The sequence below is a fragment of the Oncorhynchus mykiss genome, chromosome 11, assembly GCF_057628025.1.
Source record: "Oncorhynchus mykiss isolate SJ-2025 chromosome 11, ASM5762802v1, whole genome shotgun sequence".
Taxonomy (NCBI): Eukaryota; Metazoa; Chordata; class Actinopteri; order Salmoniformes; family Salmonidae; genus Oncorhynchus; species Oncorhynchus mykiss.
The window spans coordinates 52,511,123-52,655,301 of NC_143032.1; the positions used below are offsets into that span (position 1 = coordinate 52,511,123).

The window sequence follows — 144,179 nt, forward strand, 5'->3', positions numbered from 1 at the left end:
CTAGACCACCTTTACTCCAGACACAGATGCATGCAAAGCTCTCCCCCACCCTCCATTTGGCAAATCTGACCATAATTCTATCCATAATTCTATCCAGGAAGTACCAGTGACTCGCTCAATACGGAAGTGGTCAGATGACGCGGATGCTACACTACAGGACTGTTTTGCTAGCACAGACTGGAAAATGCTCCGGGATTCATCCAATGGCATTGAGGAATACACCACCTCAGTCATCGGCTTCATCAATAAGTGCATCGATGACGTCGTCCCCACAGTGACCACAGTACATATCCCAACCAAAAGCCATGAATTGAAGGCAACATCCACATCGAGCTAAAGGCTAGAGTTGCCGCTTTCAAGGAGTGGGAGACTAATCCGGACTCTTATAAGAAATTCCGCTAAGCCCTCAGACGAACCATCAAACAAGCAAAGCGTCAATACAGGATTAAGATTGAATCCTACTACACTGGCTCTGACGCTCGTCGGATGTGGCAGGGCTTGAAAACTATTACGGACTACAACGGGAAACCCAGACACGAGTTGCCAAGTGATGCGAGTCTACCAGACAAACTAAATGTCTTTTATGCTCGCTTCGAGGCAAGCAACACAGAATCATGCACGAGGGCACCAGCTTGCGTGATGACTGTGTAATAACGCTCTCGGTAGCCGATGTGAACAACATTCACAAAGCCGCTGGGCCAGACGGATTACCGGGACATGTATTCAAAGCATGCGCTGACCAACTGTCAAGTGTCTTCACTGACATTTTCAACCTCTCCCTGACCGAGTCTGTAATACCTGTCTGTTTCAAGCAGACCACCATAGTCACTGTGCCCAAGGAAGCGAAAGTAATCTGCCTAAATGATTACCGCCCTGTGGCACTCAGGTCGGTAGAAATGAAGTGCTTTGAAAGGCTGGCCATGGCTCACATCAACAGCATCTTCCTGGACACCCTAGACCCACTTCAATTCACATACTGCCCCAACAGATCCACAAATGAAGCTATCTCTATTGCACTCCACACTGCCCTTTCTCACTTGGACAAAAGGATTACCTATGTGAGAATGCTGTTCATTGACTACAGCTCAGCGTTCAACACCATAGTGCCCACGAAGCTCATCACTAAGCTAAGGACTCTGTGACTAAACACCTCCCTCTGTAACTGGATCCTGGACTTCCTGACGGGCCGCCCCCAGGCGGTAAGAGTAGGCAACAACACGTCTGCCACGCTGATCCTTAACACTGGGGCCCCTCAGGGGTGTGTACTCAGTCCCTTCCTGTATTTCCTGTTCACCCACGACTGCGTTGCCATTCACGACTCCAACATCATCATTAAGTTTGCTGACGACACAACAGTGGTAGGCCTGATCACCGACAACGATGAGACAGCTTATAGGGAGGAGGTCAGAGGACTGGCAGTGTGGTGCCAGGACAACAACTTCTCCCTCAACGTGATCAAGACTAAGGACCTGATCGTGGACTACAGTAAAAGGCAGGCAGAACAGGCTCCCATAAACATCGATGGGACTGTAGTGGAGCGGGTCGGGAGTTTCAAGTTCCTTGGTGTCCACATCCCCAACAAACTATCATGGTCCAAACATACCAAGACAGTCGTGAAGAGGGCACGACAAAACGTTTTGCCCCTCAGGAGACAGAAGATTTAGCATGGGTCCCTAGATCCTCAAAAGGTTCTACAGCTGCACCATCGAGCGGATCCTGACCGGTTGCATCACCGCCTGGTATGGCAACTGCTCGGTATCAGAGGCACTACAGAGGGTAGTGCGAATGGCCCAATACATCACTGGGGCCAAGCTTCCTGCCATCCAGGACCTATATAATAGGCAGTGTCAGAGGAAAGCCCATAAAATTGTCAGAGACTCCAGTTTCTCTGCTACCGCACCGCAAGCGGTACCGGAGCGCCAAGTCTAGGACCAAAAGGCCCCTCAACAGCTTCTACCCCCAAGGCATAAGACTGCTGAACAATTCATAAAATCGTCACCGGACCATTTACATTGACGACCCCCCGGCTCCCTTTTTTTTGTACATTCACTGTTTGTTTGTTACTTATGCATAGTCACTTTGCCCCCACCTACATGCACAGATTACCTCAACTAGCCTGTACCCCCGCACACTGACTCGCAACCGGTGCCCCCAGTATATAGCCTGCGGTTGTGGGCGGTGCAGTTGCCGTACCAGGTGGTGATGCAGCCCGACAGGATGCTCTCAATTGTGCATCTGTAACAGTTTGTGAGGGTTTTAGGTGACAAGCCAAATTTCTTCAGCCTCCTGAGGTTGAAGAGACGCTGTTGGGCCTTCTTCACCACACTGTCTGTATGTGTGGACCATTTCAGTTTGTCCGTGATATGTACGCCAAGGAGCTTTAAACTTTCCACCTTCTCCACTGCTGTCCTGTCGATGCTGTTTCCTGAAGTCTACAATCATCTCTTTTGTTTTGTTGACGTTGAGTGAGAGGTGTTTTTTTGACACCACACTCCGAGTGCTATCTCCTCCTCCATATAAGCTGTCTCGTTGTTGTTGATGATCAAGCCAACTACAGTTGTGTCGTCTGCAAACGTGATGATCGAGTTGGAGGAGTGCATGGCCATGCAGTCATGGGTGAACAGGGAGTTTTGCAATACAATACATGCATAAGTACAATACTGTAAAATACAATAAACAATTACATTACAGGTGGAAGATGTATGATTTCCATCCCCATGAGCGTACCACCCTCCTTCAGGCCGTGGATGAGGTTTGCAATGATTTCAATCCAAATCTGCCAGGCTTGGATTCGACCATGCCAAAAGTTTTTTCCCCAGGTGCATGAACAATGAGGGCATTTACTGCAATGTTGATGATAAGCTATGGCCAAATGCTCAAGACAGCCTTGATTCAAACTAGTGCCTGTTAAACATTCTGTCTTTCATTTATTTCATCTAATTTCAGTACACCTATGTTGTAATGATATCTGAACAATATATTTTTTTGCATCAATGCTTGTGAAAGATTAATTCAATGATCAAACCTTCGACCACAAATGGGATAAAAAATAATGTATATGTGATGTTCAGTAGATAGATTTTTATGGGTAGTGCAAGTGTATTGTCTAATGTGAAAACAGTGTAATGTACTGTAATTTACAGTACTGTAGCATACTACATTCAAAAGCAAAAAAAAACCAAACATGTATCTTACATTTTTTGCTATTGGTTGTTAAAATAACAAAATGTAGAAGATATTATGTTGTGTTTTGGTTTGTACACCAATGTCCTCTTATACACTGAACAAAAATATAAACGCAACATGTAAAGTGTTGGTGCCATGTTTCATGAGCTGAAATAAAAAATCCCAAAATTTTACATACGCACAAAAATGCTTACTTCTTACATCCCTATTAGTGAGCATTTCCCCTTTGCCACTTGACAGGTGTGGCATATCAAGAAGCTGATTAAACAACATGATCATTACACAGGTGCAGCTTGAGCTGTGGACAATAAAATGCCACTTTAAAACGTGCAGTTTTGTCACACAACATAATACCACAGATGTATCAAGTTTTAAGGGATCGTGCAATTGGCATGCTGACTGCAGGAATGTCGCCCAGAGCTGTTGCCAGAGAATTGAATGTTAATTTCTCTACCATAAAATGTTGTTTTCGAGAAGTTGGCAGTACATCCAACCAGCCTCACAAAGATGTCTACATACAAAATGAATGCACAATGAAAGGTTTTGAGAGTAAGACTGGCTGCGTACTTGTAAAAGTAGTAACAAAGCGATATATTTTTTTTTTATGTGCCAGAGGGTGGAAGAATACTTGAATAGTTATCACATGAGGTGTTGCTGGGCAGGATGAACACGTCACAGACAGGGATAATATTGCCTGACAGGCAGGTACTGAACTTTGCTCTGTAGACGTTGACATATAACAGTTTCAGGGATCAACAAAGATACAATAGACTCACAGTATTAACCAGCCAGCGAGTTTACAACAGAATCGTAATTCTATTCAGGAGAGATAAGCTTTTCACTCTGCATATCAGGTGTCCGCATTAGGATATACAAAACTGAAAATGCCAAATCCAGCTGAATGTTTTCTTCTTCTTTGGATTGTCAAATTCAACCTATGGCTACATATTGACTGTACAGACATTCTAATGTGTGTCATGCGACCCATTTGTCAGCCAAATGAACAATAAACTTCATTATGATACATGTATGCTTATGCTTGTGTGTGCCAACATCAAAATAGACACATAAGGAACTAAATTTCACTGTTTGCCAATTTTGTGTTAAGATCACATAGGATAGAAGTCTTTAGATAACTAGCAGGGTATTTAGTTTTACAGTGCATGTTGTCAGACTAAATCATAGCTTGCATGACTAAAATACCAAACATTTAAAACAAACATGCCATGAGCTTAGCTCGCTAAGATTTCAGAGGCATGGCTAAACAAATCTTTGAGCACATGACTGTGCTCAGGAACACTGTAGCCACTCATCTTACGGTGTACAGAAAACCTACAGGAATGTCAATTATGGGGTTTCATAAATGCACCAGCTGCTCTACAATTATATATATAAAACTGTTTAAGCAATAATGCCCCGGGGGGGGGGGAATATGGCCAATATACCATGGTTAAGGGCTGTTCTTGTGCACGATGCAACGCGGAGTGCCTGGATACAGCCCTTAGCCATTCTATATACCACAAACCCCCGAGGTGCCTTATTGCTATTATAAACTGGTTAACGTGATTAGAGCTGTAAAAATGAACGTTTTATCATACCAGTGGTTTAAGGTCTGATATTCCAAGGCTGTCAGCCAATCAGCACTCAGGGCTCAAACCACCCAATTTATGATGCATATTGTTACCATGTAGAGGTAAAGATTGTTGCCACTAAAAAAAAAAACAGTATGCTTAGTTGAATAACTGGAGAATGGCAGAAGTGTATTATTGGGTATTTTAATTATTGAAAAATAGTAATCATTGAATCAAGGGAAACAGCACTTTAAACATAAGAAATTTTATTGACATGTTTCTGTACAGACAAGAAATGACAGTAATAGCAGAGATGACAAAACAAAAACAGACAGATAATGGAACACTGGAAAGGTTGAGACTGACATGTCAGTGAACACAGCTTGGAAGAGCACAATTACACAAACATTTAGGCCAGCTCCTCTTCTCCCTCCTCCTCAAACTCTCCCTCCTCCTCAGCGGTGGCGTCCTGGTACTGCTGGTACTCAGACACCAGGTCGTTCATGTTGCTCTCTGCCTCAGTGAACTCCATCTCGTCCATACCCTCACCTGTGTACCAATGGAGGAAAGCCTTACGCCTGAACATGGCTGTGAACTGCTCGGAGATACGCTTGAACAGCTCCTGGATTGCTGTGCTGTTGCCAATGAAGGTGGCGGCCATCTTGAGGCCACGCGGGGGAATGTCGCAGACGGCGGTCTTGACATTGTTGGGGATCCATTCAACGAAGTAGCTGCTGTTCTTGTTCTGCACGTTCAGCATCTGCTCGTCTACCTCCTTCATGGACATTCGCCCGCGGAAGATGGCAGCCACTGTAAGGTAGCGTCCGTGGCGGGGGTCGCAGGCGGCCATCATGTTCTTGGCGTCGAACATCTGCTGGGTGAGCTCGGGAACAGTGAGGGAGCGGTACTGCTGGCTCCCCCTGCTGGTGAGGGGGGCAAATCCGGGCATGAAGAAGTGGAGGCGGGGGAAGGGCACCATGTTGACGGCCAGCTTGCGGAGGTCAGCATTCAGCTGTCCTGGGAACCGCAGGCAGGTTGTGACGCCGCTCATTGTGGCCGACACCAGGTGGTTGAGGTCACCGTAGGAGGGAGTAGTGAGTTTCAGGGTACGGAAGCAGATGTCGTAGAGAGCCTCGTTGTCAATACAGAAGGTCTCGTCAGTGTTTTCCACTAGCTGGTGGACTGACAGGGTGGCATTGTAGGGCTCCACCACAGTGTCTGATACTTTGGGTGAGGGCACCACGCTGAAGGTGTTCATGATGCGGTCGGGGTACTCTTCACGGATCTTGCTGATGAGCAGGGTGCCCATGCCAGAGCCAGTTCCACCTCCCAGGGAGTGGGTGAGCTGGAAGCCCTGCAGACAGTCACAGCTCTCTGCCTCCTTCCTCACAACATCCAGGACTGAGTCCACCAGCTCAGCTCCCTCTGTGTAGTGGCCCTTGGCCCAGTTGTTTCCAGCACCACTCTGGCCTGCAAAATAAGAGATGTGTAAATCATCTCTCCTTTCTTTGGTGACATCATCTACAGTATCTTGCTTCATATTCAAAAAGTAAAATAAGAAGCAAAGGGACCTACCAAACACAAAGTTGTCGGGTCTGAAGATCTGGCCGAAGGGTCCGGATCTCACAGAGTCCATGGTCCCTGGCTCCAAGTCGACAAGCACAGCACGGGGCACGTATTTACCACCTAGACAACCATGAGGAAAAGAAAGGTAAATGTCAGAACCACACATATATTAAATTGAGAAGTATAACAGAATGTAATGAATGTGGTAATAAATTAGACAAACAAGGCTTTACCTGAGGCTTCATTGTAGTACACGTTAATCCTATCTAGCTGGAGGTCACTGTCCCCATGGTATGTACCAGTTGGGTCAATGCCATGCTCGTCACTGATCACCTCCCAGAACTGCAAGAGGAGCATTAGGTTTAAGTCTAGAACGCACAATATTAGCTAAGCTAATATGCCATTCAAAGTGGGATCCATCCATCCATCCATCAAATGCATGTAAACAATAAATACCATTACACTGGTAGGCCTATGCCATTATTACATAGGTTCAATATTCTCATTTGATCACCTCGTTGGATCAAATCTACTTTATTGCATTTAACGTTAGATAGGCCTACATACGTTTTTGAGTTAGGCATCTGGAATGAAAACCTCCCTCCTATACAATTCCGCGCGCGCGGCATGACCTCCGATTGGTTGAAACGCATCAGTTGTGGTTTTGAAATTCTCAAATACGTCACTTGCTGAAACGCAGCCCACATCCGCCAGAAAAACGGGCGGGGCACGCGCTCAATGAATCGAAAAAAGTGTAGGCCATAATGTATCGTTGAACAAATGTCAAATTCTTTCCTTTTTTTGGAGGGTAAGAATTCTTATGTATATTAAGACAACCGAATTGTATTCACTACTGAAGCGATTAGTTGTAATATGGCCATGTTATTTGGCATCTGAACTACTTCCCATTTTGCGCATTGCAGTAGGTTGGTAAATTATGGTAATCCATAGGCCCACGTATATTCATATTTAATCGATCATTTTGATATCGTTAATACAAATGTTTTAAAAAAATGGAAATGTCTTAATACCCATTCTCATGTGTATTGATCTACTCGCTAATACAGTGTCAAGATTATTTCGAGACCAAATAAAACCGGTCGAATAAAAATATACAGAAGTGCATAAATAACACCAAAGCTCTTTTAATTTGTACACAACAAACAAACCAATCAATAGGTTAGGAATATAATTAACAGTAATTTTCATTAACAATACAGTTCTTTGGGTGGGGTTAACTGGACACATACAAAGAACCGGCGATTTTACGCACGCCTATTTATCGCACGAGTTGCACCAAATTCATTTAAAAAAAATTTTTTTATAATAATAATTGTACAAACCTTAGCTCCGATCTGGTTTCCACACTGTCCAGCCTGAAGATGCACAATTTCCCTCATTTTTACTTTAACTGTAGAACAACTCTTATTCGAATAAAAAACCAGTTCTATCCTTTCTTAGACTGCGCTGAAAGAATGTGCTCCCACACTATATAAGAAGAACGTTGTGCCCTCCCCTTAAATTCCATGTCACCAAATCTGAAACATTTATTGGCTAATGCTTATCAGACCCAGTTATTGACATACTTCTACACCAATCATATTCATAAAGAATGAGTTTCGTTGGCCTGTTCTTTCTGTCATTCAAACTGAACGCAAACGTGTGATTCTCACATAATCTTGAAGATAGGTCCTACTTCCTTTATGCCGGCGAAAATCTTATCTCCTTTTAAACTATAAATTCTAACTATTTTTTGTCCAATAAACCGCACAGATTACATGATTAAGAGAGACATCCGTTAACTAAAAAAAAATACGTGAAACGTTTTCACATTAAATGGTAAAACTACGAAATACCTCACCAATTTATTCCAAGTCCACGTGGCTCATTGTTACTTTGTAACCATTCCTGGCATTTCTTCGTGGTGGTAAAAGGCAGCTATTTCGTCTTAAGATGTACATTTTGTTATAGAACATGTATCCAACTAAATATTTTATGGTTCTGTCAAGAAAGGGATCTAAAATGTTATCGAACAGATGTCAGTTATTTTGTTATCTAATATAATAATCGAAATGCAAGAGGCTACAGCCTGTGGCACCAGACCGGAAACATTCTATGAGATTATAGTAACCCATAGTCATTTATATCCCCAATTCTCAGTGTTATTGTTGTTACATATTTCTGATTATGGGCGACTCCCTTTTTGCGCACTGTTAAACATGGCTGCCTGGGCTGTGTCAGGTGCGACACACAGACATCTTGGCTGCTGCTCCTTTCCCCTTAAAGACCACAGTGAGAACTTCATCACAGGATTATCATACACAAAGCTAGAAGAAATCCTGCATTTACATAGCCTATTATTTGGAATTAATCCATGTCTGATAATATAATTTGTCTCTATGCAAATGCCAATGGCAGACTCTGACCTGTGAACCAAAGTATCCGGCTCCTTAGTATGTATTACTGTTCACAAGATAGTCTAGTGATACAGTGACAGACAGTCCAGTAAAATGTTTAAGATGCCATGTTAAATTGTATAAATCATTGTATTGGCAAAGTCTCAATTATATAATATAAAACAACAGGTACATGGTGCAATGAAATAGCTCAAATCCAGTTTAGCATACACTATCGATCTCAACACCCCAGGGAGACAGCCACAGTCTGGAAGGATGAACAGAACTGGGAGGGGTTCAGCAACAGGAGAGAGATAGTGGGCTTGGGAAGGGAGCAGTGCATGGCTGAGTCAGTGCTGGAATTAGGGCAGGGGGGCTTATTAATAGTTAAACTGTGTGCCAGGTGGAGAATGCTTCTGTGACGCCAGCACTCATCAACTGCATGGGCACAGAGCTGTGCGTTGGAGGACAGAGGAGCAACACCCTGTTTCTTTGTTAGTTATGAACGATATCCATTGAGCAAACCTTGATAGAGGACCTAGTTTGATTATTAAAGGCCCACTTACAGCTCTTACCACTGTATGCATCACATGCGTTTTCATGTAGATTAAGCCTTGAGATGGTTTGGGATGAGTTGGATCGCGGAGTGAAGGAAAAGCAGCCAACAAATGCTCAGCATATGTGGGAAATCCTTTAAGAATGTTGGAAAAGAATTCTTCATGAAGCTGGTTGAGATAAAAAAAAAAATATTTTATCTTTATTTAACTGTGCAAGTCAGTTAGGAACAAATTCAGGCCAGAATGACAGATTTTTATTTTGTCAGCTCGGGGATTCGCTCTAGCAACCTTTCGGTTACTGGCCCAATGCTCTAACCACTAGGCTACCTGTGCCAAGAGTGTGCAAAGCTGTCATCAAGGCAAAGGGTGGCTAATTTGAAGAATCTGAAATATAATTTGTTTTAACAAGTTTTGGTTACTGCATTATTCCATATTTGTTATTTCATAGTTTTGATGTCTTCACTATCATTCTACAATGTAGAAAATAGTACATACATGCAGAATACTAGCCTAGACATATGCCTATGACTGCAGGTGGTGTTCAGTTGGGCTGGTGACAAATATGACCAACATGTAATCCGAATCTCAACCACAGTGTACTTTCAACTATAGTTTCATGGCCCCCTCCATTCTTCATACCCTGTTGTGGCCACTGTCACAGAGGACAGGGCACAGTCAGCTGGGTGTGTTAATAGTAACAAGGGGAAAACGGTGGGGCTTTCTTTGTTGGGGCTGACAGAAGAAGAGGAGAGACAAAAGTAATCAGTCACAAAGGCATTTCCATGAATAACATTCTACACAGTGGTAGCAGCTCATTATGGTTTCACACAATACTTCTCCCATACCATCCTCTGTCTGTCACACATATTATCCCCATTCTAGTTCTGTCTCAACCTAGCCTGTATCTTAGCCTTAGCTTCAATCTCAGTTAAAAGTAGCAGACAGAAAAGGGATGGGCCTATCCAACAATAGAAAGCCTCAAGACAGGACTGCGGGAGTGACATTTCCTTTTCATCCAACCCATTTTTATCCCGCTGCAGTTGCTACTGCTCTGCAGTAAATTCATTATTCATCTGTTTGGAGGGGAATAGAATCTGACTGTACCCTGTGTGGTGTGCTGTCATTTGATGTGAGGCTGACAACAAGCAGAGTGTGTCTACTGTACATCTGCATAAAAGCCCCTCCGAGTCGAAGGGAGGGTATTTGCTGGCCTCTTTGTGGACTTGGGTAGCAATTTTCTCAAATTTGGCCATAATGATACCTCATTATCTGCTCACAGACAGCCTGGCTGTCCCACTAGACTAGAGCTCCCCAGAAGGTTGATGGTTAAATTGCCTTGTCCTGACTCTGCATCTTTCCTGCATCTCCCCACCCTCTGCAGTATTGCACCCTATCCTCTCTGTGTACTGCCAGATAGTGTTGCAGTGGTGCATTATGCTACACCCATAGCAAAAGGATTAGGACGTAGATATAACAGAATCCGTGTTATATCTTTATTACTACATTATTCTCAGGGTAGTGTGAGAGAACGGTAGACAGAGCTGCACATCCACATTGTTTGCTCTTGTAATTGATCACCATAACAAAGAGACCATGACCATGCAAAAAAAAGACTCCCAGGCAGAATGCAAATGCTAGCTAGTCCACACTATTCGCAGTTTTCTACCAGTGTAGAACACGTACACCCAAGGCAATTTATAAATGGATGCTGATTTGCTACAGCTTGACAGTGGACATATATCTAAAAGATTGTAAAGCACTTGCCACTCCCAGTCCTGCCCAGCTTCAAGAGCTAGCCAGCATATTGGTACAGACAGATGGTTACTTGTTACAAGAGGGTTCTCCCAACAGTTATTTGGGTGACATTTAGTAGTCTAAAACCAAAAATCAGAGGTGGTCTGCCCTGGCCTGCACTACACACTACAATTGTGGGTGGAATGGGGGGTGGGACTAATATTACAGGGCAGGTGTTGGACAGGAACAGCTGTGTCTCACAATTATCATGTACTGCACCTTTGTCTCACGTCTGCACTGATCGGTTGAGGGACGATCGTCGCGTAGGAGTGACGCCATCTGACGTGAGGCAGTGGTACTGTACAGTATGTCTACTCAGGGACCCCAGTGATTCAGCCACAACTCTCCTCAGTATTTACATTCACTCTGAGACACTGTTACAAGAAATAGATGTCTGATAGATGCCCTATCTCTAAATGTAGTAAACTGTATCACCATATCTGTCCTTAATAGTTTCATTATTGTAAGAGAGAGGGAGGGCACTCCTTCAATGGTGGGGGAGTAGGCTAGGCTGCAGTATGAATAATGGAACAGTGCCCAGACGCAGAGAGGGTACGTATCCTTCGTCCATTGATTTTCCAGAGATTGGCCATGCATGCTTGCCTTTAACTGTGCTTCTTTATCTGTCTCCATAGCTGATCCCCTGGGAGAACAGTCAGTCAGGAAGCACAGCTGATGCTAATGCTGACGGACATTCAGCCCCAGACTATGCAGCACATCCACTGAGCTCACTGACGATGATGATGCATACTCAGAGAACATAGTCAGCTGTGGCCCGGGGAAGTCCAGCCCTCCACTATGACACTTACCAAAACAGGCTTACAAAAACATTGCATTACGGACAATATACTATGCTGGTTATGTAGCGGGCTATCACTGCCACTGGCGGACTGACTGAGTGGGGTGGTGGCTGAGATGGAAGGTAATGGGTGTGATTGAGGATGAGCTGGTACACTGGATCAATCTGGATTTATAACCTTCTGGAGGGTGCTAATGTAATGCTGCTGCATCTGGGATTTTGAGATTAGAGTGAAAATACATCTTTTCATGACCTCTTGTAATAAATACTGGCCCACTAGAGGGCACTCAGAATAAGCCTCATATCTGATGTATGGTACAATAGGTTGTGCCAGAGCAGATGTTGAGATGGTTCAAATCATTTTGATCAATACTGTCCATTCATTAATAAATCAATTGCATGTACACTCTTTCAAGTCACTCTTTAATCAAATTAACATAGTCTCCCAATCAAATGTATTTTTCTCTGTGGCGTTTTTCTTCTCTTTTCTAAGGGCAGAGATGATCTCCAAATGGTTTAAATGAGCTCTGTGGTAGTGACATAGATTTGAATCAATCAATCAATGATTTCAATAAATAAATATTGCTTACCATTTATAGTGTTTATTGAAGCATATTGGACACAACTACATTCTCCCATAAGAAAAAAAAATCTCTGGGATAGTTTACAAACCTGTACTCATTTGGTTTGATGATCTCTTTCAGAGAGGCCTGCCACTTTAGGCAGCTGCTAAGCAGTCCATTGTGTGTCCGACTCCAAACCCCTCCCTTATTCCACACCCACTCCCAACACTCCCTGAGAGCAATCACATACCAACCATCTACTGCCATCTACTGGCTGTATTGGAAACCATGGCTTTTTATGGATGATTGGAAGAAGACATCCCAGCATACTGGCATTCTAGTATGGGTGTATGGATTCATCAAAACAAATCCTAGGTTTGTTAAAAATCATGATGAGAAAGTTGAAGAGCATGTAGGAATGTCATTGTGTTGGACTTTCTTTGTTTGATATTGAGTCATTTTCTCTGTGTACCTGAATCAGTAGAAGATGTCTGTTAACAATCCTCCTCTTTCATTAGCTTGACTATGCAAGTGTCCCAGATATGGCTCATTGAAAGCAGAACAGACCATGAGTATGAGCATGCTGGATCATTTGAATATGTTAGATGTAGGGTTTTACACCCCGTTTATCTGAGGAGCAGATCGTCCCGGTTGCCTAGTGACTGTCATCTAGGTTTGGAATGAACAAAACTCCAACTGTCTCAACGGTGAATATTGCATGTTTAGTTTATGACAACATTACAATTCAACATGGATGTCTTGTGAAGTAAAAGCAAAACTTTATTTGTCATTTAAAGTACACAAAACCGTACGTCTTTCTTACAGTGAAGGTGATTGGGGATGGTTTGTGTCGATTGGTACGCCTGTTACGGAGTGAAGCAGCTACAGACCAATATGGCCAACGATGAGGGTCCGTCGACATGCAGACAGGAGAAGGCTGATCACTATGGCTCCTATAGCACAGTGCATGTTGCCTCGGAGCGAGGTGGTTGGCTCGAGGTGTCTGAACCAGAGGTGTTCTTCTCGCCGCCACCGCCGCCACACAGCCTTTTATTACACTGGAAAGAGACAACGGAGCATAGTGAAGCATGAGCCTGCTGACATGAGGGGTTAGTAAACTGGGGTAACATGCAAGAGCAGCATGTACTGTATACCAACACTGTACCCCATGACACTACAGTTACTGTAACAGAACATGACTGGCTTAGTTATCAATTCAGGTGTAGATCATTGATTTTTGAATAGACAATCAGTTACCTTCAGGGAGGACGTTATCTATAAAGTATCCCTCCATGTTCATGTTTCCTGCTGGGTTGTACTGGCCTACCACAAAGACAGTCTCGCCATTAATCCCCAGGCCCACCCCCACCTCAGTACTCTCCTTCCACACCACCTGGGTGAAATGGCCTATTGGAGAAATGCCACAATACATAAGGTTACGATTAAAGCGGCATCTCTGGGTCTTGGCTTTGTTATATCCAATATGGTTGAAAGCTTTCTGTTTAAGTTCGACATAATTTGCGTTCTGAACACCTGATCTCAAACCACACATTTTCCAGAAAGATGTGTAATAACAGTGTACTAGTGTTTGAGGTGAATCCAGGTTCGCTGAAGTTGTAGTCTTTGATCTCGCTGTACCAATTGTCGACAGCCTCCTTCCCTAAAACATGCAGTCAGGTACAAATGTAAGGACCCCTCCTACTTGACATTGCAAATACACACTGTAATCTGCATGAGTATTAGCACATCTACGGCGAGAGTACTAGTATCAAAGACACATGAGCCGTCAAATTCTAAAACCCAACTTGACAGTGTCAAAGTGAAATATTGTAACCCACCCGTTAGAGTATTGGGGGCAGAGCTCCATGTGTAGTAGAGGTTCTCTCCATTGTTTGTATTGCTGTGCTGCATGGTATTGATTGCTACCAAGTGGTCAGCCCATTCCTGAGCAGAGTTGCACAGGTCTCTGCTCAGGGTCAGTTCGGCGGTGCCATGCTTTCTCCTGTATGCATTGTGGGTATCCAGAAACTCCTGCTCAAAGCTCGCACCTAATAAAATATGCCAATTTAGATTTAACTTTTTCTCTTTTTTTAAGGATAGTTAGCTAAATACAGGGGCATATTTTGAATTCATATATTCACATTTATTTATTCAGCAATATTTTGGAGTTATTTTGTTAGAATTTTGGAATTACACAGTCACCATAGACATCTTTCTTGAATATAGACCAGAGTAGAACGAGGCAAATACTGACCTGCCATATTGCTTTTTATGTGTTAAGAGCTGCAAGACAAAAGTAGATATGGTAAGACTCATTCAGCTGAAGAACACCAACAAATAAAGAGTAATAATGTTTTAATTCTGAGTATAATTCCATTACCAACCTAATTTAATTAATTCAATTATTGGATGTTGACCGTAAGAGGGATGCTCATAGTAATAATACATGCATTATTCTCTAACTGTATTATCCAAACACTCACCTGTATATTATGTAGCGGTTGTGGTCTGTCTTCTTTACCTCCGTGTCTCTATATGTTGAGACCGAGAAAGCACTTATATAGTTCAGCTGGATCATCTAAAACTGTATGTAGGAGACACCCTCTCTCCTCCCTGTAATTATCTGAAGCATTTTGCATTTTGGTGACATCCAGGGAGGGACCTGCTCTTCCACTATGTTGCTGCTCTTCCACTATGTCCATGGCTGTTGATTTCACCGCTGAAACACATTAGTGAGACAATAATAAGATGTTCTGAGAAGGTTAATGACGCTTAGTGAATGTCCTTGATTCTGCCCCTCCTAATTATTTATAGTATTATTATTATTATTCTAATCCATATTATTATTATTATATTATTTATATTATACTTGATGAAAGACAAGACAAAGACATTGAACATAGTCTTTGATCAAACCAATAACCAGTTCCTGATGGAATCATGCCTTGTGCTCTTTATTTCTTCTAATCCCTACATAACAAACAGATTAAGAGGCTCTTTTACCATTGTTCAATCTAGGTACCACCCTGGTTTATTAAACATTATACAACGGGGTGGGTCTAATCCTGAATGCTGATTGGTTAAAATCACATTCCAGACAGTGTCTATTCCACAAGTTACCACCGGCTAAATCTATGATGTTAAAATGCCTATTTACTCTGTGCCATCTGACTGCGCAATCAACTGTCTCAGCCCAGCCAGGCAATTTATAAACTTGATCTCCACTATAAAAAGCATCTCGACATTTTCTCACATTTTTTTTAGAATAACATTTAGTTTTCAACGGTGGAGATTTGTATAAACCTTGCTCTCTGTCTTTCCGACATTTGCAACATTGTTTCATTATTCAAATCCCATCTCCAGCAATCTCATAATAATGAACGTGTTGGGAGTCGGAACGAGACAGCGTTTCTCAGACAGTCAAAATCATGAATCAGCTATACAGTTGAAGTCGGAAGTTTACATACAAATAGGTTGGAGTCATTAAAACTTGTTTTTCAACCACTCCACAAATGTCTTGTTAACAAACTATAGTTTTGGCAAGTCAATTAGGATATCTACTTTGCGCATGACACAAGTCATTTTTCCAACAATTGTTTACAGACAGATTATTTCACTTATAATTCACTGTATCACAATTCCAGTGGGTCAGAAGTTTAGATGCACTAAGTTGACTGTGCCTTTAAACAGCTTGGAAAATTCCAGAAAATGATGTCATGGCTTTAGAAGCTTCTGATAGGCCAATTGACATCATTTGAGTCATTTGGAGGTGTACCTGTGGATGTATTTCAAGGGCTACATTCAAACTCAGTGCCTCTTTGCTTGACATCATGGGAATATCAAAAGAAATCAGCCAAGACCTCAGAAAAAAAATTGTAGACCTCCACAAGTCTGGTTCATCCTTGGGAAATTTCCAAACGCCTGAAGGTACCACGTTCATCTGTACAAACAATAGTACGCAAGTATAAACACAATGGGATCCCGCAGCCGTCATAGCGCTCAGGAAGGAGAAGCGTTCTGTCTCCTAGAGTGCAAATCAATCCCTGAACAACAGCAAAGGACCTTGTGAAGATGCGGGAGGAAACAGGTACAAAAGTATCTATATCCACAGTAAAACAAGTCCTATATCGACATATCCTGAAAGGCCGCCCAGCAAAGAAGAAGCCACTGCTCCAAAACCCCCACAAAAAAATAATATGGTTTGCAACTGCACATGAAGACAAATATCGTACTTTTTGGAGATGTTCTCTGCTCTGGTGAAACAAAAATAGAACTGTTTGGCCATAATGACCATCGTTATGTTTGGGAGGAAAATGGGGGAGGTTTGCAAGCCGAAGAACACCAACCCAACCGTGAAGCACGGGAGTGGCAGCATCATGTTGTGGCGGTGCTTTGCTGCAGGAGGGACTGGTGCACGTCACAAAATAGATGGCATCATGAGGTTGGACAATTATGTGGATATTTTGAAGCAACATCTCAAGACATCAATTAAAGCTTGGTCGCAAATGGGTCTTCCAAATGGACAGTGACACCAAGCATACTTCCAAAGCTGTTGCAAAATGGCTTAAGGACAACAAAGTCAAGGTATTGGAGTGGCCATCACAAAGACCTGACCTCAATCCTATAGAAAATTTGTGGGCAGAACTGAAAAAGCGTGTGCGAGCAAGGACTGACAAACCTGACTCAGTTACACCAGCTCTGTCTAGAGGAATGGACCAAAATTCACCCAATTTATTGTGGGATGCCTGTGGAAGGCTACCTGAAATGTTTGACCCAAGTTAAACAATTTGAAAAAATTGAAAAAAGGTCAAACGAAATGATGTGCAGCTAGTTTGTAGTTTTGTGTTGGTGGCTAGCTCCTCTGAACAACCGTGTCCTGACGAGAGAGCACATATTCTATGGATGTTTTCAAATAAATGTCACTAGAAAACAGCTTAAACATATGCAAATGCAGCTACTTTGTTGTTATTCTGGCTGCACTGGCTGCACTGGCTGCACTTGACCGTAAGTTAGCTGTAGTTTGCTAGCAAGCAAGGGATAAGAACTTTGCCAGTCAATATGGCAATGGAACATTTAGAACGAACAACTGGGTCACGTCCATAGCTACAGAACAAAAAGAATGACCAACTGGGTCACGTCTCTGGCAACCGAACCAATATAATAAAAAACTAGCCGTCTTGGGTAGCAATCCAAGATTTGTTGTGGGACAATATCTTATGGATGAATGAAATGGTATGAATCAATTCATAAAAACAATGCCTAATATATCCTAATAATCTCAGCAAAAAAAGAAACGTCCCTTGTTCAGGACCCTGTCTTTCAAAGATAATTCATAAAAGTAAAAAATAACTTCACAGATCTTCATTGTAAAAGGTTTAAACACTGTTTCCTATGCTTGCTCAATGAACCATAAACAATTAATGAACATGCACCTGTGGAACGGTCATTGGCATCTTTCTTTTGGTGTTTTTCAGAGTCAGTAGAAAGGCCTCTTTAGTGTCCTACGTTTTCATAACTGTGACCTTAATTGCCTACCTTCTGTAAGCTGCTGTTACTAACAGCTTACAGAAGGTAGGCAATTAAGGTCACAGTTATGAAAACGTAGGACACTAAAGAGGCCTTTCTACTGACTCTGAAAAACACCAAAAGAAAGATGCCCAGGGTCCCTGCTTATCTGCATGAATGTTCCTTAGGCATGCTGCTAGGAGGCATGAGGACTGCAGACGTGGCCAGGGCAATAAATTGCAATGTCCGTACTGCGAGAAGCCTAAGACAGCGCTACAGGGAGACAGGACAGACAGCTGATCATCCTCGCAGTGGCAGACCACGTGTAACAACACCTGCACAGGATCGGTACATCCAAACATCACACCTGCAGGACAAGTACAGAATGGCAACAACTGCTCGAGTACACCAGGAACGCACAATCCCTCCATCAGTGCTCAGACTGTCCGCAATACGCTGAGAGAGGCTGGACTGAGGGCTTGTAGGCCTGTTGTAAGGCAGGTCCTCACCAGACATCACCGGCAACAACGTCGCCTATGGGCACAAACGCACCGTCGCTGGACCAGAAAGGACTGGCAAAAAGTGCTCTTCACTGATGAGTCGCGGTTTTGTCTCATCAGGGGTGATGGTTGGATTCGCGTTTATCGTCGAAGGAATGAGCGTTACACCGAGGCCTGTACTCTGGAGCGGGATCGACTTGAAGGTGGAGGGTCCGCCATGGTCTGGGGCGGTGTGTCACAGCATCATCGGACTGAGCTTGTTGTCATTGCAGGCAATCTCAACGTTGTGCGTTACAGGGAAAACATCCTCCTCCCTCATGTGGTACCCTTCCTTCAGGCTCATCCTGACATGACCCTCCAGCATGACAATGCCAACAGCCATACTGCTTGTTCTGTGCGTTATTTCCTATGCAGGTGCCTTGGTGGATGAGTGGGGTAACATCTCACAGCAAGAACTGACACATCTGGTGCAGTCCATGAGGATGAGATGCACTGCAGTACTTAATGCAGCTGGTGGCCACACCCGATACTGACTGTTACTTTTGATTTTGAACCCCCCTTTGTTCAGGGACACATTATACCATTTCTGTTAGTCACATGTCTGTGGAACTTGTTCAGTTTATGTCTCAATTGTTGAATCTTGTCATGTTCGTACAGTTATTTACACATGTTAAGTTTGCTGAAAATAAACGCAGTTGACAGTGAGAGGATGTTTCTTTTTTTGCTGAGTTTATATCTGATAAACACTGGCTTCTCTGGCATTATCACTTAATTTTACATACCAACACATTTGCCAATTGGAAGGATGGTAAACGTTTCTAACCCTGTTCATTCCATTCCATCATCCTACCATGTTTGTGTTCAGTTGAATGAGTATTACTGAATGATGAGAGTTGCAAACCACACACCAGTCAGAGTTATACTTAAACTTCATATTTTAATAATATGAGCTTCACCATAGCCCTGTGACTCTCAGATCAATTCAGTGTCTATAAATGAATTCTTTGAGAGTCCTTACAAAAGAATACTTAGTATCTTTTATAGCCAAGATACACCTCTCTCAACTCACATGATGAACCACAGATCTTAGGAACTTCACAAAGGGCCTTTTACTTGAGAGAGGAGTATCCCTTAGCCAGATAGCATTAGCTATAAATTATCGTTCAGTTTTGTCTCTTAGACGAGGTTCTACTTCTCGTTCTTGGTACTTCAAAGTACCAAGAACATTACCTCATCCAATGGCATATATCAATGGTCAATTCTAGATACTTCCATCTCAAATACACCTCCTCCTGGGCAAGCTCACGGAGGGGAGTGAGCCTCTAGGTCAGATACTAGGTCAAGATTCATGCAACATCAGAGGAGTAATAAAATGGTTCCAGACACTGCCATACTCCTCCCCCAATGGGAAAAGGAGGGAGTGACTGGCGTACAGACATGGTGGAGCCCTTCACATAGTTTAGGAATAGTTACAGACACATTCAAATATGAAGACAATCCTGACCTCTCTGGGCTCCAAGTGACTATCTCACATAAGCATATTATGAAAGTAAATAAAACATCTTATTTTGTCACGTTCTGACCTTAGTTCTTTTGTTATGTCTTTGTTTTAGTATGGTCAGGGCGTGAGTTGGGTGGGTTGTCTATGTTAGTTTTTCTATGATTTGCTATTTCTGTGTTTGGCCTGGTATGGTTCTCAATCAGAGGCAGCTGTCAATCGTTGTCCCTGATTGAGAACCATATTTAGGGAGCCTGTTTTCACTCTTGAGTTGTGGGTGATTATTTTCTGTTTAGTGTGTTTTGCACCTGACGGAGCTGTTTCGATTGTGCTTTTTGTTTCTTTGTTTGATAGTGTTCAGTTTAATAAATAACATGAATATGTACCACGCTGCGCTTTGGTCCTCACCTTCTTCCACGACCGTTACCGTCTTCCACGACCGATTTTTGCTGTACATATATTATGTCGGAAAAAGTCTGTTGTAAATTCTTCTGTCCTGGTTAAAAACAAGTTGTCATCCAATAGTCTTTATGCCCTCAAGCCCTCACGCCCTGGTCACATACACATGTTTAGCAGATGTTTAGCAGATGTTATTGTGGGTGTAGTGAAATCCCCTTATTGTATGGGACACTTTTAAATGTGCCTTTAGAGGCCATGCAATTCAATACTCATCTTTAAAACAAAATCAATTAAGGTCAAATAATTCATATTAACAAAAGAAATAGAGGGACAAACAGTACAGATAGATAGCAATAAAAACTGTACCATAGAGGCACAGAATACGTTAGAGGGAAAACAAAAATAAATGGAGGAACTTATTCAAGAAAGATCAAGTGTAATATGTTATAAAAGTAAAGCGAACTGGATAGAATATGGGACAAATGCAATATTTTCTTTGTTATATCTTCATCATAGAGATTCTACCAAAAATAATTTACTGAAACTTGTCAAAATGATGCAGTCACCCATGATTCACCAAACAATATAGAAAGTACTTTAAGCATATGTTTTCGTTTCAGTCTCTTCCATCTCCATTATCCGAAGTTAATTGTAGGGATTTGTTTTCTATTAATAATGTAAAATCAACAGCTGTACAGAAAGACTCATGTGAAGGCCAAATTACAGAGGAGGGAATTCTTAATGCAATTAAAGCCTGTAAATCCGGGAAAACTCCAGGGCTGGATGGCATACCAGTTGAGATATACCAAACTTTATTTGATGTGCACAAAGGTCTGTTATTAACATGTTTTAACCACTCCTTTAAAAATGGTATATTATCAGATTCTCAACAAGAAGCTCTGATTTCATTATTACTGAAACAGGACCCAAGTGGTAAATATAAAGATCCAGTCCGTTTAAAAAATTGGAGGCCCCTTACATGCAAAAATTCTAGCAAAATGCATAGTACATAGAGTTAAAAAGGTATTGTCGAATATCGTTCATCCTAATCAGACATTTCTTTTTACATGGAAGACACATTGGAGATAAAATAAGACAAGAAATCTCGGAAACCAGGCCTGGTATTCATAGCTGACTTTGAAAAGGCTTTTGATAAAGTACGACTGGAATTTCTTTATAAATGCATGGAATATTTCAATTTTGGATAATCTCTTATACAATGGATTAAAGTTATGTATAATAAACCTAGGTGAAAATAGTAAATAATGACTACTTCTCAAAAAGTATTCAACTGTCCAGAGGAGTTAACAAGGTTGTCCATTATCGGCATATCTATTTATTATGGCCATCTAAATGTTAGCTATTAAAACCAGATCCAACGGTAATATCAAGGGGCTAGAAATGCAGGGCATAAAAACAAAGGTGTCATTGTACGCTGATAATTCATGTTTTCTTTAAAATCCACAATTTAGATCCTTCCACATCAATGGAGGCTGTTGAGGGGAGGATGGCTCATAATAATGGCTGGAATGGAGTAATTGGAATTGGAAACCATGTGTTTGATGTATTTGATACCATTCCACTGATTCTGCTTCAACCATTACCACAAGCCTGTTCTCTCCAATCTCACCAACCTCCTATGCTCCACATCCTCATTGATGATCCAGATCATTTTTCTAACCTCTGTGGATTACAACCAAATTATGTGTACTATATTACGTATTGGATAACCAAAAAAATACAACTTTTACATTACCGTGTAGTTTACCAATGAAATGGTCTGATGGTGAAGTGGACATACTTGTTATTCATATCGCGAAAGAAAGAAATTATCTCACTACAATACATTTTAATAGAAATTTTGCAAAAATAGATAAGATCTTGCTACCATGGAAAGGAAAATACCTGTCAATTTGTGGAAAAACCACTCTGATTAACTCTTTAGTCATATCCCAGTTTGCTTATGGTTTTGCCTACACCTAGCGACTTGTTTAAAAAAAATATATATCAGCAAAAAATATTATATTTTATTTGGAACAGTAAGCCAGACAAAATTAAACAGCATATTTCTGTAATGAATATGAATTCGGAGTGCAGAAATGATTAAATATAAAAGCATTAGACCGCTCACTAAAGTCTTCAGTGATACTATCACATTTCAGGTAAGACCCAAATGCAGACTGTGTTGAAGTAACAATGTTTATTACAGCAACACGGGCAGGCAAATAACAGGTCAAGGCAGGCAGGATTCGGTAATCCAGAGTAGGGGCAAAGGTACAGGACAGCAGGCAGGCTCAGGGTTAGGCAGAGTGGTCAGGCAGGCGGGCTCAGAGTCATGACAGGCAAGGGTCAAGACCAGGAGGGGGAGAAAAAGAGAGACTGGGGAAAAGCAGGAGCTTAGACAAAACACTTGACTTGACAAACCTGACAAACTGGCAGTACACAAACAGAGAATACAGGTATAAGTACCCAGAGGATAATGGGGAAGATGGGTGACACCTGGAGGGGGGTGGAGACAAGCACAAGGACAGGTGAAACAGATCAGGGCGTGTTATAAAAAAAAGTTATACTTAAATCTGAACTGGTTCTCTAGCAGATTAGTAAGAACGTCCTGTTTTTGCTTTATTCAGATTACAACCTCTCACTTTTGGTTATTTGAAAATTAAATTTTCTCCAAAATATTGCTATTTTTAAAACAAGCCCTAGAAAGTTGGTTGCAAATAGGACTGGTGGAGTTATGTCACACATGCAGCTAACAAAAACATATGAAATGTCTGATCTACTCAAAATTACAAGCAACTAATTGTAGCATTATCACAAAAATGGAAGAGGCAAGTAGAAGGGGGAGAAAGTAAGGAACTTGTCTGTTGGCCCTGCATTAAAGACTAAATTGGTTAAAGAAAATTGTAATAAAAAAGTATACCAGTTTCATCTACGGACCAAAAAAAGTACAGCTGGGCCATATGATTGCAAAATAGTTGGAAAGAAATGTTCGATGTACCGATGCCATGGCACATGAATTATGAACTGATACACAAAACGATGCTCAATTCAAATGTAAAGTATTATACAAAATTATTGCAACCAATAGATTGTTATATATATATATTTATGTGACCGACCACCTCAAATTCGGTTTTATGTAGAAATATTTGAAATTGTGTTTTTTACATTGGATAAAGGTAGAGATAAAGGTAGAGACTCAGAGCTATACAATTATATATATATATATATATATCATATACTGCAGTTGAGGAACAATGGGAAATGAATTCTGCTTTGAAAGTTAATAAACTTGTAATCTCACTTTTGAGAAAATACACCTACTGGTACACCTACTGGAGAGCTCTTCTTTGTCTGCACCTTTTCAGCATCATTCACACCCTCTTAAGCTTTAGCCCCACCCATCTCTTTAATGATTCACATGTGCAGCCATGTACTAAACAGAGTAAGTAGTTTAGTAAACAACCAAATATTTTATGACTAAAAGTGGTAAAAAAATAGAAGCCTACAATAAATAAATATTCCAAGTAAAAATACGCGTTAGGTCAGATTACATCCTAATCTGACCTATATCCTAATCTGACTTTCCTAACTAATACTTCTACCAATACAAACATTTTCATAGCTGTAGTATGAATCTGCAGGTAGTTAAAGAGCTAACCAACTAGGTTCAAGGTTAGCGAGCTAACATTAGGCTATAACCAGCAGTGCAATGCATTTCTGATTTTAATAATATTAGTACACAGATCTGTCAAGAGAATTTAGTTATCGTGTCCATTAATCAATTCAATTAAACTACACAGTCTGCTATATCAGGATTTGTAGGATACTGATAGAAATGAAGACAGAGGCCCAGTCTACAATAGTACAATAGTTAAATGTTTATTCACTGGAACGTTCTCCCTATCATTTCCGGTACATTGGTCTATATACCTCACATTTCGTCATAAATGTCCCTCCTCCTCTCAGATACTATGGCAATATAGTTCACAAGCCTTCTCACATTGTCTGCCACCTGTTAAACAATCTACTACAAGCACAAGGTCTCTCCCCTCCCTGGGTGGGGACAGAATGTCCTGTAAGGAACACAGTATTCCAGCCGGTCTGACGATAGCTCCATTAGTTTCTAACAAGGAACAGAAAGTCCTTGTTCTAATTCCGAACTAAAACTACACACATTATATTCAGTGTTATGATTATAATAAGATTCATACATTCATACAGTAACAGAGTAGTATTTTGTTTAGTTATAATTCTAAGCTAAATGTATACATAATTTAGTCATTATTCATAAAAATCCCATAACAAGATCATGCACATAACGTTAGCTAGCAAGCCATCAAGCTGACGTTCCCAAGCTACTGTAGCTAACAGTATGCTTTAACGTCAAATCAAATCAAATTTTATTAGTCACATGCTCCGAATACACCTTACAGTGAAATGCTTACTTACAAGCCCCTAAGCAACAGTGCAGTTTCAAAAAATATGGATAAGAATAAGAGATAAATGTAACAAGTAATTCAAATTACAATATATACAGGGGGTGCTGATATAGAGTCAATGTGTGGGGGCACAGGTTAGTTGAGGTAGGATGTACATTTAGGTAGAGTAAATTAAAGTGACTATGCATAGATGACAACATAGTGGCAATAGTGTGAAGAGGCGAGGGGGGCAATGCAAATAGTCTGGGTAGCAATTTGACTAGATGTTCAGAAGTCTTATGGCTTGGGGGTAGAAGCTGTTTAGAAGCCTCTTGGACCGAGACTTGGCACTCCGGTACCACTCGCCGTGCGGTAGCAGAGAGAAACTTGCAATGAAAACAACTTTCTGACAAATCTTTGAAACGTATAATATCTGAAAATGTAGCTAGACTCTTACATGGATGAACGCTTCATGGCAGACTGTTTGTAGCAACATCTTGTTTGGACAGTGTTGTCAAGTCACTCTGGTTCACACTGATCATGGCGTGTGCAGAAAGTAGCCCATCACTTTTTCCAACTGATCTGTCGATAGCGCCTGCTAAATTCAGGGAATCAATGTTGTTGGGGAAAGTAGCGACACCTTTGTGGTCCTCGATGGCGTTAAGTCTTTCAAAAACGGCTCGGTAGAAAGAACTATCAACACATACTGACCAGCTCACGTTATAGACAGAAGCATGCTACATAGCAGACCAATCCAAACACATCTGCCATTATGTCCACCCCATCCATTACTGAATCTCAGCCAATCATGGCTAGCGGGAATGTTCCTATCTTGGCTAAACCAACTAGGCTCATAATTAAACAAGTGTATTCACATGTACAGATGGAATACAAGTTTGTTATTAAAGCACATTAAAGTTCACATGTTCCAGAAGGCATTTCTGCCCAAAAAAATACATATTTTGACAAAATAAATCAAAGTTTACGTTCAATTGCCTTTCCGGTGAAGTAGTGACGTGCGACATGCGCCCAGTTTCCTGAAACGAGTCACATATGGGGGATACAACCATCCCTGCTCTGCAGATTTTGCTACGAAGAGACAGAATCACAATGGCTGAAGCATTGCAACATTTACCTGGAGCTAACTCTGCAAATAGCACTGCTGAGTGATTTAAAAAGTCATAGTCATTCGATCAATAATATAATAATACTCCAAGCAAAAAGGTTTATCTTTCATTTTCAATCTGTAGAAACTATGAGAATATAAAGCTTCGGAAGTTATGTGAAACATCACAGCACAGTTGAAAAATATATGGCAAATAGAAATCAAAACTGGATGCTGTTCAGAGATAGATGGAAGTGGTTGAGTGGAGCTGAAGGGTGAGACTAAAAATAAACAAAATATAACTATTGTAAAATTGAGTGTATCCGTAAAAATGTATATACAGTTGAAGTCAGAAGGTTATTGTATATTTAGCCAAATACATTTAAAATCAGTTTTTCACAATTCCTGACATCTAATCCCAGTAGAAATTCCCTGTCTTAGGTCAGTTAGGTTCACCACTTTATTTTAAGAATGTGAAATGTCACATTAATAGTAGAGAGAATGATTTCAGCTTTTACTTCTTTCATCACATTCCCAGTAGGTCAGAAGGTAACATACACTCAATTAGTATTTGGTAGCATTGCCTTTAAAATGGTTTAACTTGGGTCTAACGTTTTGGGTAGCCTTCCCACAATAAGTTGGGTCAATTTTCTCCAGACAGAGCTGGTGTAACTGAGTCAGGTTTGTTGGCCTCCTTGCTCAAACACACTTTTTCAGTTCTGCTCACACATTTTCTATAGGATTGAGGTCAGGGCTTTGTGGTGGCCACTCCAATACCTTGACTTTGTTGTCCTTAAGCCATTTTGCCACAACTTTGGAAGTATGCTTGGGGTCATTGTCCATTTGGAAGACCAATTTGTGACCAAGCTTGAACTTCCTGACTGATGTCTTGAGATGTTGCTTCAATATATCCACACGATTTTCCCTTCTCATTTCCCATCTATTTTGTGAAGTGCACCAGTCCCTCCTGCAGCAAAGCACACCCACAACATGATGCTGCCACCCCCGTGCTTCACGGTTGGGATGGTGTTTTTTGGCTTGCATGCATCCCCCTTTTTCCTCCAAACATAACGATGGTCATTATTGCCAAACAGTTATATTTTTGTTTCATCAGACCAGAGGACATTTCTCCAAAAAGTACAATCTTTGTCCCCAAAGACTACAGTTGCAAACCATAGTCTGAACTTTTTGGTGGTTTTGGAGCAGTGACTTCTTCCTTGCTGAGCGGCCTTTCAGGTTAAGTCGATATAGGACTCGTTTTACTGTGGATATAAATACTTATGTACCTGTTTCCTCCAGCATCTTCACAAGGTCCTTTGCTGTTGTTCTGGGATTGATTTGCACTTTTCACACCAAAGTATGTTCATCTCTAGGAGAAAAAACGTGTCTCCTCCCTGAGCTGTGTGACATCTGTGTGGTCCCATGGTGTTTAAACTTTTGTTTGTACAGATGAACGTGGTACCTTCAGGTGTTTGGAAATTGCTCCCAAGGATGAACCAGACTTGTGGAGGTCCACAATTTTTTTCTGAGGTCTTGGCTGATTTCTTTTGATATTCCCATGATGTCAAGCAAAGAGGCACTGAGTTTGAAGGTAGCCCTTGAAATACATCCACAGGTACACCTCCAATTGACAAATTATGTCAATTGGCCTATCAGAAGCTTCTAAAGCCATATCATCATTTTCTGGAATTTTCCAAGCTGTTTAAAGGCACAGTCAACTTAGTGCATCTAAACTTCTGACCCACTGGAATTGTGATACAGTGAATTATAAGTCAAATAATCTGTCTGTAAACAATTGTTGAAAAAATGACTTGTGTCATGCGCAAAGTAGATATCCTAATCGACTTGCCAAAACTATAGTTTGTTAACAAGACATTTGTGGAGTGATTGAAAAACAAGTTTTAGTGACCTAAAAGTATGTAAACTTCCAAATTCAACTGTATAAACTGTATAAACTGGAAAGAGAAGCCTAGGTGTTGTTGTCCATTTGTTTACTCCTATTATAGAAGGGGTGGTAGGGTTAGGGGAAAATATAATATATATATATTATAAATACTGTATATTTACAAAATAATATAGTTTGGAGGTTTGGAAATTATGCAGACAATTACATTGATGGAAGCCACAATCTGCAATATTAAAGCTGATTTACTGCAATCATTTTTTTTTACCTGTTGGTAAGACTATTTCAGTAATTATATTTCTATATGATTGTATTGCACTCCCAACTTTTCCAACGTTCAGTAATGTTTCACTTGAAAAAAAGTGAACTAAAAAGGTGTGATAGTATTGGTCTTGGTTTGTATGATAGTGTTGTTGTACTTGGAGAGCCATACATGTCTGACTCCTATTACTATGGTATGGAGAAACAGCCACTAATGAGGAAACCTGTTTCCTGATGTTGGTTTGCTGCATTCCAAAAATCTCATTAAAGCATTGGAATCCAGACTATTATCTAACTTAACTGAGGGTTCTGGGTATATGCGCTATGAGGGATAATTGCTATGCCACTGTACGTCTTAAAAAACACACAGGAGATATTTAACACTTCCTGTCACACACAACCCAACAACATAAGGTTTCGCATTCATCTAAATAACACACATAAACACATGAAGTTAGATTCACCAACCCATTCAAATAAGACAAAATATTATTTTTTGATGAATTCTTATTAGTTTGATCATTCATCGCCCGACATACAGTACCAGTCAAAAGTTTGGACACACCTACTCATTCAAGGGTTTTTCTTTATTTTTACTATTTTCTACATTGTAGAATAATGGTAAATACATCAAAACTATGAAATAGCACATCATGTAGTAACCAAAAAATAGTTAAACAAATCAAAATATATTTTATATTTGGGATTCTTCATAGTAACCATCCTTTGCCCTGCTGACAGCTGTGTACATTCTCTCAACCAGCTTCATGTTGTAGTCACCTGGAATGCATTTCAATTAACAGACATGCCTTGTTAAAGTTAATTTGTGGAATTTATTTCCTTCTTTATGCTTTTGAGCCAATCCGTTGTGTTGTGACAAGGTAGGGATGGTACACAGAAGATAGCTTATTTGGTAAAAGACCAAGTCCATATTATGACAAGAACAGCTTAAATAAGCAAAGAGAAACGGCAGTCCATCATTACTTTAAGACATGAAGGTCAGTCAATGGAGAACATTTCAAGAACTTTCAATGTTTCTTCAAGTGCTGTTGCAAAAACCATCAAGCATTATGATGAAACTGGCTCTTATGAGGACCTCCACAGGAAAGGAAGACCCATAGCTTCTATCTCAAGGCCATCAGACTGTTAAATGGCCATCACTAACTAGCACAGAGAGGCTGCTGCCTACATACATACTTGAAATCATTGGCCACTTTAATAATTTCACTAATAATGTTTACATATCTTGCATTACTCATCTCATATTTATATACTGTTTTCTCTACTCTGCATCTTAGCCTATGCCGCTCTGACATTGCTCGTCCACATATTTATATTTTCTTATTCCTTTACTTGGATTTTTGTGCATTAGGTATTTGTTGTGAAATGGTTAGATATTACTTGTTAGCTATTGCTACACTGTCGGATCTAGAAGCACAAGTACTTTGCTACACTCGCAATAAAATCTGCTAAACACGTATATGTGACCAATAAAATTGTATTTTATTTTATTTTATTTGCAGAGGGTAAGTTCATTAGAGTTACTAGCCTCATAAATTGCAGCCCAAATAAATGCTTCACAGAGTTCAAGTAACAGACATCTCAAAATCAACTGTTCAGAGGAGACTGCATGAATCAGTTTCCACTGTGAAACATGGAGCAGGAGGTGTGATGGTGTGGGGGTGCTTTGCTGGTTAGACTGTCAGTGATTTATTTAGAATTTAAGGCACACTTAACCTGCATGGCTACCACAGCATTCTGCACCGATACACCATCCCATCTGGTTTGCGCTTAGTGGCACAATCATTTGTTTTTCAACAGGACAATGACCCAACATGCCTCCAGGCTGTGTAAGTCTATTTGACCAAGAAGGAGAGTGATGGAGTGCTGCATCAGATGACCTGATCTCCACAATCACCTAACCTCAACCCAATTGAGAAGGTTTGGGATGAGTTGGACCGCAGAGTACAGGAAAAGCAGCCAGCAAGTGCTCAGCATATGTAGAAACTCCTTCAAGACTGTTGGAAAAGCATTCCAGGTGAAGCTGGTTGAGAGAATGCCAAGAGTGTGCAAAGCTGTCATCGAGGTAAAGGATGACTACTTTGAAGAATCAAAAATATATTTGGATATGTTTAACACATTTTTGGTTACTACATGATTCCATATGTGTTATTTCATAGTTTCGATGTTTTCACTATTATTCTACAATGTAGGAAATAGTAAAAATGAAGAAAAACCCTTGAATGAGTATGTGTGTCCAAACTTTTGACTGGTACTGTACTATACATTGAAAGTCGTAACACTTGAAATCTATTTTTACATTGGTCCCATTACAAGCTCTCTTCTATGTGTCCTTATGTTGCACATACTATATACTTAAACTGTAGTATTTGCGGTGTATGTTACCGATGGTAAACATTTGCGACCCAGATGGTGGTATGAAATATGTGTCGGTGCCATGTTTACAATCAACCTGATTCCTGTTAATCATTCAGGGGTCCAATAAATTACGTAACTTTAGATAATATTTTTTTTCTGGGGAACATAAGGCCTTATAAAATGGAAGCAATATGGCTTCAATTGATGTTGCATTTTTTCAGATGCAATCACCAGATATTTTTTGCTAATTACAGTTAAACACATGGCTTCCTTAAAAATGTCTTCTTCTACATAAATATCAATTATCTCTGTAATGACTGATTTAGCCATATGCTGTGGGCATTAGCTAGTCTTTTCCACGATACAGTACTGTAACAGGAGTAGCCTGTATTATCTCTGTAGTTGAGCAAAACATAAAACATCGCCTTTCATAAATACCCATTATTTTCCATTTGCCTATACGTAGCGCATCATAAAAAGGAGTTTCTAGTAATACAAACTGTGTCACTTGTAATTGGAGGAGTTGCCCACCTTTCACACAGACCCAAATTGCAGGTTCTATTACCATAAAACTATTGAGGTGTTATTGTCTAACCCCACCAATGAGTACCAATGTAAAAAGCATTCTTAGCTGCAAATAAAACAAACCTATAATTTACAACATATATTTAACTGATGATGTTGCAACTGTAGCATGTTGCTTGTGTAACATATCACCAGGATTTAGGGCAGGGTGTTAACCATGCAGGCACACATGAAGCAGGCAGGCGGAGTGTCACAACAACAGACTGTTGCTGTTGTTGTTTTATTAATCGGGGTTTCAAAAAGGTATTCAAATGCGTGATATCTTAGAGAGATATGTTTACCCAATGAGTTCCACCTTACCACTGGCGTGTTTTGGACTTTAAACCCCTTTAAAACCTTCAAATCAAATCAAATGTATTTATATAGCCCTTCGTACATGAGCTGATATCTCAAAGTGCTGTACAGAAACCCAGCCTAAAACCCCAAACAGCAAGCAATGCAGGTGTAGAAGCACGGTGGCTAGGAAAAACTCACTAGAAAGGCCAAAACCTAGGAAGAAACCTAGAGAGGAACCAGGCTATGGGGGGTGGCCAGTCCTCTTCTGGCTGTGCCAAGTGGAAATTATAACAGAACATGGCCAAGATGTTCAAATGTTCATAAATGACCAGCATGGTCAAATAATAATAATCACAGGCAGAACAGTTGAAACTGGAGCAGCAGCACGGCCAGGTGAACTGGGGACAGCAAGGAGTCATCATGCCAGGTAGTCCTGAGGCATGGTCCTAGGGCTCAGGTCCTCCGAGAGAGAGAAAGAAAGAGAGAATTAGAGAGAGCATACTTAAATTCACACAGGACACCGGATAAGACAGGAGAAGTACTCCAGATATAACAAACTGACCCTAGCCCCCCGACACATAAACTACTGCAGCATAAATACTGGAGGCTGAGACAGGAGGGGTCAGGAGACACTGTGGCCCCATCCGATGTTACCCCCGGACAGGGCCAAACAGGAAGGATATAACCCCACCCACTTTGCCAAAGCACAGCCCCCACACCACTAGAGGGATATCTTCAACCACCAACTTACCATCCTGAGACAAGGCCGAGTAGAGCCCACAAAGATCTCCGCCACAGCACAACCCAAGGGGGGGCACCAACCCAGACAAGAAGATCACATCAGTGACTCAACCCACTCAAGTGACGCACCCCTCCTAGGGACAGCATGAAAGAGCACCAGTAAGTCAGTGACTCAGCCCCTGTAATAGGGTTAGAGGCAGAGAATCCCAGTGGAAAGAGTGGAACCGGCCAGGCAGAGACAGCAAGGGCAGTTCGTTGCTCCAGAGCCTTTCCGTTCACCTTCACACTCCTGGGCCAGACTACACTCAATCATATGACCCACTGAAGAGATTAGTCTTCAGTAAAGACTTAAAGGTTGAGACCGAGTTTGCGTATCTCACATGGGTAGGCAGACCATTCCATAAAAATGGAGCTCTATAGGAGAAAGCCCTGCCTCCAGCTGTTTGCTTAGAAATTCTAGGGACAATTAGGAGGCCTGCGTACGTGTAGGTATGTACGGTAGGACCAAATCAGAGAGATAGTTAGGAGCAAGCCCATGTAATGCTTTGTAGGTTAGCAGTAAAACCTTGAAATCAGCCCTTGCCTTGACAGGAAGCCAGTGTAGGGAGGCTAGCACTGGAGTAATATGATAACATTTTTGGGTTCTAGTCAGGATTCTAGCAGCCGTATTTAGCACTAACTGAAGTTTATTTAGTGCTTTATCCGGGTAGTAACAAAAGCGTGGATTAATTTCTCTGCATCATTTTTGGACAGAAAGTTTCTGATTTTTGCAATGTTACATAGATGGAAAAAAGCTGTCCTTGAAACAGTCTTGATATGTTCGTCAAAAGAGAGATCAGGGTCCAGAGTAACGCCGAGGTCCTTCACAGTTTTATTTGAGACGACTGTGGTTGAGCTACAGACATCTGGATGTACCATTGGATTTGTCTATTTCTTCTGCATCCGTTGGTAACAACCATTAGTCTGATTAATGGGGTGAGACAAGGGCGGATCCCGAAGGGGCCCGGGCCGGGTCTTTTTTTTTACAAAAATGTCTGTAGAGTCCTAATGGTTTACGCTACAAAGTTCAAATCTATCTATGAAAAGCTAAGACTCACGAACACGAACAATGAGTGACTACTTCAAGCATTTGTTGGATGCATTTTCTGTTTGTTTTGGTTGTGTTTGAGATTATTTTGTGAATTAATCATGAATAATGATGAGTGGGAAAGTTACAAATGCACAAATATCCTACCCCCGAGATATTTTTGGGGGGGTATGATATTTGTGCGTCTGTAACTTTCTCACTCATCATTTCACGTTTCATTCAGGATTATCCGCAAACATAGAAACATATACTCTTCTTTACAATAAAAGTGACTCCAAAATGACACAATAAATGATTTACCATTACTTTCTATTGGGCACAAAATAATCTGAATCACGACCAAAACAAACAGCAAATGCATCCAACAAATGTGTAGAGTCACAAGCTTGATGTAATCATTGCATGATATGGATATGAGACTAAATATTTAACTTTGTACAACTTTAATACACATACAAGGGAATTTGTCTCAATACTTTTGGTTCCCTAAAATGGGGGGACCACGTAGAAAGAGTGCTGTAATTTTTAAACAGTTCACCCGATATGGATAAAAATACCCTTCAATTAAATATCACAGTCTGTACTTTAACCTCATAGTCGATGTATAATTTCAAAGTCCTGGAGTACAGAGCCAAAACAACCAAACATGTGTCACTGTCCCAATTCTTTTGGAGCTCACTGTAAATAAAAACAAATCCGGTTTTTGCTTTGGCTGACTTCATTTTATTATTGGCATTTGCCAATACAACTCATGAAGACAAATATTTATGTCAAATTGTTTCGTATTCTACTTGTAGCGCTGGTTGTCATGAAAAGAAAATAGTAATTCAAACCTCAAAAATGATGGTCAACCTGGTGTGTTTGAATACTTAGTTCTATCAAGCTTTGTGGGTTAATCATCACCTTACTAAAAAAAACTATCAATAAATTCACCAATAATTGACTTGGCAGAGACTACCACACCATTGCATAATGCCTCGTGCTGCTGCTGACTGCAAGTTTCCTAATCAAGTCTGTCATGGTTCGCTACTCTCTGGTCACACTGTCATTCTTAGGGCACACTAAGGACCAGGCAGGACTACACTTCTCAACCTCATCTACTGGGCTTTTCATAATGGATTATGAGGTACGTGGATTGTATTTTACTTACTTTTCTACAATATAGCCTGGGTGACTGAAGGCGCGCTTTCTGTAAGCCCCTTTGACATCACACTTTACGAGGCTGCAAATCGTATGCCAACAATTGGCACGCTGCATGCTGAAAAAGTTGAGAACCTGGCCACTCCACTCCACTCCAGTATTGATGTCTCGGGCCAAAGTGGCATGCCAGTTACACTCACAATGTTGCAGGGACTATAGCAGTCGTCTACTTCTTGGCTTCAAGTTCAGCTTCTACTGGGATTTGATGTAGCAGATAGCCTTATTATACAGCTGCTGACATAACACCATGGAAATATCTGTCGTCTTGAGGAGAACTAAAGGTTTTTATGTGCGTATTCTATATTTTGTGAAAAAAATATCCGACAGATTTATTGTCAGATAATGTGTGAAAGGTAACAGATTTTAGTAGTAGACAATTGATTATTGATTCAAATCGGTCACTTTTTAGTTGCCAGTTCAGTCAATTATTGTACACTGTGAATAGATTGTTGACGTTCACTGCATGCCAGTTGTATCTGGTTCTGATTGGTTGCTACAGTTCCATAGCTGCTGCATTCGAACACGTTGTGAGACATTCTGTCATTAACTGATAGATCACTCCTTTCTTTGTAATTTCTTTCAAATCTTATGAATATGTTATCACATAACCATATGTACTTATTGGTGTGTGTGTTTGTGGATGCATGTGTGTGTGGTTTGGTTTATTATCCTTGTGTGGACCAGGAGTCCTCACAAGGATAGTAAAGCAAGGAACTTTCAGACAAGTGGGGGCATTTCACCAGTCCCCACAAGGAAAAAGGCTATTTTAGGCTTATGGGTTAGGTTTAGGGTTGGGGTTTCGGATTAAGGTTGGGTTTAGGATTAAGGTTAGGCTTAGGTTAGGTTAAGGGTTAAGGTTTAGATTTAAGAATTTGGGAAAATAGGATTTTGAATTGGAATACATTTTTGTGTCCCCACAAGGATAATAAAACAAACGTGTGTGCGTGTGTGCGTGCAGGAAGCAGTGTGTGCTCTGAACACCTTGCAGACCAATGTGAGTGTGTTGGATCAGGTGCGGAGGGAGCAGAGTGAGCTACCTGAGCTACAGCTCCAGGCCATGCGGGGCTTCCTCCATCGTACAGGCCTCACAGTGAGTGACCAACAGACACACTGAAACCAGTATCTAGACTGCCATCACACAATCTGCACACTCTCAAATATATATACAGTGCCTTGCGAAAGTATTCGGCCCCCTTGAACTTTGCGACCTTTTGCCACATTTCAGGCTTCAAACATAAAGATATAAAACTGTATTTTTTTGTGAAGAATCAACAACAAGTGGGACACAATCATGAAGTGGAACGACATTTATTCGATATTTCAAACTTTTTTAACAAATCAAAAACTGAAAAATTGGGCGTGCAAAATTATTCAGCCCCCTTAAGTTAATACTTTGTAGCGCCACCTTTTGCTGCGATTACAGCTGTAAGTCGCTTGGGGTATGTCTCTATCAGTTTTGCACATCGAGAGACTGACATTTTTTCCCATTCCTCCTTGCAAAACAGCTCGAGCTCAGTGAGGTTGGATGGAGAGCATTTGTGAACAGCAGTTTTCAGTTCTTTCCACAGATTGTCGATTGGATTCAGGTCTGGACTTTGACTTGGCCATTCTAACACCTGGATATGTTTATTTTTGAACCATTCCATTGTAGATTTTGCTTTATGTTTTGGATCATTGTCTTGTAGGAAGACAAATCTCCGTCCCAGTCTCAGGTCTTTTGCAGACTCCATCAGGTTTTCTTCCAGAATGGTCCTGTATTTGGCTCCATCCATCTTCCCATCAATTTTAACCATCTTCCCTGTCCCTGCTGAAGAAAAGCAGGCCCAAACCATGATGCTGCCACCACCATGTTTGACAGTGGGGATGGTGTGTTCAGCTGTGTTGCTTTTACGCCAAACATAACGTTTTGCATTGTTGCCAAAAAGTTCAATTTTGGTTTCATCTGACCAGAGCACCTTCTTCCACATGTTTGGTGTGTCTCCCAGGTTGCTTGTGGCAAACTTTAAACTACACTTTTTATGGATATCTTTAAGAAATGGCTTTCTTCTTGCCACTCTTCCATAAAGGCCAGATTTGTGCAATATACGTCTGATTGTTGTCCTATGGACAGAGTCTCCCACCTCAGCTGTAGATCTCTGCAGTTCATCCAGAGTGATCATGGGCCTCTTGGCTGCATCTCTGATCAGTCTTCTCCTTGTATGAGCTGAAAGTTTAGAGGGACGGCCAGGTCTTGGTAGATTTGCAGTGGTCTGATACTCCTTCCATTTCAATATTATCGCTTGCACAGTGCTCCTTGGGATGTTTAAAGCTTGGGAAATCTTTTTGTATCCAAATGCGGCTTTAAACTTCTTCACAACAGTGTCTCGGACCTGCCTGGTGTGTTCCTTGTTCTTCATGATGCTCTCTGTGCTTTTAACGGACCTCTGAGACTATCGCAGTGCAGGTGCATTTATACGGAGACTTGATTACACACAGGTGGATTGTATTTATCATCATTAGTCATTTAGGTCAACATTGGATCATTCAGAGATCCTCACTGAACTTCTGGAGAGAGTTTGCTGCACTGAAAGTAAAGGGGCTGAATAATTTTGCACGCCCAATTTTTCAGTTTTTGATTTGTTAAAAAAGTTTGAAATATCCAATAAATGTCGTTCCACTTCATGATTGTGTCCCACTTGTTGTTGATTCTTCACAAAAAAATACAGTTTTATATCTTTAGGTTTGAAGCCTGAAATGTGGCAAAAGGTCGCAACGTTCAAGGGGGCCGAGTACTTTCGCAAGGCACTGTATCTACTGTAAGGTATTCGTTGCGAAAAAGGTCCACGTTAAAATTGGTTAACCCAGAACTAAAATCTTGCGAAACTAGTCAGATGCTAAGTTCTGTGTCCATACGTGACACAAAAGATGGAACGAGGATCATAACCAGAACGAAGAGCTCCGCCCTCTCTCTTTGCAAGTTACAGGCAAGTCTATGGGCCAAATGTCCCCTCCCCTTCCAAAATTTGAAAGATGCTAACACCTGCAAAATCGTGATTTGTCTAAATAACCAGTGACAAAAACCCCAGCACCGAAACTTGCGTTGCTGATCTCACGCATCCCTTTATATCATGACATATACAGTTGAAGTCGGAAGTTTACATAAACTTAGTTTGGAGTCATAAAAACTCATTTTTCAAACACTCCACACATTTCTTGTTAACAAACTATAGTTTTGACAAGTCGGTTAGGACATGTACTTTGTGCATGACACAAGTAATTTTTCAGCTTGGAAAATTTCAAAAAATTATGCCATGGCTTTAGAAGCTTCTGATAGGCTAATTGACATCATTTGAGTCAATTGGAGGTGGACCTGTGGATGTATTTCAAGGCCTACCTTCAAACTCAGTGCCTCTTTGCTTGACATCATGGGAAAATCAAAAGAAATCAGCCAAGACCTAAGAAAATAAATTGTAGTCCTCCACAAGCCTGAAATGTGGCAAAGTTCAAGGGGGCCGAATACTTTCGCAAGGCACTGTATATATATTTATATATTCTGAGCATCATTACATGCTAATCTCTATTCCCTCACTGGCGACTCCTGTTACTTGATCTGTTGACTGCCTCTCTTGGCCCGTTGACTTATGAGACATAGGGGCCGCTCTCACTACTCCACGGCTGGATGTTGTTTTAGGTAGACAAGCTGGACCACCTCAATATAATCCATGTGACAGGCACCAAGGGCAAGGTAAACATGGTATTTTTTGTGTGACAAAATGACAAGGCTTTTCTAAAATATTATTTTGACATGTGTATGAAGTACAATAATACATGAAATACAATAGAAGTAATGTAAGACTTGCTTACTCTCTCTTTCTGCTCTTTCAGGGATCAACATGTGCCTTTACTGAGAGAATCCTCAGGGACTATGGCTTTCGGACTGGGTTTTACAGGTATAGTATATAACTGAAGAAGACAGGTGTTGGTGTGTTCTCCCTCAGTATGTGCGTTCAAGCTTATGTTTCGTTTGTCGTTTTTTTTACCTGTTGCATCGGGAAGTTCAGTCTCAGGGTTTTTGCGCATGGAGAAGCACTGGTATCCCTATACTGAACTTTGACTTGTTAGGTCTTTGCCCAATTAATTATTAACCTGTGTTGTTACAAGTGTGCCTGCTTTGAAGTGCTCAAATTATAAAGAAAGCTTAACTGTACCATTTGGGAAAATATGGCTAAAATATGACCTGTTGGCTTGCTTGTACAATGCTATGTGAACATTCTTATCACACACACACAATATTATGTCACCTAACATACAGTCAGAGATGTGGTGGCACTCCTACTGTGAACATTATGAATGTCATCTGTTCCTTACAGCTCACCACACCTGGTACAGGTCAGAGAGAGAATACGCATCAATGGACAACCAATCAGCAAAGAGCTCTTCACCAAATACTTCTGGGAGGTCTTTACCCAGTTAGATGCTACAAAGGTACAGTATGTCTTCATATAGACTCTCAGATAAAAGGTAACAAATTGTACTTAAATGGGTACAAACACTTGTCACTGTAGTTGTATCCTGTAAGGTGCATCCATTGTAACATTAGTTATACAGTAGGTAGAGATGAAGTCTGAAGTTTACATACACCTTAGCTAAGTACATTTAAACTCATTTTTCACAATTCCTGACATTTAATCCTAGTAAAAAAAATCCCTGTATTAGGTCAGTTAGGATCACCACTTTATTTGAAGAATGTGAAATGTCACAATAATAGTAGAGAGAATTATTTATTTCAGCTTTTATTTCTTTCATCACATTCCCAGTGGGTCAGAAGTTTACATACACTCAATTAGTATTTGGTAGCATTGCCTTTACATTGTATAACTTAGGTCAAATGTTTCGATTAGCCTTCCACAAGCTTCCCACAATAAGTTGGGTGAATTTTGGCCCATTCCTCCTGACAGTGCTGGTGTAACTGAGTCAGGTTTGTAGGCCTCCTTGCTCGCACAGACTTTTTCAGTTATGCCCACAAATGTTCTATTTTACCCCCACAACATGATGCTGCCACCCCCTGCTTCACGGTTGGGATGGTGTTCTTCGGCTTGCACGCCTCCTCCTTTTTCCTCCAAACACAACGATGGTCATTATGGCCAAACAGTTCTATTTTTGTTTCATCAGACCAGAGGACATTTCTCCAAAAATTACGACCTTTGTCCCCATGTGCAGTTGCAAACCGTAGTCTGGCTTTTTTTATGGCGGTTTTGGAGCAGTGGCTTCTTCCTTGTTGAGCGGCCTTTCAGGTTATATCGATATAGGACTCATTTTACTGTGGATATAGATAATTTTGTACCTGTTTCCTCCAGCATCTTCACAAGGACCTTTGCTGTTGTTCTGGGATTGATTTGCACTTTTCGCACCAAAGTACGTTCATCTCTAGGAGACAGAATGCATCTCCTTCCTGAGCGGTATGACGTCTGCGTGGTCCCATGGTGTTTATACTTGCGTACAATTTATTGTACAGATGAACATGGTACCTTCAGGTGTTTGGAAATTGCTCCCAAGGATGAATCAGACTTGTGGAGGTCTACACTTTTTTTCTGAGGTCTTGGCTGATTTCTTTTGATTTTCCCATGATGTCAAGCAAAGAGGCACTGAGTTTGAAGGTAGGCCTTGAAATACATCCACAGGTATACCTCCAATTGACACAAATTATGTAAATTATGCCATGCACAAAGTAGCCGACTTGCCAAAACTATAGTTTGTTAACAAGAAATTTGTGGAGTGGTTGAAAAACAAGTTTTAATTCTCCAACCTAAGTGTATGTAAACTTCCAACTTCAGCTGCACATAAGTGTACCCTTACAGTTTGTACCTTAAAATAGACAAATTTGCCGTTTTAGGGTACCACCGCAGTGACAAAGCCGTTTGTTCCTTTTAAAGCTGCAATGTTTAACTTTTTGGGCGACTCAACCAAATTCACATATAAATGTGTGTTATAGATCTGTCATTCTCATTGAAAGCAGGTCTAGATTTTTTCTATGTGCGCTATTTCTATGCTTTGGTTCTTACGTTTTTTTGTTGCGTCTTTTACTTTCTGTTTTGCATACCAGATTCAAACAGCTGAAAATACAATATTTGAATCCTAATTTCTCATGTAAGTCGCTCTGGATAAGTGTGTCTACAAAATGACTAAAATAATAAATAATAATTATAAATATATTGACTGCAAGAAGCCCAAACAAATACTGTATAATGTTTGACTAAAACCTAATAATTCCAAACCTTTCATACATTTGTATACGATCATGTGTCTCTCTCCTTTGCTTGGGATTACTTGGGAACAGATTTATTAAATTAAAATCACTTGGAGCTGATTTCCTGGTGTTTTTACAGTCTATTATATCTAACAATAATAACAATAATAAAATATAAAAAAATTATCTGAAAACTTTGGGGGCCAAATAAAACCAACCGCGGGCCAAATTCGGCATTCAACAAAAAACCTCATAAACCAACAAGACATTGCGGCTTTGACGTCAAGAAAGGAACAGCCTGTTGGTGGCTTTGGTGATGGAGGCGAATCGTGTAAGTAGTAGGTACTAAAGTGCCCAAAGAGATGCGTAATTTTATGTTGCTAGTAGATTATCAAATAAGATAGCCAGCTATCTAAGTGTACCGGGCCATGCAAAACGAACTGGCCCACTCGGATCTAGCATGGTGTTTGGGGATTGAATAAGATAACTAGTTGGCTAACATTAGCAAGCGACAACAACTCCATCAACACTGCACGTTTTGCAGAAATTAATGGTCAAATATCAATTAATCAATTATTAATGTAATTGTTTATTTCTATGTATGTACTGTATATATGTTTCCTGCAATTAGTATGATCTGTTACAAACGTCAATTTGTACAATTTGTTATGAATTTGTAAGCGCTTAAGATCCCGATCAATCTCTTTGGACGGCTTAAGCTGGTTCAACACCTCTGGTACAACACTTCTGGTACTACACTTCTGGTACAACACTTCTGGTACAACACTTCTGGTTCAACACCTCTGGTACAACACTTCTGGTACAACACTTCTGGTACAACACTTCTGGTACAACACTTCTGGTACAACACTTCTGGTACAACACTTCTGGTTCAACACTTCTGGTACAACACCTCTGGTACAACACCTCTGGTACAACACTTCTGGTACATCACCTCTGGTACAACAGCTCTGGTACAACAGCTCTGGTACAACACTTCTGGTACAACACTTCTGTTACAACTCTTCTGGTACAACACTTCTGGTACAACACCTCTGGTACAACACTTCCATATTCAAAATATTGGGTACAAAAATGTACCATTATACTAGATTATTCGCACGTACACGTACATACTGTATGTGCACCTCTGAAGGTACTTTATGTGTATTTTGATATTTTTGTACCCCAGGGAACAATAATGTACCCTAACCATACCCTTTCTTTCTGAGAGTGTAGTGTTGAAGAATGAACCCTGATGTAGCCCACCAGCCTCAAAGAAACTCTGACCTTTCCCTGTTATGACTGTGTCACTGCACTGATCCTCAGGACTCCCATGGAGTTAATATGCCGGCCTATTTCCGCTTCCTCACCATCCTGGCGTTCCATGTCTTCCTACAGGAGAGGGTAACATTCACATACCCTGTCACATGTACAGTTTGTTTACACATGTACTAATAACCAAATCAAGGATGAACATTGTAAACCATTCTGAGCAGTATCTCTTCATACAACAGGTTGATTTAGCTGTTATTGAGGTTGGGATTGGAGGGGCCTATGACTGTACGAACATCATCAGGTAATTTTGCTGCATATCATAGAGGATGTACTATCAAAGTCAAACATACGATTGATTAGTTACAGAATCTGTTATCACTTCTTTCCCTTTCTGACATTTGACGTACAGGAAGCCGTGGGTTTGTGGGATATCCTCCTTAGGAATTGATCATACAAGTATACTAGGAAACACCATAGAGGAGATCGCCTGGCAGAAAGCAGGCATATTTAAGGTGAGAGTAATGCATGTTGTGTTGGTGAGGTCAACCTACTATATGCACTGTGTACAGTATGTACTATCTATAGCCTGTCTGAAGGGGGTGAATGTAGTTGAATAAAGTATTATTCCTCCCCAGCCAGGGGTGCCCGTGTTCACTGTCAAGCAGCTAGATAGGCCCATGACTGTTCTACAGGACAGAGCCAAAGAGATAGGGGTGAGTGACTGGGGCCTTTTCTCCTCCTGAATGTGGATGGATTTGCTATGTGTTTGTTTGAACGTGCTCATATTACAGATGCTTTTTCTGACCCCCTATGTTGTGTAGTGTCCTCTGTGGGTTTGTCCAGATCTGGAGCAGTATGAGTCTGCGGCTGGCCCTCTGAGTCTGGGCCTGGCTGGACAACAGCAGCGCTGCAACGCATCACTCGCCCTGCAGCTCAGCAAGACCTGGCTACAGCGCTACAGACAGTCTGGTGTGTATGTGTGTGTCACACAGAAGGACAATGTTATTCTAGCTAGTATAGGAAGATATTGCTCAAGATAACAGTACACGTTCCAATCGTGATGAGGTTCAGTAAGTTACTGTGGGACTCTACTGACTTTCAGATGATCAGCTTGCTGCCCCGATAGTGGAGAACAGGCTGGTCTCCCAGGCAAAGGCCTTTAAGCCCAGCCCCATCATGGTCAAAGGTTGGTAGCATACTCTCACCCATGAAACATCCAGATAATTAAACACCTGTGCCTGAAAGCACAACATGAAAAAGGATCTGTCTCACCCTTCCCTTACTTCTCCACTCATCTCCCTCCCTCTGTCTCCAGGCTTGGAGGCGACAGAGTGGCCTGGAAGAACTCAGACTCTGAGGCATGGTCCTGTCACCTACTACCTGGACGGAGCCCACACCACGGGCAGCATGCAGGCCTGTGTACACTGGTTCAGCCAGGAGATCCAGCAGGAAGAGAGTAGCAACAGGTTAGTCTTTGCCTGGCCTCTAGGGGGCCCACAGACAGGGGCCTTAGTTGGTCATATGATTGTAGAAAACTGTAGGCCTATATGACTGTGAGAAATAGTAGCATGCACGCAAACATCAGCACACACCATCTCAGAATTTATGTGAGATTTGACACTCATATAGATTCGATACTACATTTTGTGTCAAATTTACCGTCCATTCATTTCACGGTCAGATTTGACTATGTCATTCTTTGATAGACAGCATCTCTGAGTAGGCCTACTCACTGTGTGTGTGTGACAGGGGCCCTGTGATCCGAGTACTGCTGTTCAACACCACAGGAGAGAGGGACTCTGCTGCCATGCTCAAACTCCTAGAGGTGAGTACTACAGGTCTGGGATCAGATACACAGATACTGCTGTCTGCTGCTCTATTCTGTAGCTCTGGCCGGAATGTAACTTTTGTACAGCACCTAAAGAAGCACAAACAGATCAAACCCTGAAATAGAATAAATGTCTAACATCGTCTCCCTTTGTTGTCCCTGCAGCCATGCCAGTTTGATTTTGCTGTGTTTTGTCCCAACATCACTGAAACTATTACAGAAAACAATGCAGGTGAGTTTACTTCTATGTTTGGGGTTTTAACAGACAGCTGCAAAGAAATTGCAATTTTCTGGTACATAATTGCCACAAAGAATATGAAACATATATAACATACATAAGTTAGGAAAAATATTCAACCTTTTTTTGGCTGTGTAAAAAAAATGCTACCACATTCATTGTCCAGCTGTGAGAAATGTATGAGAGGTGTGTGTGCAGTCCTTCACTTTCTTTGCTTGCTCTGCTCTTTTTCAGATCAGCAGAATTTCAATGTGTCTGTGGAGAACATGCTGACCCGTTGCCTTGACAACCAGATCAGCTGGCAGAGCCTGAGCGGGACAGAGACTAAGCAGGGGTCTGAGTCTGAGCTGCTGATAAAGGACAGGCTCCCCTTGCTGGCCAAGACCAGGACCCACACCATGGTCTTCCCTTGCATCCTCAGCGCCCTCCAGTGGATCAGCCAGGGAAGGGACGCTGTGCTGGCTACTGCAGGGAGCCCCTATCTTCCAGCACAGCCCAGTGTCACAGCAAAAGCAGAACCATTGAGAGAGGCAGCCCAGGTCTCTGTCCTGGTTACAGGTAGTCTACACCTAGTAGGAGGGGTGCTGAAATACCTGGACCCCTCGCTAGACTCCTAATTAACTATTGGCCCAACAATTGGCCCATCAGTCTGGCTTGGAATTTTGTAGGACATTGAGATACGCTCAATGTTTGACAGGTATTATATTTTAGGTGTTTACAGCTTAGGGTCTTCTTGAATAGATGTGTGCTTCTTGTCCAGTGTGGTGCACTCAATTTGCTCTGTCCTCAGTGCAGGATCCCTGGGCTTTCATACTACGAAGCTGTGCTGTACTGTGTCAGCAGGTCAAGTTGAATGATTTTCTCAGGGTGATTGAATTACAATGGTTTTGAATTGTATTTACTCTTTGAATTATCGCTTTGACCAATGTACATAATGAAAATCAAAGCATGTATGAATTTGTACATAGTTGTGAATGAATACTTTAACAGTACCAGTCAAACGTTTGGACACCTTCTCATTCAAGGGTTTTTCTTTATTTTTACTATTTTCTACATAATAGTGAAGCCATCAAAACAATGAAAGAACAGATATAGAGTTATGTAGTAACCAAAAAAGCATTAAGCAAATCAAAATATATTTTGGATTCTTCAAAGTAGCCACCCTTTGCCTTGTTGACAGCTTTGCACACTCTTGGCATTCTCTGAACCAGCTTCATGAGGAATGCTTTTCCAACAGTCTTGAAGGAGTTCCCACATATACTGAGCACTTGTTGGCTGCTTTTTCTTCACTCTGCAGTCCAACTCATCCCAAAACATCTCATTTGGGTTAAGGTCGGCCGATTGTGGTGGTCAGGTCATCTGATGCAGCACCATCACTCTCCTTGGTCAAATAGCCCTTACACAGCCTGGAGGTGTGTTGCATCATTGTTCTGTTGAAAAACAAATGGTAGTCCCACTAAGCGCAAACCAGATGGGATTGCGTAGCACTGCAGAATGCCGTGGTAGCCATGCTGGTTAAGTGTGCCTTGAATTCTAAATAAATCACTGACAGTGTCACCAGCAAGGCACCCCCACATCATCACACCTCTTCCTCCATGCTTCAAGGTGGGAACCACACATGCGGAGATCATCCGTTCTACTACGCGTCTCACAAAGACACAGCGGTTAGAACATAAAAATGCAAATTTGGACTCATCAGACCAATGGACAGATTTCCACCAGTCTAATGTCCATTGCTCGTGTTTCTTGGCCCAAGCAAGTCTCTTCATACTGGTATCCTTTAATAGTGTTTTCTTTGCAGCAATACGACCATGAAGGCCTGAATCACGCAGTCTCCTCTGAACAGTTGTTGTTGAGATCTGTCTGTTACTTGAACTCTGAGAAGCATTTATTTGGGCTGCAATTTCTGAGGCTGGTAACTCTAGGGCTGCCAGCATCTCAAATCTAAAATGTATTAGTTTAACTCTTTTTTGGTTACTACATGATTCCATATGTGTTATTTCATAGTTTTGATGTATTTTTCTATTTTCTATTGTTCTACAATGTTGAAAATAGTAAAATAAATAAAAACCCTTGAATGAGTAGATGTGTCCAATCTTTTGACAGGTACTGTATATTAATTGGTTGTTTAATGTTAATTTGTAAACTAGCCTAGCATTGACTGTTCATAGATACAGACCTCCACATATTCACTGACCTTTTCCAGAGTTGCACTGAAACAGAACAACATGCCTGTGTGTCTCTGTCTGCATGCCACCTCCGTGAATTAATTCCCGGTAATGTCTTAGGTAAGCTTACAGACAAACACAATCTTAAAAGCTAAATGGACTGCAATATTTTGCCATTAGCATTACCTTCAAAATATAATGAGAGGAAGTTTGCTCAAATCCCCTTATCCTGGATGAATCCTTTCATTACTTCAGCATCTGAGGGGGTTAGCATGATGGCCAAGTCTGGGAGAGAAGGGGTTGAAAGTGGGACGTTTGTGTGGGTTCAGGGCCTCGCTCCTGCTTATTAGCCTCTCATCAAGATGACCAGAGACAGGTCATACAATCTGCTTCAACGTTAAAGGGACCACATGACTGGTGGCATTTAATGAAACTGTTCTACGAATCACTAAACATTTTTATGCTAAGCTCAGAGATGTAGCCATACTCTCAGGTGCATTGGATATTGCTGCTGGACTGAAAGTTTCAGCAGATTGAAAGCCTTTGTGACAACCACATCGAAGAAACAAAACATAATTTACACCAAACAAACAATGAAGCTAAAAAGATGGCCCAATAGGCTGTTACATTGAACATAAATTACAATACATTTAGTCAATAGGAATATAGAGGCAACAGACGAATTCTGAAGTTTTGATGAGGATACTATCTGGTGCTAGCAAATTGACAGAGGGCTCCTTTTCCCCTTCAATGGAATACTGCAGCACCGCTGCTGTTTAAGAAGATTGTACTACTTAGAATCCGATTACAGCAGGTACTCCCAGGACAGGTCCTTGGCTAAAGCCCTGGTAGTGGCAGTGAGTGAACTGCAACGCTGCACTTATACTGTATCAGAGGCTCATTACTCTGTGAGGTGGCAGCACTGCAACTACTGCAGTGACTTAGGAGACAATGGAAAGTTGGTTTTAATGCAGATTTTTTTTTTTTATTCAGTGCTGTGGACGCATTAAGACGAATATGAGGCAACAAAGGTAACTGGTGGATTATCTGTCCAATGGAGTCTGAATGCCCTCCAGTCCTCTGCTCTACCCACATTTAAAATGCTAGTCAAAACTGTGAGCCCAGTAGAGCTGTGGGTCACAAGGCATTGTCAAATAGTTTAGGGTCAGGCTTGAATTGAAGTTCAGCAGCTTCACTAAGGTTTTGCTCAGAGTGCGTCTCCAACAAATCAAATTGCAATTGGTTACATGCGCCAATACAACTCATGTAGACTTTACTGTGAAATGCTTGCTTACAAGCTCTTTCGAATAATGCAGAGTTTCCAAATGAAAACAACAATTGTAGAGGGGAATAAAATAAATAAACAAGAATGGACCTACAGTGTGCTCGGAAAGTATTCAGACCCCTTGACTTTTTCCACATTTTGTTACATTACAGCCTTATTCTAAAATGGATGAAGTCGTTTTCCCCCCTCATCATTCTACATGCAATACCCCATAATGACAAAGCAAAAAACGTTTATTTTTTATTTTTTAAATGTTTGCAAATGTAGTAACAATAAACAACTGAAATATCACATTTACATAAGTATTCAGAACCTTTACTCAGTACTTTGTTGAAGCACCTTTGGCAGCTATTACAGCCTTGAGTCTTCTTAGGTATGACGCTACAAGCTTGGCACACCTGTATTTGGGGAGTTTCTTCCATTCTTCTCCGCAGATCCCCTCAAGCTCTGTCTGGCTGCACAACTATTTTTAGGTCTCTCCAGAGATGTTCGATTCAGGTTCAAGTGCAGGCTTTGGCTGGGTCACTCAAGAACATTCAGAGACTTTTCCCGAAGCCACTCCTGCTTTGTCTTGGCTGTGTGCTTAGGGTCGTTGTCCTGTTGGAAGGTGAACCTTTGCCCCAGTTTGAGGTCCTGAGTGCTCTGGAGCAGGTTTTCATCAAGGATCACTCTGTACTTTGCTCCGTTCATCTTTCCCTCAATCCTGACTAGTCTCTCAGTCCCTACCCCTGAAAAACCACCATGCTTCACCGTAGGGATGGTGCCAGGTTTCCTCCATACGTGATGCTTGGCATTCAGATCAAAGAGTTCAATCTTGGTTTCATCAGACCAGAGAATCTTGTTTCTCATGGTCTGAGAATCCTTTAGGTACCTTTTGGCAAACTCCAAGTGGGCTGTCATGTGATTTTACTGAGGAGTGGTTTCCATCTGGCAACTTTACCATAAAGGCCTGATTGATGTAGTGCTGCAGAGATGGTTGTCCTTCTGGAAGGTTCTCCCATCTCCACAGAAGAACTCTGCAGCTCTGTCAGAGTGACCATTGGGTTTTTGGTCACCTCCCTGACCAAGGCCCTTCTCCCTAATTTGCTCAGTTTGGTCGGGTGGCCAGCTCTTTGAAGAGTCTTGGTGGTTCCAAACTTCTTCCATTTACGAATGATAGAGGCCACTGTTTTCTTGGATTCATTCAATGCTGCAGAATTGTTTTGGTACCCTTCCCCAGACACAATCCTGTCTCGGAGCTCTACGGACAATTCTTTCGACCTCATAGCTTTGTTTTTGCACTGTAGCTTTGTTTTTGCACTGTAGGGATGCAGCCAGCCAATATGCTCTCGATGATGCAACTAAACCTTTTTTTAGGATCCGGGGGCCCATGCTAAATCTTTTTAGCCTCCTGAGGGGGAAGAGGTGCTTCTGTGCCCTCTTCATGACTGTGCGGATGTGTGTGGATCATGTTAAGTCCTTAGTGATGTGGCGCCAAGGAACTTGAAGTTCTCGACCCGCTCCACTACAGCCCTGTCGATGTGGATGGGGGCGTGCTCTCCCCTCTTTCTCCTGTAGTTGACGATCAGCTCCTTGGTCTTACTGAAGCTGAGGGAGAGGTTATTGTCCTAGCACCACAATTATATCCATCATTCTCATCCAAGATCGCATAGCAGTTCAGACGTCTTTTGTCCTCGTCTTGTCGTGTCCTGTATATATATATATTTACAACTTTTTTCACATACATTTTATTTTTATTTTCCATCAACTCATCTTCTAAACACTCTCCTGCAACCAGCCTCACCAATTTATATTTATAAAAAAGTATTATTTACCTCAGATCTGCAATCCTTCAGGAAGCTAGCCAGAAACTCCAGGAGGCTGGCCAGAAACTAGCCAGAAGCTAGCCAGGAGCTAGCCCAGAAGCTAATCAGAAGCTAACCACGGTTTGTGGTCATCGGCTGTCCTTTAGTTCGAAAATCTATCGAAAATCTATCGCCAGTTTTGTACGGCGCGGCGCAGCGCGGCTCGGAACGGAACATACCGGACCAATTTTTCTCTCCATGTCCCTGGATTTCAACTGCTCTCTGGACATTCATACCCGGATCTCACAGCTAGCTAGCTGCTATCCGTGTGACAGTCGGCTTTCGTCGATTCCGGAGCAAACATCGATTGTTCCGGTGCTAGCCAGCTCCCTCAATCACGCCTGAGTTCCATCATTCACTCCTGGGCTGCAGTCACCTATCCGGACCCGTTTCACTGCCTACGCGGAGCCCCACCGGGCCTTCACAACCGGACTGCCGACGTTATCTACCTGAAGGAGATCCGGCTGGCTCCTCTGTCGCGACGTTACCGGAACGCCCATCTGCGGCCCGCTAACCGTTAGCTGTCTTTCCGGCTGCTATCTGAATAGACAATCGGACAATTTATTTATTTGAATTATTATGTTTTCTTCTCGGGCCTCTATAACTATATCTATTGTTCTTATTTTTGTTGTTGTGTGATTTGGATTAATCCCCTCTACCACACGGAACCCCACTAATCTACTGACCGAACGCAAGAGGTGGCTAACAACAGACTCCATCCTATGCTAGCTTGCTACCGGTTGGCTTGGCTAGCTGTCTAAATCGCTGTGACCCTAAACCAACCTCTCCACTCACTGGACCCTTTTGATCACTCGACTAAGCATGCCTCTCCTTAATGTCAATATGTCTTGTCCATTGCTGTTCCGGTTAGTGTTTATTGGCTTATTTCACTGTAGAGCCTCTAGTCCTGCTCACTATACCTTATCCAACCTATTAGTTCCACCACCCACACATGCAATGACATCTCCTGGTTTCAATGATGTTTCTAGAGACAATATCTCTCTCTTCATCACTCAATACCTAGGTTTACCTCCACTGTATTCACATCCTACCTTACCTTTGTCTGTACATTATACCTTGATGCTATTTTATCGCCCCCAGAAACCTCCTTTTACTCTCTGTTCCAGACGTTCTAGACGACCAATTCTTATTGCTTTTAGTCGCACCCTTATTCTACTCCTCCTATGTTCCTCTGGCGATGTAGAGGTGAATCCAGGCCCTGCAGTGCCTAGCTCCACTCCTATTCCCCAGGCGCTCTCTTTTGACGACTTCTGTAACCGTAATAGCCTTGGTTTCATGCATGTTAACATTAGAAGCCTCCTCCCTAAGTTTGTTCTATTCACTGCTTTAGCACACTCTGCCAACCCGGATGTTCTAGCTGTGTCTGAATCCTGGCTTAGGAAGACCACCAAAAATTCAGACATTTTAATTCCAAACTACAACATTTTCAGACAAGATAGAACTGCCAAAGGGGGCGGTGTTGCAATTTACTGCAAAGATAGCCTGCAGAGTTCTGTCCTACTATCCAGGTCTATACCCAAACAATTTGAACTTCTACTTTTAAAAATCCACCTTTCTAAAAACAAGTCTCTCACCGTTGCCGCTTGCTATAGACCACCCTCTGCCCCCAGCTGTGCTCTGGACACCATATGTGAACTGATTGCCCCCCATCTATCTTCAGAGCTCGTGCTGCTAGGCGACCTAAACTGGAACATGCTTAACACCCCAGCCATCCTACAATCTAAACTTGATGCCCTCAATCTCACACAAATTATCAATGAACCTACCAGGTACCTCCCCAAAGCCTTAAACACGGGCACCCTCATAGATATCATCCTAACCAACTTCCCCTCTAAATACACCTCTGCTGTCTTCAACCAAGATCTCAGCGATCACTGCCTCATTGCCTGCATCCGTAATGGGTCAGCGGTCAAACGACCTCCTCTCATCACTGTAAAACGCTCCCTGAAACACTTCAGCGAGCAGGCCTTTCTAATCGACCTGGCCGGGGTATCCTGGAAGGATATTGACCTCATCCCGTCAGTAGAGGATGCCTGGATATTTTTTAAAAATGCCTTCCTAACCATCTTAAATAAACATGCCCCATTCAAGAAATTTAGAACCAGGAACAGATATAGCCCTTGGTTCTCCCCAGACCTGACTGCCCTTAATCAACACAAAAACGTCCTATGGCGTTCTGCATTAGCATCGAACAGCCCCCGTGATATGCAGCTGTTCAGGGAAGCTAGAAACCATTATACACAGGCAGTTAGAAAAGCCAAGGCTAGCTTTTTCAAGCAGAAATTTGCTTCTTGCAACACTAACTCAAAAAAGTTCTGGGACACTGTAAAGTCCATGGAGAATAAGAACACCTCCTCCCAGCTGCCCACTGCACTGAAGATAGGAAACACTGTCACCACTGATAAATCCACCATAATTGAAAATTTCAATAAGCATTTTTCTACTGCTGGCCATGCTTTCCACCTGGCTACTCCTACCCCTGTCAACAGCACTGCACCCCCAACAGCAACTCGCCCAAGCCTTCCCCATTTCTCCTTCTCCCAAATCCATTCAGCTGATGTTCTGAAAGAGCTGCAAAATCTGGACCCCTACAAATCAGCCGGGCTAGACAATCTGGACCCTTTCTTTCTAAAATTATCTGCCGAAATTGTTGCCACCCCTATTACTAGCCTGTTCAACCTCTCTTTCGTGTCGTCTGAGATTCCCAAAGATTGGAAAGCAGCTGCGGTCATCCCCCTCTTCAAAGGGGGGGACACTCTTGACCCAAACTGCTACAGACCTATATCTATCCTACCATGCCTTTCTAAGGTCTTCGAAAGCCAAGTCAACAAACAGATTACCGACCATTTTGAATCTCACCATACCTTCTCTGCTATGCAATCTGGTTTCAGAGCTGGTCATGGGTGCACCTCAGCCACGCTCAAGGTCCTAAACGATATCTTAACCGCCATCGATAAGAAACATTACTGTGCAGCCGTATTCATTGATCTGGCCAAGGCTTTCGACTCTGTCAATCACCACATCCTCATCGGCAGACTCAACAGCCTTGGTTTCTCAAATGATTGCCTCGCCTGGTTCACCAACTACTTCTCTGATAGAGTTCAGTGTGTCAAATCTGAGGGTCTGTTGTCCGGACCTCTGGCAGTCTCTATGGGGGTGCCACAGGGTTCAATTCTTGGACCGACTCTCTTCTCTGTATACATCAATGAGGTCGCTCTTGCTGCTGGTGAGTCTCTGATCCACCTCTACGCAGACGACACCATTCTGTATACTTCCGGCCCTTCTTTGGACACTGTGTTAACAACCCTCCAGGCAAGCTTCAATGCCATACAACTCTCCTTCCGTGGCCTCCAACTGCTCTTAAATACAAGTAAAACTAAATGCATGCTCTTCAACCGATCACTACCTGCACCTACCCGCCTGTCCAACATCACTACTCTGGACGGCTCTGACTTAGAATACGTGGACAACTACAAATACTTAGGTGTCTGGTTAGACTGTAAACTCTCCTTCCAGACCCATATCAAACATCTCCAATCCAAAGTTAAATCTAGAATTGGCTTCCTATTTCGCAACAAAGCATCCTTCACTCATGCTGCCAAACATACCCTTGTAAAACTGACCATCCTACCAATCCTCGACTTTGGCGATGTAATTTACAAAATAGCCTCCAATACCCTACTCAACAAACTGGATGCAGTCTATCACAGTGCAATCCGTTTTGTCACCAAAGCCCCATACACTACCCACCATTGCGACCTGTACGCTCTCGTTGGCTGGCCCTCGCTTCATACTCGTCGCCAAACCCACTGGCTCCATGTCATCTACAAGACCCTGCTAGGTAAAGTCCCCCCTTATCTCAGCTCGCTGGTCACCATAGCATCTCCCACCTGTAGCACACGCTCCAGCAGGTATATCTCTCTAGTCACCCCCAAAACCAATTCTTTCTTTGGCCGCCTCTCTTTCCAGTTCTCTGCTGCCAATGACTGGAGCGAACTACAAAAATCTCTGAAACTGGAAACACTTATCTCCCTCACTAGCTTTAAGCACCAACTATCAGAGCAGCTCACAGATTACTGCACCTGTACATAGCCCACCTATAATTTAGCCCAAACAACTACCTCTTTCCCAACTGTATTTAATTTATTTATTTTGCTCCTTTGCACCCCATTATTTTTATTTCTACTTTGCACATTCTTCCATTGCAAAACTACCATTCCAGTGTTTTACTTGCTATATTGTATTTACCTTGCCACCAAGGCCTTTTTTTGCCTTTACCTCCCTTCTCACCTCATTTGCTCACATTGTATATAGACTTGTTTATACTTTATTATTGACTGTATGTTTGTTTTACTCCATGTGTAACTCTGTGTTGTTGTATCTGTCGAACTGCTTTGCTTTATCTTGGCCAGGTCGCAATTGTAAATGAGAACTTGTTCTCAACTTGCCTACCTGGTTAAATAAAGGTAAAATAAAATAAATAAATAAATATTCTTCGAAGCGAGCATTAAAGGCATTTAGCTCGTTTGGGAGATCTGCATCGCTGTTCAACTCATGGCTGGGTTTCCCTTTGTAAACCGTCATTGTCTGCTAGCCCTGCATATACACATGACGAACGTTGGAGTCGGTGTAATAGGATTCCACCTTCCTCCTAACTTGTCCTTTTGCATGTGTGATGTCTCGTCGTCGGTCGTAGCGGAGGGCTTTCTTGTATGCGTCCATGTCCGTGTCCCATTCCTTGTAAAGCTTTAGCTCTAGCTTTTAGCCCAGTGTGCATTTTGCCTGTAATCCATGGTTTTTGATTTGGATACGTTCGTATAGACACTTTGAGGATGATGTCATCTATGCACTTATTGATGAAGCCCATGACTGTCCTGGATAAATCCCGGAACATATCCCAGTCTGCGTTTGAAGGCATTCAGTTGTACAACTGACTAGGTATCCCCCTTTCCCTTACTAGCAACACCGTCTTATAGCTTCGCGTGTGCTTCATCTGACCACTTCCATATTGAGCGCATCACTGGTACTTCTGTGTGTGTGTGTGTGTGTGTGTGTGTGCATGCATGCACGTGTGTGTTTTAGGGAAAACAGTGCAGAGTGTGTGTGTTGGAGCAGGCAGATAAAGCTCCAGTCTGGGCCTTTATAAGAAGTCTCATAAATCCTGCGGGTCCCCCCCATCTGTGGGCCGTGTCGGATGACATTTGGCCTATGAAAGCCCAGCTCCAGAGAGGCCATCGCTCTGTCACTAAGGCTCACCCATGCATGCTTTGATTCCGTCTCAGTGGTAGCGGTAGTAAAGGTGTTAATAGATGCACATTCAGTATGCTGAGAAAGACTGCCTTAAACCCCTATTATCTGCCAATGACAGAATTAGCATTAGCGGCACCTCATCGCCCCACACCCCTGTAAACGACCCACCGTTAAAACCTGCTTGTTATAGCTGCAAGCCAGCACCCAGACACAGGCCTACCTACCTGTTGATTCCTTTTATCATAGTGCCAGTGCCACCCATGTGAAGGGCCAGCCTCTAGATAGAGAGGAAGCCGTCATTGGTTCACCACATTTCCATACAATGCTGCTGTAAAGTGTGTGGTTCAATGGGCTTCCTGTCACAATGGTAATCGAAAAGGCACAGAGGGGATGTCATGTCACATGGCATGTGTGTGTTTTATTCATGGTCTTATGGTCATGTTTGTTTGCCCACAGACTACTTAGCTTAAAGGCTCTTAAAGCCTCTCCTAGATCACTGGCCCAGCATGGCCCGTATGGTATATCACTGGTAAGCTGGAAACTCCATAGTGGGCAGACAGATTTGCTGTGCTGTTAGCACTAATCTGGGTAGTATTTTTGTTTTATGGTGTAGGATAACTACCCTTATCATCGCAATCCTCCATTCCCGGAGTGCCCCGGATAGCTTTTCCATAGTACATTACTTCTCTGTAGTAGATCTTGTTTCACTACTTTATTATGTCTGATTTTTGCAAGCTAAACGCTAATAAGCTCCTGCCTTATCAGTCGGATAATTCGCTTTTTATGTTAATCCATAACATCGTGTTGACCCTATGTATGACCAATTTTCATAGACTTTGAATAATAACCTAATCAACTTCATATACTTATTCTGAACATGTTTCCACGGATATCACCAGTTTCATAAAAATGTGTCTTTTTACTCACACTGGTGAAGAAGATAACCTCATCAATCATGTCTGCCCACAGACCGTGGACCACTTATAACAAACAACAGTTTGTCTGGGGTTGTGCCTATGTCTCAGGACAACCCACCCAGACACAGCTTTAAATCTGATCAGGGTCCTACAATAACATACATCCTCTTAGATAGACAAAGCATTTCCTTTATCCCTCTGAAGATTAAAAAGAAGTAACAGAGGCAAGGTGAAAGAAAATATTCAAAACGCTCCAATTGCCATAAACACATCGTTTTTCAAAGATCAAAATGGATGATCAGTGAAGGGATCTTGTAATTGTTTCCACTATAGAACATCCATTCTAACAGATCAAATATATATTCTTTAGTACTTTAATTGTCTTCTCTTGTTTTCTTCATCTGCCTGTGCTGGCTATTGAGTTGGCCCGAACATCTGACTAACTGCGACAGCCTTTAGGTCCTTCTCTCTCTTTTGTCTTGGTGCTTAATGAAAGTTGCAACTGCGATCCTGCCAGGCAGGAATGTTGAGAGGTGCTCTGCTCAGCACTGACCCCGTCTGTCACTCTGCCACTCTCAGGCTCACAGACTGCAGGTAGGGTTTGTGTGTGGCTGTGTGGGTGGATGGAGATAGACTTATCTCTGGCCTGAACAGATGCCAAGTGTTTAATTAAACTCTGTGTCGTTCCAATCCCAGCATGCTGTGACTAAGCCAGGCCCGGGCTCAGGACTCTGTTCTGAGGGGTGGAGGGCGGAGAGGTGACCCAGCTGCCACGGGGGGGCTCCGCTGTCCCGCTAGGTGTTAGAGTGCTCCAGGATAAGCCCCCCACTCACAAAGGACCCGGCTAGCCGTTGATGGACCCTGCGTACACTCATTAAACCTGGACTGGACCTCTCACCACCACTCCTGGGACTGTTGTAAGGCAGGAGGGTAGAGTGATATCAAGGTCTGGCTTAAAATGTTTGTAAAAGAGAAAACTCAAATACATTTGAGAGAAAACTCTTGTAAAGTGAGTTCAGTTTCATGGTCTATTTTTGACACATATCAGCAGTTGCGTTTGTTGTTGGTACCCACTGATATATAACTATTTCGATATTGTTTCAGTAAGTTAAAGACAATCAAGCAGGAGAGATGAATGAAGAGAAAGATGAAAATCAACATTATTAAGTGAGAGGGATAGAGGAAGCAGGGATGTAGTAGAAAGAGAGGGCACTAGAGAGACAGACAGTCCGTGTCAGTGAATCCAAGCCATGTTTTCCTGGCCGCTCTCTGCAGGGGAGATTACTCGGCCTTACTCCAGCCAGGCAAACTCTGTCCCCAGAGAGCTCAGTACTGACTACTGACCAAGCATGGAGGTCCTGCAGCACACTTCCAGCTAACTTCAGAGCAGAGAGCTGATCGGCTGGACCAGTATGCTGGGAGGGGATCCTGTGGAGGAGTGACAGGCAGCAGTTCTCAGGCTGGACGCTGTGTGATACAGTGGGTCCCTTCACCGCCATGGAGTTTGGGAGGTTTCATTCAAAGTACCAAAAACCTTTGCTGCTCATCATGATGACGTTCAAACTGGGTAGGACTCACTGTCTAGGTGTATCAATGTAGGTTATAAAAGGAACAGAAAACCTGTGCGTGCACTTACATGTGTGAGTATTGATGTGGAAAGTAGTAATGTGAAAATGTGTGTACACCATGTGTGTGTGTGTGTGTGCGCATGTGTGTGTGCCTGTGTGTGTGTGTGTGCGCGCGTGTGTGTGTATGTGTGTGTGTGTGCGTGTGTGTGTGTGTGTGTGTGTGAGTGTAGGGGCGATGTGGACAGAGCTGTAATAGGGAATTAGCAAGGCAGGAGGATGTTACAGGACAAGTGGTGGTAGCCTGCTGGCAGACAGGTTGTTGTAGTTGGTGATAATCTGAACATCTCTGAGTGCAGTATCCCTTCAATAAGTGATTTATTATTTAATGATACGGCTGGTCCTATTTAGAAATTCATTTTAAAGAACCAAGAGACCTGCCCGAAGTAGGCACCAGTCAAACAATTGTTACATATCATACATAACAAAAACAATGGAAACGTATGATATGTCACTGTAATTGACCATCTATTACTATGTAAGACAATAATATAATTGGCTTGAGCACTTATCATGAAGTCATTCATAGATCATAATGAACTATCATAGTGAGATACATGGCTTGTGATATTATTCCCTGATAACCTATGATAGGAGCAGTTAAGACTTGTAAAGAGAAGAAAACAGTGGGGGATGTGGGGTGTGGTGTCATGGGGTACAGTATGTTTTGGGGATATATGTGGGGGATATTTTGAACCCCACCTAATGATGCGTTGACCCATTTTTCCCGCGGCCCTTTGGGAAGTGTCTGAACCTCGTTAAATTGGAAAGACTGACAGGACGGGGTGGCTAGGGCGGATCACATGCAGAGGCCATTGTTTCCCATCACCATGGTGACGGGCTAAGAGTCTGGCCGTAACAGCTTTTTGTCTTAACTTTGAACGGAGGGCCAAGTGTTCTGAGAACTGTGAAAACGAAACACAGTACTTTTAGATTGTATGGCTGATGGAAAAAACAACTGCAATATTGGATCAACCATTGTTGATAGAAAATACTGGATATACTATACTATCAATAATAATACGTTAAACCCACATGAAACACAGACATTTACATCTCTGACTAACATCACAGGATAACTATGACTAAACGTGTCAGAGTGTGTGCTTTTTAAAGCCAAGTATGAATACAATTTTGGACAAAGCACAACACTGGCATGGTATGACTGACAGTCCCCTGTGGAGATAAAATAGAATTCCTCTGACTAATACATTCTTTCACCTTTATTTAACTAGGCAAGTCAATTAAGAACAAATTCTTATTTTCAATGACAGCCTAGGAACAGGGCATTAACTGACTTGTTCAGGGGCAGAACAAAAAGGTTGTACCTTGTCAGCTCGGGAATTCTAACTTGCAACCTTTTGGTTCTTAATCCAACGCTCTAACCACTAGGCTACCCTGCCGCCCCACATGAGTTACGACATGCCGCCACGGGTCCATAATACCCCAAAGTGTGGGTCTCAACTGACATTTGACTTGGAGTATATGTAAAGATTATATTTGGGTAACTTTAGTTTTGGTAACTGTTATCATAGGGCAGAGGAAACAAATGATCCTTATTAAGGACAAACATTAAGCATAACAACTATTAATCATCTCTTATCTACCTCGCTGCTTTCTTCCACACTGTTAGAGGGATGCTCGGACATACTGTTTCATGGCCCAGGAAGCAGGAGTGACATCAGCACAGTGGAATGTTTCAGGGATGAGTGGTCTGGCTGCAGCAGGATAGACCAGTCAGAGACCCCCACTGTCTCAGCCAATCACCACGCTGCTACCTAATCTGATATGGGGTTTAGGTAGTACCAGCTGTTAGCGTACACAGTGCATTATAGTGGGTATACAGCACAGTGCATATTAACAGTTTAGGTAGGTACCATGTCTGGACTGAAGTGTCTCTGGGTCTTGGAAATCACAATACTGTATAAATCCTATCTATTATGATGGTTTGGAGGATGAGAGTGTTTACATGTATCCATATTTAACGCGAATATTAAGGAAACAGAAAACCTGGTCTTTTACACCATGAGTTAAGGGAAGCTTGTGGGTTGATGGGTTGACAGTAGGAGGAAACTGATGAAACGGCGGGTTGCAACGGATGTTCCAGTGTATCTGGGGGTGTCAGGGGATTAGTGAAGAACATACAGTATATCACAAAAGTGAGTACACCCCTCACATTTTTGTAAATATTTGAGTGTGTCTTTTCATGTGACAACACTGAAGAAATGACACTTTGCTACAATGTAAAGTAGTGAGTGTACAGCTGGTATAACAGTGTAAATGTGCTGTCCCCTCAAAATAACTCAACACACAGCCATTAATGTCTAAACCGCTGGCAACAAAAGTGAGTACACCCCTAAGTGAAAATGTCCAAATTGGGCCTAATTAGCCATTTTCCCTCCCTGGTGTCATGTGACTCGTTAGTGTTACAAGGTCTCAGGTGTGAATGGGGAGCAGGTGTGTTAAAGTTGGTGTCATCCCTCTCACACTCCCTCATACTGACTGGTCACTAGAAGTTCAACATGGCACCTCATGGCAAAGAACTCTCTGAGGATCTGAAAAACATAATTGTTGCTCTACTTAAAGATGGCCTGGGCTATAAGAAGATTGCCAAGACCCTGAAACTGAGCTGCAGCACGGTGGCCAAGACCATACAGCGGTTTAATTGGACAGGTTCCACTCAGAACAGGCCTCGCCATAGTCGACCAAAGAAGTTGAGTGCACGTGCTCAGCGTCATATCCTCATATCCAGAGGTTGTCTTTGGGAAATAGACGTATGAGTGCTGCCAGCATTGCTGCAGAGGTTGAAGGGGTGGGGGGTCAGCCTGTCAGTGCTCAGACCATACGCCGTACACTGCATCAAATTGGTCTGCATGGCTGTCGTCCCAGAAGGAAGCCTCTTCTAAAGATGATGCACAAGAAAGCCTGCAAACAGTTTGCTGAAGACAAGCAGACTAAGGACATGGATTACTGGAACCACGTCCTGTGGTCTGATGAGACCAAGATAAACTTATTTGGTTCAGATGGTGTCAAGCGTGTGTGGCGACAACCAGGTGAGGAGTACAAAGACAAGTGTATCTTGCCTACAGTCAAGCATGGTGGTGGGAGTGTCATGGTGTGGGGCTGCATGAGTGCTGCCGGCATTGGGGAGCTATAGTTAATTGAGGGAACCACGAATGCCAACATGTACTGTGACATACTGATGCAGAGCATGATCCCCCCTCCCTTCGGAGACTGGGCCGCAGGGCAGTATTCCAACATGATAACGACCACAAACACACCTCCAAGACGACCACTGCCTTGCTAAAGAAGCTGAGGGTAAAGGTGATGGACTGGCCAAGCATGTCTCCAGACCTAAACCCTATTGAGCATCTGTGGGGCTTCCTCAAACGGAAGGTGGAGGAGTGCAAGGTCTCTAACATCCACCAGCTCCATGATGTCGTCATGGAGGAGTGTAATTTCTTCAGTGTTGTCACATGAAAAGATACAGTGCCTTGCGAAAGTATTCGGCCCCCTTGAACTTTGCGACCTTTTGCCACATTTCAGGCTTCAAACATAAAGATATAAAACTGTATTTTTTTGTGAAGAATCAACAACAAGTGGGACACAATCATGACGTGGAACGACATTTATTGGATATTTCAAACTTTTTTAACAAATCAAAAACTGAAAAATTGGGCGTGCAAAATTATTCAGCCCCTTTACTTTCAGTGCAGCAAACTCTCTCCAGAAGTTCAGTGAGGATCTCTGAATGATCCAATGTTGACCTAAATGACTAATGATGATAAATACAATCCACCTGTGTGTAATCAAGTCTCCGTATAAATGCACCTGCACTGTGGTAGTCTCAGAGGTCCGTTAAAAGCGCAGAGAGCATCATGAAGAACAAGGAACACACCAGGCAGGTCCGAGATACTGTTGTGAAGAAGTTTAAAGCCGGATTTGGATACAAAAATATTTTCCAAGCTTTAAACATCCCAAGGAGCACTGTGCAAGCGATAATATTGAAATGGAAGGAGTATCAGACCACTGCAAATCTACCAAGACCTGGCCGTCCCTCTAAACTTTCAGCTCATACAAGGAGAAGACTGATCAGAGATGCAGCCAAGAGGCCCATGATCATTCTGGATGAACTGCAGAGATCTACAGCTGAGGTGGGAGACTCTGTCCATAGGACAACAATCAGTCGTATATTGCACAAATCTGGCCTTTATGGAAGAGTGGCAAGAAGAAAGCCATTTCTTAAAGATATCCATAAAAAGTGTAGTTTAAAGTTTGCCACAAGCCACCTGGGAGACACACCAAACATGTGGAAGAAGGTGCTCTGGTCAGAGGAAACCAAAATTTAACTTTTTGGCAACAATGCAAAACGTTATGTTTGGCGTAAAAGCAACACAGCTGAACACACCATCCCCACTGTCAAACATGGTGGTGGCAGCATCATGGTTTGGGCCTGCTTTTCTTCAGCAGGGACAGGGAAGATGGTTAAAATTGATGGGAAGATGGATGGAGCCAAATACAGGACCATTCTGGAAGAAAACCTGATGGAGTCTGCAAAAGACCTGAGACTGGGACGGAGATTTGTCTTCCTACAAGACAATGATCCAAAACATAAAGCAAAATCTACAATGGAATGGTTCAAAAATAAACATATCCAGGTGTTAGAATGGCCAAGTCAAAGTCCAGACCTGAATCCAATCGAGAATCTGTGGAAAGAACTGAAAACTGCTGTTCACAAATGCTCTCCATCCAACCTCACTGAGCTCGAGCTGTTTTGCAAGGAGGAATGGGAAAAAATGTCAGTCTCTCGATGTGCAACACTGATAGAGACATACCCCAAGCGACTTACAGCTGTAATCGCAGCAAAAGGTGGCGCTACAAAGTATTAACTTAAGGGGGCTGAATAATTTTGCACGCCCAATTTTTCAGTTTTTGATTTGTTAAAAAAGTTTGAAATATCCAAGAAATGTTGTTCCACTTCATGATTGTGTCCCACTTGTTGTTGATTCTTCACAAAAAAAATACAGTTTTATATCTTTATGATTGAAGCCTGAAATGTGGCAAAAGGTCGCAAAGTTCAAGGGGGCCGAATACTTTCGCAAGGCACTGTATACTCAAATATTTATAAAAATGTGAGGGGTGTACTCACTTTTGTGATATACTGTATATGGTGTTTGGAACATGCACTAGATATTATAGCAGGGGAAGAAGACTGTGGCTAACAACAAGTGGATTGTGACACACAGCAACCAGTACTGTAGATCTATTGAGTGGAAATGAATGATCAGTGGTCACTAACACTTGTCATGGAGAGCAACAGCCAGAGTGTGCTGGCTTTTGCCAACAATCAGACACCTGATTCAGCGAATCTAGGTAATGATCAGTTGATTCATTGAATCAAGTGCTGGACTGGATCAAAAGCCTGCCCATCCTACAGCTCCCGAGCACTATGGGTGGTCACATTATATTAGGGAAACAGGTGTGAGTTGGAGGTATTAGGGGTGTGACAGGAGGGTTATAGAGGTGTTAAAGGGCTGGGGGCATGGCAGTAATAGGTACAGTGGGTGCTACAGTGGATAGAGGGACAATGTGATGTAATACTAAGCTGTGAGTGAGTCAAGTAAGGAAACAACACACACGTAGACATATAGTAAAAATCCCTGCTAACACTCATTGTTAAATACCGTATAAACTATACTAGTATATTGAATAACTCAGAAGCTATATATCTGTGTTCATTAAGTAGAGCTTTAGCAATCTAATCAAATCAGGATTTAAGACAACGTTCCATAAACGTAATAGGAACATGTATTCAAGTATGAAAGCATTCCACAGTTTTATCCCCCTCATATTCAAATATTTTAGCACTGTACGCTTATTATTTCTACTTATGACAGAAGGAATATTCTTCAACAACTACAGCAGCAAATCTAACCAGCGTCAAACAGCCTGTGATTATTAAACTACCTGTTGCGGTGTGTATTAAGATGACCCATGGGGTCAAGTTTAGGTTAGATTAGTAGTGTTCAGGGTGAAGGGAACTGTCAATGATGAAGCCTCAGGTGACAACTGCTCACACACTGAGTGTGCAATACGTTTACTCCTAACACCATCTGCTGTGTTCACTTTAAGTCCAGACTAGAGAGAGAGGGAAGTGTTTTTAAAAAAACGTTTCATTAAGAAAGTGCTCTGTAAGTGCCTCAAAAGCAGAGACAAAGGGAGAGGTCAAAGGTATCTGGTGTATTGGCCTACTAATGGGCTCATAAGAAATAATTGGTAATCTCACTGGTAATACTTCACCAGGGTAATGGACTGGTAATACTTCACCAGGGTAATGGACTGGTAATACTTCACCAGGGTAATGGACTGGTAATACTTCACCAGGGTAATAGACTGGTAATACTTCACCAGGGTAATAGACTGGTAATACTTCACCAGGGTAATGGACTGGTAATACTTCACCAGGGTAATGGACTGGTAATACTTCACCAGGATAATGGACTGGTAATTCTTCACCAGGATAATGGACTGGTAATACTTCACCAGGATAATGGACTGGTAATACTTCACCAGGGTAATAGACTGTTAATACTTCACCAGGGTAATGGACTGGTAATACTTCACCAGGGTAATGGACTGGTAATACTTCACCAGGGTAATGGACTGGTAATACTTCACCAGGGTAATAGACTGGTAATACATCAACAGGGTAATGGACTGGTAATACTTCACCAGGGTAATGGACTGGTAATACTTCACCAGGGTAATAGACTGGTAATACATCACCAAGGTAATAGACCTATAATACATCACCAGGGTAATGGACTGGTAATACTTCACCAGGGTAATGGACTGGTAATACTTCACCAGGGTAATGGACTGGTAATACTTCACCAGGGTAATGGACTGGTAATACTTCACCAGGATAATGGACTGGTAATACTTCACCAGGGTAATGGACTGGTAATACTTCACCAGGATAATGGACTGGTAATACTTCACCAGGGTAATGGACTGGTAATACTTCACCAGGGTAATGGACTGGTAATACTTCACCAGGGTAATGGACTGGTAATACTTCACCAGGGTAATGGACTGGTAATACTTCACCAGGGTAATAGACTGGTAATACTTCACCAGGGTAATGGACTGGTAATACTTCACCAGGGTAATGGACTGGTAATACTTCACCAGGGTAATGGACTGGTAATACTTCACCAGGGTAATGGACTGGTAATACTTCACCAGGGTAATGGACTGGTAATACTTCACCAGGGTAATGGACTGGTAATACTTCACCAGGGTAATGGACTGGTAATACTTCACCAGGGAAATGGACTGGTAATACTTCACCAGGGTAATGGACTGGTAATACTTCACCAGGGTAATGGACTGGTAATACTTCACCAGGGTAATGGACTGGTAATACTTCACCAGGGTAATGGACTGGTAATACTTCACCAGGATAATGGACTGGTAATACTTCACCAGGATAATGGACTGGTAATACTTCAACAGGGTAATAGACTGGTAATACTTCACCAGGGTAATGGACTGGTAATACTTCACCAGGGTAATGGACTGGTAATACTTCACCAGGGTAATAGACTGGTATTACTTCACCAGGGTAATGGACTGGTAATACTTCACCAAGGTAATAGACTGGTAATACATCACCAGGGTAATGGACTGGTAATACTTCACCAGGGTAATGGACTGGTAATACTTCACCAGGGTAATGGACTGGTAATACTTCACCAGGGTAATGGACTGGTAATACTTCACCAGGATAATGGACTGGTAATACTTCACCAGGGTAATGGACTGGTAATACTGGACTGGTAATACTTCACCAGGATAATGGACTGGTAATACTTCACCAGGATAATGGACTGGTAATACTTCACCAGGATAATGGACTGGTAATACTTCACCAGGATAATGGACTGGTAATACTTCAACAGGGTAATAGACTGGTAATACATCACCAGGGTAATGGACTGGTAATACTTCACCAGGGTAATGGACTGGTAATACTTCACCAGGGTAATGGACTGGTAATACTTCACCAGGGTAATAGACTGGTAATACTTCACCAGGGTAATAGACTGGTAATACTTCACCAGGGTAATAGACTGGTAATACTTCACCAGGGTAATAGACTGGTAATACTTCACCAGGGTAATAGACTGGTAATACTTCACCAGGGTAATGGACTGGTAATACTTCACCAGGGTAATGGACTGGTAATACTTCACCAGGGTAATGGACTGGTAATACTTCACCAGGATAATGGACTGGTAATACTTCACCAGCGATTTTCTCACCACAGTTTCATGAAGTTAAAGTTTGAGATTGCTTACATATTTTGAGCTTTCTCATTCATGATAAATACTGAGTTTATTTTCTTTCTTGCCTACAGGTATACTGTGCACAGCAGCAGCAGACAAGTGTCTGTCGGCCCCGTGTCAGAATGGCGGTACGTGTCTCGACCAAATGGGCAACTACACGTGTCTCTGTCCCAGATGGCCAGTCCGCTATATGGGCAAGGACTGTAGGGAGCTGTATGACCCCTGTGTCCACGATGCGCCATGCGCCAACTGTACCAGCACACTGGGCACAGAGGTCTACACCTGCCACTGCCCCGACAACTTCGCAGGGACCAACTGCACACTCAACATCAACATCAAGTGTGAGAGCAACCCATGTAAGGGTGTCAGGTCCCATTGTGTGGACAGGGTGGATAGCTACACCTGCCACTGTCCCCCTGGCTATGGAGGAGATCACTGCCAGGCGAGGGACTGCACTGAGGAGCCGTGCCTCAACGGTGCCACCTGTGTTGACACATCGGATGGGTACCAGTGCCAGTGCGTCCCAGGCTTCCAGGGGAGGGACTGTGAGGAGAACATGGATGACTGTAAGTCACTCCCTTGTCAGAACGGAGCCATCTGTAAAGATGACGTCAACGGATACCAGTGCTTTTGTGTGCCTGGTTTCCAAGGCTACCACTGCGACCTGGACATTAACGAGTGTGTGTCGCGGCCGTGCAAGAACAATGGGACCTGTGTCAATGAGGTGGACCGCTATGAGTGCAAATGTCTGCTAGGGTTCAAAGGTAAGACAGTCTCTCTGTTTGGGTCAATGCAACGTATCCTGCAGTCTTTAGAGTGTGAGGGAATTATCCTCCCTCTTTAACTCAGTGTCTTTAGTTCAGAGTTCACTACTTTGCCAACCTCATATAGAAACTACAAAGTTTTAATCCACCATGTTCAATGTTTCTCTCTAAGCTCTGTAGTTGTTCTCATAGTGAAACCCATCATACAGTATATGAACCTGTGTCTGCGTTGTGTGGCAGGGGTGAACTGTGAAGTGGAGATCGATGAGTGTGAGGAGCAGCCCTGCCAGCATGGAGCCACCTGCCACGACCGTGTGGGCCTGTACACCTGTGAGTGTGTTTCCGGGTACGAGGGCCGTGACTGTGAGCTGGACATTGATGAGTGTGCCAGCGGGCCGTGTCTCAACGAGGGCAACTGTACAGACCTGGTGAACAGGTAAGGTGTCTCCAACTCTCTCTCCTCTCATTGGCTGAATCAGCTGCTTAACCCCAATGTGTCAGTGAGCAGCATGTCAGCCGAGGGATTCCTTCCCGACAGTAAAGTTTAACAGGGCAAGGATAAGGATTACACCGCTTATTCGGATGGTAATTAATCATGCGGTTGGGAAGTGGGGAAAACCTGATAGAGAGCTTCATCAGACCTGGGTGGTGTATCTTGTTAATACAGAGATACGTTAGATTGAAAAAAATACCACATAGGTGGCCTAAAGTGGTCTAGTGGTCTAAGCTTCTTTGAATCCGACCCACTGCTAGTTCACCACCCTCTCTCCTCTATCTTTCCTCTCTACCTCTGTCCTATCCAATAAAACTAAAACATCAAGAGTGGGACTGCCCCACAACAACAACAAAAAATGTGTGAAGGTGGAATTCCACTTTCCATAAGAAAAAATGCCTGTAGATCACAAATTATTCAATGTTAGAAACCTCACAGTTAAGACTGTTTAATGTTTCTACTGGCTGCACTGAGGTCCCAGTGCGTTTTCATGCTTCAAAGATGTCCCAGTCTCACTGAAATGAGCAGGATATAAGGAGCCTCTCTAAGTCTCCTCCTCCTCACTCAGCTATGAGTGTGACTGCAACGGGACAGGCTTCACAGGAGAGGATTGTGAGGTGGACATCTCAGAGTGTGCTTCGGACCCCTGCCAGAATGGAGCCACCTGCCTAGAGGGGGTCAACCAATACGACTGTGTCTGCTGGACAGGTACACACACACACACACACACACACACACACACACACACACACACACACACACACACACACACACACACACACACACACACACACACACACACACACACACACTTCTCACCAAATGAGGGAGTAACAGTCAGCTGTCTGTCATACAGTATCTGCCAAGCCTTCTCTGCACCACAGGAAGTATTACACATGCAGCAGAGGAGGCTGGTGGGAGGAGCTATAGGAGGACAGGCTTACTGTAAAGACTGGAATGGAATTAATGAAGTGGTGTCAAACACAACAAACAAAATATAGAAACCCCATGTTTGACCCTGTTCCATTCATTCCATTTCAGCCATTACAATGAGCCCGTCCTCCTATAGTTCCTCCCACCAGCCTCCTCTGACACGCAGTGATTGTTGTACAATAATATTTGATACGCTGTCTGGCATAAAAACAGAGAGAGAGTGAGAACATCCTAGGTGTCAGGAGTATTTTGAAAAGAAAAGCTGCAGGCGCTTCCATGTAGCCTTTTACAGGAAGGCAAAACCCTTATCTTGGTAAGATTTGGTTCGTGGAGTTTCCCAGACGTAAATCACAGAGATAAAGGGTCAAAGGTATGATACAAGCCTGTGGTTTAGAGGCAAAGAAGGGGGAGTGGTATGAGACATAGCGAGAGACCTATTGAGAGACCTGTAAAGTGTAGTACTGACCGTGGTGTTACACCACACTGCCATCTAGTGTAGAACTGGTGCAGCTGCAGGGCCATGAGCAATAGGAAAACAAAGATGATCCTCAGTACAGAGGATGGAGAGCACATTATAAACACCATCGTTCAAAAATGTTGGGGTCACTTAGAAATGTCCTTGTTTTTGAAAGAAAAGCACATTTTTTGTCCATTAAAATAACATCAAATTGATCAGAAATACAGTGTAGACATTGTTAATTTTGTAATGGCTATTGTAGCTGGAAACGTCAGATTTTTTAATGGAATATCTACATAGGCGTACAGAGGCCCATTATCAGCAACCATCACTTTGTGTTAGCTAATCCGAGATTATCATTTTAAAAGGCAGATTTATCATTAGAAAACACATTTTCAATTATGTTAGCACAGCTGAAAACTGCTGTCCTGATTAAAGAAGCAATTAAACTGGCCTTCTTTAGACTAGTTGAGTATCTGGAGCATCAGCATTTGTGGGTTCGATTACAGGCTCAAAATGACTAGAAACAAATAACTTTTCCCCCCCCTGTTATAATAATGGTGTGTGTGTTGCAGCTTATGAAGGGAAGAACTGTTTAAAATAATGGTGTGTGTGTTGCAGCTTATGAAGGGAAGAACTGTTTAAAATAATGGTGTGTGTGTTGCAGGTTATGAAGGGAAGAACTGTTTAAAATAATGGTGTGTGTGTTGCAGGTTATGAAGGGAAGAACTGTTTAAAATAATGGTGTGTGTGTTGCAGGTTATGAAGGGAAGAACTGTTTAAAATAATGGTGTGTGTGTTGCAGGTTATGAAGGGAAGAACTGTCAGGTGGATATTGATGAGTGTGAGCTGCAGCCCTGTGAGAACGGAGGAGAGTGTTTTCAGCGCTCAGAGCTGCTGCACTACGGGGTGCTGTCTGGACTGGATGACAGGGAGTTCAACTATGAGGAAGCAGCTGGGTTCCTCTGCCACTGTCAGCCTGGGTTTGCTGGTAAGGCAAAGCACTGAAATTCATAGTTAGTGACCTCCCACCCCACTTTAAGTATAGGATCTGATTGAATAGGAATCCTCTGAAATTGCAGTCGATTGCAGTTCATTTGACTTGAGGGTAAGTAATTGAGTAAGTACGTAATGTGTCCTGTCTCTTGCAGGTGAGAGCTGTGAAGAGAATATAGACGAGTGTGAGTCTGCTCCATGTCAGAACGGAGGGAGCTGTGAGGACCTGGTCAACTCATACCAGTGTGACTGTTCACCTGGGTTCACAGGTAAGACTGTCTGTCTATTTCACTGCTCTTAATATACTGTATATCAGAAGATACAATAGAGAGAAGAAATAAATCCCATGCAGTGATATACAGTATATCTCTTTGGATTCACTTGCCTAGCAGTGAGCAAAACAATAATAGGTTAATCCTGCCCCTGCTGATTATTCCTGCTTGTACTGGTCTGCTTGGACATTAGACATCAGTCAAAACAGAGATAAGGAAAAGCAAAGGAAAAGTAAAGGTGGGCTGGAAAACCACCCATGAATAACTCTGAATAACAGATATATTAACTCTGAATAACAGAGTTATTAACTATGAATAACAGAGTTATTAACTATGAATAACAACTATGAATAACAACGCTGCTGCTACTCTCTGTTTATCATATATGCATAGTCACTTTATCTATACATTCATGTACATACTACCTCAATTGCTCCTACCAACCAGTGCTCCCGCACAGTGGCTAACCAGGCTATCTGCATTGTGGCGCACCCACCACCCACCAACCCCTCTTTTAAACTACTGCTACTCTCTGTTCATCATATATGCATAGTCACTTTAACCATATCTACATGTACATACTACCTCAGTCAGCCTGACTAACCGGTGTCTGTTTGTAGCCTCGCTACTTTTATAGCCTCGCTACTGTATATAGCCTGTCTTTTTACTGTTGTTTTATTTCTTTATCTACCTATTGTTCAGGGGCATGACAGTAGAAGAACAACAAAGACCATAAAACCTGGTGCCATATGTCGGTCGTCCTGGCTGGGTATTTAACAGGGGTCTTTCCTCTAGTTCACCAGGGGGAGAGAGAGATTACCACAAAGCCGCTTAAGTCCTATCAACCACTAATTAATAAAAGCAAGCTTGAAAGACCCTCTCATCACAAAAACCAAACCTGTTATCAATTCAAACATAAGGTATTGCGATACTCTTCGTCCTAGGCTATTTGCACAGTAAGCATACTTCCGTATACTGTAACCAGGCACACGTCAAAATAGAGGGGAATAACACATAGGCGCACGTACAGATAGAGTACCCAGAAACTGGTTAAGCTAATTAAATTGAGCCCCCCCTCAACCCAGCCACCTTTGACCCCCCATTTCATCCTATGTCATACTGAGGTTAGTCCAGCATAGTCAAGCTCAGTACAGCCCCTCTGCTCAGAAGCCCATCTCCTGTGATTAGAATGCCGTCTGCCACTAGCCGGCATCCATAACATCGATCAGGAGTGACTGCAGCCCAACATTCCTGTTGTCAGCAGTGACAGGAGCCAGCTGGGTCGTAGGCTTAGAGCCCTGGCTGGGCCTGGCTGCCGAGGGGAGGCTGTATGCAGGCATGAGGGAGGGAGGGAGAGAAGTAGGGTGGGCTGGGCTCGAGTAATCACTTCTGCCTGCCTGGTACAAGTGTATGGACTGTGTGTACGTGTGTGTGTGCATGTGTGAGAGAGAGGGTGCACAAGTTTGATCTCATCTGTGGGACCTGTTTGGCTATATGTGTGTATTTACGGCTCTGGGAGAATGAGGGGGCTACTGCTACTACTGTTGCTAGCTGAATGGTGTGAGCCATGGGGACTGACAGGTAACATTCAAAACTTACTGTGGAGAGAAGGGCTGCTAGGACAGGCTGTGTGTTTATGTGGGGGAGGTAGAGGGCTGGAGGAGGGCAGAAGGAGATTTCTTGTTTTTAACTTGTGGAGAGAGGAGTTTTAGAGGATTTTGCTGATGTGTAAACTTTCATTGCTTACTAAGCATATTGTAGTGCCATTGATTTACTGAATGAATAATCTAGCAACATACCTCAAAGCATTTGTTTTTTTAATACAATTTGACTGTGAACAGAGAGAAGTAGAAACTGGGCTCTCATCCATACCGATATTTAAACTTTCATCAGTCATTTCCTCATTAGTAAAAGGTATAGTCTAGTCAAGTGCTTCCTGGAGAGCCGCGTGCTTGCCAGTGTACTTCCATATCTGATTAACTCATTTGGTTTGGTTAGGGAGACTCTGATAACTCATTTGGTTTGGTTAGGGAGACTCTGATAACTCATTTGGTTTGGTTAGGGAGACTGATAACTCATTTGGTTTAGTTAGGGAGACTCTGATAACTCATTTGGTTTGGTTAGGGAGACTGATAACTCATTTGGTTTGGTTAGGGAGACTGATAACTCATTTGGTTTAGTTAGGGAGACTCTGACAACTCATTTGGTTTGGTTAGGGAGACTCTGATAACTCATTTGGTTTGGTTAGGGAGACTCTGATAACTCATTTGGTTTGGTTAGGGAGACTGATAACTAATTTGGTTTGGTTAGGGAGACTGATAACTAATTTGGTTTGGTTAGGCAGACTGATAACTCATTTGGTTTGGTTAGGCAGACTGATAACTCATTTGGTTTGGTTAGGGAGACTCTGATAACTCATTTGGTTTGGTTAGGGAGACTGATAACTCATTTGGTTTGGTTAGGGAGACTCTGATAACTCATTTGGTTTGGTTAGGGAGACTCTGATAACACATTTGGTTTGGTTAGGGAGACTCTGATAACTCATTTGGTTTGGTTAGGGAGACTGATAACTAATTTGGTTTGGTTAGGGAGACTGATAACTCATTTGGTTTGGTTAGGGAGACTGATAACTAATTTGGTTTGGTTAGGGAGACTCTGATAACTCATTTGGTTTGGTTAGGGAGACTCTGATAACTCATTTGGTTTGGTTAGGCAGACTGATTAACTCATTTGGTTTGGTTAGGGAGACTGATTCACTTATTTGGTTTGGTTTAGGGAGACTGATTAACTCATTTGGTTTGGTTAGGCAGACTGATTAACTCATTTGGTTTGGTTTAGGGAGACTGATTCACTCATTTGGTTTGGTTAGGGAGACTGATAACTAATTTGGTTTGGTTAGGGAGACTCTGATAACTCATTTGGTTTGGTTAGGGAGACTCTGATAACTCATTTGGTTTGGTTAGGCAGACTGATTAACTCATTTGGTTTGGTTTAGGGAGACTGATTAACTCATTTGGTTTGGTTAGGCAGACTGATTAACTCATTTGGTTTGGTTTAGGGAGACTGATTCACTCATTTGGTTTGGTTAGGCAGACTGATTAACTCATTTGGTTTGGTTTAGGGAGACTGATTCACTCATTTGGTTTGGTTAGGCAGACTGATTAACTCATTTGGTTTGGTTTAGGGAGACTGATTCACTCATTTGGTTTGGTTAGGCAGACTGATTAACTCATTTGGTTTGATTAGGGAGACTCTGATTCACTTATTTGGTTTGGTTAGGCAGACTCTGATGAACTAATTTGGTTTGGTTTGTGAGACTCTGATTAACTCATTTGGTTTGGTTTAGGGAGACTGATTAACTCATTGGTTTGGTTTAGGGAGACTGATTAACTCATTTGGTTTGATTAGGGAGACTGATTCACTTATTTGGTTTGGTTAGGCAGACTGATTAACTCATTGGTTTGGTTAGGGAGACGGATTAACTCATTGGTTTGGTTAGGGAGACTTTGATTAACTCATTGGTTTGGTTAGGGAGACTCTGATTCACTTATTTGGTTTGGTTAGGCAGACTCTAATGAACTAATTTGGTTTGGTTTGTGAGACTCTGATTAACTCATTTGATTTGGTTTAGGGAGACTGATTAACTCATTGGTTTGGTTAGGCAGACACTGATTAACTCATTGGTTTGGTTAGGGAGACTGATTAACTCATTGGTTTGGTTAGGGAGACGGATTAACTCATTGGTTTTGTTAGGGAGACTTTGATTAACTCATTGGTTTGGTTAGGGATACTCTGATTAACTCATTGGTTTGCTTAGGGAGACTGATTAACTAATTGCTTTGGTTAGGGAGACTGATTAACTCATTGGTTTGGTTAGGCAGACTGATTAACTAATTGGTTTGGTTAGGGAGACTGATTAACTCATTGGTTTGGTTAGGGAGACTCTGATTAACTCATTGGTTTGGTTAGGGAGACTCTGATTAACTCATTGGTTTGGTTAGGGAGACTCTGATTAACTTATTGGTTTGGTTAGGGAGACTGATTAACTAATTGGTTTGGTTAGGGAGACTCTGATTAACTCATTGGTTTGGTTAGGGAGACTCTGATTAACTCATTGGTTTGGTTAGGGAGACTATGATTAACTCATTGGTTTGGTTAGGGAGACTCTGATTAACTCATTGGTTTGGTTAGGGAGACTCTGATTAACTCATTGGTTTGGTTAGGGAGACTCTGATTAACTCATTGGTTTGGTTAGGGAGACTATGATTAACTCATTGGTTTGGTTAGGGAGACTCTGATTAACTCATTGGTTTGGTTAGGGAGACTCTGATTAACTTATTGGTTTGGTTAGGGAGACTGATTAACTAATTGGTTTGGTTAGGGAGACTCTGATTAACTCATTGGTTTGGTTAGGGAGACTGATTAACTCATTGGTTTGGTTAGGGAGACTGATTAACTAATTGGTTTGGTTAGGGAGACTCTGATTAACTCATTGGTTTGGTTAGGGAGACTCTGATTAACTCATTGGTTTGGTTAGGGAGACTCTGATTAACTCATTGGTTTGGTTAGGGAGACTATGATTAACTTATTGGTTTGGTTAGGGAGACTGATTAACTAATTGGTTTGGTTAGGGAGACTATGATTAACTCATTGGTTTGGTTAGGGAGACTCTGATTAACTCATTGGTTTGGTTAGGGAGACTCTGATTAACTCATTGGTTTGGTTAGGAAGACTCTGATTAACTAATTTGGTTTGGTTAGGCAGACTCTGATTAACTCATTGGTTTGGTTAGGGAGACTGATTAACTCATTGGTTTGGTTAGGGAGACTATGATTAACTCATTGGTTTGGTTAGGGAGACTCTGATTAACTCATTGGTTTGGTTAGGGAGACTGATTAACTCATTGGTTTGGTTAGGGAGACTATGATTAACTCATTGGTTTGGTTAGGGAGACTCTGATTAACTCATTGGTTTGGTTAGGGAGACTCTGATTAACTAATTGGTTTGGTTAGGGAGACTGATTAACTCATTGGTTTGGTTAGGGAGACTGATTAACTCATTGGTTTGGTTAGGGAGACTATGATTAACTCATTGGTTTGGTTAGGGAGACTATGATTAACTCATTGGTTTGGTTAGGGAGACTCTGATTAACTAATTGGTTTGGTTAGGGAGACTGATTAACTCATTGGTTTGGTTAGGGAGACTATGATTAACTCATTGGTTTGGTTAGGGAGACTATGATTAACTCATTGGTTTGGTTAGGGAGACTGATTAACTCATTGGTTTGGTTAGGGAGACCCGTAGGCTCCTGTTGAATCTCACAGTGTGGCTGTGGGACAGTCCTGTGTGGCAGAGAAATACATAACCATACCCCTATCCAACATGAAAAAACGAATGGTGTGTTATGTTGTCATTCCAGGTATGAACTGCGAGGTAGACATTGACGAGTGTGAGAGCGAGCCCTGTCAGAACGGCGGGTCCTGCAAGGACGCCGCCAACTCCTACACCTGCAACTGTGTGACGGCGGGTCCAGGGGAGGAGCCATGGGGTGGCCATAACTGTGACGTCCGTCTGATTGGCTGCAGGGAACACCTGTGTGAGAACGGAGCCACGTGTGTGCCCATCCTAAGCCAAGAAGTGCACAGTGGGGAAGATGGGGATGAACAAGAGCATGACCACACCTGCCTCTGTCACCCTGGCTTCACTGGGAAGCACTGCAGCATTCCCACCACCTTCTCCTTCAACAGAGAGGGGTATGTCCTTATCCAGCTCCCTCCTACAGCTAACAGGACCAGTAGAGGGATTGACCCCCAGCACCACCACCACCACTATGGGATCCACATCCAGCTGCGCTTCAGAACCACCCTGGATGAAATGCTGCTGTTCTACAGAGGGGCTGAGGACTACAGTGTGTCCCTGGAGATTGTGGGGGGCCATATCCATGCTAGAGCTGGATCAGGGAAGGAGCTACAGGCCACCTACCATCTCCCTGTCAATGACGGAGACTGGCATGAGGCCAAAGTGACCATGGATGAGAAGCTGGTGCTGATGGTGAAAGGACCAGGTTGTGACAATGACGGGGGATGCACAGTGGAGGACGAAGGACACAACCAACTCATCTTCTTCCAACCTGGATCATTCCCCCAGGTCTATGTGGGTGGGGCCCCCCAGAAGTATTTGGACAACACAGAGAGTAGGAAGGGTTTCATTGGCTGCATGGAGGATCTACAGGTTGACCACCAGCTGCTACTGCCTCAGGATATCTCTCCAGAGCACGTCCAAGACATGGAGCTGGGCTGCAACAAGACCGACTGGTGTCATCCTGATCCTTGCCATCATCGTGGGCATTGTATTGACCTGTGGACTAGCTTCAGCTGTGAGTGTGATCGACCCTATCACGGCTCCCTGTGTGAAGAAGGTAAGAACTGTTATACCTTTTAGAACATTACTTTACTTTACATTTGACACATTTTCAAATATTGCTTTTCAAATTATGACAACTGCAGACACCAGGCGCTGACAATGTATTGTCATTTAAAGGGGGTTACGTGTGTCTCCTCAACTTACAGCCAGTTCCCTTCAGCTACACAGGTTTGTACAGGTTTTGAAGTTCACACTGAAAGTATTGCTTTTTGTTGCTTGCCTCAGAATACCCCTCATGGACATTCAGTAATGAAGACACTGTGAGCTATGCTGCCTTCAACATCAACCAAACGGACGGGGAGAACTTCAACATCTCCTTCTTCCTGCGCTCTCTGAAGCCTAGCGGCCTGCTCCTCCAGCTGCGGAGAGGGAGGAGGGCCTACCTCACCCTGTACCTGCGGGAGGGAACCCTGGTCTTCAACAGCCCCCCCACCACCCTGTTCTCTAACGGTACCTACATCACCAGCGGACAGAGCGAGCTGGTCACTGTGGTGGTACGCCAGGGTCAGGTAGGGTTCAGTCAGGGTGGGACACAGTTATCCCTGGGGCGGGTGAGGATGGAGCAGGGGGACGTGGTGTACATGGGGGGTCTGCCACCGGGGGAGTCCACTGCCCCCTGGGGAGGTCACTTCAAAGGCTGCTTACAGGACATCACTCTGGACCACATGCATCTGTACCTACACCTCCCAGAGGAGGAGTGCCACACCCACGAAACGTTCGAGTGCTACATCCCTCAAAAATCGGAGAACATGTTGGATGGCTGTGTCAGTGATGAGGCATGCAAGGTAACGTCAATAACACCTTTACACTTAAGATATGTTCTGCTGTAACTGTAGGAAACTGCCACAAGAGCTGTCTAGATTTCTCAGGTGAGGGTCCTGACAAAGACTTTTCAGTTCACTCTTTGTAACAGACACTAATATCTATGTCCTCCTCAGGCTGGTCCCTGTCAGAACGGAGGAACGTGCACAGTCACCTGGAATGACTTTGAGTGCACCTGTCCCATGAACTTCTCTGGCAGGCGATGTGATACACGCGTGTGGTGTGTCAGCGACCCCTGTGTCGTGGGCAGCCAGTGTGTGGATCTAGTTGACGGTTACGAGTGTGAGTGGATTTTTTGGGATCGTATACATTATCTCTCTCCCTTTCTCTCTACTACAGTATCTTTCTCGGCACAGACACACGCACAAACAAAATAGCGAACACCTTACCAAAAGGTGTGTCACTGTATTCAATTGCCTTATTAATATACTGCTGTTCCACCAGGCCTCACTAACGCCACCTTTGAGAGCAACGCTCTGCAGTTCACAGCTAATGGCTCGCTGGTTGCCACGGTGACCAGTGTCTCCATGGATATACGTACTCGGGAGGAGAACGGCGTGCTGCTGCGGGCCACTAACGGAGCAGAGGTCTTCTGTCTGGGTTTGCTCAACTCCTCCCTGCTGGTCAAACTACTGAGCGGCAACAGCCTGGAGCTACAGGCCTTCACCAGCGACCTGCCCATCTCAGACGGGGCCTGGCACCACCTCCACCTGGCCATGACAGACCCCCTGCAGCCTGTGTCCCGCTGGCGCCTCACTGTGGACGGGCGCAGGGCTGGCAGCACCATGGGCACGGCCGGGCACCTCAACTTCCTCAACAACACCACCGTGTGGCTGGCAGAGAACTACACAGGCTGTCTGGGAGAGGTGAGGGTGGGAGGAGTCTACCTACCTCTGTTGGACAACCAAGATGCCCCCCAGGCAGCCCGGTTTATCAGACAGGGGGGGCAGGAGAACAAGATGGGGTGTGTTGGTACTGATGTGTGTCAGTACCAGCCCTGCCTCAACCAGGGCACCTGCCAGGACCTCTGGAACCTGTTCAACTGCAGCTGTTCCCCGGGCTGGGAGGGAGAGTTCTGCCAGAGGGACACAGACGAGTGTGCCTCAGGCCCCTGTGCCCACGGCACCTGCACAGACCTGCTGGCAAACTACCAGTGTGAGTGTCACAAAGGATGGGGGGGCAGGGACTGTGAGGAGGAGGTGGATGACTGCCTGGAGCACAGCTGTTTGAACGGTGGCTCCTGCCTAGATGGGACGGGTACCTACCAGTGTGTCTGCCCCCCTGGATACACCGGCCGCCGCTGCCAGTGAGTACCACAAACTATAACCAGGGCATGTTCCTGTTCAATAATCACTGTGTATGTGTGTCTACGTATTCAGTATGTATAGACGTTGTAATGACTGTATTTTGTGTATCCTACAGATGGAGATTCCCTCCACAGCAGTGTGATGAAGAGACGCAGTGTGACAACGGTGGGGTCTGCGTGGATGGGATCTGGGGTACCAACTGCACCTGCAAACCTGGTTACACTGGAGACTGGTGAGATCACTAACCTATCCAATTTTCCATAGAAAATACATGGGCCGCGTTCCCGGAGACTAACATTTTATTGGACTAAGAAGGACTAAAAAGCATGCTAAATGGACTAGGCTTAACCTGTGTCCGGTAGCCCGGCTCTATAAGTCTACAGTTTAAAAGCTGAGCATGTCAGTGGGACTGTAAAAGGCTCCTATTGTATGTACAGAGAGCTGTCGTTCCTGCTGAGGTGTCAGTGTCGTGTTGACCCCCCCCTTGTGTTCTCTCCCAGGTGTGAGGCAGAGATAGATGAGTGTGAGTCCAGACCCTGTCTCAACGGTGCTACCTGCCTGGACCGACTCAGCAGCTTTCAGTGTGTGTGTGTGCCGGGCTTCAGCGGCACACAGTGTGAAAGCAATGTAAGGCACCCTATATCTCCACTGATCACACTCAGTAACTGACCGTCTGTGCGTGACGACATACTGTCAGTACATTTATTACAGTAGACTGTGTAGTGATAATATACGTTGAGTATCCAAAGCTTTTACACAGACCAGATTGGATCAAAGAGGCTGATGTATTAAAACAATTTAAGCTGCAGTTCGTCTAATCTGAGTAATAAGGTACTAATAAGTAATAACAAGGTCATAATAAGTCATACTTAAATGTCCTGCTCTCACCCCTCTGTAGAGACAGGAGCAGAGGCAGCGTGTGCCCTGGCTGGTGGTGGCCATCCCTCTGGCCAGCCTGTGTGTGCTGCTGGCTGTGGTGGCCCTGGTGTTCATGGTGCTGACCGCACGCAAGAAGCGCCAGTCGGAGGGCACCTACAGCCCCAGCGCCCAGGAGGTGGCAGGGGCACGGCTGGAGATGGGCAGTGTACTCAAAGTGCCTCCCGAGGAGAGGCTCATATGAGCCCCACACACAACAGCAACACACACTACCTTCACTCGGCTACAGGTCGGACACCTAGCCTCCCTGGCACAACACACAACCAGACACAGGCAAGGGCTGGTCAGACTCACTAAGAGGTGTCCAGCGTGTGAAAGGTCACCAGTGGTGTGGACATGTGCCCTCACAGTGATGCCACCGCCACACTGCTGCTGCTGGGTCATGGGGTTGGGGGTGATTCAACCCGGAACTAATCTCTTTATAGAAAGAGGTGACGTGGTGTGTCTGAGCCGCAGAGAAGGGCAGGATAGAAGATGAAAGAGCTCTCGTCTCCCCAGGACTTGAGCACTGCTGTCGGGTTGAGTCTAATCAGCTAGTCCCCTCCCTGGAGCGATGAACCATACTGGACTCCAGTGTCTCTCTATACAATAGCTACCCGTGTACATTCTGTACCCCACATTGATTATGTGTGAGTTCACTCTAATGACCATTTTGATGGTAAAACATTGTATTTTTGTCTGGATGTGCAGTTAACAATTAACAGGCAATGCACTATACCAATAATGTTCTTTCCGACTCCGTGTAAATACTGTAATGGTCTTATTTCTAAATCAATGATGTGTTTTTTTGTTCATGTCGTTGTCTTGTGCAAATGTATGAGGTGCTCCTAAAACTCGAACTCATAGAAAGTGGATTGAGACCACTTAAATGCTATCAGCCATCTCAAACTCTGATGCCACAGTATTCAGACAGGATACATTTACCCAAACCTACACTCCTGTCAGTCTCTTATTCTATCCTCACCAGAGCCACTACTTAACCAGCCAAGTGATCAATGGACGTTTTCACTGTCCACCGGAGGTGCTGAAGCTAGATATTGTGCTCTAGTTCTTTTCTGTAACTATGGATGATGTACCACATGCTTATACTGTAACTAAGCTGAATGAAAGCAACACCTAATTAGCTTGAAATGAAGTTTATGCAACCCCACACTAAAGGCAAGTAATTGAAAGATAGTTAATGAGTTCCACATGACTTTATGAATAAGTTTGTATGTGCCTTCCTTACAGAATGGATGGAATGCTGAGAAACACAACATTTGACTCTTGTACATTCTACATTGGATATGGTATCTATCTATATGTTGATTTTTGTGTGGCCCTATCTAAAATACAGTTGACTGGAGGGAACTATATGTTGTCTCAAAGGAAAACTCACTGTGATGATCGTGTTGACGTCTGTGTGGAGTGCTGTAGAGCAGTATGACAGACCGACAAAGAGACAGAGCAGGTTTCTGTTTGAGCTCGGTCGGTCCTCCCCCTCCACTTCCTGCAGGGCTATGTGATGCAGTACAATCCAGGGAGACATGTACTGACAATTCACTGATGTTAGCGCTGCTCCAGTGTTGGATTATACAGAGTACATTCCAGGGTTGGGATCAACTACAGTCAATTCACAAAGTGAACATTGCCCAGTGAATTGTCAATTGAAAACTGAATTGACCCCAACGCTGGGACACTCTGGATTCGCATCTACAACAGGGGATAGATTGGACTGATCTGGATTTGAGTTCTGAATAGTATGGTAGGAGCTTACACTCGTCTCAGGCAGTACAAACTACAATGTAACGAACAGCAAGGTATGCTGGGTAGGCTACACTGGTATGTATAGGGAGTATTTTGTGATTATTCTGGAAAATGTGATTGGGTAGCAACACTGTAACATGATGCAATTGTAAACAGTGTGATTTATTCAAAACTCTAAAGTTTCTATTGGATGTCAACAGTTAAACTGATGCAAAAGAGAATGATAATTAAAGCAACACCATGAAATGAATGACTGGACTTACTGTGCATGGTTTTGTTTGTAACTAGATCAAATGCGGTAAGAATTTGTCTGACAAAGGATAGCAAGTCAACACAGTTACCCCATAAGTGTTTGACTATCTGTTTGTTCAATAGAATTTGCAATTCGGTGTCTTTCACAATGCTTCTGAAGGGATCTCCTCCCACAGTCCCGTAGGAGCGTTCTGTCTGCGTACCACGAGGGAAGGAAGGAGTTTATGTTTGCAACGCCCGCATAGAATTGAAAAAATAAACTGAATAGAAATACAGTATCTCACCAGACGACTTCTGTTTCTTCTCATAACATAACACACCCACGGGCTGGAAATTGTCCTCTCTCTCTCTCTCTCTCTCTCTCTCTCTCTCTCTCTCTCTCTCTCTCTCTCTCTCTCTCTCTCTCTCTCTCTCTCTCTCTCTCTCTCTCTCTCTCTCTCTCTCTCTCTCTCTCTCTCTCTCTCTCTCTCTCTCTCTCTCTCTCTCTATATATATATATATATATATAGAATACTGTATGATTCCAGTTCTGTTATTAGCTCACTGATCCAAGGGAATGTGAACTGGCCTGTGATATTGAAACAGAGGGACCCATCCGGTCCAAGATGAGAATTCAAAATGAAATCTTCTCTGCTGAGATAATATGAGAACAAATGAGGGAAGGACACTAGAATGATTTCCCTCATCCTTCTGGAGTAGAAAAAAACCCAAGGCTCTTACTGTCCCTCCCCAGGAGTGGGGCTGGCACAGAGGGTCACAGCCAGGATAAGGGCCAGACATAGAGGGGAAGCCTGAACAATACAAGCACTTCAACACCAAGAGAGAGAAACCCACAGGAGGGAGTGTTGCGCTAAGAAGAGATATTTGGGAAGAACTAGTTTTGCTGCATATATAGCACAGGAGGCTGCTGAGGGGAGGACGGCTGGAACGGAAACCATGTGTTTGATGTATTCGATACCATTCCACTCATTCCACTCCAGCCATTACCACGAGCCCATCCTCCCCAATTAATGTGTCATCAGCTTCCTGTGATATACAGTATTGCAGTTTGCTAGAAAAAAATACACAGAGTTGTACACTGGATATAAAAGCTCCCAGTAATTTATTGGGTAAACCACCAGCATTTCAGCAAAAATAAAACACAGTGACGCTAAAACGCTGGTGGTTTACCCAACACTGGTAGCTTGTATGTACAGTGTGCAACACTCTTCATTTATCTCTAAAGAATACAGTTTACTCACCGTTAGTCAGCACCTCTACCAAGTTTTGGGGGGGTGTGCTTCAGACCATGCTTTTTATTAGAGTATATAGTGTTGCTGACAAAGGTGCTCAGGTTACGATGATGTGATAAAGTGGGAACAATTATGGAGGCTGAATATCATTCAGCCTTAATATAATTCAGTTTACAGACACTCCTTTAACTTCACAGTATTTTCTCTCTTCCTCTTTCTCTCACTCTCTCACTCTGCACCCCCATCCCTCCTTCCTCACTCCCTGGCCTCTTTGAAGATTAAATGGTGAATTCCTTTGTGTCTTTGTCAGACTCCCACCCTCAGAGCAGTGCAGTGGTGGTCAGTGCTTCTCTCCCTAATGAACAGAACTAGAGAGGGATGGAACACTGGCTGGCTTCCTCCCTGATCCACAGTGTGGGGGTCGGAGGAGACAGGAATGCTGGGCTGGAACCTACACACACACACGCACGCACACATACACACACTCGGCAGGTCTAATTCTGTGTACCCCTCCCAACAATAAAACAGGGTAGAAAATATACTTACCTAGATATGATGTGATCTACTGTACTATATAAAACATATTTACTTTACTTTATCTTAACATAACCTCTTGTGAACAGACAAGCTATGTAAACAAAAATGCTACAGGATACAGTTGAAGTCAGAAGTTTACATACACCTCAGCCAAATACATTCAAACTCAGTTTTTCACAATTCCTGACATTTAATCCTAGTAAAAATTCCCTGTCGTAGGTCAGTTAGGATCACCACTTTATTTTAAGAATGTGAAATGTCAGAATAATAGTAGAGAGAATGATTTATTTTCAGCTTTTCTTTCTTTCATCACATTCCCAGTGGGTCAGAAGTTTACATACACTCAATTAGTATTTGGTAGCACTGCCTTTAAATTGCTTAACTTGGGTCAAGCGTTTCAGGTAGCGTTCCACAAGCTACCCACAATAAGTTGCGTGAATTTTTACCCATTTCTCCTGACAGAGCTGGTGTAACTGAGTCAGGTTTGTTGGCCTCCTTGCTCGCACACGCTTTTTCAGTTCTGCCCACACATTTTCTCTAGGACTGAGGTCAGGGCTTTGTGATGGACACTCCAATACCTTGGCTTTGTTGTCCTTAAGCCATTTTGCCACAACTTTGGAAGTATGCTTGGGGTCATTGTCCATTTCGAAGACCCATTAGTGACCAAGCTTTAACTTCCTGACTGACGTCTTGAGATGCTGCTTCAATACTGTATATCCACATAATTTCCCAACCTCATGATGCCATCTATTTTGTGAAGTGCAGCAGTCCCTCCTGCAGCAAAGCACCCCCACAACATGGTGCTGCCACCCACGTGCTTCAAGGTTGGGATGGTGTTCTTCGGCTTGCAAACCTCCCCCTTTTTTCCTAACGATGGTCATTATGGCCAAACAGTTCTATTTTTGTTTCATCAGACCAGAGGACATTTCTCCAAAAAGTACAATCTTTGTCCCTATGTGCAGTTGCAACCACAGTCTGGCATTTTTATGGTGGTTTTGGAGGAGTGGCTGAGTGGCCTGCCAGGTTATGTCGATATAGGACTTGTTTTACTGTGGATATAGATACTTTGTACCTGTTTCCTCCAACATCTTCACAAGGTCCTTTGCTGTTGTTGTGGGATTGATTTGCACTTTTTGCACCAAAGTATGTTCATCTCTAGGAGACAGACCGCGTCTCCTTCCTGAGCGGTGTGACGGCGGCGTGGTCCCATGGTGTTTATACTTGCGTACTATTGTTTGATAGATGAACGTGGTACCTTCAGGCATTTGTAAATCGCTCCCAAGGATGAACCAGACTTGTGGAGGACTACAATTTATTTTCTTAGGTCTTGGCTGATTTCTTTTGATTTTCCCATGATGTCAAGCAAAGAGGCACTGAGTTTGAAGGTAGGCCTTGAAATACATCCACAGGTCCACCTCCAATTGACTCAAATGATGTCAATTAGCCTATCAGAAGCTTCTAAAGCCATGGCATAATTTTTTGAAATTTTCCAAGCTGTTTAAAGGCACAGTCAACTTAGTATATGTAAACTTCTGACCCACTGGAATTGTGATACACTGAATTATGAAATAATCTGTCTGTAAACAATTGTTGGAAAAATTACTTGTGTCATGCACAAAGTACATGTCCTAACCGACTTGTCAAAACTATAGTTTGTTAACAAGAAATGTGTGGAGTGTTTGAAAAACAAGTTTTTATGACTCCAAACTAAGTTTATGTAAACTTCCGACTTCAACTGTATATGTCATGATATAAAGGGATGCGTGAGATCAGCAACGCAAGTTTCGGTGCTGGGGTTTTTGTCACTGGTTATTTAGACAAATCACGATTTTGCAGGTGTTAGCATCTTTCAAATTTTGGAAGGGGAGGGGACATTTGGCCCATAGACTTGCCTGTAACTTGCAAAGAGAGAGGGCGGAGCTCTTCGTTCTGGTTCTGATCCTCGTTCCATCTTTTGTGTCACGTATGGACACAGAACTTAGCATCTGACTAGTTTCGCAAGATTTTAGTTCTGGGTTAACCAATTTTAACGTGAACCTTTTTCGTAACGAATACCTTACAGTAGATATACCAGAACATCTTTCACAGAGTCCAAAACAATTTCTACACAACGTTTTTAGCTTAGTGAAGCCTGATAAAAACAATTTACGGTGAACTCTACACAATTTGTGAAAATAGATTATTTTTATTTTCTAAAAACATGCATTTTTCCTCAAGGGGTACTCATACTACAATAAGTATGCGGGAATAGGGAGGAAGTGAGTGCTTGGGAAATAAAGATGTACTGTACAGTAAACAAAAACATTCCTGCACCCAGATGAGCCCACTGTTCTCCCCTCCCCCTCTCTTCTCCTCCTGAGCCCTGAGAGATGGGTGCATGGTGTGCAGGGGCCCGCTCCCCCAGCGTTGGCGTGTGACAGCCCTGACAGACGAGGGCTGTTCCTGGGTAAGTATCATGTCAGGAGGAGGCGGCGCGCGGCGGGAAGCGCTCCACGCGGCGGTGTCAGCCATCATGGTGCCAGCTCTCTCTCTAATGAGGAAGACAGCCGACTCCTGCTCTTTCCCACGTGTCAGGAATCTCTGACAAATCAGCAGCGCATCACTCCGGCCACAAATGATACGTTGACAAATGCAAATATTTCACTTTTAATTGACACTAAGAGATGGAGATGATACCGCTGCCAGGGCTTCTGAGGAGACAATGCAGTGGAGCAAATGGGAGGGAGGGAGAGAACTAGAGAGAGAGAATGGGGGGGAAAGAGTGTGATGGAGAAAAAAGAGAGAGAGGGGGAAGCAGGGATGTAAAGAGCTGTAGAGAAAAGAAGATGTAGGAATAAGCTGGAAGGATTTTTTATATTTGCACAGGATGTCATTCTCTCTGCATTATGCACACGTGGTTGAGGAGGAGAATAAAGGCAGGCTAAGATTAGAGGTGTGTTTCTGAGGCTTGTCAGCCCACTGTGACAGCCTTGTGTGGGAAACGCTGCTCTGCATTGATGTAGCAGCAGGCTTACAGCTGATTGGCTGTACAACAACTAAACCAAACCCTGCCAAACATTAGCGACTAATTTGGCCAGGTGTGCCTCCCCTTCAGTACACAAAGGTATGTCTGTGCTCTGGCAGACACTGGGTGAATTATGGATCACTTGATATGGTTATTACTTCCTGTGTTGACACTCATAATTGGCCCATTATTTGAGCATTTTACTTTTCAGACGGTAATAACAGGTGTAAAATATTATGTGTTTTAGAAATCAAGCTTTTCCAGAATCATAGCATTACCATGTCTTTAATTGAGCAGTATATCTGTAAATTCAGATCATTGTGCTCAATTCCTCAATGAAATCCCATTTGGTCTGTGTCCAAAAGACTGATTTTTCAACTCTTATCTATGGTACTGGTCTGCTGTTTATTCATGAGCAGAAATGTCCCTTTCTCACCACTAGAGAGCAAGAGCAAGCTACAGCTCTGTACTGAGGAGGAGGGGGACAGAAGGAAAGGAGAATACAGTAAGTATGGATCTGTTTATTCCACATTTTGGAGTTTGCTCATCAGATCAATTTAAATGGATAAACCTCACATCCTCCCCAGCGCTCATGAATAAAGCTGTGGCCCAGAGTGCAGCTCGCCCTGTCTCTGGAACCATGCAGACTGCCTGCATTTCTGAAGCTCCACACTCACACACAAACACCACACACACACACACACACACACACATACACACACACACACACACACACACACACACACACACACACACACACACACACACACACACACACACACACACAGAGACAGACAGACAGACAGACAGACAGACAGACAGACAGACAGACAGACAGACAGACAGACAGACAGACAGACAGACAGACAGACAGACAGACAGACAGACAGACACCACACACACAAACGACACAGTAGTCTTCCCTCCAAGGATAATAGTTACAGGTCACTATGGAACATAATTAGATATCTAGCTGTCAGGCAGACTCTTGGATACTAAATTGGACGAGTGGGTATGAATGATACAGCCGAATAATGACTCAATTGCATACTGTCTGTTCTGTGAAAAACCCTGTCCCCTTCTCACCTTAAAGTGTCTATTAGAATTGAAAGCAGATGTACCTCCAATACTTCCGGATTCTTACGAGTTCAGCCTGAATCACTTGACTGGAGGGTATATTTCTCATGGAAGCAGGAGTTTAAGAGGACTAAGTTTTGTGTGGAGACTTGGCTGTATATTTACTCTGCTGATGAGTATTTCATAATTGTTAGCGTTGGTGTAGAGCTATGTGAATGGAATGCTAATATGTACCCGAGGGTAGGCCTGATAGAGAGAGAGACATAACTCATTACTGTAATTAGACCTGCAGGAGAGAAGAGAGGAGAACATCCCCCAATAGCTCATGATCAGATCCAGCACACACACACCTCATGCACACTCTCTACCATCACAGAGCACCTCACACCCTATGCATTGCCTAACCACCCCTCCAACATTGCATCCCAGTCGCCCTAAAGTGCCTGAAGGGTACATAACAATCTACATCGCCCAAAACGTCATCCACATCACTCTAAGGTCCTCTCAAACCCACATCTTCCTCACAGCTCAGAGGCAGATATCAGTGTGGCAGGCAGAGTTTCTGGTGGTGATAGGCTGCAGCACCAGACCAGACCCAGAGATGGACAAACCAGAGGTCAGGGAGAACAGAGCCACCACACTGAGGTCAACACCAGAGGTCACATGTGGGCCATGCTGGGCTTGGGCCTGAGGCTGGAGGGGTGGTTGGAAGGTGGAGTGGGAGATCAAAGCCTGATGCTGTTTGTCTGAACTTGAAACGGGGGGATTTTGGGAGGAAGAGAACAACAGAGCTAATTAGGCAAAAGGAGAGGAGAAGAGCTGACAGTGCCCAGTCAAATGGCTCGGTGCCAGCAAACAAAGGCAGTGGTGTAGCGTTGCATGGCATGGGCGAGATAGATGGGGCACACCACTTCATTAATGACCGACTGGAGCTGAGGGGAGGAAGAGAAGGAGGGAGGGTGGGAAAGAGTGAGAAACGCAGGGTGAGACAAAGGGAGGGAGAGTGGAAGGGAAGGGGGAAGGAAGCAAGGAGAGTGGAAAGAATGAGAGAGAGAGTGGGAGGGAGACAGGCAGAGAGGAAGCGAGGCATGCAGGGAGAGTGGAAAGCAGGCAGGCAGGGAGGGAGACAGGGCAGGAGACAGGCAGGGAGGGAGGAAGACAGGGAAGGAGACAGGCAGGCAGGGAGGAAGGAAGGAAGGAAGAGAGTGAAGGAGACAGGCAGGGAGGGAGGAAGACAGGGAAGGAGACAGGCAGGGAGGGAGGAAGACAGGGCAGGAGACAGGCAGGGAGGGAGGAAGACAGGGAAGGAGACAGGCAGGGAGGGAGGAAGACAGGGAAGGAGACAGGCAGGCAGGGAGAAAGACAGGGAAGGAGACAGGCAGGGAGGGAGGAAGGAAGACAGGGAAGGAGACAGGCAGGGAGGGAGGAAGACCGGGAAGGAGACAGGCAGGCAGGGAGGGAGGAAGACAGGGAAGGAGACAGGCAGGCAGGGAGGAAGACAGGGAAGGAGACAGGCAGGGAGGGAGGAAGACAGGGAAGGAGACAGGCAGGGAGGGAGGAAGACAGAGAAGGAGACAGGCAAGGAGGAATACAGGGAAGGAGACAGGCAGGGAGGGATGAAGAGTAGCAGAGACACATGCAGAAGGAGAAATGAAAGTGTGTTTAATTGAGCTGAGGCTGGAGGGACAGTCGTGGAACCAGCCTGGCAGGGTGTGAATACTTCCACCTTCCCTAGTGTAAGGTGAATACTTCCACCTTCCCTAGTGTAAGGTGAATACTTCCACCTTCCCTAGTGTAAGGTGAATACTTCCACCTTCCCTAGTGTAAGGTGAATACTTCCACCTTCTCTAGCCCAGCCACATCTGAAGAGACCACTGTGTATCAAATCAAATCCAATTTTATTAGTCACATGCGACGAATACAACACCTTACAGTGAAATGCTTACTTACGAACCCCTAACTAACAATGCAGTTTAATAAAAAATACGGAGAAGAATTAAAAAATTAAAGTAACAAGCAATTAAAGAGCAGCAGTAAAATAACAATAGCGAGACTATATACAGAGGGGTACCGATACAGAGTCAATGTGCAGGGGCAGTCGAGGTAATATGTACATGTAGATAGAGTTATTAAAGGGACTATGCATAGATGATAACAACAGAGAGTAGCAGTGGTGTAAAAGAGGGGGGGGGGGCGTAAAGCAAATAGTCTGGGTAGCCATTTGATTAGGTGTTCAGGAGTCTTGTCTTGGGGTAGAAGCTGTTTAGAAGCCTCTTGGACCTAGACTTGGCGCTCCGGTACCGCTTGCCGTGCGGTAGCAGAGAGAACAGTCTATGACTAGGGTGGCTGGAGTCTTTGACAATTTTTAGGGCCTTCCTCTGACATCACCTGCTATAGAGGTCCTAGATGGCAGGGAGCTTGGCCCCAGTGATGTACTGGGCCGTACGCACTACCCTCTGTAGTGTCTTGAGGTTGGAGACCGAGCCGTTGCCATACCAGGCAGTGATGCAACCAGTCAGTATGCTCTCGATGGTGCAGCTGTAGAACCTTTTGAGGATCTTTTTTTTATTTTTATTTTTATTTATCCGTTATTTTACCAGGTAAGTTGACTGAGAACACGTTCTCATTTGCAGCAACGACCTTGGGAATAGTTACAGGGGAGAGGAGGGGGATGAATGAGCCAATTGTAAACTGGGGATTATTATTATTATTATCTGAGGACCAATGCCAAATCTTTTCAGTCACCTGAGGGGAAATAGGTTTTGTCCAGCCCTCTTCACTACTGTCTTGGTGTGCTTGGGCCATGTCAGTTTGTCAGTGATGTGGACACCAAGGAACTTGAAGCTCTCAACCTGCTCCACTGCAGCCCACTGCCCACTGCTCCACTGCAGTGTGTGTGTGTGTGTGTGTGTGTGTGTGTGTGTGTGTGTGTGTGTGTGTGTGTGTGTGTGTGTGTGTGTGTGTGTGTGTGTGTGTGTGTGTGTGTGTGTGTGTGTGTGTGTGTGTGTGTGTGTGTGTGTGTGTGTGCGTGTGTGTGTGTGTGTGTGTGTCTTACATGCGTGTGTCAGATTCTTGATACAGTATATTGTATTCAGAAACCTGTTAAATTATTGACCACTCTGACCAGAGCTTTGCTAGGGCTGTGGTGGTCATGAAATTGTGGCCGCAGGTTATTGTCATGCAAATGACTGCCGGTCTCGCGGTAATTGACCGTTAATATACATAAACATGTTCAGCATCTCCAGACCTCCAGGCATAAAAGCCTCTGATGCGCACCTCTGGAACATCTACATTGAAAATAGTTGAATAAATCCACTTAATATACAGCACCACAATAAATCCATGATTTATTTTAGGCAGGGAGAAAGAAACGTGATGATACGAAGAAAATGTATTTCAGAAGAAGACCCCTCCCCCCGGTGTAGGCCGTCAGTTTGTTCTTAACTGACTTGCCTAGCTAGATAAAGGTTACAAAAACAATAACTTAAAATGGCTGCTTCATAGGTGACCCGCCTACATCCATCCACTTGCAACAAAGACTCCAAACAGTGGTGAACAGAAAGAGACGTTTGTTACACAAAACACCAAAAAGTGTAATGACAAATATATGGCTTTTGCCATCAGGCCAGAGTGTATCCAACTCTCTATGCTATGGGCTCTCTAACCATGTTCCCGCAGCTACCCAGTGCTTCATTTGGGAAACCTTTACAGCTGGCACAATGCATTCGGGCAGGCAGCGTTCTCCTGGCATCCACCAAACCCAGATCTGTCCATCAGACTGCTAGAAGGTGAAGCGTGATTCCCCACTCCATAGAACGCATTTCCACTGCTCCAGAATCCAATGGCGGCGAGCTTTACACTACTCCAGCCGACGCTTGGCATTGTGCATGGTGATCTTAGGCTTGTGTGAGGCTCCTCAGCCATGGAAACCCATTTCTTGAAGCTCCTGACGAACAGTTCTTGTTGCAACCGAGGACAGATTATTTTTATGCGCTGCACGCTTCAGAATTTGGTGGTCCCGTTCTGTGTGCTTGCGTGGACTACCACTTCACAGCTGAGCCGTTGTTGCTCCTAGACTTTGTCACTTCACAATAACAGCACTTAAGTTAAGTGGGGCAGCTCTAGCAGGGCAGATATTTGACGAAGGAGAGAGGGCGGATTTTTCACCAAATGAGAAAAGGCACGTCTATCCCCTCCCTCCTTCTATCTCTCCCTGCCTGTTCCTCTGAAAGTGTTCCATCCTTCCTCCTCTCCTCTCACCTGCTGAGGCAGACAAAGAACCAGTGCTCTGAACATGAAAGGATTCATACATATTGAAACCACAGCAGGTCTGTTCCCGCCCTCATTTATAATCCATATTCCTTAAGAGCTTCCAGAACAAAATGCCTGTTAGATTTTTTGCCTTTTATATTCATTAGAATGCATTTTCTGCCAAGCCAGGTCCATAAAGTGTACAGAAATAAAGAAATGACTATGGGCACCCATTAACTATGGGAATAATCAAATCAGCTTCTATAAAGAAGAGGTAATGCATCTATGCTCCAGGGTGGCTTTGGGTCAGCAAATCACTCTCCACCATGCCGACAAAGGAGAGGGACTGACTGTGATCCAACGCCATTGCATTATTCATATCTTTCTTATGAGGAAAGAAAGAGACACAAGAGTGTTTCAGCATTCAGCTTTTAACACAAGGCCCTGGATTTATACAAGTATGACAACAAACTAAGATGTTGGTCATTGTTATCTTCCAAAAGAAAATGAGTCTAAGATCTTGGATGACTGAACTACATCATAGATTGATGGCATCTACAGGATAATAACAGCGTAAGCTTTAAACTTCTGCAAACAGACAAAGTCCCACACTCAAACTGAGAGGAGGAGAAAAGGAGAAGGAGGGAGGAAAAGGAATGCCAGATAAAATAAGGACTTGGAGAAACTAGTGAAGGGAGGCCTGAGCTCATTCTCTCTCTCTCTCTCCACCTGCCTCATGGCTATGTAGAATCTGTCAGGTTTGGGAGGGGAGATGTCTCAGGATGTCTCCTGTGTGTGTGTATGTGTGTGTGTGGGGGGAGCTGATTAACAGAGCGCAGAGCAGCGTGGCGAGGAGCGCGGGCCGAGACGCATGCAGCCCAAACAGAAACCCACTCCATGCAAATGTGTTTGTCACTCTGACAGTATGTCTCAATTAAGGCCCATAGCCGAGCTGAGCAAGTCCCTCCTCACCGAGGCTTCTGTCTGCAAGCTGCCTGCTTCACTGACCCCCCCCCCCCCCCCCTTACACACACTCACATACACATCCTTTAAGGCTGGTGAAGAAATGAAAAGAACAAAGAAGAAAAGGAAAAACTGGAGAAGAGAAGAAAATCCTTCAGCCGCCTGACAGCAGGAGAAATTCTTGAGAAGCGCTAGAAAATTGACAACTCCTGTAGCACTGTGAGGTAAGATAGTAATGGTAAGAGTGGTCAGAGCAATGCAGCGATGCCAACTTTAACTATAACGACAACAATGATGGAAAAACAATCAAACTAAATCCCAGATAAACCCCCACTGTCATCACCAACTCTGGACGCTGCTGCTGCTACCGCTGCTGGGTTTGACGTCTACTGTGGCAGATCGCGCTACCGGAGCGTGATTTACCCAGGAGGACACACATATATGTACACACACACACACACACACACACAGACACACACTCACACACACACATCCCTTCTAAGCAGGGATGGAGGTAGATTTGGGCAGGGCTGATGGGTGATGTGGCTGTGATGCCTGGGTGCAGGTGTTTAATTAATCTCCAGACACGTCAGAGAGCGAAGGGACAGCAGAGCTGAGTGGGCTCTCCACGGCAGGCTGACAGACAGGGAGAGGGGAAGGAGAGGGACAGAGCTGCTGTCGCTGCCTGCAGCGGTTTCTGTGTAGCACCCAGAGGACAGATATGACACCTCATGTGATCTCCACACATTAGGACTGTGAGAGCCTGTTACATGCCTATCAGCTTGGCTCTATAGGGTGAGCACACTGAAGACTCCCAGATTTGAAGGAGCTGGAGGTGTGGGGGAGCAGGAGGTTGGTGTGCTGTCTAGTTTCTGTGTGGGTGGTTACAGGATGCTGCTCGGAGCTCAGTTCTGTCAGAGTGGGAGCTGGAATAAAGATCTCACCTGGCCGTCAGGCTGCCTGCACCTCCCTGTCTGCACTTCCCTCTCAGCACCCCCCTGTCTGCACCTCCCTTTCTGCACCTCCCTGTCTGTACCTTCCTGTCTGCACCTCCCTGTCTGCACTTCCCTCGTAGCACCTCCCTGTCTGCACCTCCCTGTCTGCACTTCCCTCGTATCACCCCCTGTCTGCACCTCCCTTTCTACACCTCCCTGTCTGCACCTCCCTTTCTACACCTCCCTGTCTGCACCCTCCTGTCTGCACCTTCCTGTCTGCACCTCCCTGTCTGCACCTCCCTGTCTGCACCTCCCTGTCTGCACCTCCCTGTCTACCTCCCTGTCTGCACCTCCCTGTTTGCACCTCCCTCTCTGCACCTCCCTTTCTACACCTCCCTGTTTGCACCTCCCTCTCTGCACCTCCCTGTCTGCACCCCCCAAATGCAAGCCACAGCCATGATCAAAGACAGAGGAAGAAAATAACTTGACAATGTGATGTGTGCCTGTGATTGTGTTAATAACTGCATGTGTATGTGTATGTGTGTGTGTGTGCCCGTGTCCCTGTGATTGTGTCTGTGGTTGATGTGCCTGTGTGTTTGTATCTGTGTGTGAAGTATGTGGCTGCACTTGTGTGAACTGGTGCTTACCGGTATGGGGTATTTATACCTTGGGTCCCCTGGCGCAAGCGGCAGGCCCTCTCAGAGCACAGAGCTCAGTACCTCTCAGAGCACAGAGCTCAGTAATGGGGCTAATTGGGTGTAAAGGGGGTTGAGACTGGCATCAGGTGCAGCTGATCTGGTTTCCTGATTAAGCACTGTAATCTCCAGCACAGAACTGAACAGCTGACCAGCTCCCTTGAGTGTGTGGACACACACAGACACACACACACACACACTCTCCTCGTTGTATACCTTGATTATTTTTTTATTTTTTATTTTTTTTATTAGGATCACTTTTAGCCCAAGGGCTAGTCTTCCAAGAGTCCTTAAGAAATGTAAAAATACATAAATTAGAAAAACAACAAAAATATGAGGACAAAAACCACCCTCCCTCCCTCCCACATACCTCATGTGCACATATGAGTTTAAATATAACATAACTTAATAACCTCTTGGACCCACTCTACTGTAGATGTTCAAGACATTTTGTGAAAGAATCTCTTAAAACCACTATTTGGCACGTTTTTGGAACTTTCTGTCGAGGACCTTAAATCAAATAAAATGTTATTTGTCACATGCGCCGAATACAACAGGCGTAGACTTTACTGTGAAATGATTCCCTATGAACCCATTCCCAACAATGCAGAGCTAAATAAAAATAGTAACACAATAAAATAATAATAACGAGGCTATATACAAAGAGTATCGGTGCCGAGTCAATGTGCAGTGGTACGAGGTGGTTTAGGTAATTGAGGTAATATGTACATGTAGGTAGGGGTAAAAGTGACTGGCCAATCAGGATAGATAATAAACAGAGTAGCAACAGTGTATGTGAAGAGTGTGAACGTGTGTCTATGTGTGAGTGTGTGTTTTTGGCATCAATATATACTGTGTATACAGTATGTGTGTGTGTGTTTTGTGTGTGTGCATTAGTGTATCTAGTCTGTGTGTGTGTGTGTGTGTGTGTGTGTGTGTGTGTGTGTGTGTGTGTGTGTGTGTGTGTGTGTGTGTGTGTGTGTGTGTGTGTGTGTGTGTGTGTGTGTGTGTGTGTAGTATGAGTCCAGTGCGTGTGCATAGAGTCATTGCAAAAAAAGTGTCAATGCAAATAGTCCGATTTGATGAACTATTCAGCAGTTTTATGGCTTGGGGGTGGAAGCTGTTCAGGAGCATTTTGGTCCCAGACCACTCTGGTACCGGAGAACAGTCTATGACTTGGGTGGTTGGAGTCTTTGACAATTTTAGGGCCTTTCTCTGACACCGCCTGGTAAAGAGGGCCTGGATGTCAGAGATCTCAGCCCCAGGCCTGTACTGGGCCGTACGCACTACACTCTGTAGCGCCTTACGGTCAGATGCCAAGCAGTTCCCATACCATGCAGAAGCAGCCAGTCAAGATACTCCCAATGTTGCAGGTGTAGAACGTTTTGAGGATCTGAGGGCCCATGCCAAATCTTTTCAACCTACTGAGGGTGAAGAGGCATTGTCGGGCCCTCTTCACAACTGTGCTGGTGTGTTTGGACCATGATAGATCCTTAGTGATGTTGACACTGAACAACCTTCTCCACGACAGCGTCGTCGATGTGAATGGGGGCGTGCTCGGCCCTCAGTTTCCTGTAGTCCACGATCAGCTCCTTTGTCTTGCTGATGTTGAGGGAGAGGTTGTTTTCCTGGCACCACACTGCACGGTCTCGAACCTCGTCCCTATTGTTGCCTACCCTCATCACCTGTGGGTAGCCTGTCAGGAAGTCCAGCATCTAGTTGCAGAGGGAGGTGTTCAGTCCCAGGGTCCTTAGCTTAGTGATGAGCTTGGAAGGCACTTTGTATTGGATGCTGAGCTTTAGTCAATGAACAGCATCGCGTAGGTGTTTGTTTTATCCAGGTGGTAAAGGGCATTTTGGAGTGCAATAGAGATTACAAATTGGTGTGGGTCCAGGGTGTCTGGGATGATGGTTTTGATGTGAGCCATGACCAGCCTTTCAAAGCATTTCATGGCTACAGATGTGAGTGCAACAGGGCAATAGTCATTTAGACAGATTACCTTGGCGTTCTTGGGCACAGAGACAATGGTGGTCTGCTTGAAACATATACTGTAGGTATCACAGACTGGGTCAGGGAAAGGTTGAAAATGTCAGTAAAGACACTTACCAGCTGGTCAACGCATGCTCTGAGTACGTCTGGCCCTGCGGCCATGTGAATGTTAACCTGTTTAAAAGTCTTACTCACATCGGCCATGGAGAGCGTGATCACACAGTCATTCAAAACAGCTGGTGCTCTCATGCATGGTTCAGTGTTGCTTGCCTCGAAGTGAGCATTGAAGGCATTTAGTTAGTCTGGTAGGCTTGTGTCACTGGACAGCTGCTGGGTTTCACTTTGTAATCCCTGATAGTTTGCACGCCCTGCCACAAACAACGAGTATCAGAGCCAGCGTAGTAGGATAGAATCTTAGTCCTGTATTGATGCTTTGCCTGTTTAATTGCTCTGTGGTCACAGTAGGATTTTTTATATTAGTCCGGATTAGTATCCCGCTCCTTGAAATCGGCAGCTCTAGCCTTTAGCCCAGTGTGCATGTTGCGTGTAATCCATGGCTTCTGGTTGGGATATGTACATACTGTCACTGTGGGGATGATGTCGTCTTTGCACTTATTAATGAAGCCGGTGACTGATGTGGTATGAATCCCAGTCTGTGCTAGTGAAACAGTCCTGAAGTTTAGCATCCTCTTCATCGGACCACTTCTGTATTGAGCTCGTCACTGGTACTTCCTCTTTGAGTTTTTGCTTGTAAGCAGGAATCACACTCTCTGTGTGTGGAGTAAAGGTGATCTATAGTTTTTTCGCCTGTAGTTGCATAGGTGACATGCTAGTAGAAATGAGGTAAAACAGATTTCAGTTTTCCTGCAAAAATAAAAATAAAACCACTAGGAGCGATGCCTCTGGGTGAGCATTTTCTTGCTTGCTTATGGCCCTATACAGCTTGTTGAGTGTGGTCTTAGTGCCAGCATTGGTTTGTAGTGGTAAATAGACAGCTACGAAAAATATAGATGAAAACTCATGAGGCTTTTGAGATTTATATTTGCAATGTCCTTGTTCAGCCATGACTCGGAGAAACATAGGATATCAGCCATTACTCGGAGAAACATAGGATATCACAGTTCTTCTGCTCATGTTGATAGGATAGTCTCGAACAGAGTTGATCCACTTTATTCTCCAGTAATTGCACATTCACCAATAGACTGGAGGGTAGGGGCGGCTGATCCACACGCCGGCATCTATAATCTTCCTTTTTCAAGTGTCAAGGATTTGGGCCTTGTCTAGGAAGAGCAGTATACCATGTGCCACCTGCTTATTGAAGTAAAAATCCTCATACAAAACGAGATTAGTGATCGCTGTTCTGATGTCCGGAAGCTCTTTTCGGTCATAGGAAACGATGGCGGAAAAATTATAGAAAAAATTGAAGACACACAAAATAGCACAATTGGCCAGGAGCTTGTAAAAATGCTACTATTCCTTCCAGTGCCATTCTTGGGCGCTGGTGGTCATGTAACCTGGGAAATTGTCTCTCACGTATGCAAGTATATTATATGGGTCTTTCTATAAATAATGGGGCCAATGTGTGACATTGCGATCAACATTTATAAATGGTTTGATACAAAAATAAAAGCGATTTTTATGAAGTTCCACATATGTACTTAGAGGAATATATTTAAATTGGTCCGTAACTCCACCTATACAACATCATAGGCCCAGGACTATACATCCTTTAAGCAGGGTTCATACAGACATTGGCAAGTGAAATTCAAGGATTTTCAGGGACTTTTTCAAACACTTCATTGTAATTTTCAAGGACCCCCCCCCCCTCCCACAAACACACAGAAAGCAAAGAAAAAATAGGCCATTACCACTTGAAGAATAATGCCTTTCTTTGGCCTTGCCAATGCATTGATATTCAACTTATTATTACATTCTAAAATATGTGAGAATAATGTGGACTTGCCTGACTAAAGAAATTGGATGCATGCATGGTGATTTTTCTCCTAGCCTTTGTGGCCGACGCAGGCAAACAGAATAAAGCCATGAACAGCAGCAGTGTTAATCTCACCATTTGAATCTCACCATCGCTGTTTTTATAATGAGAAAGTGACCAAAAAACAGGTTCCTTTTATAATGGAAGGATTTGTATGGAAAGTCAAGTTGGAGACAGTATTAGATTTGACAGGCCTCATAATAACCACACGTGGAGAAATTATAAATTGGCTACAATAATTATAAGCACCAAATTGAGGAAATGTCTGATTTTCAAAGTGTCCAGTACTTTCCAGTACTTACATTTCTGAGCTCCAAATTCAAGTCCAAGTAGGGCTACTTCAACCCCCTTGTATTGTTTAAAATTGCAGGTGTAACATGGAAAACAAAATGTATTTGTCATGATATTTCATTACAAGATCATTATATCCAGAATAATTCATAGGAATAGTGTTGGGTGTTGCTCAATAGTCTACCCTACGCAATTGCGCACAGTAGACTCTGTGTCAAATCCGAGGCACAAGAACATGAAAGTATGCACTCATTACCTACAATGGCGCCGAAGGAGATGGCTGCCGTTAAACGATTCAGTAACAGATTGTGCTACTGTATATACTTTTTCGCATTACTTATTAAGTTATTTTGAACATAATGTTTCTGCCACCCTGTCTTGTGACCGAAAAGAGCTTCTATATATCAGGACAATGATTACTCACCCCATAATGGAGGAATACTTTTTCTTCAACGAGTCGGACGGGAAGGATTTACTTCAGATGCCCGACAAGACTCTCATCCCCGTCATTCGCAACAAAAAGAGACAGAGGTATCGTGGACGAAGATCCGGGTGCCTTGTTACCGAGAGGGTAATCTACCTTTGTCATCGGTCCCATTAGCCAATGTACAATCAATCAAAAATAAAATAGACTAACCACAATCATGTATATCCTACCAACGAGACATTAAAAACTGTAATATCTTATGTTTCACCGAGACGTGGCTGAACGACGACATGAATAACATACAGCTGGCGGGTTTTAAGCTTTTCTCTGCAGGATAGAACAGCGGCCTCTGGTAAGACAAAACAGGTGGCGGTCTATGTATATTTGTAAAACACAGCTGGTGCACGAAACCTAAGGAAGGATCAAGGTTTTGCTAGAGGTAGAGTAGCTCATGATAAACTGTAGACCACACTATTTACCAAGAGTGTTTTCATCTTTATTTTTCGTAGCTGTCTATATACCACCACAAACTGATGCTGGCACAAAGACTGCACTCAATGAGCTGTATACGGCCATAAGTAAGGAAAACTCTCATCCAGAGGCAGCGCTCCTAGTGGCCAGGGACTTCAATGCAGAAAAACTTAGATCTGTTTTACTTAATTTCTACCAGCATGTTAAATGTGCAACCAGAGGGGGAAAAAACCTCTAGATCACCTTTACTCCACACACAGAGAAGCATACAAAGCTCTCCCTCGACTTCCATTTGGCAAATCTGACTATAATTCTATCCTCCTGATTCTTGCTTACAAGCAAAAACTAAAGCAGGAAGCACCAGTGACTTGGTCAATAATAAGCAGATGCAAAGCTACAGGACTGTTTTGCTAGCACAGACTGGAGTATGTTCTTCCGATGTCATTGAGGACTACACCACATCAGTCACTGGCTTCATCAATAAGTGCATCGATGACGTCATCTCCACAGTGTCCATACGTACATACCCCAATCAGAAGCCATGGATTACAGGCAACATCCGCACTGACCTAAAGGGTAGAGTTTCCGCTTTCAAGGAGCCGGACTCTAACCCGGAAACTCATAAGAAATCCCGCTATGCCCTCCGACGAACCATCAAACAGGCAAAGCATCACAAAAGGACTAAGATTGAATCGTACAGCACCGGCTCCGACGCTCGTCGGAGACGAGAATACAAAAGGAAGCACAGTGACACGAGCCTACCAGACGAGCTAACTTACTTCTATGCTCGCTTCGAGGCAAGTAACATTGAAGCATGCATTAGAGCATCAGCTGTTCCAGATGACTGTGTGATCACGCTCTCCATAGACAGGTCAACATCACAAGGCCGCAGTGACAGACAGATTACCAGGACGTCTACTCCGAGCATTCACTGACATTTTCAGCCTGTCCCTGACTGAGTCTGTAATACCAAGCAGACCACCATAGTCTTTGTGCTCAAGAACACTAAGGTAACCTGCCTAAATGCCTACCGACCCGTAGCACTCACGGCTGTAGCAATGAAGTGCTTTGAAAGGCTGGTCATGGCTCAAATCAACACCATTATCCCATGCCTGTGACTGGAACGAATTGCAAAAATCGCTGAAGTTGGAGACTTTTATCTCCCTCACCAACTTCAAACATCTGCTATCTGAGCAGCTAACCGATCGCTGCAGCTGTACATAGGTAAATAGCCCACCCAATTTACCTACCTCATCCCCATACTGTTTATATTTATTTACTTTTCTGCTCTTTTGCACACCAGTATCTCTACCTGTACATGACTATCTGATCATTTATCACACCTGTGTTATCACACCTCATGCCTTTTGCACACAATGTATATAGACTCTTTTTTTTCTTTTTTTCTACTGTGTTCTTGACTTGTTAATTGTTTACTCCATGTGTAACTCTGTCTTGTTGTCTGTTCACACTGCTATGCTTTATCTTGGTCGCAGGTCGCAGTTGTAAATGAGAACTTGTTCTCAACTAGCCTACCTGGTTAAATAAAGGTGAAATAAAATAAAAAATATAAAAAATTATCCCAGAAACCCTAGACCCACTACATTTGCATACCGCAACAACAAATCAACAGATGATGCAACAGATGATCTCTATTGCACTCAACACTGACCTTTTCCACCTGGACAAAAGGAACACCTATGTGAGAATGCTATTCATTGACTACAGCTCAGTGTTAAGTGCTATAGTGCCCTCAAAGCTCATCACTAAGATAAGGACCCTGGGACTAAACACAGCAACTGGATCCTGGACTTCCTGACGGGCCGCTCCCAGGTGGAAAGGGTAGGTAACAACACATCCGCCACACTGATCCTCAACACGGGGGTTGGACTAAGTCCTATCCTGTACTCCCTGTTCACTCATGACTGCATGGCCAGGCACAACTCCAACACCATCATCAAGTTTGCCGATGATACGACAGTGGTAGGCCTGATCACCAACCACGCTGAGACAGCCTATAGGGACTAGGTCAAAGACCTGGACGTGTTGTGCCAGGACAACAACTTCTCCCTCGTCGTGATCCAGACAAAGGAGATGATTGTGGACTACAGGAAAAGGAGGACCGAGCACGCCCCCATTCTCATCGATGGGGCTGCAGTGGAGCAGGTTGAGAACTTCAAGTTCCTCGGTTTCCACATCACCAACAAACTATCATGGTCCAAACACACTAAGACAGTCGTGAAGAGGGCACGACAAAGCCTATTCCCCCTCAGGAGACTGAAAAGATTAGGCATGGGTCCACAGATACTCAAAAGGTTCTACAGCTGCACCATCGAGAGCATCCTGACTGGTTGCATCACTGCCTGGTATGGCAACGGCTCGGTCTCCAACCTCAAGACACTACAGAGGGTAGTGCATACGGCCCGGTACGTCACTGGGGCCAAGCTTCCTGCCATCCAGGACATCTATAGCAGGCGGTGTCAGAGGAAGGCCCTAAAAATTGTCAAAGACTCCAGCCACCCTAGTCATAGACTGTTCTCTCTGCTACTGCACGGCAAGCTGTACCAGAGCGCCAACTCTAGGTCCAAAAGGTGCTGTTTAATTATTTGTTACTTTTATTATTATTATATCTATTTTTTTACTTATCTATTTTTTACTTAACACGTTTTTCTTCTTAACTTATTAAAGCATTGTTGGTAAATTAAGGGCTTGTAAGTAAGCATTTCACTGTACGGTCTACACCTGTTGTCACACTCATGTGACAAATAACATTTGATTTGATTTGATGCTTTCACTGTTAAATCTAACGAGACCCTGTTGTAAATCAAGCAGACAATAACAGATGATCAACATCAATTCGCTAGACATTAGATCCAGCATGGATCCAGGCACAACGGTCTTCACCGGCGTAACGAACGAGACACCCAAATATTCTGGACATTCTAGCGAACACCTTTATTTCAGCAGTTTGACTGTTATTGCAGATGTTTGTCACTTGACCGTCAGAAAATTCCATCCTGATGATAATGTGTGAAAATATCATGGCCTAATTAAACAGCCTGACACCAACATGTATTATACATAATTATTAAAGAACCAAGTTAATGACAGTATTGATTTAGGTTTTAAGTATCAAGGTAAGGTGACTTTCGGTTAGAAGCATTCGATTTTGCAATAGCATCATTTTGGGGGGATTTGTGTGCCCATGAAAACTGTTTTCACCCCATAACATAAGGAGGCATTAAATAGTTACACTGCATTTCTGAGATCTCTATATAAAAGATTGTCCGACAGATAGATCCAGGATTCTTACAGGGTTCTAGTTCATTGTCTATTTTACCTGAGTGATATGATATATGATATAACGGCAACTTACACTGCCATAAATATAAGGACAGAAAATGAATTTTTTATGTCACACGATTTTGGACAAATCCGTCAAGACACCAACCACGAGAAAGGGTTAAATCTATGTTTTAAATCAACTCGTGAATTTTATTGCATGAAGCTAGGTTTCCCCATTATGTATTAATGTAATGCATACATTTTTTTTTAAAGATTACTATCAATGTCATCAACAGCTATAACAAGTTGTCCAGCATAGGAAATCCTTACTGGTAGCCTAGTTTATAAAAAATACCCATATACTCGTTATTATTTGTTATACATGCCAATGACTCTGGTCTTTCCCTCCATAAAGTATAGGGATTCACCATAGCGATCAAGCTGACACAAAAATAAACCCAGACCCAGTGATGGTGTCTTCTTCCAGATATTCACAGACACATTCACACACTTCTACAGTAATCTGCTTTCCCCTAGCAGTGTGTTGTGGGAGCCGGGCCAGCCAATTGATTGAGTGAAGGAGGAGGAGGGGGAGAGGAGAGGAGGAGCCAAATACCGTGCACAGCTGAGGAGGAGACCTATCGGAAATCACTATAGTCTGTCTGAGCAGGGCTGCCCCAGCTGGGCACACACGTGTCCAAGCACCCACTATACTGAGCCAGATACAAACAGTTTGCCAGATACAGCCAGCCGGCTACAGTCAGCCAGAAACAGCCAGCCCGCTGCAGTACACCCCAAGCTAGCAGAGTGAGTCTACAGCCCTATCAGTCCACACACAGTATTCTTAACAACATGTCGGCAGTAAATCAAATCAAAATCAAATTTATTTATATAGCCCTTAGTACATCAGCTGATATCTCAAAGTGCTGTACAGAAACCCAGCCTAAAACCCCAAACAGCAAGCAATGCAGGTGTAGAAGCACGGTGGCTAGGAAAAACTCCCTAGAAAGGCCAAAACCTAGGAAGAAACCTTTTTATTTTTTATTTTTATTTTACCTTTATTTAACCAGGTAGGCAAGTTGAGAACAAGTTCTCATTTACAATTGCGACCTGGCCAAGATAAAGCAGAGCAGTTCGACAGATACAACGACACAGAGTTACACATGGAGTAAAACAAACATACAGTCAATAATACAGTATAAACAAGTCTATATACAATGTGAGCAAATGAGGTGAGAAGGGAGGTAAAGGCAAAAAAGGCCATGGTGGCAAGGTAAATACAATATAGCAAGTAAAACACTGGAATGGTAGTTTTGCAATGGAAGAATGTGCAAAGTAGAAATAAAAATAATGGGGTGCAAAGGAGCAAAATAAATAAATAAATTAAATACAGTTGGGAAAGAGGTAGTTGTTTGGGCTAAATTATAGGTGGGCTATGTACAGGTGCAGTAATCTGTGAGCTGCTCTGACAGTTGGTGCTTAAAGCTAGTGAGGGAGATAAGTGTTTCCAGTTTCAGAGATTTTTGTAGTTCGTTCCAGTCATTGGCAGCAGAGAACTGGAAAGAGAGGCGGCCAAAGAAAGAATTGGTTTTGGGGGTGACTAGAGAGATATACCTGCTGGAGCGTGTGCTACAGGTGGGAGATGCTATGGTGACCAGCGAGCTGAGATAAGGGGGGACTTTACCTAGCAGGGTCTTGTAGATGACATGGAGCCAGTGGGTTTGGCAACGAGTATGAAGCGAGGGCCAGCCAACGAGAGCGTACAGGTCGCAATGGTGGGTAGTATATGGGGCTTTGGTGACAAAACGGATTGCACTGTGATAGACTGCATCCAATTTGTTGAGTAGGGTATTGGAGGCTATTTTGTAAATGACATCGCCAAAGTCGAGGATTGGTAGGATGGTCAGTTTTACAAAGGTATGTTTGGCAGCATGAGTGAAGGATGCTTTGTTGCGAAATAGGAAGCCAATTCTAGATTTAACTTTGGATTTGAGATGTTTGATATGGGTCTGGAAGGAGAGTTTACAGTCTAACCAGACACCTAAGTATTTGTAGTTGTCCACGTATTCTCAAGTCAGAGCCGTCCAGAGTAGTGATGTTGGACAGGCGGGTAGGTGCAGGTAGCGATCGGTTGAAGAGCATGCATTTAGTTTTACTTGTATTTAAGAGCAATTGGAGGCCACGGAAGGAGAGTTGTATGGCATTGAAGCTTGCCTGGAGGGTTGTTAACACAGTGTCCAAAGAAGGGCCGGAAGTATACAAAATGGTGTCGTCTGCGTAGAGGTGGATCAGAGACTCACCAGCAGCAAGAGCGACCTCATTGATGTATACAGAGAAGAGAGTCGGTCCAAGAATTGAACCCTGTGGCACCCCCATAGAGACTGCCAGAGGTCCGGACAACAGACCCTCCGATTTGGCACCCCCACACAAGTCTGCCGATGAGGATGTGGTGATTGACAGAGTCGAAATCCTTGGCCAGATCAATGAATACGGCTGCACAGTAATGTTTCTTATCGATGGCGGTTAAGATATCGTTTAGGACCTTGAGCGTGGCTGAGGTGCACCCATGACCAGCTCTGAAACCAGATTGCATAGCAGAGAAGGTATGGTGAGATTCGAAATGGTCGGTAATCTGTTTGTTGACTTGGCTTTCGAAGACCTTAGAAAGGCATGGTAGGATAGATATAGGTCTGTAGCAGTTTGGGTCAAGAGTGTCCCCCCCTTTGAAGAGGGGGATGACCGCAGCTGCTTTCCAATCTTTGGGAATCTCAGATGACACGAAAGAGAGGTTGAACAGGCTAGTAATAGGGGTGGCAACAATTTCGGCAGATAATTTTAGAAAGAAAGGGTCCAGATTGTCTAGCCTGGCTGATTTGTAGGGGTCCAGATTTTTCAGCTCTTTCAGAACATCAGCTGAATGGATTTGGGAGAAGGAGAAATGGGGAAGGCTTGGGCGAGTTGCTGTTGGGGGTGCAGTGCTGTTGACAGGGGTAGGAGTAGCCAGGTGGAAAGCATGGCCAGCAGTAGAAAAATGCTTATTGAAATTTTCAATTATGGTGGATTTATCAGTGGTGACAGTGTTTCCTATCTTCAGTGCAGTGGGCAGCTGGGAGGAGGTGTTTTTATTCTCCATGGACTTTACAGTGTCCCAGAACTTTTTTGAGTTAGTGTTGCAAGAAGCAAATTTCTGCTTGAAAAAGCTAGCCTTGGCTTTTCTAACTGCCTGTGTATAATGGTTTCTAGCTTCCCTGAACAGCTGCATATCACGGGGGCTGTTCGATGCTAATGCAGAACGCCATAGGATGTTTTTGTGTTGGTTAAGGGCAGTCAGGTCTGGGGAGAACCAAGGGCTATATCTGTTCCTGGTTCTAAATTTCTTGAATGGGGCATGTTTATTTAAGATGGTTAGGAAGGCATTTAAAAAAAATATCCAGGCATCCTCTACTGACAGGATGAGGTCAATATCCTTCCAGGATACCCCGGCCAGGTCGATTAGAAAGGCCTGCTCACTGAAGTGTTTCAGGGAGTGTTTTACAGTGATGAGAGGAGGTCGTTTGACCGCTGACCCATTACGGATGCAGGCAATGAGGCAGTGATCGCTGAGATCTTGGTTGAAGACAGCAGAGGTGTAACCTAGAGAGGAACCAGGCTATGTGGGGTGGCCAGTCCTCTTCTGGCTGTGCCGGGTGGAGATTATAACAGAACATGGCCAAGATGTTCAAATGTTCATAAATGACCAGCATGGTCCAATAATAATAAGGCAGAACAGTTGAAACTGGAGCAGCAGCACGGCCAGGTGGACTGGGGACAGCAAGGAGTCATCATGACAGTGGGTCCTGAGGCATGGTCCTAAGGCTCAGGTCCTCCGAGAGAGAGAAAGAAAGAAAGAATTAGAGAAAGCACACTTAAATTCACACAGACACCGAATAGGACAGGAGAAGTACTCCAGATATAACAAACTGACCCTAGCCCCCCAATACATAAACTACTGCAGCATAAATACTGGAGGCTGAGACAGTACTGTGACTTCATAATATACAGCAGCCCAGTGAGTCCACTCAGCAGAGTATCATAATATACAGCAGCCCAGTGAGTCCACACAGCAGAGTATCATAATATACAGCAGCCCAGTGAGTCCACACAGCAGAGTATCATAATATGTCAGTAGCACAGCAACTATGTGACTCGATTCCAAACAGTAGCACCTCAAGTCTGACTGTATCCTTGACGGTTATTTATTTCTCCTTCACATGAGCATGTCAATGTACCTGCACAACATCACAATGAAGGGGGAGGTACTACAAAGAAAACAGAGTGCAAACACTTACATTATGTATTTCAAACAACATTCTCAGAGGAATTAGACTCTTTGTAGACTGGTAAAATAGCTTTGGTGGGAATATTAGCTGTTTTACAGGCTCCTGACTGATTGTGCTATTTTCTGTATATAATGTTTTCCCCATTATGTCCTATGACCGAAAAGAGCTTCTGGACATCAGAACAGCGATCACAACCCTCAGTTTGGATGAGGATTTCAACTTTAATGAGTCGGCAGTGAAGGACATACTTCTCATTCCAGACCAGGACCAAATTCCTGATCCTTGAAAAAGGAAGAGGCGGTGCCAAAGATACCTGGCGAGTGGATAAACCGCCTCTACCCTCCCTTCTATTGACGAGCGTGCAATCACTGGAGAATAAACAGGACGAGCTCCGTTCGAGACTATCCTATCAACTTGATCTGAAGAACTGTAACATCCTATGTTTCTCAGCCGTGGTTGACATGGTACTGACATGGACATGGTAAATATAAATCTTGATGTTTTTTCTATAAATCGTCAGGACAAAACGGCAGCGTTGGGTAAAGGAGGGGTAAAGGTGTCTCTTTGTTAACAACAGCTGGTGCACAATCTCTAATATTAAGGAAGTCTTTATCTTCTGTACTCCTGAGTTAGAGTACCTCATGATAAGCTGTAGACCATACTGTTTACAGAGAGAGTTCTCAACTATATTTTTTGTAGTTGTCTACTTACCACCATAAAATAATGCTGGCACTAAGACCGCACTCAACAAGCTGTATAGGGCCATAAGCAAACAAGAAAATGCTCACCCAGAGGCGACGCTCCTAGTGGCCGGTGATTTTAACCTCTATGGGATCGGTGTGTCCACCATGGGACGGTTGAGAAAATGTAGGCTAATGTGATTTGCATGAGGTTGTAAGTAGCAAGAACATTTCCCAGTACATAGACATATCTGATATGGGCAGAAAGCTTAAATTCCTGTTAATCTAACTGCACTGTCCAATTTACAGTAGCTATTACAGTGAAATAATACCATGCTATTGTTTGAGGAGAGTGCAGTTATGAACTTGAAAATGTATTAATAAACCAATTAGGCATATTTGGGCAGTCTTGTTGCAACATTTTGAACAGAAATGCAACGGTTAATTAAATTAGTCTAAAACTTTGACATACACTGCTGCCATCTAGTGGCCAAAATCTAAATTGCGCCTAACCTGGAATAGTACATTATGGCCATTATGGCCTTCTCTTGCATTTCAAAAAACAAACACAAAAAAAACATGTTTTTGTCTTTATATTATTTTTTACCACATCTAATGTGTTATATTCTCCAGAACTAATTTCAGATTTCCACAAACTTCAAAGTGTTTCCTTTCCAATGGTATCAAGAATATGCATATGCTTGCTTCAGGTCCTGAGCTACAGGTAGTCCGATTTGGGTATGTCATTTTAGGCGATTTTTTTTTTAAAAGGGTCCGATCCTTAAGAGGTTTTTAATGCGGGTAAATTTAAATCCATCTTTCCTCATTTCTACCAGCATGTCAACTCTAGATCACCTTTACTCAACACACAGAGAGGAATAGAAAGCTAACCCTCACCCCCCATTTGGCAAATCTGACCATAACTCTATCCTTCTGATTCCTGCTTACAAGCAAAAACTTTAACAGGAAGTAGCAGTGACGAGCTCAGTATGGAAGTGGTCCGATGAAGTGGATGCTAAACTTCAGGACTATTTCGTACAGATTGAAAAATGTTCCTGGATTAATCTGAGGCATTGAGGAGTTTAACTTCTTAAGGTATAGGGGGCAGCATTTTCACTTTTGGATAAATAGCGTGCCCAATTTCAACTTCCTGCTACTCATGCCAAGAATATAAGTGAATATAAGAATATAAGAATATAAGATATGCATATTATTAGTATATTTGGATAGAAAACACTCTGAAGTTTCTAAAACTGTTTGAATCATGTCTGTGAGTATAACTGAACTTATGTAGCAGGCAAAACCCAGAGGACTAACCGTTCAGATTTTTTTTTTTAGGTCTCTGTCTGTTCACTGCCTTCTCATTGGCAAACGATATTTCTTAGGAACTTGTTTTCAGTTCCTACCGCTTCCACTGGATGCTTCCACAGTCTTTGGAATTTGGTTGACGTTATTCATTTGTGCAATGAAGAAGTAGGGCCAACTAGGAACTGCGTAACACTATTGAGAGTTGCGCAAGACTTGAAAAGTAGCTTGGTTTGTTGTCTTCCTCTATTGAACACAGACAGACCCGTCTTCAATTTGATCGATTATTAATGTTTAAAAATACCTAAAGTTTTATTACAAAAGTAGTTTGAAATATTTTGTCAAAGGTTATAGGCAACTTTTGAAATATATTGTAGTGACGTTGCGTATTTTGGAAGCAAACGTGCCACATAAATTGACATTTCGGATATATATGGACGGAATGAATCGAACAAAAGGACCAACTGTGATGTTTATGGGACATATTGGAGTGCCAACAAAAGAAGCTCGTCAAAGGTAAGGCATGATTTATATTTTATTTCTGCGTTTTGTGTTGCACCTGCAGGGTTGAAATATGCCACCCTCTTTGTTTACTGTTGTGCTATCTTCAGATAATAGCTCTTTATGCTTTCGCCTAAAAGCCTTTTTAAAATCTGACATGTTGGCTAGATTTACAACGAGTGTAGCTTTAATTGAGTGTCTTACATGTGTGATTTAATGAAAGTTTGATTTTTATATTGATTTATTTGAATTTGCTGCGCTGCATTTTCCCTGGTTTTTGGCCAAGTGGGATGCAAGCGTCCCCTATACCATAAGAAGTTAACACATCAGTCAGTGGCTTCATTAATAAGTGCGTACATTCAGTGACATGTGCTCCCCACATCCTGAAATTTCATTTTTCTCCCCCCCAGTTTTATCTTTGGAATGTGATACAAAACAAGACAATGGTATGCTTTAGGACCACGTGGACGCCTCCGAGTGGTCAGGTACGCTGTTAATACAAAAATTATAATTATGTCCCCCCCACTTTTAAAACCAAAGTTGCGCCCCTGCGTATATATCTCAACCAGAAGCCATGGATTACATGCAACATCTGCACTGAGCTGAAGGCTAGAGCTGCCGCTTTCAAGGAGCGGGACACTAATCCGGACACTTATAAGAAATCCCGCTACGCCCTCATTAGCTAGGCAAAGCATCAATACAGGACTAAGATCGAACTACACTGAAGCTCGTCGGATGTGGCAGGGCTTGCAAACTATCATGTATTACAAAGGGAAACCCAGCTGCGAGCTGCCCAGAGACGCGAGCCTACCAGACAAGCTAAATGTCTTCTATGCTGACCAGCTGGCAAGTGTCTTCACTGACATTTTTTAACTTTCCCTGACCCAGTCTGTAATACATTCATCTTTCAGGCAGACCACCATACTCCCTGTTCCCGAGATACGTAAACTTGTCTAAATGACATGTTTAGCCATGAAATGCTTGAAAGGAAGGTCATGGCTCACATCAACACCATCATACCAGACAGCAGCTAATGGGGATCCATCTTAAATACAAATATATCGACAGAGCTGTAGTGGAGCGGGTCGAGAGCTTCAAGTTCCTTGTCCACATCAATAAGCACCTATCACGGTCCAAACAGACCAACACAGTCGTGAAGAGGGCACGACAACACCTCTTCCCACTCAGGAGGCTGAAAAGACTTGGCATGGGCCCTCAGATCCTCAAAACGTTCTACAGCTGCAACAATGAGAGCATATTGACTGGTTGCATTACCGCTTGGTATGGCAACTGCTTGGTGCTACAGAGGGTAATGCGTACAGCACAGTACATCACTGAGGTCGGGCTCCCTTCCATCCAGTAGCTCTATACCAGACGGTGTCAGAGGATGGCCCTAAAAATTGTCAAAGTCTCCAGCCACACAAGTCATAGACTGTTCTTTCTACTACCGCACGACAAGTGGTACCAGAGCACCAAGTCTGAGACAAAAAGGCTCCTGAACAGCTTCTCCCCCAAGCCATTAGACTGCTGAACAGCTTATGTCCCCAAGTTATTAGACTGCTGAACAGCTTCTACTCCCAAGTCATTAGACTGCTGAACAGCTTCTATCCCCAAGTCATTAGACTGCTGAACAGCTTCTACCCCCAAGTCATTAGACTGCTGAACAGCTTCTACCCCCAAGTTATTAGACTGCTGAAAAGGCTTCTACTCCCAAGTCATTTGACTGCTGAACAGCTTCTATCCCCAAGTCATTAGACTGCTGAACAGCTTCTACCCCCAAGTCATTAGACTGCTGAACAGCTTCTACCCCCAAGTCATTAGACTGCTGAACAGCTTCTACCCCCAAGTCATTAGACTGCTGAACAGCTTCTACCCCCAAGTCATTAGACTGCTGAACAGCTTCTACCCCCAAGCCATTAGACTACTGAACAGCTTCTACCCCCAAGCCATTAGATTGCTGAACAGCTTCTACCCCCAAGTCATTAGACTGCTGAACAGCTTCTACCCCCAAGTCATTAGACTGCTGAACAGCTTCTACCCCCAAGTCATTAGACTGCTGAAAAGGCTTCTACCCCCAAGTCATTAGACTGCTGAACAGCTTCTACCCCCAAGTCATTAGACTGCTGAACAGCTGATCGAAAGGCTACCCGGACTATTTGCATTGACCCCGTTTTTTTGTTGCACTGGCTCTACGCACACTCACTGGACTCTACCCACACACTCACACATACTACACTGACAATCTAACACACACACACACACACACACACACACACACACACACACACACACACACACACACACACACACACACACACACACACACACACACACACACACACACACATATGCATATTGAAGCTACACACACACACACAAACACGCAAACACACACACACAGTGCTCAATTTCTGGCTCCTGTCCGTTTTGAGAAGTTTCGTTCTGGGACCTATTTGGCCAGATCCGGTACCTTTCATGGCATGAAAAATAATTGTCACTTTTTGCAATGTAAAAAATCAAATGAAAGCGATCAAAGTTCCTTTGAGTTGCCTCTTCCTTAATTGTGAAAAAGATGATTTTCAGCCTGGGCCTGATATTCTAAGAGTTGATTCGGGTTGGGTCGGCCTGGCTTATGGTTTGCGTAACATTGTAACCTATGTTTTAAGACCAATGCGTGGCCGCGGCTGTGTGAGTAGCGTGCCTGTATCTCTCACAGAACTAAAATGAGATTCACTTTCTATGATCTCTCTGCTCTGATAGACATGAGTCTGCAGCTCTCATCTCTCCAGCGTTGCTCTTCATCATGTATTTCCTTATAGAATCATAGCCGCGAGAAGGGTTCTGGAGGTGCTGCAGCACCCTGATACATTTAAATACATTTGCCAAAGTTAACTGTTGTCTGTTCAGAAATAAATGAAACAATTCTATAGACTACTACACCATGAAATGTGCCATAATTTTGCCACAGAGTATCAATAGCTTCTTTTAAAAAATTGCCTAGCTGTGGATTGTGTGTAGCCCAATAACAAGACATAGCCTACATTAGGGAACGCGTGGCAAATCTGTCAGTGAACAGCATGCAGACAAAACAGGCCTTTCGGGAAATATTTCAAATACAATCATGGGAAAACAGGTTGGAAACCAAATGGCCACTGCTGAAAAGAAAATACTCTAATCTGTCTGCTGTAGGCTAACAGAATATTTGATCAACTTCCAAATATTGTTTTGCAAAGTAAAAGAAGAGTGAGATATAGGCTGTTGGCACAAACACTCCGGCCATCACCGGAGAGATAGCTGCTCATCATTGGGGGAGTCAGTGAAACTGGAAAGAATGTTTAGGACTATAATTTCCTCCTCATATTGTAGCCTACAATCTGTCGCCACACACCTAGGCCTATTCTATTGATGGATTCAAGGTTGTTTTTATTTATCTCAGATGATCAGTTTGTCTGTGTCAAAGTCGATTGTCATTTCGCTCATTGTTGCGGTATTAAAAAAAAACATTCTTCCAAAGTCTCCAGTCATGTAAAATGATGTATAATTGCATGAAATGCATTTATAAAAAGGCCACATTTTTCCAAGGACCCTATGCTACTAAGATGTTCCCCGTGTGTAAATGCCTCTATTGCTCTATGCCACTACGTAAGTGCTATGATATGCAATGATTTATTATAAAGGTGACTTTTTGTTTAAATCAGGCGTTCCGGCACCTCAGAGCCCCCTAGGTCACCCCTCCGGCACCTCCCAATTTACAAATTAAGCAATGCACACACACACACACACACACACACACACACACACACACACACACACACACACACACACACACACACACTGTAGCTGGTGCTACTCTGTGTATTATTTATCCTGATTGCCTAGTCACTTTTACCTCTGCCTACATGTACATATTACCTCAATTACCTCATATACCTCGTTATTTTATTGTGTCACTGTTTCCTTTTTTTATTTTGCAAATGTTCTTCATTTTTAACTGTATTGTTGGGAAAGGGCTCGTAAGTAAATATTTCACGGTAAAGTCTTAACCTGTTGTATTCGGTACGTGTGGCAAAAAGAATGTATTTTATTTGACTCTTCTCTTACATGATTATGGGTGCAGTACTAACTTTGGCCTCTGGGTGACAGTGTGGTGTCAGTAACATGAAGAGCAGAGAGAAGGCAGGAAAAGTAAAAGAGGAGTGACAGAGTCGTACTACCTCATACAACTGCCTGGATCTTCTTTCTCTCTCATTCATTCTCTCTTTCTCTCTCTCTCTCTCTCTCTCTCTCTCTCTCTCTCTCTCTCTCTCTCTCTCTCTCTCTCTCTCTCTCTCTCTCTCTCTCTCTCTCTCTCTCTCTCTCTCTCTCTCTCTCACTCTCTCTCTGTGTGTCTTCAGCCAGCTTCCTCTTTACCTCCCAGTTCCTCTCTAGAATGTATGCATGTGTGTACGTATGTATGTATGTATGTATGTATGTATGTATGTATGTATGTATGTATGTATGTATGTATGTATGTATGTATGTATGTATGTATGTATGTATGTATGTATGTCTGTGTACAGTATGTCTGTATGTTTGAAGCTGTGGACATTTACACTCTCAGTGTAAAGTGAGATTGGTGATTCTACTGTGGGTTTCCAGTCTGCCTAATTAGGCTCCAGAGCCCACTAGGTAGGTGTGTGTGTGTGCGTGTTTGTGTGCGCATGTGTGCGTTTGTTCATACGTGCGTGCGTCTGTATGTGAGAGTGTGAATGTGTGTGTGTGTGTACTGTACATTAGTGTGAGAGACTGTGTGCGGATAAATGTGTGTGTGGCCCCCCCTGGGGTATGAAGCAGACTGCTGGGGCTGATGCAGGAACAGAGCCGGGATCACGGAGGCTGCACTGCAGGCATCTGCCCCCAGGAAACAGCACCAGCCCTGCACAGCTGGCACCAAGGACTTCATGTGCCAGGAAATGGCACGACTCTCCTCTCCTCTCCTCTCCTCTCCTCTCCTCTCCTCTCCTCTCCTCTCCTCTCCTCTCCTCTCCTCTCCCACAGCATATATTACATTGCCTTCAATGTATTTATATACATAATACTTTGGGGGAATTCAAAGCGTGGAATCTTTTAACAATTACACATCCCCCTACGTTGAAAGCCTTGAATTCTCCTAAGACAATGGCAGTGGAGAGGGGCTAAAGTTTCATGTTCCTCGGCGTGCACATCACTGAGGACCTGAAATGGTCCCTCCACACTGACAGTGTGGTGAAGAAGGCCCAACAGCACCTCTTCAACCTCAGGAGGTGGAAGAAATTTGGCTTGGCCCCCTCATGAACTTCTACAGATGCACAATCGAGAGCATTCTGTTAGGCTGTATCGCCGCCTGATACGGCAACTGCTTAGTCCGCAACCGCAGGGCTCTCCAGCGGGTGGTGTGGGCAGCCCAATGCATCACCAAGGGCACGCTGCCTTCCCTCCAGGACATCTCCAGCACCCGGTGTCATAGGAAGGCCAAGAAGATCATCAAGGACCTCAGCCACTCAAGTCGCAGCCTGTTCACCACACTAACATCTAGAAGGCAGAGACAGTACAGGTGCATCAACGCTGGGACACTGATAAACAGCTTCTATCTCCAGGCCATCAGACTGTTAAACGAGCCATCGCTAGCCATCCTCCGCCCAGTATCTGGCCCTGAACATTAGAGACTGCAGCCCCATGTACATAGAGTAATTGAACACTGGTCACTTTAATAATGTTTGCATACTGTTTTACCCACTTTATATATATATATACAGTGGGGAGAACAAGTATTTGATACACTGCCGATTTTTCAGGTTTTCCTACTTACAAAGCATGTAGAGGTCTGTAATGTTTATCATAAGTACACTTCAACTGTGACAGACGGAATCGGGGGAAAAAATCCAGAAAATCACATTGTATGATTTTTAAGTAATTAATTTGCATTTTATTGCATGACATAAGTATTTGATACATCAGAAAAGCAGCACTTAATGTTTGGTACAGAAACCTTTGTTTGCATTACAGAGATCATACGTTCCTATAGTTATTGACCAGGTTTGCACACACTGCAGCAGGGATTTTGGCCTACTCCTCCATACAGACCTTCTCCAGATCCTTCAGGTTTCGTGGCTGTCGCTGGGCCATGCGGACTTTCAGCTCCCTCCAAAGATGTTCTATTGGGTTCAGGTCTGGAGACTGGCTAGGCCACTCCAGGACCTTGAGATGCTTCTTACGGAGCCACTCCTTGCCCTGGCTGTGTGTTTCGGGTCGTTGTCATGCTGGAAGACCCAGCCACGACCCATCTTCAATGCTCTCACTAGGATCTCTCTGTACTTTGCTCGGTTCATTTTTCTCTCAATCCTGACTAGTTTCCCAGTCCCTGCCGCTGAAAAACATCCCCAAACCAGAGCAATCGGGGAAGAAGGGCCTTGGTCAGAGAGATGACCAAGAACCCAAGTTTCTCTGTGGAGACCTTGTGCTTCCAGAAGGAAAAGCATCTCTGCAGCACTCCACTACTCAGGCCTTTATGGTAGAGTGGTCAGGCAGAAGCCACTCTTCAGGGAAATGCACATAAAAGCCTGCTTGGAGTTTACCAAAAGGCAACCTAAAGAACTCTCAGACCATGAATATCAAGATTCTCTGGTCTGATGAAACCAAGACTGAACTCTTTGGCCTGAATGCTAAGTGTCACGTATGGAGTAAACCTGGCATCCTCCCTATGGTGAAGCATGATGAAGGCAGCATCATGCTGTGGGGATGTTTTTCAGGGGCAGGGACTGGGAAACTAGTCAGGATCGAGGGAAAGATGAACCGAGCAAAGTACAGAGAGATCCTAGATGAAAACCTGCTCCAGAGCGCGCAAAACCTCAGACTGGGGGCAAAGGTTTACCTTCTAACAGAACAATGACCCTCAGCACACATTCAAGACAACACAGGAGTGGCTTCGGGACAAATCTTTGAATGTCCCTTAAGTGGCCCAGCCAGAGCCCGGACTTGAAACCGATCGAACATCTCTGGAAAGACCTGAAAATAGCTGTGCAGCGACGCTCACCATCCAACCAGACAGAGGTGGAGAGAATCTGCAGAGAAGAATGTGAGAAACTCCCCAAATACAGGTGTGCCAAACTCGTAGCGTTATACCTAAGAAGACTTGAGTCTGTAATCACTGCTAAAGGTGCTTCAGCAAAGTACTGAGTAAAGGGTCTGAACCCTTTGTAAATGTAATATTTCCGTTTTTAATTCGTAATATAGCAAAAATGTCTAAAAACACATTTTTGCTTTGTCATTATGGGGTATCGAGTGTAGATTGATTCGGGGGGAAAAAAACGATGTCATACATTTTAGAATAAGGCTGTAACCTAACAAAATGTGGAAAAAGTCAAGGGGGTCTGAATACTTTGAGTGCACTGTATATATATACATACTGTATTCTAGTCATGGCTCGTCCTATTTAATTACTGCTGTGCACATGTTTTCTATTTACATACTGTCCATATGGTTTATGCACACCATCGACATACATATATATTTTTATTCTGAACTCTGGTCCGGAAGCTAAATTCCTGCAATTCTATTAATTTTACCACGTGGTTATGTACTGTGCAATTTATTCTCGACATAGGTCACTCTATTATTTCTACTACTGTACTGTACATTGCATTTTAGTTACACTGTTTATACACACTGCATATTTATTTTTATACAGTATTCTTGACTTAGATCACTCTAATATATCTACTGCGGTACCTATCATTCTTATTATTATCTTGAGTGAATTCATCCAGTGTAGATACGCATAGATTGCATTCGGATTACTTTTACAGTGCTATTTGGGTTGTTATTTGGATTACTTTTACAGTGCTATTTGGGTTGTTATTTGGATTACTTTTACAGTGCTATTTGGGTTGTAATTTGGATTACTTTTACAGTGCTATTTGGGTTGTTATTTGGATTACTTTTACAGTGCTATTTGGGTTGTTATTTGGACTACTTTTACAGTGCTATTTGGGTTGTAATTTGGATTACTTTTACAGTGCTATTTGGGTTGTTATTTGGATTACTTTTACAGTGCTATTTGGGTTGTTATTTGGATTACTTTTACAGTGCTATTTGGGTTGTAATTTGGATTACTTTTACAGTGCTATTTGGGTTGTTATTTGGATTACTTTTACAGTGCTATTTGGGTTGTTATTTGGATTACTTTACAGTGCTATTTGGGTTGTAATTTGGATTTGTTCCAACATTTTAAGACTATGTTTTTATTTATTATGTATTTATTTATTATGTATTTATTTATTATGTATTTATTTATTATGTATTTATGTATTATGTATTTATTTTTGACTTTTTACTTTTTACTTGTTAGGAGCTAGTAACACAACGTATATGTTTAACCCTTCCCTGGACCTTTTTCAAAGTAACCTGATTTAGTTTGTGAGTGTGGTGTGAGTGAGTGTGTCTGTGTATATGTGCGTGCAAGCGTGTTAGCGTGCATGTCACATGTGAACATGTGTTGACGTGTGTGTCTCTCTGTACGTGCAGTACGTAAGAATGACTTTGTGTTTCATAGAGCAGAAATAAGTGTAAACACTGATCTGATTACAGCATGTCAACATGTTCCATGGGGCAGACTGTCTGTTCCATCACCACCACGCAGAACAGAGAACCAGAGAACCAGAGAACCAGCCGTGAGAGAGACAGGCCCTCACGTTGGTTTACCTCCCCAGCTGAGGAGCCCCGCTCTGGGCCTGGCCGCCAGGCCACACCGGGCCTGTAACAGCACCAGGGCCCAGGCATCCAGCCATCTTCTATGCACCCCCAAATAAAAGGACTGGGGGTACAATTAGGAGGTCTGGCCGCCACTCTGCAGCTCACCTGTCAGCTATGGTCGAACGTGAACGATTTGCAAACTGACGCATTGGCCACAGCAACCTCGACAGGAGATCCAGAGCAGGACAAATCTCACTAACAAACCAGTGCCGTCACTCAACACGGGGCCACCTCAGTGACCCCCCGGACCACAGCGCTGTCTCGGGCTCCACACTCTCCACTGGCAGGGCAGACACAGTCCCACCGCAGGCCCTGTCACTGAGCAGACCTGACACGGTCACATGCAGACACATAGACACACCCCCATGCTGCAGGACAGTCCTCTCAATCATTACTTTCCATCATGGAACCAGGAAACAGGCTGGTAGAATCTGCAGGGGGAAATGACCTAAAGGCCTGACCTGAAAATGGTACAAAAAGCAGAGATGTGGAGACTCGCTCGGAAAAGAATGTGTGTCAGCGCACTTGGCCAAAGGCCACAGGGATGCTAGCAAACAAGACAGAAGTAATTGCGAGAGATTTTGGAGTTGTGTTGTGTTTACTGTACACAGCTTTCACCAGAGGAATAGAGCACTGTTAGTTTATAGCTAATTTAGATTTCCCCCCCAACATCGGACACCCTCTAACTTCGGACAGTCTCTAGCAGTTAGACAATTAAATCACCTCGAGCTCAACATTTAAATGGACTGGAAAATAACGGTACGTTTTGCATTGCAATTTAAGTAAGTTAAGTTAGATTTTGAAAGTAAAAGAAATGATATGTACACATTTTGTGGGACACGCTGTATATTGTAAAATACGATTGCGCGACAGACCACACATTATTTAACGTCCAACTTTTAACTTTTGAAATATAGCCAACAGATTTCAGGCAAGTCATTTTTTTTTTAAACGGAAGGCTAGCTAGTAAACACTTCAAAAAGCTGATGGTAGTAGTATTTCCACTGAAATGTCAAACATGTTCATTTGCTAGCCCGTTAGCTAACATTTTTACGGCAACAATAATCACAAAAAGTTGAAGGCTTGATCACAAGATAACACTGTTGAAGGTAATATACTTCTTAGACGCTGTGGAAAATGTCGCTAATATGGGCGCTACGCTAGTGGCAGTGTTAAATCAAGTACAGAAGATTCCACCAAGAGTCCATCTTTTCCTTTTACTCTCAAGTAGAAACAAGTTAGAAAGAAAAACGTCAACTCTGTAATGATCAAACTCTTTCAAAATAGTCTGCTGGGCAGAGAGGAACCAGGGACTGGGCTAAATCCAATGGTCCCACTGTGATGTGCTGTTTTGAATGAAGCAGGGGTAATGCGCTGCTAAATTTACTGACGTTTGCGCTAATCCATTTAATTCTCTTTTAAGGGGGAAACTGTTCACGTGAGTAAGCGGGATGTTTTAATGTTGATGATTTGAAGATGGAAGGATATACAGAGGCGGACAGATCTGTGCTCGCACAAACGCACACACACACACACACACACACACACAAACACGCATACAAACACACACACACACACACAAACACACATACACACACACGCACACACACACACACACACACACACACACACACACACACACACACACACACACACACACACACACACACACACACACACACACACACACACACACACACACACACACAGTCTGGCAGAAGTTGCTGTAGGGTAGGACGATATCTGCATGTTACCCCCACTATCTCTCCCTTTCCATCTTTCCAAGTAAATACATTTTTCATTGGAGGATGTCACTGGCATGCAATTAGGCATTATAAAGACTTTAACACAAGCAATAGTTTACATAGTGTGGTAATATTTAGAAACACAACTGCGAACATGGTATTGCAGGGAGGCAGCCAGTGACTGAGTCCCCCTGGCGAGGGGAGGCGAGGCAGAGGGGCTCATCCCAGCCCATTGTTCTATATCAGTGGACAAGGCTGATTCGTGTAATTAGCTGTCAGCACAGAGCCCTCAGCAGCTTAGTGCTGTCCGCTCAAATCAAACTAATGAAATGCAATCTACTCAAATGTCCTGGATGCATATCTGTAACAGCCCTCCGCACAGAGGCAGGGGCGAAGTAGTGGGAGGCATGGGGAGACCGGGGGAGGCAGTGGGAAGTAGGTGGAGGTAGAGGGAGGCAGGGGGAGATAGGTGGAGGAAGAGGGAGGCAGGGGAGGTAGAGGGAGGCAGGGGGGGACAATGGGGGGGTAGAGGGAGGCAGGGGGAGGTAGGGAGGGGCAAGGGGAGGTAGAGGGAGGCAGGGGAGGCAGGGTGAGGTAAGGGAAGACAGGAGGAGACGGGCGATGAGATAGGAGGAGACAGGGGGGAAGAGGGAGGCAGGGGGAGGTAGAGGGAGGCAGGGGGAGACAGGTGGAGGGATGTAGAGGGAGGCAGGGGGAGGTAGAGGGAGGCAGGGGGAGACAGGGGAGGTAGAGGAAGGCAGGGGGAGACAGACGGAGGTAGGAGGAGGTAGAGGGAGGCAGGGGGAGACAGGTGGAGGTAGAGGGAGGCAGGGGGAGGTAGAGGGAGGCAGGGGGAGACAGGAGAGGTAGAGGAAGGCAGGGGGAGACGAGCGATGAGATATGAGGAGACAGGGGGGTAGAGGGAGGCAGGGGGAGGTAGAGGGAGGCAGGGGGAGACAGGTGGAGGGAGGTAGAGGGAGGCAGGGGGAGGTAGAGGGAGTTAGAGGGAGACAGGGGAGGTAGAGGGAGGCAGGGGGAGACAGGCGGAAGTAGGAGGAGGTAGGACGAAACTGGGGGAGGTAGGGGGAGGCAGGGGGAGACAGGGGAGGTAGAGGGAGGCAGGGGGAGACAGGCGGAGGTAGGAGGAGGTAGGAGGAAACTGGGGGAGGTAGGAGGAAACTGGGGGAGGTAGGGGGAGGCAGGTGGAAGTAGGAGGAAACTGGGGGAGGTGGGGGGAGGCAGGTGGAGCCACTGCCACAGCAACGGCAGGAGGAAGCTTCCTCCTTGCCAAAGTATTTTATTCCATGCTCATTGATCTGTTAATTTAGCAAGTTTTTGATATCCAATTAATGTGGATGAGCAGTGGGTGATATGGGCAGGACAGGAGGTGCCTGCCTACTCTGGGTGAGAGGGTCAGAGTATGAGGGGTGACGGTTGAGGGTTGAGGTGCAAGGGGTAAGAATACGCCAGCAGCATCTCATTCCCCGCTAGATTCCACTACAACCTGCCCTGACTAGAGGCAAACCCTCTCAGCATAGCCACTTCAGTCATCAAATGAAATGACAAAGAAACAGGTGTAATTTAGTAATTTTGTCTTCCAAGCAAAGGGCTATATGATACATCCTTAGAGATCAGCCCAGTAAACTGGTGGAGAGATGGTTAGTAGCTGCTTGTCTCTGCCTCCATCTCCTTCCCACAACATCACATGTTTTCTGCCTGCTCCAGAGATGAGTATACTCAAGTGTTGACAAATCCTCTCCTCTCCTCTCCTCTCCTCTCCTCTCCTCTCCTCTCCTCTCCTCTCCTCTCCTATCCTATCCTATCCTATCCTATCCTCTCCTCTCCTGTCCTCCCCTGTCCTCTCCTCTCATCTGATGTAGTGTGATCTCCTCTCTTCTGTGTGCGTGGAGCCCTGAGGGCATTAAAACCAGGCAGGGAGTAGTGTAGTGTAGTTGTTGGCAGCGTGCAGGGCGGGCTCCGCTGGGCCGTGCTCAGATGGGCCGCTGCACTCCGGGACAGGGCCCCAGGCAGTCCACAACACCGCCAGCCCCGCCATGTGTGAACACTTGTTTTCTTCAATTAAAACAGCCAACTGAATATTCAAATCAGATCTTTTAATGACATCTCTATGCCACGCATGCATGAAATCAAACTAGTGGTCATCTCCCCAGCTACAAGCAAGGAGATGAGTGAGAGGGAGAGGAGTGTAAAAGATACATTAGCTCATGACCTAATAATGAGTTAATGCATATTTCATAAAAAAAAATATTTGTGGTTACAAAATGAGTGCTTAAATATGTATGCAGATCTATGGTTTCCTGACAACAAAATGAATGAATGAATGAATAAATACATATATCAATAAATAATGTATTATGCAACAGCCTTCAAAATCTTCCTTTATAAACCTATAGTAATAAGTCAATATATGGAATGTCTCTACCACCTCAAAGGGTTCATCTTTGAGATTAGTTTAAGATTAGCTTTAGACTAGCTTTGGACATCAAAATAAGGAAGTCAACGTTTTAAGGCGTTTGCAGGACACTAGGCAGATGATTGATGATTGTCGTCAATGCCAGTGAACATTGATGGCAGGACATTGTAGATCCTCTGATCTGCACTGTTCATTTATGAGGGTTTAGATATGTGGCGCAGCAGGCCTATGGCACTGCACCTCAGTGCTAGAGGCGTCACTACAGACCCTGGTTAGATCCAGGGCTGTAACACAACCGCCATGATCAGGTGTTCCATAGGGCGGCGCACAATTGGCTCAGCGTCATTAGGGGAGGGTTTGGCCGGGACAGGCCATCATTGTAAATAAGAATTTGTTCTTAAAACTGACTTGACAAGTTAAATGAAGGTTAAGTTTAAAAAAGTAAACAATTATGTCGTACAAGATTTAACAGGTTTACCTTTATTTTCGCTGTGATGATTATCTATAGAAAATAGTGCAAGTGGATATACAGCATATTGAATGTGTTCTTTTTAAAGTGGAACATGCAGACCTTCAGAAAGTGACAAAACAATTATAAAGAAACCTGCAAACTTGCAAACACCTGGGCCTGCCTGGTTCTGGCCAAACTAAATGTTGTCTGAATGGACATTTAGCCTGAGGATGCGTCTACAACCTGGTTTGTTTGGTGCTTGTCTACTGAGGTGGATTTGAGAGTAGGCTGAGGGGTCACTAGGGCCTGTCTGCTGTGGTGTCTGAGTGTGATGTGACATGGCACACATCATGTCTTCATTACACAAAGACACACTACACTGTCAGGGGCACGCCTGCCCTGACTAACTGTCCCAGCCCACCACACCACACCATGTGTGTGTGTGTGTGTGTGTGTGTGTGTGTGTGTGTGTGTGTGTGTGTGTGTGTGTGTGTGTGTGTGTGTGTGTGTGTGTGTGTGTGTGTGTATAGCAGTCAAGACCAATAGCATCTATGGAGAAAAGCATAAAAGTTGTTCATTTGAACCTGGCCATGTTGAGGTATCAGTCATGCAGCTCAGGTAAAGCATGGTTTAAATGCACCTCATTACTCAAAGGCAGGGGAAGTGGAAGAGGTGCCGTTTAATGTGTAAGCTGGCAGCTGGACCAGCTGGCCACACATTAAACACTAAAGCCTGCTGTCCCTAATGGCTGCAGATTACATCATTACCTTAACAAATCTGAGAGGAGAGGAGCCTGGGCCTGGCAGGCTAGATGGAGAGTCACAGTGGCTGGATAGAGTCAGAGAGGGTAGAGAGAGTCAGAGAGGCTAGAGAGAAAGTCACAGTGGCTGGATTAAGTCAGAGAGGGTAGAGAGAGTCAGAGAGGCTAGAGAGAAGGTCACAGTGGCTGGATAGAGTCAGAGAGGGTAGAGAGAGTCAGAGAGGCTAGAGAGAAAGTCACAGTGGCTGGATTAAGTCAGAGAGGGTAGAGAGAGTCAGAGAGGCTAGAGAGAAGGTCACAGTGTCTGGATAGAGTCAGAGAGGGTAGAGAGAGTCAGAGAGGCTAGAGAGAAGGTCACAGTGGCTGGATAGAGTCAGAGAGGGTAGAGAGAGTCAGAGAGGCTAGAGAGAAAGTCACAGTGGCTGGTAGAGCGAGTCAGAGAGGGTAGAAAGAAAGAGAGTCACAGAGGCTAGATACGGTCAGAGAGGGTAGAGCGAGTGAGAGAGGGTAGAGAGAAACAGAGTAACAGAGGCTGGATAGAGTCAGAGAGGGGAGAGAATGAGAGTCACAGTGACTGGATAGATAGGGTAGATAGAGTCACAGCGGCTGGAAAAAGAGTCTGCCCTTACAAAAAAATGTCAAATGTGCAGTTTCACATGTTGAGTTTAAATTTATAGGTCACATGTTAACATCACCTTTTCACGTGAGGAAAATAACATGTTTTCACCTCACATGTGAATTGCAGTTTCACATGTAAAAATGTTTCACGTGAAAATCGGATATGCAGTTTCACATGTCAAAAACATTAATTTGAAAATCTCACATTCACATGTGGGACAGCAAGTTAGCATTTGACAATCAATCACATTAAAATCAATCACATATGAAAATCTAATTTGCAATACTCCACATTTTCACATGTGAAAAACATTCATCACATTTGGAGTTTCATAAGTGAACATTTTTAACGTGATTGCAGAAGCAATGTTTCCACCGGTGGAATTAGGGTGACCACATCTAAAAAGCCCAAATGCGATAAAGGAATAAAATAAATGTGATAAAGGAAACGATTTTGTGGAAGTTATTGGATAACATGGGCAATCTTAAATTGCAAGATCCATTTTTGGACTTTTAAAGGAATTGATTCTTGAAGAATATAACTTATAAATGCCTCATGAGTTAAGTTCAGCTGTCGTACCCCATCAGAACCCAAAATATAAGCTTATTTAATTACAATGTTTGTACACAGAGTAAATGTAAACAACCACTTTATAGCCTAAAAACATGTTTAAAACGATCATTTTGACATCTTGGATGTTCAGTCCTTGCATCAATAGCGTAGTCTATGGATTTGAGAGTGGTTGCATTTCTCCAGTCCCATCCCTGAGCTTTTTTACTGAAACTGTGGCAGTGAGACACTTTGATAATGTTCCAATTATGGAATGCTGCTTTAAATACTTGTGGAAAATGTACATGTGAAACCATGTGTCTGACTGTTGTGAACATATACACACACACACATATACTAGATATAAACTATATATACAAAAGTATGTGGACACCACTTCAAATGAGTGGATTTGTATGTTTCAGCCACACCCGTTGCTGACAAGTGTATAAAATTGAGCACACAGCCATGCAATCTCCATAGTGAAACAATGGCAGCAGAATGGCCTTCCTGAAGAGCTCAGTGACTTTCAAAATGTCACCGTCATAGTATGCCACCTTTCCAACAAGTCAGCTCGCCAAATTTCTGAGAACAAGTATTTGATACACTGCCGATTTTGCAGGTTTTCCTACTTACAAAGCATGTAGAGGTCTGTACATTTTTTCATAGGTACACTTCAACTGTGAGAGACGGAATCAAAAATCCAGAAAATCACATTGTATGATTTTTAAGTAATTAATTTGCATTTGATTGCATGACATAAGTATTTGATCACCTACCAACCAGTAAGAATTCCGGCTCTCACAGACCTGTTAGTTTTTCTTTAAGAAGCTCTCCTGTTCTCCACTCATTACCTGTATTAACTGCACCTGTTTGAACTCGTTACCTGTATAAAAGACACCTGTCCACACACTCAATCAAACAGACTCCAACCTCTCCACAATGGCCAAGACCAGAGAGCTGTGTAAGGACATCAGGGATAAAATAGACCTGCACAAGTCTGGGATGGGCTACAGGACAATAGGCAAGCAGCCTGGTTGAGAAGGCAACAACTATTCCTATCCCTATCCCTATCCCTGGATGGAGTGGTGCATATCCCTAATCCTGGATTGAGTTGTGCCTATCCCTATCCCTGGATGGAGTGGGGCCTATCCCTATCCCTGGATGGAGTGGTGCCTATCCCTATCCCTGGATGGAGTGGTGCCTATCCCTATCCCTGGATGGAGTTGTGCCTATCCCTATCCCTGGATAGAGTGGTGCCTATCCCTAACCATGGATGGAGTTGTGCCTATCCCTAACCCTGGATGGAGTTGTGCCTATCCCCAGCCCTGGATGGAGTTGTGTCTATCCCTAACCCTGGATGGAGTTGTGCCTATCCCTAAATCAAATCAAATCAAATCAAATGTATTTATATAGCCCTTCGTACATCAGCTGATATCTCAAAGTGCTGTACAGAAACTCAGCCTAAAACCCCAAACAGCAAGCAATGCAGGTGTAGAAGCACGGTGGCTAGGAAAAACTCCCTAGAAAGGCCAAAACCTAGGAAGAAACCTTGAGAGGAACCAGGCTATGTGGGGTGGCCAGTCCTCTTCTGGCTGTGCCGGGTGGAGATTATAACAGAACATGGTCAAGATGTTCAAATGTTCATAAATGACCAGCATGGTCGAATAATAATAAGGCAGAACAGTTGAAACTGGAGCAGCAGCACAGTCAGGTGGACTGGGGACAGCAAGGAGTCCCTAGCACTGGATGGAGTTGTGCCTATCCCTAACCCTGGATGGAGTTGTGCCTATCCCTAGCCCTGGATGGAGTTGTGCCTATCCCTATCCCTGGATGGAGTTGTGCCTATCCCTAGCCCTGGATGGAGTTGTGCCTATCCCCAGCCCTGGATGGAGTTGTGCCTATCCCTAGCCCTGGATGGAGTTGTGCCTATCCCCAGCCTAGGATGGAGTGGTGCCTATCCCTAACCCTGGATGGAGTTGTGTCTATCTGTAGCCCTGGATGGAGTTGTGCCTATCCCTAACCCTGGATGGAGTTGTGGCTATCCCCAGCCCTGGATGGAATGGTGCCTATCCCTAACCCTGGATGGAGTTGTGCCTATCTGTAGCCCTGGATGGAGTGGTGCCTATCCCTAACCCTGGATGGAATGGTGCCTATCCCTAACCCTGGATGGAGTTGTGCCTATCTGTAGCCCTGGATTGAGTGGTGCCTATCCCTAACCCTGGATGGAGTTGTGCCTATCTGTAGCCCTGGATGGAGTTGTGCCTATCCCTAACTCTGGATGGAGTTGTGCCTATCCCCAGCCCTGGATGGAGTTGTGCCTATCCCAAGCCCTGGATGGAGTTGTGCCTATCCCTAGCCCTGGATGGAGTTGTGCCTATCCCCAGCCTAGGATGGAGTTGTGCCTATCCCAAGCCCTGGATGGAGTTGTGCCTATCCCTAGCCCTGGATGGAGTTGTGCCTATCCCCAGCCTAGGATGGAGTGGTGCCTATCCCTAACCCTGGAAGGAGTTGTGTCTATCTGTAGCCCTGGATGGAGTGGTGCCTATCCCTAACCCTGGATGGAGTTGTGCCTATCTGTAGCCCTGGATGGAGTTTTGCCTATCTGTAGCCCTGGATGGAGTTGTGCCTACATGTAGCCCTGGATGGAGTGGTGCCTATCTGTAGCCCTGGATGGAGTTGTGCCTATCCCTAACCCTGGATGGAGATGTTCCTATCTGTAGCCCTGGATGGAGTGGTGCCTATCCCTATCCCTGGATGGAGTTGTGCCTATCTGTAGCCCTGGATGGAGTTGTGCCTATCCCTAACCCTGGATGGAGTTGTGCCTATCCCTAACCCTGGATGGAGTTGTTCCTATCTGTAGCCCTGGATGGAGTGGTGCCTATCCCTAACCCTGGATGGAGTTGTGCCTATCTGTAGCCCTGGATGGAGTTGTGCCTATCCCTAACCCTGGATGGAGTTGTGCCTATCCCTAACCCTTGATGGAGTTGTGCCTATCCCTAACCCTTGATGGAGTTGTGCCTATCCCTAACCCTGGATGGAGTTGTGCCTATCCCTAGCCCTGGATGGAGTTGTGCCTATCCCTAGCCCTGGATGGAGTTGTGCCTATCCCTAACCCTGGATGGAGTTGTGCCTATCCCTAACCCTGGATGGAGTTGTGCCTATCCCTAGCCCTGGATGGAGTTGTGCCTATCCCTAGCCCTGGATGGAGTTGTGCCTATCCCTAACCCTGGATGGAGTTGTGCCTATCCCTAACCCTGGATGGAGTTGTGCCTATCCCTAGCCCTGGATGGAGTTGTGCCTATCCCTAACCCTGGATGTAGTTGTGCCTATCTGTAGCCCTGGATGGAGTTGTGCCTATCTGTAGCCCTGGATGGAGTTGTGCCTATCCCTAACCCTGGATGGAGTGGCGTCTCCAGATAATCCTTCTGGGTCAAAACTAATTGGTGCGGCAGCATTGAGACTTTGCTCTGATAATGACCACAAGCGCTCTGCCTGTTCGCGCATGACTGCCCCTGAACTGACGACTGACTGCCGAGATGCCCCCTCTACAGAGCGACCACTGCTCCCCCTTAGCACACTTACACAGGCCAATGACGGGGCAGAGGATTGGGGGGGAGAAGTGGACAGAAGTAGGTTAGACAGGCATGAGCAGTAAGAGAAAAGAGAAGAGAAAAGAGGATGCAGAGAACTGAAATGAAATCAATCCCGTAGAAAATGGGAGGCTTTCAGTGATACACTAGACAGTTTAACCACATTATGAAATAGCTCCTTTCATCACAGGAATCCTGTCATCATCATCTGTTTATGGACACATGACAATGCTATAGAGAAAATATCTGCCATCCATAGAGTTGTATAATCATACTGTCTCTTGTTCTCCCCCATACATTTGCTTCCTGTTAGCCTACGCTCCCTTCACTTTCTTCTTCTCTCTCTGCCCTGCCTGTATCCATCAAGACAGAACCCCCTCCATCCTCCCAACCTCTCCTCTCCCTGACAGACTTGGGACTGGCTTCCTCCAGATCAGCTGCACTCCACTGCTCCCCGCTAGCCTGACATTAAGTCACATCCCCACTTACAGCCTGCTGTTTAACACCACAACAGCCCAGAAAGTAAACAAGGGTATTATTCTACACTGTTACACTCTGCACAGTCTCTTTTTAGACAAGTGTAATACAGGGCATGCTAAAAGGGATGGGGGGATGCCTGTTTTCCCCTATATTTTTTCTCCCTTTGTTGTTTTCCTCCGTCTCCTATCAGTCATGCATGTTTTACTGTGACTAAAACATGCTGCAAGAAGGCTAAAGGCCGTAATCCAATCAGATTGTCTGAATGCCTGGTGGGGGTCTCTGACTTTGTTACTGTGCTCCAACAAGAAAACAGACAGCAAACACACACACACACACACTGTTAAACCCCACGTGCCTCCTTTCCTTTAACACCAGTGAGTGATCCAGCTAAGTGTATGCACCTGGTTCGGGAGGCATATCTTGGCCAGCTGATTTACATTGAAGCTAAGCTCCTGTGGTACGTGGTGCTGAAAAGTTAGGGAGCTGGGAGGCATGTGAGACACGCAGGAGTTCAAAGACTCTGTGGGGAGAGAGAGAGAGAGAGAGAGAGAAAGAGAGAGGATGGTATGGGCAGGACAGAGGGATACAGGAAGCCATGAGAGGAGGGTCATCCTTCTAGGGCTGCAGGAAGTCAGAACAGACTAGGAGGAGGGTGAAAGGGCGGAAGGGCAGAAGGGCAGAAGGGCGTAGGGGTGGAAAAAGACTGGGGCTTCTTTAGGGATCGGAGAGGGTCAGGATCCTCTCTGTAGCAACTTTACACTAGCAGGCCTCTGAAGTGTCAACATCACAGCTCACCATAGAAACACCCCCTTTATCTATCCCATATGTGACTGTAGAAGAGAGCTGAGGACTGACTTGCCTGTCCTTTCATTCCTGCCTCAGCCACCCGGCTCTCACACTCACTCCTAATGGACAGAACCCCCTCTCAAGGGGGTCATCAGGACACACATCCAACACTTCATCTGACCAACACTGCCTCACAACAATAACTCTCTCTTACCTTCATCAGAGAGAAAGAGAGAGAGAGACCGAGTGGCGAACTGCCACTAAACATGACAACAAATTAAAGAAAATCAATCCAGGATCGCGTGATAAAAATGGGAGGCGAGGAGGCGAGCAGAGCAGAGCCGGAAGTGAATAATGATGGGGAAGTATTTTAAAGCTTTATGACATTCCTGCGTATGCGTGGGTGGACGTGGGGCGGACATCGGGGTGGGGGTACCCCAGGGTGGAGTGGCCTCTGATGTTCCACAGTGATCCCACAACCCCGCTTTCATTAGTGGCCAGACCCATAAAAAGGCACCCAGACCAAAGCACCTGACAGGCAGATCACCCATCCCCAGTCTCTGCTCCAGCGTTTCCTGCTACAGACACAGCACCAGCCTTTCAACAGCCCCAGTCTCGTCTCCAACCCCAGCACCAGCCTTACAACAGCCCCAGTCTCCTCTCCAACCCCAGCACCAGCCTTACAACAGCCCCAGTCTCCTCTCCAGCACCAGCCTTTCAACAGCCCCAGTCTCCTCTCTAGCCCCCGTCTCCTCTCCAGTCCCAGCACCAGCATTTCAACAGCCCCAGTCTCCTCTCTAGCCCCAGTCTCCTCTCCATCCCCAGCACCAGCCTTTCAACAGCACCAGTCTCCTGCTCCAGCACCAGCCTTTCAACAGCCCCAGTCTCCTCTCTAGCCCCAGTCTCCTCTCCATCCCCAGCACCAGCCTTACAACAGCCCCAGTCTCCTCTCCAGCCGTCTGTCTGACCTTCACTGCAGACCCAGCCTCTGCTTCAGCCTCATCTCCAGCTCCAGCCCATCCTCCGCCGGCCAGGCCTCTCAGTCCCTCTTACTACCTCCACAGTACTGCTGCCCCATAAAACATCTGGTGACACAAGACCTCAACTGTTTCAGCCCAGCCTGCCCGCCTCACTAATAAATAAGCTCTGGTCTAATGCAAGACAGAGGTGCCAGGCCAGTGCTGGATCGTGTCTGAGTACATGGGGACAGTGTTGACTGAGTCTCTGTATGGCCGGATGGAAGTAATGACTGAGGACTGGAATACAGGAGGAGGGCTGGCGTTTGTTTACGCCAAGATCAGATAAATCATCAAACAAATAGTACATCAAACAGTGTAAAGGACACAGCGAAGGCCTTATTACGGGTAACACATAATGAGCCTATATCTGTTGTCCAATGAGAGAAGAGACCTTTACAGGTACTGCAGCAGGAGTCACTGGGATCCTATGAGCGACGCACCACCGCTTCCTCTAAGCTTCCCATTGTCAGAGCTCTCATCAAAACAAAAAGCCTGGCCTATCTGTCTAAAACCAAACAATACAATGGAAGGAGAAATACAACATTTTACCAAACAAAAAAAATAATTCAAAGAGAGATCTCCCCCCCTATAGTCCATATTTAATTTAGAGCAGGGCAGTCAGTCAGGTAGCTGCGGGACTGCTGGATCAAAGGTTGGGCCTGGCTGCTGCAGCTCCCAGACACTTAGCACCTTTCCACTGGCTTTGATCTGATCATTAAGAGGCTACTTTAGCTGGCACAGATACACAGCTAAAACCAACAGAGAGAGGCGCAAACCTGCAAAGTCCCCCTGAATACCGCAGGAGACACAACACTCAGAGGATAGAGATGTCACAGGGAGGACGGGTGGGGAGTGAAGACCTGAGTACAGCTGAAACACAAGGGAAGTGTAAATAGCAGTGGCCACTCCGCTAAATGACGGAGCCAAGATGAAAGTCATAATTGGGTCTGATAAGAGACGACTGATGGAAGACGTTGACCACTGAGAGCCGCAGCCTATACAGAAAAACAAGCTCCGCAATTACAAGAATAGACCCGAGAGGTAAGAATGAAGATGCTCTGTCCATTACCGTGTGTGGTGTTGAATGGTGTGGTGCTCTGCAGAGAGGAGAGAGAAGGGGATCCTGTAGTTTTGTTGGAGGGTGGAAGGCCAGGGTGTAAAGGGGTAGGGGGGAGTAGTGGAGGCTCTAGAGGGGGGGGGGGGGGGGGGGGGGGGAGGAGTAGAGAGGTAGCAGGGAAGTGGAGACCAGACCATTAGGCAGACTTTGAAGATGTTACTGACAGAGTGACAACACATAAAAGCTCCAGAGGGAGGTGGTGACTTTCCCCAGGGCCACAGGAAACATACTGCACTGTACAACTCTTTACTGCCAGACACCATTCCTGCTTTATGGTCAATGGCTCTATTGGAAAATCGTGTTCGAATTCTGATGGAAACATCTACACTGTTTAGAGCATAGCACCAGATGTACACCATAAGGCGGTCGTAATAAAGGGCCTATTACACACACACACACACACACACACACACATGCACACGCACACAAACAGGTCCTCGGACCTACTTGGCCGGGCCCCTGTAGGAGGACACTGAGTCGTCCCGGTGGAAGTCCTTTGGCGTGTCCACTTTTACAACCACAACGCATAAGCCTGCCCACCGGCGTACAGCCTGTCCTCCAGAAATACATGAGCCAATGGGATTCCGATTACAGGGTTACGGCTGAGGCTCCTATCTGGCTCCATCACTGGCTAGAGGAGCAGGGAGGACACGGGCGGAACTCCATCCACCTGACGGCCCTTTGAAGTGGGTTCATGGAGGACAGCGGCGCGATGCAGCGTGCCATGACAAACGAGGTGATGAGAGAGGAGGAGGGGAGGAGAGGAAGAGAAGAGAAGGGGGAGGAAGGCAGGGAGTGACAGTTACTGGACTTCCAGACAGCGAAATCATTGGAGGGGCCTTTCCCCTCTCAGCAGTGGCTCCCCCATACAGCAGTCAGAGAGCAGAGGTTGCGACACACACACGGCTCTGAGCAGGCTCACCATCACCACTAATACACCACTGAGGATGTTCAGCTGGCTGCTACACCTTCAGAATTAGTGTTTCAACAATGGACTCCCTCTTCACAATGAAATTGAGTCTTAACCGCACGTCACCAAATGACTTATTGAGGAAACCGTAAAGTTCTCTGAAGGCAATTGTTTGCCGTAAACAACCATAAGCAACATCACACATTGTCTGTTATAACTGAGCGAGAGGGAACGAGAGAGTGAGAACGAGATAGAGAGAGATTATATTTTATAAAGCGAGCAATCGTAATGTTAAGAAGCAGGCTATTTCTGTTTATATGTGTATTTAGCCGTGTGGATCTCACTGTGGACTTCAGGGCTGATCCTGCATCAATCATGGGTCAAACGGATTCTAACAGCCAAATGGTAAAATTAGAGCACACCCAAGCTCTCTCACTCACTGAAGCGATGCATCTCCACGTTCCTCACAAGATAGGCAGTGCTAGGCAGCACATTGGCAAAAATGGTTTGGGGCAACAAAAAAAACTGGAGAAATAATTGGATACCCCCCTCCTTTCCCTCGACTCCCTCGCCTTGGACATCCCCAATTAACACAGGGCTAGTCAGGAGGCCTGGAGAGAAAATCTGCTGTTTAGACAATAAAAATGACCAGAAACATATTGTCTCCTTTATATAAACGCATGCAAATAAACTGCTGGTAGCTCCTAGAATGTAATGAAGCCCTGTAAAAACCTGGCTAAATCATTCATTCATAAAATCTCAATGTGTGACTATTGCTCTAATGACAGAGCACGTCGGCCCCAATTAGCCCTCCTCCGCTTCATTCCTGATTATCACAGCCCTGTTAATTACAGGTTTCATGAGAGGGTTTTAAAAGCATTAGTAGGCCCACACAGCAAGCTGTTAACTCCATACATGTCCTATTCTCCCATTCCATCTACTCGCTTTCTCTGAGTAAGGAGGACTTTTCTTTGTCTGCACCTGGCCTCTTCACTACAGGACTAGCTCAGAGAACATTACTGGCCTCTTCACTACAGGACTGGCTCAGAGAACATTACTGGCCTCTTCACTACAGGACTGGCTCAGAGAACATTACTGGCCTCTCCCTACAGGACTGGCTCAGAGAACATTACTGGCCTCTCCCTACAGGACTGGCTCAGAGAACATTACTGGCCTCTCCCTACAGGACTGGCTCAGAGAACATTACTGGCCTCTCCCTACAGGACTGGCTCAGAGAACATTACTGGCCTCTTCACTACAGGACTGGCTCAGAGAACATTACTGGCCTCTCCCTACAGGACTGGCTCAGAGAACATTACTGGCCTCTCCCTACAGGACTGGCTCAGAGAACATTACTGGCCTCTTCACTACAGGACTGGCTCAGAGAACATTACTGGCCTCTTCACTACAGGACTGGCTCAGAGAACATTACTGGCCTCTTCACTACAGGACTGGCTCAGAGAACATTACTGGCCTCTTCACTACAGGACTGGCTCAGAGAACATTACTGGCCTCTCCCTACAGGACTGGCTCAGAGAACATTACTGGCCTCTCCCTACAGGACTGGCTCAGAGAACATTACTGGCCTCTCCCTACAGGACTGGCTCAGAGAACATTACTGGCCTCTCCCTACAGGACTGGCTCAGAGAACATTACTGGCCTCTCCCTACAGGACTGGCTCAGAGAACATTACTGGCCTCTCCCTACAGGACTGGCTCAGAGAACATTACTGGCCTCTCCCTACAGGACTGGCTCAGAGAACATTACTGGCCTCTCCCTACAGGACTGGCTCAGAGAACATTACTGGCCTCTCCCTACAGGACTGGCTCAGAGAACATTACTGGCCTCTCCCTACAGGACTGGGTCAGAGAACATTACTGGCCTCTCCCTACAGGACTGGCTCAGAGAACATTACTGGCCTCTCCCTACAGGACTGGCTCAGAGAACATTACTGGCCTCTCCCTACAGGACTGGCTCAGAGAACATTACTGGCCTCTCCCTACAGGACTGGCTCAGAGAACATTACTGGCCTCTCCCTACAGGACTGGCTCAGAGAACATTACTGGCCTCTCCCTACAGGACTGGCTCAGAGAACATTACTGGCCTCTCCCTACAGGACTGGCTCAGAGAACATTACTGGCCTCTCCCTACAGGGCTGGCTCAGAGAACATTACTGGCCTCTCCCTACAGGACTGGCTCAGAGAACATTACAGTCGCCCAGTCATGGATGGGAGAGTGACAGTGAGAGGGGGGATAGATAAGAGAGAGATGGGGAAGAGAGACGGGGAAGAGAGAGACGGCGACAGACAGACAGACAGACAGACAGACAGACAGACAGACAGACAGACAGACAGACAGACAGACAGACAGACAGACAGACAGAGAAACATAGAGAATGAGAAAGACCAGACAGACAGACAGACAGACAGAGAGACAGACAGAGAGACAGACAGACAGACAGACAGACAGACAGACAGACAGACAGACAGACAGACAGACAGACAGACAGACAGACAGACAGACAGACAGACAGACAGAGAAACATAGAGAATGAGAAAGACCAGACAGACAGACAGACAGACAGACAGACAGACAGACAGACAGACAGACAGACAGACAGACAGACAGAGAAACATAGAGAATGAGAAAGACCAGACAGACAGACAGACAGACGGAGACAGGCGGAGACAGACAGACAGACAGACAGACAGACAGACAGACAGACAGACAGACAGACAGAGAAACATAGAGAATGAGAAAGACCAGACAGACAGACAGACAGACAGACAGACAGACAGACAGACAGACAGACAGACAGACAGACAGACAGACAGACATAGAAACATAGAAACATAGAGAACGAGAAAGACCAGTCTGAAATGCCTGTGAGCGTCCACCGTCAGCTCCAGCTCTCTCACATCTCCAGCTTTAGTGACAGGGCCAGGCAGCAGTGCCACGGTGCCATGTGTTAATAAACACATGTAAAACCTATTATACCCAGAGAGGACACCTGCTGGCAGGGGAAATGAGGCCAGCACAGCCGCCTGCCACAGTGACTGACTCAACCCACCATCACCACCGCCACTCTCTCGGCTCCTCAACCCACCAATCTCTCCACCCCTCCCCGGCCCCTGATCATAGCTTTCTGATTGCATTTTCATGATGGTTCCTGGATTGTAGGATGTACTTAACATTCACATCATCCTCCAGGGAACCGTAGGTGGTAGAAATGTAAATGTTTCAGCTTTATGGTGCGTCAATTAGTGCCACTGGCTGCCCTGTACACTCCCACATGAAAGAACACAACAGTTTACTATAGATTACTGTAGTATTTACTGTAGTCCAGTGGCTAAGGGAAAAAATGAGTGACTTTGTGATAAAGCCACCAAATTTCACACACAGCTAGGGCATGTCCTTAGAAGTATTTTTAGCTGTAGTATCATTGCAGATTTCTTAAATTACCTCGCCAATCAGCAACATGGGACCATATTGGGCAGGCGTCACATGGTCATATCTCCATAAATAATAGGTACCAACAGCCCAGTGACGGCTTAAAATGTTCGAGAGGGTCTGGAGACCACAATAAATTGGCCCAAATATCCCATTTCTATGTATCCTTTAAAATGTAAGTAGTACAGTTGCAAAAAAGTGCCCCAAATCTTTTCATGCAAACTTACAATATTGCAAATGTAAACCCTCTAAACAAGTTATGCAAGTGTTCCCTGAAGTCTGCTGATTACAATGATACATAATATGATATTACATACTACAGTTGAAGTCGGAAGTTTACATACACTTATGTTGGAGTCATTAAAACTCGTTTTTAAACCACTCTGCACATTTGTGGTAACAAACTATAGTTTTGGCAAGTCGGTTAGGACATCTACTTTGTGCAAGTCATTTTTCCAACAATTGTTTACAGACAGATTATTTCACTTATAATTCACTCTATCACAATTCCAGTGGGTCAGAAGTTTACATGCACTAAGGTGACTGTGCCTTTAAACAGCTTGGAAAATTCCAGAAAATGGTGTCATGGCTTTAGAAGCTTCTAATAGGCTAATTGACATAATTTGAGTCAATTGGAGGTGCACCTGTGGATGTATTTCAAGGCCTACCTTTGAAACACAGTGCCTCTTTTCTTGACATCATGGGAAGATCCTTGGGAGCAATTTCCAAATGCCTGAAGTTATCTGTACAAACAATAGTAAGCAAGTATAAACACAATGGGACCACACAGCTGTCATACCACTCAGGAAGGAGGCGCGTTCTGTCTCCTTGAGATGAACATACTTTGGTGCGAAAAGTGCAAATCATACCCAGAATAACAGCAAAGGACATTGTGAAGATGCTGGAGGAAACAGGTACAAAAGTATCTATATCCACAGTAAAACGAGTCCTATATCAACATAACCTGAAAGGCCGCTCAGCAAGGAAGAAGCCACTGCTCCAAAACCGCCATAAAAAAGCCAGACTACGGTTTGCAACTGCACATGGGGACAAAGATTGTACTTTTTGGAGAATTGTCCTCTGATCTGATGAAACAAAAATAGAACGTTGGCCGTAATGACCATCATTATGTTTGGAGGAAAAAGGGGAGGCTTGCAAGCCGAAGAACACCATCTCAACCGTGAAGCACGGGGGTGGCAGCATCATGTTGTGGGGTTGCTTTGCTGCAGGAAGGACTGGTGCACGTCACAAAATAGATGGCATCATGAGGATGGAAAATTATGTGCATATATGGGGAAACTGTTGAGCGTAAAAAACCCTGCTGCATTGCAATTCTTGACACAAACTGGTGCACCTGGCACCTACTACCATACTCTGTTCAAAGGCACTTAAATATTTTTGTCTTGCCCATTCACCCTCTGAATTGCACACGTACACAGTCAATGTCTCAATTGTCTCAAGGCTTCAAATAATTTCTTTAACCCATCTCCTCCCCTTCATCTACACTGAGGGATCATAGCTTTCACCTGGATTCATCTGGTCACTCTATGTCAGAACATTTCTCCTTGAATTTGTCAATGAATCTTTACTAATTGAAAGTGCTAAATATAAATTCAAATCTTAAGTGGCAGAATTTTCTAAATTATAATGATAGTACAACGCGTCTCTGTTTGATTTCAGCAATGAGTAAAAAATGGGCCTCATCAAATCACATCTTTTTATGTGGCCCTTCGTACATCAGCTGATATCTCAGTGCTGTACAGATACATAATTGCATCCCTGACCTGTCACTCACATCTCTGACAGCTGCATCTAGAAACTAATATAAACACCAATGTAATACACCAGACTGTAACTTGCAACCCTGCTTAGGTCCCTGGACCGCAATTTTCAGCCCCATGCCCTGCCACAGAGCTGTATTTACAATGAGTCCCACTATCAGACACTGAACCAAATGAGGCATGCATCTGATCAACTTCCCACCCATAAGTGGAACTTGTATACATCTTGCCCCAGGTCTTATATCATCATAAATATTAAAAGGCTTTTTTCACATTTCATTATAATCTCACAAAATCATGAGTTTATAAGGGATGCTATGTTCGTTAAGGTTGGAATACAAAGCCTCCAAAAATATAATGATACTAATTCCTCTCGCAATTATAATTTAACTATCCACGTCTCACATCTAGGTCTCACATCAAAAACATTCAACACAGCCAAAGCTAACGGATTCTTTTTCAGGTTTCACAATTAACATTCCAGGACAGACAATACAGAACTCGAAAGCTGAAATGGTAGCTTTTGGTATGTATTTTTTTATTTTCAAGGACATATTTGATATGTGCGTATGTAGATAAGAATAGTAAACATCTGAGCTCTTTCCATCTCAAGCTCTCCCATGAGGGAAAACGTGGGGATTTGCTGATCCCCTTGTAGAACAAAAAAAAAGTATCAAATGAATTTCTAAGTGAAAAGTGTTCGCAGCACAGTGAAGATATGTGTGTGGACAAGTTATCTATAGAATGTATAGAAGCTGTATGGAATGACTTGTGTACACTCTTATAAAATAGGGTTCTACCTGGAACCATAAAAGGGTTCTTCAAAAGGTTCTCGTTTTATTCCGAAGAGCGTAGATAGCATAGTGTGTGAGTGATATATGGATCTGGACCTAGACTGATGATGTGTAGTAAGCCGAGCGGGCTGATTGTGTTAGCACCTTGGTGAGCAGGGCTGATCCCTGAGGCCGGGGCTGGAGCGTAGCGGCTAGCGCTCCCTGCTCCCAGGCCAAGCTGTTCTAATGAGACAGGCGGACAGGGAGCTGTCACGCCAACGGGGGGCCCTGACACATGAAAATGAGCCGGGTCTGCATCATGCTGGGGGACAGGGAGGGGGAGTGGGCGGACCGGGAAGGGTGAAAGGGGGGGGGGGGGGGGGTCTACCCAGCAGCTGTCAGAGATATGAGTGACAGGTCAGGGAAGGTGGCTGGCTAAGCAACAAAACTCCACTGAGCTCCTCTGAGTGACACAACAGGAACAGGAACAACACACCGTTTCATGCAGTCGTGGTTAAGAACTCTCTATCTCTGTGGCCCCACGCCCTCTCCATGGACTGTTCTGTACTTAGTGGTGTAATACAGAATGATTATAGACCCAATACATACTTTATCATCAGAGCATTTCTCCTTGAATTTGTCAATAAATCTTCACAAATTGAAAGTGCTAAATCTAAATTCATGTCTTAAGTGGCAGCATTTTCCAAATGAAAATGAGAGTATAACGCATCTCTGTTTCATTTCAGCAATGAGTAAAAATGCAGCAGCTTCTTTCACTGACATCTATCGACTAAATGTAATGAAGCAGATCCTCTTTCTCCCGCCAAGATGCCCTGAAGACATGGCTTTCTGAATGATGACTGTGGGATTATCTCACTATTAGAGTGATTCTATCTGACATCCGTTCTGTCACATATGAAATGGTTGTTTCCCTTGAAAAGCCAGGTGCTCTCTCCACGTCGCTCAGATTCCCAGATTGCCAGAGATTTGAGACAGCCCTGTTCTCGTTTCATCTGGAGGGGGGAGGCTGCTCGGCACGGCAGCGGCAGCAACACTCCCATCCTTCAAGGTGCTCTTGTTCCTTTCGTTCCATCTGCCGGAGGGAGGTCCGGCGGGAATTGCTCCTCTGTGAGCTCCCCAGTTCCAGCGAGCGGGCTTTCATGTCAGACAGGATACCAGACAGGAATCCCAGCTAGCACTCGGCTTCGCTTAACACTTACATGTTGACAGAGAGAAAGAGACGAGTGTTCTCTTTTCTGGAAATTGTCTTTTTTAAGACATCTTGGAATCAAATGCTAAACCCAAAACATATGCAGTGCTCACAGTACACTCTTCGTAAAAAAGGTGCAATCTAGAACCTAAAAGTGTTCTTCAGCTGTCCCCATAGGATAACCCTTTGAAGAACCCTTTTTGGTTCACGGTTGAACCCTTTTGGTTCCAGGTAGAATCCTATTGGGTTCCATGTAGAAGCCTTTCCCCAAGGGGTTCTACATGGAACCAAAAACAGTTCTTCACAGAACCCAAAAGGGTTCGTCAATGGGGACAGCCGAGGAACATTTGGAAGAGAGTTGCGGAGAGGAGCAATAAAGGGGACTGGGTTTACAGCTGCAGTGAAGCTGGAGGAAAATACCCTTAATCAGAGTCTGACTAGAACTATTGTACAGTACAGTAAGGCCACAACAGACTCTGTGGAAGACTGCAGGGGAAAGGAGTGGGGTAAGTCGAGCAAAAGGGGCATGTTGAGACACCCTTGTTTCTAGGAAACCATACACAAAATGAATAAAAAATGACTAAATATTTAGAAAGAAGTCATTGTTTCATGGAGTCTGTGTAGGAGGAAACCACATGGAAAAAGTGCTAAGCAAGTTAGGTAAAAGAAAAAAAGATTTAAATCAAGTCAAATTAATTTAATGTATCTAAACCAAAGTTGAGCATTTTAAGATTGTCCTGTACATGGGTTGGGGTCTCTTTACAGTGCATTCGGAAAGTATTCAAACCCTTGACTTTTTCCATGTTTTGTTAAGTTACAGCCTTATTCTAAAATTGATTAAATAAATACAAATCTAATCAATCTACACACAATACCCAATAAGGACAAAGTGAAAACAGGTTTTAAGAAAATGTTGCAAATGTATTTTTTAAAAATGAAACAATTTATATAAGTATTTAGACCCTTTGCTATGAGACTCAAAAATGTAGCTCAGGTGCTTCTTGTTTCCATTGACCATCCTTGAGATGTTTCTACAACTTCATTGGAGTCCACCTGTGGTAAATTAAATTGACTGGACATGATTTGGAAAGGCACACCTGTCTTTTATAAGGTCCCACAGTTAACAGTGCATGTCAGAGCCAAAACCAAGCCATGAGGTCGAAGGAATTGTCCATAGAGCTCAGAGACAGGATTTTGTTGAGGCACAGATCTTGGGAAGGGTAGCAAAATATGTCTGCATCATTGAAGGTCCACAAAAACACAGTGGCCTCCATCATTCTTAAATGAAATAAATCTGACGGTCACTCTGACAGAGCTCCAGAGTTCCTCCATCTCTGCAGCACTCCACCAATCAGGACTTTATGGTAGTGTGGATGTTTTTCAGCTGCAGGGACTGGGAGACTAGTCAGGATTGAGGGAAAGGTGAATGGAGCAAAGTACAGAGAGATCCTTGATGAAAACCTGCTCCAGTGCGCTCAAGACCTCAGACTGGGGGCAAAGGTTCACCTTCCAATAGGACAATGACCCTAAGCACACAGCCAAGAAAATGCAGGAGTGACTTCAGGACAAGTCTCTGAATGTCCTTGAGTGGCCCAGCCAGAGCCTGGACATGAATCCGATCAAACATCTCTGGAAAAAACTGATGATATCTCCCAATCCAACCTGACAGAGCTTGAGAGGATCTGCAGAGAAGAATGGGAGAAACTCCCCAAATACAGATGTGCCAAGCTTGTAGCATCATACCCAAGAAGACTTTAGGCTGCAATTGCTGCCAAAGGTGCTTCAACAAAGTAAAGGGTCTGAATACTTAGGTAAATGTAATATTTCTGTTTTTTCTTTTTATACGTTTGCAAAAAAGAATCTGAAAACCTGTTTTTGCTTTATTATTATGGGGTATTGTTTCTAGATTGATGATAAAAAAAATGTTTTAATCCATTTTAGAATAAGGCTGTCAAGTAACAAAATGTGGAATAATCAAAGGATCTGAATGCTTCCCAAATGCATTGTAAGCTTCAACATGAGGTTCTAAACCTAGCATGAAAGTGCTTCTTTGTAGCTGTGTGGGCTAATATAGTCCAAATGTTTGCCTTGGGGTATGTTGAGCCAAGTGGTTGAGCCAGTTGCCGGTTGAGCAATTTAAAGTCTTTACGTGAATTCTGATTATTCCCAGGGATAAACAACATCATGCAATACATGTAGATATCTTTGTTGGAAAGAATGCTTTATTTCCCTTAACAGAGTGATGCTGAATGTAAAAAACCACTCAACTTACCCCACTCTCCCCTAAAAGGCTGCATTATAAGAATCATTGTATGAAACACAAGGCTAAACAAGTCTTCACAAATGGTTTTATAAAGCTGCACATAGCAACTCCACAAATGCTTCTGTTTATTCTGCGAGTACACTTTGCAAGGCACACTTACAGTACCGTGATAAACTGATTGTTTGACTGGGCAAGGCTCGAAACGCTCTTGAACAAACAACGGGATGTGTGTTTAACAGAGAGAACGAGCAAATCCCTCAACTAAACAGCTTGTAGCTGTATTGCTTGGTTACATGAGGACTCGTGCTCTCATCCTGACACCTTATAAACTTGAGGAACCAAACAGCAAGCAGAGATGTGGCTTTAAAAGAGGTTCCTGCTGCACGGTCAGAGCTGCTACTCTGACTGAGAGGAGCTCTAAAGCAGTTTGCCCATTCAGCCCAGACTCTGAGAGCCCAAATCAATACACATTAACAGGTTACTTTTATGCCCCGCGTCGCAATATTATTGACATGGGTCTCCTATTCTGTTTGTAAGAGAGGGAGTGCTTGAGAGAGCTCCTCTCTGCATTGATGGTCTGGCTCTCTCTGAGGAAGGAAGCACTTTCTAGCCGCTAGCCTCTCGCATGAGCATGTCTGAAAGAAATGGTGTTGCACATTTTCTATCATAATCCCGCGGAAACGACAAAGATGTGAGTGTGTTTGAAGGATGCAGTAAGTAAGCAGGGAGAAAAAGAGGGAGAGAGTGGTCTCCTTGCTGACAGTAAATGGCTCCGGATGAAAAAGTGGCATGGGGAAGAAAAAATAAACAACCTGGTTGCAAGAACATGAATACCAAGTTGCTTGTTCTGAGGGAAAGACAAAAAATGAAAGGCCATGCTTGAATTGAAGAGATCAATGCAGGTGGTTCCCCGGGGGAATGGTCCATCTGCTGTACAGGGAAAGGTGAGCACAGTGAAGTTCAATACGGCTATAAAGGTATAGGTAGTGAGAAGTGCCTGTAAAAAAAGACATTGGCAGAGTGAAGGTAGGGAAGGTGTAAGTGTGGCTGAGGACAATCTGTTATGTGTGTGTGTGTTCATGTGCACCCGTGTGTGTAGGCAGGGAGATGGATAGGCAGCAGACAGAGCAAGGTGGCCTGCGAGGCCTCACCTCTCCACTGGACTGGTAAATCAGCCATCAGCCATGTGACGTGCCCACTGCCCCCTGCTCAGCCCACTGAGACATCCCATCCCATTTCACACCCCCCGCCCCCCTCCCCAACGGAGCTTTTATATCCCTCCTCGCTCGGCTGCCCAGGCAATGGGAGGGGGCACACCCGCAGCAGCATTCCTCTAAAGCAGTATCCCATCATGCAACAAAACCCTAGGAGACACGCTGGCCTTTGGGGGCAGACAAGCATGCTGTTCTGTTCGCCCCTCAGCCCCTCAGCCCTTCGACCCAATAGCGCTGGGTCATCAGATGAACCCGGCTCTGACCTGGAGGGAGCCAACAACTGCTTCCTGTCTGCTAGCATTAGCGCAACCAGCATTGAGGCTAAACCGCTCACACCACAGGGCCACCAGGGCACACTGACCTGCACAAGGAACGGGTGACTACCTATGGCCTGGTCCTGTCTGGAGCCCTGCTAGACAAGACAAAGGCAGGATCTCCTCAAGACATAAATATCTATGGAACCAAGTGGGGTCGCAAGGGGTAATTGTTGGGTGGAGTCAGGATGGACATAACCAGTTACAATTAAAGGAAGGGGGACAATATACACCATAGACAGGAATAACCAAGGGAACATCTTCCAATCAAACCTGGCACAAAATAAAAACATTTCTGTTACAGACAGAGTCCCATTTCATAAAGGCTATAGAGATGTGATGAATAACATAAATTAAGTATCACTGACAGAGAGTAGCAGTCTTCAAACTCTCAGTGGGCCTGACCACCCCACTAAAGGGTAATTGTGTCACTGCTGGTACGTGCGCAGTGTCTCTGCCAGTGCTATCTGTGTCAGTGGTGTCAGGGTTAGCCGTGTCGGTGGCATCAGTCAACAGCAGCAACACACTGGGGTGTAACTATAACCCTTCAGAGGCTCAGGAGCAGAGCAGGCAGCATGCTGTAGTGTAGCGCGCGCTGCCTTGCCTCCTACACCTACTGCCACGGGTTCCACTGAGTCTTCGTGCTGTCCGCAGGGACCCACACTTGCAGTTGCACTGATACACACTGAGCTTGCATCACTCCACACGGTGTGGAGCTGGAACAAACCACCTCTGTCAGAAAGGCAGAGGGATAAAGGCTTTAACTTCATCTAAGGTGGAGATGAAATTCTCCTCACAGCTGCAGTTCTATCAAGCTCTGTCTGCACCCGAATTAGATCTCATTTCAGAGAAAGAAATTGTAAGCTTTCCATATAACTGGTGTTGTACATGTATTTAGTGCTCTCTGAAGACTTGTTTAGCCTTGTGTTTCATACAATGTTATAAATGAACTTCGGATGGTTTTCCTAAAATGCCGTAAGATAGACGTGTTCACTTGTAAATGTATCAGTGCCCTGACCAAGGAGGAGATCCACAAGAAACTACAGCACTTACTTAGCCAATGCATGTCAGAAGTGACCCCTTAAATGGTGCTAATTGGATGTAACGCAAAATGCTAATGCATTTTTTTTAACAGTAATTGGCACTTCCTCCCTGGGCCATAGTGAAATCATTAACAGTTCTGAAAATGGTAGAAAAAGCATCATCTCCAAGCCGTGGGGCAGCCCTCAAACACATATCCCATGTTCATTCCTATTCATA

General features: G+C 44.0%; 4 protein-coding genes and 1 long non-coding RNA gene across 11 annotated transcripts; 2 read left to right on the top strand and 3 right to left on the bottom strand.

Moving 5' to 3' along the window:
- Positions 1-5,006: 5,006 nt before the first annotated feature.
- LOC110535859 (tubulin beta-1 chain) lies at positions 5,007-7,784 on the bottom strand. The gene is made up of 4 exons (XM_021621201.3): positions 7,667-7,784; positions 6,557-6,665; positions 6,333-6,443; positions 5,007-6,227 (listed from the first exon to the last, which is right to left on the bottom strand). The coding sequence occupies exons 1-4, from the start codon at positions 7,721-7,723 to the stop codon at positions 5,167-5,169; spliced, it is 1,338 nt and encodes a 445-aa protein (XP_021476876.1). The 5' UTR covers positions 7,724-7,784; the 3' UTR covers positions 5,007-5,166.
- Positions 7,785-13,189: 5,405 nt separating this feature from the next.
- LOC110535867 (Golgi-associated plant pathogenesis-related protein 1) lies at positions 13,190-15,028 on the bottom strand. Of its 5 annotated transcripts, none has more exons than XR_016484545.1 (6): positions 14,916-15,028; positions 14,687-14,715; positions 14,271-14,480; positions 13,966-14,092; positions 13,690-13,839; positions 13,190-13,490 (listed from the first exon to the last, which is right to left on the bottom strand). XR_016484545.1 is itself a non-coding variant. In XM_021621209.3 (6 exons), exons 2-6 carry the CDS (start codon positions 14,691-14,693, stop codon positions 13,486-13,488), a joined length of 450 nt encoding a protein of 149 aa, XP_021476884.1. In that variant the 5' UTR covers positions 14,694-14,715; positions 14,916-15,028; the 3' UTR covers positions 13,190-13,485. The 5 variants fall into 5 exon arrangements, 4 of the variants coding, with proteins under 4 accessions (XP_021476884.1, XP_090046539.1, XP_021476885.1 ...); XM_021621209.3 differs by having other exon boundaries at positions 14,015-14,092; XM_090190413.1 differs by lacking the exon at positions 13,966-14,092 and having other exon boundaries at positions 13,354-13,490; positions 13,690-13,755.
- Positions 15,029-31,176: 16,148 nt separating this feature from the next.
- LOC149979619 (uncharacterized) lies at positions 31,177-32,139 on the bottom strand. The gene is made up of 2 exons (XR_016484547.1): positions 32,019-32,139; positions 31,177-31,727 (listed from the first exon to the last, which is right to left on the bottom strand). It is a non-coding gene; the product is annotated as an uncharacterized LOC149979619 (long non-coding RNA).
- Positions 32,140-34,059: 1,920 nt separating this feature from the next.
- On the top strand, positions 34,060-47,615 carry LOC110535856 (folylpolyglutamate synthase, mitochondrial). 2 transcript variants are annotated; one of them, XM_021621196.3, is made up of 15 exons: positions 34,060-34,221; positions 35,254-35,385; positions 37,966-38,019; positions 38,160-38,224; positions 38,645-38,759; positions 41,851-41,928; positions 42,039-42,100; positions 42,209-42,311; positions 42,435-42,512; positions 42,621-42,768; positions 42,902-42,985; positions 43,115-43,265; positions 43,549-43,624; positions 43,793-43,859; positions 44,100-47,615. In XM_021621196.3, exons 1-15 carry the CDS (start codon positions 34,114-34,116, stop codon positions 44,480-44,482), a joined length of 1,704 nt encoding a protein of 567 aa, XP_021476871.3. In that variant the 5' UTR covers positions 34,060-34,113; the 3' UTR covers positions 44,483-47,615. The 2 variants fall into 2 exon arrangements, with proteins under 2 accessions (XP_021476871.3, XP_021476872.3); XM_021621197.3 differs by having other exon boundaries at positions 34,111-34,584.
- Positions 47,616-56,669: 9,054 nt separating this feature from the next.
- Positions 56,670-80,725, top strand: LOC110535852 (protein crumbs homolog 1). 2 transcript variants are annotated; one of them, XM_090190397.1, is made up of 13 exons: positions 56,670-56,917; positions 65,398-66,090; positions 66,331-66,526; positions 67,152-67,291; positions 68,779-68,964; positions 69,125-69,238; positions 74,661-75,659; positions 75,890-76,449; positions 76,603-76,768; positions 76,931-77,792; positions 77,909-78,025; positions 78,294-78,420; positions 78,692-80,725. In XM_090190397.1, exons 1-13 carry the CDS (start codon positions 56,848-56,850, stop codon positions 78,911-78,913), a joined length of 4,452 nt encoding a protein of 1,483 aa, XP_090046523.1. In that variant the 5' UTR covers positions 56,670-56,847; the 3' UTR covers positions 78,914-80,725. The 2 variants fall into 2 exon arrangements, with proteins under 2 accessions (XP_090046523.1, XP_090046524.1); XM_090190398.1 differs by lacking the exons at positions 56,670-56,917; positions 65,398-66,090; positions 66,331-66,526; ... (1 more) ...; positions 68,779-68,964; positions 69,125-69,238 and adding an exon at positions 70,627-70,822.
- The last annotated feature ends 63,454 nt before the right edge of the window (positions 80,726-144,179 follow it).

Excerpts from the sequence above, each read along its gene's own strand:
- LOC110535856 (XM_021621196.3), top strand. The coding sequence starts at position 34,114 with ATGGTTCGCTACTCTCTGGTCACACTGTCATTCTTAGGGCACACTAAG. Across the intron at positions 42,101-42,208 it reads GACTGTACGAACATCATCAG|GAAGCCGTGGGTTTGTGGGA; the intron begins GTAATTTTGCTG and ends TTTGACGTACAG. Across the intron at positions 43,625-43,792 it reads CCATGCTCAAACTCCTAGAG|CCATGCCAGTTTGATTTTGC; the intron begins GTGAGTACTACA and ends TTGTCCCTGCAG.
- LOC110535867 (XM_021621208.3), bottom strand. Across the intron at positions 14,093-14,270 it reads TGCCCCCAATACTCTAACGG|GGAAGGAGGCTGTCGACAAT; the intron begins GTGGGTTACAAT and ends TGCATGTTTTAG. Across the intron at positions 13,840-14,014 it reads TGGATTCACCTCAAACACTA|GCCATTTCACCCAGGTGGTG; the intron begins GTACACTGTTAT and ends TTTCTCCAATAG.
- LOC110535859 (XM_021621201.3), bottom strand. The coding sequence starts at position 7,723 with ATGAGGGAAATTGTGCATCTTCAGGCTGGACAGTGTGGAAACCAGATC. Across the intron at positions 6,666-7,666 it reads GAAACCAGATCGGAGCTAAG|TTCTGGGAGGTGATCAGTGA; the intron begins GTTTGTACAATT and ends CTCCTCTTGCAG. Across the intron at positions 6,444-6,556 it reads GTACTACAATGAAGCCTCAG|GTGGTAAATACGTGCCCCGT; the intron begins GTAAAGCCTTGT and ends ATGGTTGTCTAG.
- LOC110535852 (XM_090190397.1), top strand. The coding sequence starts at position 56,848 with ATGGAGTTTGGGAGGTTTCATTCAAAGTACCAAAAACCTTTGCTGCTC. Across the intron at positions 56,918-65,397 it reads CATGATGACGTTCAAACTGG|GTATACTGTGCACAGCAGCA; the intron begins GTAGGACTCACT and ends TCTTGCCTACAG. Across the intron at positions 67,292-68,778 it reads CGACTGTGTCTGCTGGACAG|GTTATGAAGGGAAGAACTGT; the intron begins GTACACACACAC and ends TGTGTGTTGCAG.